Source organism: Dipteris shenzhenensis, chromosome 9 (genome assembly GCF_047967505.1).
Source record: "Dipteris shenzhenensis isolate YYH24624 ecotype China chromosome 9, Dip_SZ_1.0, whole genome shotgun sequence".
In the NCBI taxonomy this organism is placed as follows: domain Eukaryota; kingdom Viridiplantae; phylum Streptophyta; class Polypodiopsida; order Gleicheniales; family Dipteridaceae; genus Dipteris; species Dipteris shenzhenensis.
Window position 1 is genome coordinate 9,679,597 of NC_141604.1, and position 144,179 is coordinate 9,823,775.

Here is a 144,179-nt window from a genome sequence, read left to right on the forward strand (position 1 = left end):
GGCGGAGAAATGCCGAGGACACACGGCGAGTGAAGAGAGAGAAGAGGGGAGAGAGAGAAGAGGGGAGAGAGAGAGAGAGAGAGAGAGAGAGAGAGAGAGAAGGGGGGGGGCAAAACACTGTTGGGCATTCGAGAGCCAACTTAAAACAACAGTTGTATGATTTGCAAATGGATGATAGTGAGGATCTCGCCACCTTTCTCAACCATATGCAGTCCGTGTTGAAGCAGCTTCAGGATATTGGAGCAAAGACAGCAGATGAGGACCAGAAGGCAATTCTTTTGAAAAGCCTCCCAGCTAAGTATTCCAAGATTGCACGAATTCAATGTCTCGACGATGAAGCAGATTTCATTGACTGTGTAGGACTTCTTATGGCTGAGGAAAAGCATGAAGAAGATACATTCACTGGAGGTACTGCATATGCAATGAAAGATAGATGGGTTCAAACCAAAGACAAACTTACTTGCTACTATTGTGGAAAGCCTGGTCATATAGAGAGATTTTGTAATCGAAAGCCAAGAGATGAGGAGGAAAAATGAAGACAAACGACCACTGCTTGTATTGCTGAAGGACATACACAACCAGAGGAGGTGGCGGGCTTTATTTTTGACAACGTACCTGATCAAGATTGGGCTTTCTAAAGCCAAGTTTTATCTTTGTGATAGATATTGTGGTTGTCTGGCTACGATGCTAGTGTCTAGCTTCGCTGCTAGACGGTTTTTCTTTTAGGCTACGATGCTTGGGATTTCTTTGGGACTACGATGTCCTTTGTTTACTGTTAGTCTCCCATTTCAATCATGGGAGGGTGTGTTGGGTTTGATTGCATGGTGATGCCTTCATGGGAGGGTCTCGAAAGGTCGAGGTATTGCATGGAGAGTCTTATTGGTGAATCATACATACTAAGCCATGGGCGATTGCTTATTGGTCAAAGGCAAACTTACCTTGCATGGTTCTCACGTGGCATGGCAGTTTTCTCCAGAGGCGGCTTTAGAGCATGGCTTCTACAAAACCCAAGAGCTACGAAGATGGTCTTTTTGTCCAAGCTCTCTTGATGAGAGTCGGCTAGGGAGTCTATACGTAGAGTCGCTTGTCTTCTAGAGGTTATAGATAGGAGAGTCTTGTAGTAGAGCAGCTCCTCTGTGTTCTGGGATCCATAGGTGTTGTAAATTTTGTAACACAGCGACAAGCCCCATAGGGATGAGCTGATATTTGACAGTTTGTGTTGATTGCATATTTGTAAGTTGAATATAATAGTCTTTTGGATTCAATCATTGACAAAATCATATTGTGTATTCGTGATTTCATTAAGCCTTCAAACACAAAGAGAGAGAGAGAGAGAGAGAGAGAGAGAGAGAGAGAGAGGAGAGTGGGGGAGCGAGAGAGGAGGGAGAGATAAAAGAGAAGAGAGAGAAAGAGAGAGAGAGTGAGAGAGAGAGAGAGAGAGAGAAGGGGGGGTGGGGGAGAGAGAGAGGAGGGAGAGATAAGAGAGAAGAGAGAAGAGAGAGAGTGGGAGATGGAGAGAGAGAGAGAGAGAGAGAGAGAGAGAGAGAGAGAGAGCGAGGGGGGGAGTGGAGGAGAGAGAGAAGGGAGAGATAAGAGAAAAGAGAGAGAGTGGGGGGGAGAGAGAGAGAGAGAGAGAGAGAGAGAGTAGGGGGGGAGTGGGGGAGAGAGAGAGGAGGGAGAGATAAGAAAGAAGAGAGAGAGAGGAGGAGAGAGAGAGAGAGAGAGAGAGAGAGAGAGAGAGAGAGAGGGAGGGAGGGAGGGAGGGAGGGAGCGAGAGAGAGAGAGAGAGAGAGAGAGAGAGAGAGAGAGGAGATAAAAGAGAGACAAAAGAGAAAGAGCAAGAGAGATGGGGGGAAAGAGGAGAGCAAAATAGAGAGAGAGAGAGAGGGACACACACACACACACACACACAGAGCGTGTTGAGATATCGAGCTCCACTCGTGATATGCCAGGGTGACCGTTGTGCATTTATGTCACCGACTTGTTAGCTGTAGATGCGGTTGGTACAACACCCATGAATAATAGCTAGATGACAGCTATCCTTATGTACTCTAGTTCATGGCTCAGTTAGTATGCCACCTTAGTTAGCTGAGTTTGGTTTGAGACCCACATATACGGTTCTTCTATTTCTTTGTACTAGAGTTCTTTTGGCTTTCACAACTAAGAAGAGGAAAATTGTTTTCAGCCTCCACCTTTGTGTGTATTCCCCCATTGTATATGTGAAAAAGCTGCAAGTGAGACTCCTTCTTTCTCTCCCACTATCTTCACATGGTATCAGAGCCTGGTTCGTGGTAAGGAGCTCAAGAAAGCAAACCAAGTTCGCGGTGTTCTGGTAAGAGGACCAGTGTTGCTTTCCTTTTTCGAGTTTGGGAGCAAATCTCTGTAGGTAGCATAGCTAGAAAGTGCAAGAGTGCATTGTCTCAGATTGAGACACCCTTCGCGGTGTGGCGAGAGGGCAATATATGCTGAGGGCGAAGGCGAAGCCCTCGGTGACTTTATTTTTTTGATTTGAGGCCATTTCGGGGCCTGTTTTGGAGGCGGAAGTTCTCCGCAAGCACTGAGAAAAAGGCCCTATTTTTGCTGTGCAACCACTGCTCTATAGGTCGGTGAAAAGTTGCCACAGAAATTTCATTGTATGCCTGTGCGTAGAGATATTGGGAGTTACAGAATCATCCTTATTGTCTGTTCATGCAAAATCGTCACTAGGAAGTGACTGTGTGGTCAAATACCACTTTTGTCAGTTTTGCATATTTGCCCTTGTGAGGCAGAAGCTGTGTTTTTTGCAGTGACAAAATATTTTGTAGTGTTCTGCAATGGCCTCTGATTCTCTTTCATAGATTGTCACTGAAAAGCTTGATAAGAACAACTTTCAAGCATGGAAGTTTAGAATGACGAATTTCCTTATGGGAAAAGGCTATTGGGAGTTCATTACAAGAAATGAAGAAGAACCAGTTCTTCCTAATGTTCCCAATCAGCAGGAAATGCAGGCATTTAAAGGATGGCATGAGAGAGCCAGAAAAGTTATATACTAGCTGTCTATTAGTATTTCAGATTCTATGATTGTGCATGTTCAAGATGCAAGTACGCCAAAGGAGGCATGGGATACTTGGGCAAAAATGTACAGCACAAATACGCAAGCCAGGAAAATGCAGCTCAAGTAGGAGTTGCACAATGTGCAGAGAGAAAATATAAGCATCAATGACTACCACATGAAGGTGAAGAAAATTGCAGATGCACTTGCTTCCATTGGGTCGCCAATGGAAGATGATGATTTAGTTTTTGTGACCTTGAATGGTCTAGGAAAGGATTATGCACAGTTCCGGACATCCATTGCCGCCCCTGAAAAATTTCTTGATTTTGAGGAGTTGTTTGCTCTTCTAATTTCTGAAGAGCAGAGAAATGGTGGTGCATCTTCTTTAGGAGGAACTTGAAAAGAAACTATCTTCTACTCAAATGCTAGAAGATGTAGAGGCAGAGGTAGAGGAGGCCGATCTAGAGGCCATCGTAGAAATCAGAATATGCAGCAAACTCAAGAAAACTAGTCCTATGGAGGAGTAAGTGGTAACTCTAGAGGCAGGGGGAGCCAAAGAGGTCGTGGTGGATGGCAGAGAGGCCAAAATGCAAACAGCAATATTGAATGCTACTACTGTGGTAAAATGGGTCATATGGCTAAAGACTGCTATAAAAAGCAAAATGACATCATGAATGGAAAATTGTAGCAAGGGAATTATGCATCTTCTAGTAGACAAGGTGATGACAGAAATGAGCATCTGTTTATGGTGCAGCACATGACCAATTCTGTGACAAGTGCAGAAGAAAGCAATGATGATGTAGGATGTAAGGAAAATGGAAAGACCAGGATTTGTGGAGACTGGTGATGACACTGCACATCCTATTATGCAGATTGGTAAATTCCTTTGTCTATGTAGGATGGGAAAAAGAAATACCTGTTTGATGTATTTCATGTCCCGAATATCACCAAGAACCTGGTTTCTATTGGTCAAATGGTTGAGCAGGGCTTGCAGGTCAGATTTAATCTTCATGGATGCTTTGTTGAGGATATGAAAAATAACGGTCGCTTGATAGCAAAAGGAAAGAAGAAGGGCAGGATGTTTATGTTGGATGTGGACATGCCTGAATTGAGTGCAACAATGTTTGCACATGGGACCAGTGTAGTTGCAGATATTGATATCTGGCATAAATGCATTGGTCATGTTAATGTACAGTGACTTAAATCAATGTAGGCCCAAAATACTGTTGCAGGATTGCCTAAATTCAAGGTTGTAGAAATGCATAAGGTATGTGAAGCCTGTCAATTTGGAAAACAGGCAAGGAAACCATTTCCTAGGCATGTTCAAGAGAGTAAGAAGCCATTGGAATTAATCCACTCTGATGTGTGGACTACTAAAGCTGCATCTATTGGAGGCTGTCATTATTTTGTCACTTTTATTGATGACTACAGCAGAAAAGTTTGGGTGTATTTTATGAAAAATAAAAGTGAAGTGCTTGGGTATTTCAAAGCTTTTAAAGCTATGGTTGAAAAAGAAACAGGCTTGCAAATAAAATGCCTAAGGTTAGATGGAGGGGGAGAGTACCTCTCAAATGAGTTTGCAAGGTTCCTATAGGAGCATGGCATAAAGCAGCAATATTCATGCAGTCATACCCCATAGCAAAATGGACTTGCAGAAAGGAAAAACAGGCATATTGGAGAGGTATCTCATGCCATGCTCAACGAAAAAGACCTACCAGATTTTTATTGGGCTGAAGCAGTTGCTACAACAGTCTACATAATGAACACGACTCCCACTACAGCAATACATGGCATGACACCAGAGGAGATGTATACTGGTAGGAAACCAGATATTTCTCATTTGAAAATTTTTGGTCGCATTGCCTATGTTCATGTGCTAGATGAGTTGAGGTCCAAGTTGGATCCAAAAGCTGAGAAGTGCATCTTTATTAGTTATTCTCTGCAACAGAAAGGGTATAGATGCTATAATCCTTCTACTCGTAAGTTTACAGTGAGCAGAGATGTTGTTTTTGATGAGATGAGCAGTTGGTATAAACCAGTAAATGTGGTTGATGATGTAGATGCACAAAATGGTAATGCTGCACAGAATTCACAGCAGTAATCACAAAATAATAGTGGACCTGTAGTGTCCTCTAGCAATGGTTCACATACTTCGCCATGGACAGGTAGATTGAGATCAGGAGAATCTCCTCAAAGAAATGCAGATAGTGGTATGCAGGTATCACGAAAAGGAAAAGAGAAGGTAGATCAGCTCATGTTTGATGTGAATGCAAGTCACTCTTATGTGGATGGTGAATCCAGTGGCTCAAAACAGAGCATTGATGATGAGTTGGGTATTCCTTCTATTGTTACACTTGGAGTAAGGAAGACCAAGGATGTTTTGAGAGCACCTAGAAGTGAGCCTATTTTGCACACGTTTACCAGAGCTAGGTATCGTGTGTATAGGCTGAAATATGATGGATTTACAGCCATTCACTATGCCTATATAGTCAAAGTGATACAGGAACCAGAACCCACTTCTTTTGAGCAAGCCATGGGAAAAGAAAAATGGGAGAAAGCCATGGATGAAGCAATGGATGCCTTGGAAGCAAATGCTACATGGGAATTGGTGCCTTTGCCTAAAGACAAGAATGCAATTGGCTGTAAGTGGGTTTATAAGGTGAAGTACAATGTAGATGGTTCTGTGAACAAATACAAGGCAAGATTAGTTGTCAAGGGGTATGCACAGACATATGGCATTGATTATGAAGAAACATTCAGTCCGGTTGCAAGGATGGCAACCGTAAGAGCAGTCATTGCTATGGCTGCATCAAAGGGATGGTCTTTACATCAGATGGATGTAAAGAATGCCTTCTTGCATGGTGATTTGCAAGGCAGCCACCAGGTTATGTTCATGCTCTTCATCCTGAGTTTGTTTGTAGGTTGAAGAAAGCCTTGTATGGCTTGAAGCAAGCACCTAGAGCATGGTCTGACAAGATAGGACAGTATCTTGTCACTATTGGCTTTCAGATTTCCAATGCAGATTTCTCACTTTATGTGAGAAAAACAGAGAAAGGTATTATGCTGCTTGTCATTTATGTTGATGATTTGATCATCACAGGTGAGAGTGATGAAGATATCCTTCATGTGAAAATGCTATTGAAGTAGAAGTTTGAGATGAAGGATTTGGGAGAGCTGCGTTATTTCTTGGGCATTGAGGTGATTAGATCACCAAGTGGGATACGGCTCTTGCAAAGGCAGTCTGGATTGGACATGCTATCCAAATATGGGATGACAGGCTGTAAGCCTATTTCAGTTCCTTTGGAGCAGAATGTGAAGCTGAGCGTAGATGCAGGTGAGCTTCTGGAAGACCCTACTATGTACAGACGCATAGTAGGAAGTTTGATTTATATGACTATTACCAGGCCAGATTTGAGCTATGCTATTGGATTGGTAAGTCAGTTTATGTAGGCTCCAAGGAAACCGCATTTGGATGCGGCTAGATGCATACTCAGGTATGTGAAGTCCACATTGCAATATGGACTATTTTATGAGACTGGGGTTCAGATATAGTTGCATGGATACACTGATGCTGATTGGGCTAGTAGTATTTCTAATAGACGATCTACCAGTGGATATGTGTTCTCTTTTGGGAGTGCTGCAACCACTTGGAGCAGCAAGAAACAGCCTATAGTTGCCTTGTCGAGCAAAGAGGCTGAGTACAGGGGTGCAACAATGGCTGCATGTGAGGTAGCTTGGTTGCATAAGCTACTTTATGATATGCATCAGTTTACAGATGGGCCAATTGCCATTTATTATGACAACATGAGCAGTATAAAGTATATCATGCTAGAACAAAGCACATTGAGTGCATTATCACTATGTGCGGGAGAAGGTTTTACTAGGTCTTATTGATCTAGTTTATGTCAGCACAGAGGATCAGGTAGCTGACATATTCACGAAGGCATTGGGTGTAGAGAAGCTGCACAAGTTCAAAGACATGCTTGGTGTGCAGGAATTGGGATTGAGCTCGAGGGGGAGTGTTGAGATATCGAACTCCACTTGTGATATGCCAGGGTGACCCTTGTGCATTTATGTCACCGACTTGTTAGCTGCAGATGCGGTTGGTACACCGCCCATGAAAAATAGCTGGATGACAGCTATCCTTATGTACTCTACTTCGTGGCTCAGTTAGTATGCCACCTTAGTTAGCTGAGTTTGGTTTGAGGCCCACATATAGGGTTCTTCTATTTCTTTGTACTAGAGTTCTTTTGGCTTTCACAACTAAGAAGAGGAAAACTGTTTCAGCCTCTACCTTTGTGTGTATTCCCCCATTGTGTATATGAGAAAGCTGCAAGTGAGACTCCTTCTTTCTCTCCCACTATCTTCACAGAGTGGGGGGGAGAGAGTGAGGGGGGAGAGGGAAGAGAGAAGAGAGAGAAGAGAGAGAGGGGGGGAGAAGGTTGAAAAGAGAGAGAGAGAGGGGGGGGGGAGCAAAACACACGTGCGTGTGTACACACACAGGGGTGAGGAGGAGGGGAGAGAGAGAGAGAGAGAGAGAGAGAGAGAGAGAGAGAGAGAAGATAGAGAGGAGAGATAAGAAGAGAGAGAGAGAGAGAGAGAGAGAGAGAAGATAGAGAGGAGAGATAAGAAGAAGAGAGAGAGAGAGAGAGCTAGATAGTAGAGAGAAGAGAGACAAAAGAGAGAGAGGGGCAGGAGAGAGGTGACCTTGGAAAACACAGAGAGAGAGAGAGAGAGAGAGAGAGAGAGAGAGAGAAGGGTTTAGGGTACACACACACACACACACACACACACACACACATTGGTTTAGAAGTTTGGTTTAATGAAAGACTTTTGAATTATTGTACGACTCAAAATTCTTGAAAATGTGTATGTGTATGTCCACTCGTGCAGGTGTGTGTATATATTTTTTACAAATTTTCTTAAAATTCGTCAAAGTTTGAGATTTATAAATGAAACCTTAAATTTTATTGAAGGTAATCTATTATCGCAACCTTGAGACTCAACGGAGCGGGTCTCTAGCCTGTCATAGACGGGCCAGGTAGAACTTCTCTTTATTCCTTAAGGTGCTTAATACCATACCTAGAGCTTTAGAGGAGGAGGAGGGAGGTTTGGGGTAGAGAGGAGGCTTGGGAAGAAGAGGGAGCCTCGCGGGAGGTCAGGCGGTGAAAGGAGCTTGGAGGTTCAGGGGAGGAAGAAAACAGGCTTGGTGTGGTGGAGGGAGGTTCGAGGGAGCAGCCACATGGGCAGACTGGTCACTGCAGGAGAAGAGGGCAGCCTCGCAAGAGTGCCACATGGCAATGTGAGAGAGGGAGAAAAGGCATGTGCAAACTACCAATAAATGCATGCAGGCGAGTAAATGAGGGGCGAGTTAAAGGTGCAACCAATGCGAGCTAGTGCGAGGTGCGGGCTCCAACGTATTGGCCATGTGGTGGAGCACAGAGGAAGAACAAGGAGCAGGCAATGAGACAAGGGCAAGGGTGCCACATGCCACAAGCCCACGTGGGGATAGTGCAAGATAGGCAGATCACAAACTGCCTCTTGGTGGGTGCATGAGGCCACATGGCCGAGGCAGTGTAGCTTGGGAGGGAGGGGCCTGTGGCAGACCCGTAGTGGCCAAAAAATGCTTGGGAGGGAGGCAGACCTGTAGTGGCAAATAAATGCTTGGGAGGGAGGCAAACCTATAGTGGCGCACCACCACAATGGTAGAGACACACCAATGAGGAAGAGGTGGGGACACGCAGGGAGTGGGGAGTGAAGAGAGAGAGAGAGAGAGAGAGAGAGACAGAGACAGAGAAAGGAGGCGAGAGGGGGGAGAGGAAAGAGGAGAGAGAGGAGGCAGAAAAGAGAGACAATAGAGATAGAGCGAGAGAGAGCTGGGGAGAGAGGAGAGGAAAATAGAGCGAGAGAGAGAGAGAGAGAGAGAGAGAGAGAGAGAGAGAGGGAAAAGAGAGACAAAAGAGAGAGCAAGAGAGGAGAGAAACACACACACACACACACACATAGAGGGGGGAAGAGAGAGAGAGAGAGAGAGAGAGAGAGAGAGAGGAGAGAGAGAGAGAGAGAGAGAGAGAGAGAGAGAGAGAGGAGAGGGAGAGAGGAGAGGAGGAGAGGGGAGAGGGAGAGGGAGAGGGAGGGAGGAGAGAGAGAGAGAGAGGAGGGAGGGAGAGAGAGAGAGAGAGAGAGAGAGAGAGAGAGAGGGGAAAAGAGAGACAAAAGAGAGAGTGAGAGAGGGAGAAAAACACACACACACACACACACCTTCCTCTCTTTTATATATAGAGCCCCATATTAGCTCTTTGTCCCTCTCTCTCTCTCATGCGCACACACACACACACACACTCACACACACTCTCTTCCTACAGTTTCCACTCTTTTTGTTAGATGTTGACCGCCTTCTCTCTCTCTCTTTCCCTTATTATTATTTTTATTTCCTTTTTCCTTTTCATCCTTTATCAATGGCTTTTTTTTCTTTTCTATAAAATTTCTACTAATTGTCCATTTTCTTTACACACACACACACACACCTTCCTCTCTTTTATATATAGAACCTTGGCCCCATGCTAGCCTCTTTCTCCCTCTCTCTCTCTCTCTCTCATGCACACACATAGACACACACACACACACTCACACACACTCTCTTCTTATAATTTCCACTCTTTTTGTTAGACCTTGACCCCCTTCTCTCTCTCTCTCTCTCTCTCCCTCTCTCTCTCTCTCTCTCTCTCTCTCTCTTTCCCTTATTATTTTTTTCTTTCCTTTTTCCTTTTTATCCTTTGTCAATGGCTTTTTTTCTTTTGTATAAAATTTCTACTAATTGTCCATTTTCGTTACACACACACACACACACTTCCTACCCCTTCGTCCCCTTGGTTTAAACCCTGGCTCCTTTTTCTTCCCATCTTTAAACCCAAACCCCGCCCCACACACAAACATTTTGTTTGATTTCTTCCTTATCCCTTATTTTCTCCTTGATTTTACTGGTCAATTTTCCCTAATTTTTAATATCTCACTTGCCTTTAAATTCCCCCTTTTTTTTCTAAAGTCTCACTGCATCGGCGTTATAATTTTTTACACTTTGTATGAACAACCCATGTAATAAATAATTTTTATCTGCCCTTATTTGAGCTTCGTGTGCCGTGTTGTTAAAAGGTTTTTTTATTCTAAACACACACACACACACACACAGGGGTAGGGGAGAGGGAGGGAGAAATAGAGAGAGAGAGAGAGAGAGAGAAGAGAGGAGAGAGAGAGAGAGATGAAGGCGTAATGAAATCACAAATACACAATATGATTTTCTCAATGGTTGAATCCAAAAGACTATTATATTACTTACGGATATGCAATCAACACAAACTATCAAACATGAGCTCATCCCTATGGGGCTTGTTGCTGAGTTACAAAATCGACAACACCTATGGACCTGAGAACACAGAGGAGCTGCTCTACTACAAGACTCTCCTATCTATAATCTCTAGAAGACGAGCGACTCTACGTATAGACTCAACGGTCGACTCTCATCAAGAGAGCTTGGACAAAAAGACCATCATCTTCATAGCTCTTCAGTTTTGCAGAAGCCATGCACTGAAGTTTCCTCTGGAGAAAACCGCCATGCCATGTGAGAACCATGCAAGGTAACTTTGCCTTTGACGAATAAGCAATCACCCATGAGCTTAAGAGAGAGAGGGGGGGAGAGAGAAGAGAGCAAAACACAGAGAGAGAGAGAGAGAGAGAGAGAGAGAGGAGAGAGGGGGGGGGAGAGGGGGTGAGAGAAAGAGGAGATAGAGAGAGAGAGAAGAGAGGGGGAGAGAGAGAGAGAGAGAGAGAGAGAGAGAGAGAGAGAGAGAGAAGAGGGGAGGGGGGTGAGAGGAAGAGGAGGGAGAGAGAGAGAGAGAGAGAGAAGAGAGCGGGAAGAGAGAGAGAGAGAGAGAGAGAGAGAGAGAGAGAGGGGGGGGGGGGAAGCAGGGGGAGAGACGAGAGCGATAGCAGTAGAGAGAGAGAGAGAGAGAGAGAGAGAGAGAGAGGAGAGGGGGGAGAGGGAGAGGACATAGAGAGGAGAGAGAGAGACACAGAGAGAGAGAGAGAGAGAGAGAGAGAGAGAGAGAGAGAGAGAGAGAGAGAGAGAGAGAGAGAGAGAAAGAAGGGGGGAGAGAGGAGCGCAAAACAAAGAGGGGGAGAGAGAGGGAGAGAGAGAGAGAGAGAGAGAGAGAGAGAGAGAGAGAGAGGGGGGGGGGGGGAGGGAGGGAGGGAGGGAGGGGGAGGAGAGAGAGAGAGAGAGAGAGAGAGAGAGAGAGAGAGAGAGAGAGAACAAGGGGGAGAGGGAAAGGGAGAGGGAGAGGGAGAGGGGGGAGAGATGAGAGCAAAACACACACACACACACACACACCCTCCCTCGACCGAAATGAGAGAAAACATCAGAAATAGGACATCGTAGTCCAAGTAAACAACTAGACATCAAAGCCTTGCACAAAATTCTATCGTGCATCGTAGCTCGACAGTAGCATTGAGGCCAAATCATGTACTACCACTCAAAAAATGAACTCAAACTCAGAATGCCCAATCTTGGTCAGGTAACTCAGTAGAGATAAATCCCGCCATCTCATCCTATGATGAAGATCCTTGAACCATGCAAACCTTGTTCTTCTCCTTGTTATCTGCCTCGTCCTTTTGTTTCTTCACACAAAATCTTTCTATGTGGCCTGGCTTGCCATAATAATAACACGATCGTACACCTCCTTTTTGTTTATCTCACCACCATGGCTCTTGAGGGGGCTAAATTCAAACGAGCAAGTTTGAATTCATTGGCCCTTACAAGTGGCTGTTGGGGGAAAAGGACCAAAGGAGGAAAGGCTACTTTAAAGAAGGCGGCTGATCGTTTGAAGCAAGGGGACTAAGTCCCTCCAAAATCATCAACACTTGACACACACATGGATTCAGATCCAATAGACTACTGCCTGAGGGTAGCTTCGGAAAGGAGGTTGAGAGAGAGCTGAGAGCTCCTTGGAAAAGAGCCCTGAGTGTTGACGAGGATTTTTCACAGCATCTGAGAGATGCTTCTCTTGTAATCTTCACCCTGTGGCATTTTGCCCACAGGGTCCCTTTCCTTTTGATTAATATACAAGCGGCTTTAGTCATGCTGTCTCTCTCTTTGGCCTGTGGACTTTCTGAGTGTTAAGGTAGCTAGGCCTTAGAGCAACACTCCCCTCCCCTTCGTCACGTTCTGGCTATGCAGGTACTTCAGGGAGTTTTCCCTTGGAGCCAGAGGACTCTCCAGGTCTGAGGAAAGAGCCCCTCGATTGGCAGCTCACTTGGTCTAAGGTGGGAGAAGCTTCGAGCGTTGAAGCGCTGGCTCAGAAAGCCCGTTCGTCGATCCAAAGAGCAGTGAGCTCCAGTCACTGAACCATTCATCCCAGGACTTGGTGGAGGTGTAAAGGCCCCTCTAAGAAGCCCCTCTACAAAGGCGCAGAGCACACTTCATGTGGACGAAGAAGAACAGCCCGCCTGAGACCGCGTCATCGACAGACGAAACCTGCAGTATGTGCCTTTTAGCCAAGTAGGCTTCGTGAAGGAGCTCCTAAGCTCTATCTTGCAAGTCCGTTGGAGCAGAAGGGTGCCCGACCCTTATGTTCTCAGGTCTGGGCCCATGATATACACTGTGCTCCAAAGTAGAGAAGCAACATCGACGGAGTTCTCATTGACTGATGAACTTCGATGATGGAAGCTGACGGAATTTTGCAGAAGGACTCCCATCGATCCATTCGTTCGTTTGAGCAGTTCATTGTCAGCGACTGCTTCCCTACAAGTTCCCCTCGATCCACCAGAGTAGTGCGATGCCATAGCTCAACACTTCGACGTGTGCATGGAGGCGGGGAGGTCGTAGAAGCTCTAAGTCCCAGAGCTAGCATATAAGCCTATGGGGGAAATAGAGTCTTAAGCAACGCCACAGCCCCGGTGGCTAGCCAGGCCATGAGGTATTTCGAGACACTACACAGAGTTCAGGGGTTCGATCACAAAGAGTAGAGCCAGGGTGCGAGATGACGAGGGAGCCAACCCCCCTTTTGCTTCTCCAACGAGAACACGCTATAAGTTAGTGGTACCTCTTGGTTACAATAACCAAGAACTAGCCTGGCGGTTGGCACATTACGTGCGAATGAAGAGGTGTTAAGTTTGATCCGATGCGGTTGTACGCAGTCCTTTTAAGGATGCCCGTGTACAAAGTGGCTCGTCTTGGTTACATTAACCAAGACTAGAGCCCTTGGCTAGCCTAGAGTTTGGTCATTTGTATTTGATACAGGAGGTTCTGCTCATCGCGGTTGGCGCATTCTTTTTGGCACAGACCGCTATCTTTGAAGGCACTGCCATCTCCTTTTGGCAGTGTGCTAGTTTAGCCCCAGCTAGCCAGTTTTAGTCATAACTGGTCGAATTTGTGGACTACTCAGCCCAAGAGCAGTGTGGGATCAGTGAAGGCTTGATCAAGTCAATCAGCCCCAAAAGGAAGCAGATGCTATATTTGCATGGAGGCACACTTTACTAGGGACTGCCCTATGAGACAATCAGTGCATACCATTCAGGAAACAGAGAATGAGCAGCCCACTCAGACAATGACACCCCTCTAGCTTCTAGGAGCAATAAGTGAGGACAAGGTAGCCTCAGATTTGTTGTTTGTTACTGCGATAGTAAATGGACACCTAGTATGGGCTGTGGTGGATAGTGGGGCCAGCCACAACTTCATCACGTCCAAGAAGGCAAAGGAGATTGGATTGAAATCAGAGATCATCAAGGGGAAGGTCATGAAAACAGTGAACACCTCGGGCCAAGCAGTGGCAAAGGTGGTCAAAGGGTGAGTGTACAAGTGGGAGGCTGATCCAATAGATCAGAGTTCTCAGTAGTACAAATGGATGACTTTGAGCTGGTGTTTGGGCAAATGTGGCTGAGAGCAAACAAGATACTCATCAATAGCCATGATGAGCAACTAGTTTTTTGCAAAGATGGAGGTTGGGGGGTAGTGAAAGCTTCAAGGCAAAAGGGAGGCCCTTTACCCCAACTCCTCTCAGCCATGTAGTTAAAGAAAACAGTAAGGAAGGGAAATCAAGCCTACCTAGTGTAATCAAGGAGCATGAGGATGACTCAATTATTGCAGTCAAAAGACATGTACCACATGAGGTTCAGGCCTTGCTAGCAGAATATGCTGATATCCTACCTGAGAAGCTTTCAAGGGAGCTTCCTACAAAGCGGGAGATTGATCATAGGATAGAGATGTACCCTGGTTCAGATCCTCCAGCCAAGGCACCATACCGTTTATCTCAAGAAGAGAATAAGGAGCTGAAAGTTCAGTTGCAAGAGTTGCTTGAGGCAGGATTTATCTAGCTCTCAAAGTCTCCATATGGAGCTCCCATTCTCTTTGTCAAAAAGAAGGAAGGAGACTTGTGTCTTTGTGTGGACTACCGAGCACTCAACAAGGTTATTGTTAAGAACCGGTATCCCCTTCCCAACATAAGAGAGTTGTTTGATTCTCTAGTGCATGCTCGGTACTTCACTAAGATAGATCTAAGGTCCGGGTATCATCAAATCAGAATTTCTGAGGCTGATGTGGAAAAGACAACTATGAGGACCAAATATGGCTCATATGATTGGAAGGTGTTGACTTTTGGGTTAACCAATGCCCTGACAACCTTTTCAACCCTCATGAATGGTATTTTCTGTGACCTACTAGATGAGTGTGTAGTCGTTTATTTAGATGATATCCTCATCTATTCAAAGACTATAAAGGAGCATATCAAGCACTTGAGGGAGGTGTTTGACAGCAAATCGGCTGTTCTTGAAGAAAAGCAAGTGTGATTTTGCAAGGGAAACAATCCATTTTCTAGGTTTCAAGGTGAGCCAAGGGAAGCTCATCATGGATGAGAGTAAGGTGAAAGCTATAGTGGAGTGGCCTACCCCAAGGAGTGTTCATGATGTGCGAGCATTCAACAGGTTAGCCTCTTTCTATAGGACCTTCATTGACATGTATAGCGAAATCATAGCTCCTCTCACCAATCTTACATGAGAAGATACACCGTGGAAGTGGGGCCCTAAGCATGAGAGTGCTTTTCAGAAGCTGAAGGAGGCTATGAGCAGCCAACCAGTCCTAGCACTCCCAAATTTTGAGAAGCCCTTTGAAGTGCAAATAGATGCATCAGATTTTGCCATAGGAGGTGTTCTCTTACAAGACGGGCATCCTATAGCCTTCGAGAGTTGGAAGCTGATTGAGAGGGAGACCCGTTACCCTACTCATGACAAGGAGATGACCAAGGTGGTGCATTGCTTAAGCACTTGGAAGCATTACCTCTTGGGCAATCACTTTTCTGTTTTTACAGATAATGTCACTACTTTCTATTTCGTGACACAGACCAAGTTGTCTCCCAAGCAAGCAAGGTGGTAGGATTTTCTAGCCAAGTTCGACTTCGAGATCAAGTACAAACCCGGTAAGGAGAATGTAGTGGTGGATGCCCTCTCTCAAATCCCCTACTTGGCTGCAGTCCAAATTCTGCATGGGTCAACAGTTTTGGAAGAGATCAAAACAGGGTATGGGGAGGATGAATTTGCCAAGAAGATACTCGGGACTCAAGCAAAGCAGGCACACATCAAGGTACATGATGGGGTCATCTACTTCAAGCAATGTAGAGTTTATGTACCATGTGTGGGAGGCTTGAGAAAGAGAATGATCAAAGAACATCATGATCCATAGTGGGCAGGTCATCCAGGACAAGAAAAGACTCTTGAATTGCTCTCAAGAAACTTTTGGTGGCCTCTAACGGAGAGGGATGTGGATGCCTATGTAAGGACTTGTCACATTTGTTGTGGGCAAGACAAGGCAGAAAGGATCAAACCAGCAGGGCTGCTTCAACCCCTAGATATTCCATCCAAACCATGGGAGAGTGTCTCCATGGACTTCATAACCTATCTACACGGACATATTTGTGGTGGTTTGTAGACTCACAAAGTATGCACACTTCATTCCATGCAAGGGTACTTTGGATGCCCAAGCAACAACAAGTGTCTTCTTCAAGTTTGTGGTCAAACACCATGGGCTACCGAAGGAGATTATGTCTGACAGAGATGGGAGATTTACTGGCACTTTCTGGAGCACTCTGTTTGCAATGTGTGGGACTAAACTTGCATTTAGTAACTCATATCACCCTCAGTCTGACGGACAAACTGAGAAGACAAATTAGTTCGTAGAGGACTTTCTCAGGCACTATGTCCAAGGAGATCAAACTGATTGGTACGTTCATCTAGATGCAGCAGAATTCTGCTACAACAGTTGGCAGCATTCATCCACTGGGTTTTCCCCCTTCGAGTTGGCCTATGGATACCAACCTTTGGCTCTGGGGGAAGCATTAGTGTTATCTACATAGGGGGAGTAGCTCCAGCAGGTGGTGCCTTCCATGAAGAGTGGGTGACAATGCTCAAATTTGCCCGGGAGCAGCTGGGTAGAGCTTAGGACAGGATGAAGAAATTTGCAGATAGGAAGAGGAGGCATGTGGAGTATGAGGTTGGCGAGAAGGTCTATCTCAAACTCAACCTTGAGCAGTTCAGCATGCCCAAGGAGCTCACGGATCATCTTGCACGTAGGTACGATGAGCCTTATGAGATCCTTGAGAGGGTAGGCAGGCTGGCCTATCATCTGCAACTTCCTCCCCATCTACACATTCATCCCACCTTTCATGTTTCAATGTTGAAGGGTGCTCATGAAGATGATGATCTAGCCCGTGAGTAGCGGAATAGAGGTCCAGCTCTCGTAATGGATCATGGAGAGGGTGAAGACCTTGAGTGTATCATGGCACACCGTGATAGACCGAATTAGTTCGGGCCTAATAGGCTGTACCATTGTTACTGGAGGGAGTAGCCTTCAAGTGAAGACTCATGGAGGACAGAACCTTCTCTATGGCAGTTTGTGGACATCGTGCGCGGCTACAATGATTCACACCCCTTTCCAAAGAAGCGGGGGAGTAAAAGGGGGGGAATGTAACGGGTGGCCCGTTGACAAGGGACTGAAGGTCTCAATCCACCCCTCCTCATTTCACCATCCTCGGCATCGACTAAGGGCTGAGGCTCTTAGACCTCTAGGGGAGCAGCTCTATGAGGACCAGCTTCGACATCGACCGCAGGAGAAATCCTTGCCCTCCATTTGGGTCAAGGGGAGAGCAGCCCTTTGATATGACCATGTGATCCATCCAAGGGGAGCAGCCCATGGTATGAATGGATCCTCACCATGGCTCTTGAGGGGGCTAAATTCAAACGGGCAAGTTTGAATTCATTGGGCCTTACAAGTGGCTGTTGGTGGAAAAAGACCAAAGGAGGAAAGGCTGCTTTAAAGAAGGCAGCCGATCGTTTGAAGCAAGGGGACTAAGTCCCTCCAAAATCATCAACACTTGACACACACAGGGATTCAGATCCAATCGACTACGGCCTGAGGGTAGCTTGGGAAAGGAGGTTGAGAGAGAGCTGAGAGCTCCCTGGAAAAGAGCCCTGAGTGTTGGTGAGGATTTTTCATAGCATCTGAGAGATGCTTCTCTAGTAATCTTCACACTATGACTAGTGAAGGAGCTCCTAAGCTCTAGAAGGGCACCCGACCCTTACGATCTCGGGGCCAGGCCCATGACAATCCTTGTCTAGAGTTTGGTTGTTCGTATTTGATCCAGGAGGTTCTAAGTTCAATCCTCGTCGCGGTTGGCGCATTCTTTTTGGCACAAATCGCTATTTTTGGAGGCACCGCCATCTCCTTTTGGCAGCGTGCTAGTTTAGCCCTAGCTAGCCAGTTTTAGTCATAATTAGTCGGATTTGGGGGTTTTGAGATCTGATTTCACGGGCATGTGTCCCCACGTCTTGAGTCTCTTGAGAAGGCAGGAAGGTGTTCCTTTTGATACATGGCACTCCGACAAGCTTTGTGTGAACGAGAGCTTCTACATAAGAAGTAGCTCTGGAAGGACTTCCAGTCCATTCTTCTGAGCATCGGAAGGTTAGGGAACCTTTGTGAAGGTGAAGGACATTCAGTGAGGTGGAGTTCCAATCAGGAGCTCATCCAAAACTCAGTCAAGCCGATCTTTGGATCCTAGTAGGGGACCAACTCGGGGAGCAAAGGAAAAGTGAAAAATTTTGAGGTGAGAACTTTGCTCTCGCGACAAAAGGGGGGGTTTTGAAAATTACAAGGCAAAGGGGGTTGAGCGGAGCGAAGACGGGAGAGAAACATACGGCTGAAAATTACGAGGCAGAGGGGGCTAAGCGGAGCGAAGAGGGGAGAGATACACAGGTGAAGAGGGCCTGAAAATAGAGGCACAACGATTGGCTTGGCAAAGGGAGGAAAGGGCATAGCGATTGGCTTGGCAAAGGGAGTAAAGGGGGGCGGAGGTAGAGGGAAGAGGGAAACGCAGTGGGCTTATGCAGCCCAATAATCACGCACTGGGTTGAAAGGGGATGGCGAGGAGGCATGAAGCAGGAGAGATGCAATGTCACGCGAGCATGGAGAGGAAAGCACTGGGCTACGTTGAGATACAGAGAATTTTTAAGGACTTTGACCTCCATCTAGAAAGTTCATTAATTTTTGGATGTATCTTATTGAGCCTTCCTTTTCACCCCTCTTGCTTTCTCCAGAACTAATTAATGGATTTTTCTCTCTCATAGCCCGCCTATTCAAATCCATTGCTCTTGACAACTCGTGCAAAACATCTCTTCTTAATTTGCACTGCACAAAGTTACAATCAGATTGGGAACGTATACATCATGACCCAGCTTACTGCACGAATCTCCTGTTTGCAGGCAGCAGCAGCAACAGGAGAAAAGATAAATAGCAGAAAACTGAAGCTCTGTCATCACAATTGTGGGCGTAGCAACTTCAACGGCCTCATCATGTCGTTGTCTTCATGCCCCATAAGATGGCAGTGCCAAAGGTATCCAGGGTCTGCAGTTGCATCAAACGGAAAGGGCGAGCCATCCTGAGCTGTAAACCTGATCACAATCCGCGTGATATTCCCCGGCCACACCGTCAATGTATCCTTCCATCCGACCATGTATGGTAATGGGTTTTTTGGGTACTCTGTGTAGCAGCTTCCAGAATTCGGATACTCCACCTGGATAGAACAGCTGTCGTTGGTGTACTTTGCAAGGTCGAAGCTCTGTAGGTTGAGGACCTGGAAATTGATCAGATGAATATGTATTGGGTGAGCTTCGTCGGTAAGATTGATCAATTCCCAGATTTCTGTCGCTCCTAACGTTGGGGTCTCTGTGGCAGGATCGCTCCATCTGAGATAATTCAGAATGAACTGCACTGGCACACTCGACACGCCGCTGTAGACATCGATGAGCCTCAGGCTCCTGACGACTGCGTTCTGCGTGGGGATGATCATTTGGTTTGTGAGATAAGAAGGAATGTCGTCGTCGTCGCCGTCGTCGGAGTTCGGGTCTCGTTTTGAGATGATGAATTTGAGAATATCTCGCGTGTTTCCCGGACCACTGACTCCATTGGGGAAAGGAGCTCTGGCGGAGTTCACAAGGCGGACTTCGCTGCCGGGGGAGAGGCTGCCGAAGTCGATGATAACGTCCACTCGCTCGGCAGAAGCCAGGAGGATGGTTTCGAGGTACTGGGGTTGGGGGAGGTAGCCACCATCGGAGCCGATCTGGCAGAACTGGAGCTGGAGGGAGGCCTCCAAAGACAGCAACAGAGCGCGTTCTGTGTTGGCATTGAGCATGCGGAATCGATACTTGCGGGGCTGCACCCTGAGGAAGGGCCAGACCTTGCCATTGACGATCATGGTGTCGCCGAAGGAGTCGGGGCACCAGGAGGGGTGAATCGAGGGGGTGCTACCGATGGAGGGGAAGTTGATATGCCCATTCGCGAAGAACCTCTTGTCTTGGAAGAGGAGGGGGATTTCGAAGTGGCCCTTGGGCAAGGAGAGACCTGATTCATCGTAAGGGGAGCGAATGATGTAGAGGCCGAAGAGGCCGGCAGCGAGGTTAAGGCGATTCATGCCAACGGTGTGGTCGTGGTACCAGAGAGTGCGAGGAGGCTGCGCGTTGGGGTAGCGGTAGTTCTGCGAGGAGAATGTCCCTCCTGTTTCGCCATAGAAGGTGAACCAGGCGTCGGGATGGCCGTCTGAGTAGCTGGGGGCCTCGGCCCCGTGCAGATGAACCACCAGAGGCACCCCCCCGCGCATCAGTTGTGGTATTCCTATGGAATCGTCGATGGGCAAGAAATGTTGCTTGTCCTGGATATGATTTTGCCAAGTTATCTGTGCCTCCTCCCATCTCCTGGCCTGCAAGCAAACAAGCATGAAATCAGTGCCTTTGTCAATTCAACTAGAAAACAAGTTCTGCCAAGCCAAGCGAGCGAGCAGCACGTGAAGCAAGCTCACAAGCAAGACTGGACAGTAGCTAATATGTCAAGCTAGGAAGGAAGCAAGCGGCCAGCCATTGAGCCACAAGCGAATAACAGCAAGTCATATAGAGACCAAGCAAACAAGACCTTGAACGTGAAGCAAGATGCGAGCCAAGCAAGCCGGTAAGCCACTGAACAGCAGCTGCTAGCTATGTCAAAGCAGCAGGCAAGCACACAAGAAGTACTCAAGCTGTGGCTATGTCAAACCAACCAAGGAGGCAAGGTCAACAAGAAAGCGACCCCCATTTGCAGGCATGCAAGGACAAAGCCACTCAATGCAAGTCAAGCAAAGCAGACTTTAAAGTATATGCCCAGCCAAGAAATCGAGCAGGCCAAACATGAAGATCATGAGAACATGGCTTTGTCTAACGATGCATTGCAAATTGCTATATAAAGCCGAGCAGCTTCTATCATCGAGCAACTCTAAGCTGAGGAATATGCAGATGTTGGGGATGAGCACTTGCCTCGAGGGTTGGACCGGGATACTGGGCCGTCCCTGGTGAGGTCCCAAATGCATACAGAGTGGTGCTGGCAAGGTCTCGGTGAAGCTTCTGATTTATCAATCAACCAGCACCACCTAAACAGTCGTTACCAGTTCAAACTCACGCAAACATCATACGTTTATTACCAACAGAATCCCATAAACTAGCAATTATACACCTATCCCTAACCAATGGCTATCAATTGACGACCATCCATCTCACCTCATAGTTTCTTCTCTTTCATGTAGACTGTAACTCTATACCCACATTTTTTGATCACCAGACTTCTGTAACCCTCATGGACGGTCATAATAATAGTAAGGTTACGTAAGATCGATCAGAGTTATGAAACCTTATAAGTCTCCTCTAAGCATGCGAGAAGATACTGTCTATTAACAATGCCTATAAACAGATAACGTTATATATCCCAGCTCACGTAAAAGCGCAACACTTCGCCACCAAAATCTCTGTTACTCTTCATTACAGAACATGATATTTGTCCCACGTCACGTGAGATCGCAAGACCTGTATAACTAAAACTCTAGTGCTCCGCATATCAACATTATATGGTCTAATATATCCCAAGATGCACCTTACCTGATTGATCTTATATGCTCCCAGCGTCACCGATCCCTCTCCTCCCACTCTAACCACGGGCGGAATCGGAAGCTCATCCACAAACCGTTCCAAGGCCGGGCTCGCTCTCTCTTCGAAGCACTCTGACAGCTGGTCAGCTGCGGCTGTGCCATCCTCCCTTGAACTGAGAACGATCACAACTGTTAGTAAAGAAGTCCATCTGGGAAAACCAGACCTAGAACTAGTACACAAGAAAGATTTCCAGGCCATTTTCTTCCAGAGCCATTCCTGAACGTGAAAGCTGGATTTCCCAGTTTCTTTATCTTGCTCTAGTTGGCTGCAAGCTCTCGTGCAGTCGCAAAGGGCGTGGACACAGCATTTTCCAGAGACCTCTCCCTCTCAAAAAATAAGCATGCCTACTTCTTTCACCGTTGGTATGTACCGGCTTTTCAAAAAAATTATTATACGGTTCGGTGGATCTGTGCTCATTACTATATCATGCTTAAGTAGCTCTTTTATACAGGTAGGTAGGAGACGATTTTATACTCTTCTCTCCTACCTCAGTTTTTATTGATATTCTTTTATATTGTCTCTCTCATTAGAGTAGACCTAATATATTATATTAGCGGCTACTGAAGTCGCTTAGGGTGATCTTCCGACTTCCAATTGTTCTTTGTTCTTTTAAGTTCTTGTTACCACTTTTAGAATGGTTTTCCAACACCTCTCTCTCTCTCTCCCTACCCATATAGACAAGCATTTTATGCTCTCTTGTTACCTTTCCCCTAAAATATGTGCATGATTTCAGCTTGAATGTCTTGGCCATGTAATGAGCATCTAAATAGCATATCCAATCCCCAAACCTACCATCCAAAAGACCACTAGCAAGCCAAGTGATCCACTAATGTTTTTTTTTAGTAATTACAAAAGAATGTTGTTTGTTAGAAAATTTCCCTTGTGAAAAGGGTGATACAAAATCGCTCAAACGAGGCGAGCAACAGAAGCATATACATGCCGAAGATATACAACATTGTTCGTTACAAAATTATCCTTTCGAAAAGGGTGATACAAAATTGCTCAAACGAGCTAACATACAGAAGCATATACATGCTGAAGTATATACAAACTACTACTACTACTGCTCATTTGAATCGTGGTCCTCATCCTCATCATCATCGTGGTCATGTTGGCCTGGATCCCTAGCCCTCATGAGCTATGCCTGATCCCTGGCTCTCGTCGAAGCTGTGTAAGCCTAATCCCTCGTCATCACCGCTCACCTCCGCTGATGGGACATTTGAGCTTGCACTCTAAGAGTGAAATCATATTAATTAGAAATTAGATTAGAACTTAAAGAATAAAATAATTTAAAAAGTGAGATTACAAGTAGGAGTAGACTTATACCATGCGAGCAGCCACCTCAGCCCAATCGACCGTCGCTCCCATGGCCTCCATCTCCATCACTCTTTGTGTGTGGGAAGGTGACCCATCGCAACTTGCTGTGGGTCCAATTTACGAGAGTTAGATAAAGTGCATGCAATATGTAATAAAATAAATAGAATAATAAATTAAATGAGAAGTACACTTACCACGGTTGCCTCGAACACTGACCGTCTGCTTGCACCAAGAGGGAAAAAAGAAGAGGGAAAAAGAGCATAAGCATAATCAAATGAAAAGCATATGCATAAAAGAAAAAGAGAGAAAGCATATGCTTATGCTTATGCATGAGCATATGCATATGCTCATGCATAAGCATAAGCATAAGCATAAGTGCTTATGCATAAGCAATGCTCATGCATAAGCATATGCATATGCTTATGCATAAGCATAAGCATAAGCATAAGCATAGGCAAATGCATATGCTTATGAAAGGAAGAGAAAAGAGGATGAAAGAAAGAAAATAAGAGAGGGGAAAAGAAGAGAAGGAAGAGGAAGGAAGAGGGGAAAAGAGCATAAGCATAAGAGAAGGAAAAGCATATGCATAAGAGAAAAAGCATATGCTTATGCTTATGCATGAGCATATGAGCATATGCTCATGCATAAGCATAAGCATAGGCAAATGCATATGCTTATGAAAAGAAGAGAAAATGTTTAGAGAAGCAACTTTCCAAAGGGATTGGATTGAGGGGACAAGCATAAGCCTATAAATAAGGAGAAAGCATGAAAGGAAGGGAAAGAGGAGGAAGAGAAATACTAAAAAGAGAAGAGGTGAGTTTTCTTTCTTTCACTAAATCTCGTTTTTTGTCCTTAACCTCTAAAAATCAAGCATGAAAATTAGCACATAGGCTTAGCAATGCAGAGAAACATGCTTCAACACTCACAAAATGAAATCTCACAAAAAATGAACTTACATAGCTTAAAGAGACACACCTTCTTGAAAAACTTCCTTTCATACAAGCAGAGAGAGAGAAGGGTGAAGAGGGAGCACAAGTGTTGGGAGAGGGGCTAGGTAGGGGTGAGGAGTGTGGGGAATAGAGAGGAGGAAAGCGAGGTAACTGAAAACAGTGTAACATCTAATTCATGTACGTAACATTGGTACCCGTTTTAAGATTCCCTCAAAAATTCATTAAAATTATAACTTTTTCAAAAAAAGGTCATATTTTGCAAAGTGAATTTTTCAAAACTTTTAAAATCCTATCAATTTTGGTATGTAATGCCTGCAAATCATGAAGGACCTCGACTACAGAGCACAATATCAATGTATTTAAAAAAATCAAGAAGTCTGTAATTCTTTTTTCTTCCTTTGACCTTTTATTTTCAATAGAAAAACTACATGATTCAACTTTCATTTCTGCGTGTAGTAACATAACCTTATTAAAATTCTTAAGTTAAACTTTGTGATATCACATAGAGTACTGAAAGAATTAAAAAACATCATTAAATTAATGGGAAAAAGTAAATGTCTCCTTCAAAACATTCAATGCATGTATGGATTCTCAAATGTCTTAAGAACACTTGTCTATTGAAACAATTCAAAATCACAAAATTGTCAATATAATTCCATAATTGGAGTCTACTCAATTCTCCCATATGTGTCATCTACATCATTTTTATAACCATCCCCAACAACAAATTAATGGGGAAAACTAAATGTTCAAAACATTCAAAGCATATGGATTCTAAAATGTCTTAAGAACACTTGTCTATTGAAACCATTCAAATACAAAAAACTGTCAATACAATTCCATAACTAGAGTCTACTCAATTCTCCCATATCTGTCATCTACCTCATCTTCATCACCCTCCCTAGTCTAGGTTTCCTGTATGGGTTTGTCAATCGATTTCTCTTTCACAACCTCCTTCTCCCATGTATCAACTAGCTTGCCTACCTCCGTAAAATCGGGTTTCAATATCTCAAGAGGTTGGGGTTCCCTTAACGAGGCTACCAGCAAATCTGCATCGAACTTCCCACCTTTCAAACCAAGCTCTTGATGCTCATCAGGCAAGTGATGAATAGCAGTCACTTTTTTCTTTATGTAATCACATTGAATAGGATCTTTTTCAATTGCAATTACATTTCGACTCTTTTTTAAGGCACATGCTGCGACTGTGCCTGAACCAGTAAATAGATTGAGTATCCACTCATGCTCATTGGTAAACAAATCTATGAGCTGATTAATTAGGAGTAAGTTGTGGTTTTTGATAAGGATTTACTATCTGTTAGATATCAATGCTCCACTCTCCTGTAACTACACGGGAACCAACTAACTCTACTTGTAAGCCCCCATATAAGGAGAAGGCATTTGAGTAGCTCAGTTATCCTGTAGGTCCTGGTTTGGACACCAGATGGGAGCCATGTGTGGCATGATGGCTGGACGGCTTCAGATAGAGTTGGCACACTACCAACTAGGCTACATGCAAGTGTGGGAAGGCATCCCTTGACTGACGGCACTAAGGGTGGACGCAGCATTTCCCGAGGTAGCCCACTCTCGGGTTACGGGGCCCGTTTGGAGCCTCAGATGATCCCGGATGGCTCTGGGCCGAATGGACTCCGTAGGTTAGTTGCTTTGTTTTGTGCACTGGTTCTATCGTATGGTTGGTGGCCTATTTTGGGACCGACCCCCAGTCGATCGTTTTGGGCGGAGTGGGTCGTTCACCCAATTGAACCTAACTGACTACGACTGGTGGCTAGATAAGAGCAAGCTCATAAAGCCCATTTCATCACTAGCTATAGCAACCCTGATTCCTTAGCATCCAGCCTCCGTCTTCTACTGTTTCCAGCATGCCATCGAAGCTTCTTTCACAGGAGCACATAGTTGGGAGGCAGCGCCATCTATTGTATTTGTTCTACAGTAATCAAATTTTTGATTCTCCATACTATCTTGTTTTCTCTCTTGCGTACGAGATCCTGTTATCTATTGAGCATAGATGTTGTATTATTTTCTTACATGGTATCAGAGCCTGGACTCTAGCAAGAAGATTTGGTAGTGTGTTTTCTATTTGCGAGCAGATTGTGAGAGATGGCCCAGCCCGCAAGACTGCGAATCCCACCGTTTGGCGAAAGCGAAAAGTTGGACGGCTCTAACTATCCACTCTGGAAGTTCAAGATGAAGACCATCCTAAGTGCATATGAGCTTTGAGACACTGCTACTGGGGTGGACGTGAGGCCGGTTGCAAGATCGGATCCAGCCAATGTAGGACAATAGATAGTACCAACTGCGGATGAGATTCTCGCATGGACAAGAAGAAATGCAAATGCGCTGTGTTCTATTGTCTGCACTGTAAGGCATGGACGGTCTTGAAAAATCAGTATGAGATCACGAATCAGATGCGGATTCAGAATCTGGAGACTCAACTCACGAACAAGAAATTGTCTGAGTCTGAAGCGGTAGAGAAGTTCATCACCAGGGTGAAGAATCTGCGCGATCAAATGACTGCGATTGGCATCACCATCATCAGCGAGAATCTAGCACGAAGGTGCATACGGATTCTCCCACCAAAGTACGACTGTCTTGTTACGGCGCTGAATACGCAAAACAAAAATCCATCCCTCAACTTTGAGGATTTTAGCGTGATGCTTCTGGAGGAGGAGATGCGTCAAAAGACGAGGACTGGAGAAGATTCGGCTTTCTACGCTGGATCAAAAAAGGTAAGGGTAAGGACTCTAGTAATCCATGTTCTTCTGATGATAAAAAGAGAAAGAAGAAGATCAAGTGCTTTTATTGCAACAAGGCAGGGCACAAGCAGAATGAGTGCCAAAAGAAGATTGTAGATGAGAAGAACGGAGTAAAGAAAGAGTCCAGCAACAGCATGCAGGCAATACCAGTAGAGCTATTCATCGCAATTGAGGAGATTTGCACGGAGGTAGTTCATGTACCTGCGGATGAACCGTGGATCATTGACAGTGGTGCATCGCACCACATGACCAGTCGGAAGGATTGGTATACCTCTCTATAGTTGGTAGGGAATGACATCCTGGTAGTAGTCGGCAATGATGCAAAATGTCCAGCAAAAGGAAAAGGTACGATTGCTCTCAAGTCAGATGGAGTTATAAAATAGTTGTCCGATGTTCTTTATGTGCTAGATATCAAGAGGGACTTGTTGTCCATTTCCGCGATCTCGGATCGGGACCTCAAAGTTCACTTCGATAAGAATGGTGCATAGATTGTGGATCTTCAAGGGAAGGTTGTTGGTAAAGGTACACGGCACAACAACATTTACGAACTCTCAGCTTTCAGTGCTCGAGCAGATGTGAAGAACACTAAGCTGTGGCATGAGAGTTTTGGTCATCTAAACCTTAGTTCTTTGAAGGAGATGCATAAAAGTGGACTGATTGTCCATTTCGCGATCTCGGATCGGGATCTCAAAGTTCACTTCGATAAGAATGGTGCACAGATTGTGGATCTTCAAGGGAAGGTCATTGGTAAAGGTACACGGTGCAACAACATTTACGAACTCTCAGCTTTCAGTGCTCGAGCGGATGTGAAGAACACTAAGCTTTGGCATGAGAGTTTTGGTCATCTAAACCTTAGTTCTTTAAAGGAGATGCATAAAAGTGGAATGATTGCAGACCTACCAGAAATTTCAGATCTGCCCGATGTATGTGAAGCTTGCATGATGGGCAAGCAACATCAGCATCCCTTTCCTAAAGAGGCCAGTAGGGCAAAGGCTCCTCCAGAGCTCATTCACACGGACCTCTGCGAAAAGATGGAGACGGAAGCTTTGGGTGGTTCCTACTACTTCATGACGCTGATCGAGGACTACAGTAGAAGGATATGGATATACTTCCTGAAGACTAAAGACGAGGATTTTAGTAGGTTCAAGGAATGGCATGTAATGGTCGAGAAAGAAACAGGGAGGAAAGTGAAGAAGTTGAGATCAGACAGAGGTGGAGAGTTCACATCAACTGAATTCGAAAGTTACTGCAAAAGTCACGGAATCAAGAGGCAGAAAACCCCGCCACATACATCACAGCAAAATGGAGTAGCAGAACGTAAGATATGCGTCATCTACAAAATGGGCTGGAGTATGATAAAGGGAAAGATTTGCCAAAGACTTTCTGGGCTGAAGCACGTAACACTACAGTTTACATTCTGAATCATAGCTACACGAAAGCTGTGAACGGGATGACTCCACTGTAGGCCTTTTCTGGTAAGAAACCTTCAGTTGCACATTTCAGAGTTTTTGGATGTGACTGTTTTGTGCATGTCCCTGATACTAACAGGACCAAATAGGAACCGAAGAGCCAGAAGTGTATTTTCTTGGGCTATAGTGAAGAGGCGAAGGGTTACCGTCTCTATAACCAAGAAGGTAATTGTAAGTCGCGATGTGGTCTTCTTAGAACAGCCGCATCAATTGGACGAGGATGCTTCCTTCGCAGACATTCAGGACCAGGATATCCATCGAATAACACCACCAACAGCAGACCAAACTCCCCCAACGGTGCTTGGGAGGATTCAAGATAAAGAAGATGAAGAAGAGCCTACAAAACCATAACGGCAACGGCCATTCCCGAAGTGGGTAAAGCAGCTTTTGGATGGTAGAGAACCTCCAGCCATTGAGGAGGAGCCATCTCAACACCGCCGGTCCAAGAGATTAGAGGAGCAAAGAAGGGCGTAGGAACACTTGGTCAACTATGCTTTGATGATAGAAGTGATCCGTACTGATGAACCCAAGTGTCTTGAAGAGGCACAGGGCGATGATAGGTGGATGGAGGCTATGCAGTCAGAGTATGGCTCCATAATGAAGAACAGCACTTGGGACCTTGTGGATCGACCACCAAATGCAAGGTAATCGGAACCAAGTGGGTGTACAAGACCAAGTATAAGTCCGACGACACGTTGGATAAGTACAAGGCTCGGCTCATGGCAAAACGATTTGCACAGGTACATGGTTTTGATTATCAAGATACTTTTGCTCCCACAGCTCGACTAACCACAATTTGTAGTGTTTTGGCTTTAGCTGCCCAAGGAAGTTGGCCCGTGTTTCAGATGGATGTGAAATCCTCCTTTCTGAATGGAGATCTCAAGGAGGAGGTATACGTGGAACAACCACCAGGTTTTGAGATCCCCAGTTCAGAAGGTAAAGTCTGCAAACTGAAGAAGGCACTTTACGGGCTAAAACAGGCCCCACGAGCATGGTACCAGCGAATTGATGCCTACTTTCTGCAAAATAGGTTCAGGATGAGCCCATCTGATGCAAATTTGTATATCTTCAGAGAAGGAGGCAGGTGTATGATCGTGGTCCTTTATGTGGACGACCTTGTCATAACAGGGAACCATGAAGAGAAGATCTTGCAGATGAAGCATTTGCTAGGAAGAGAGTTTGAAATGACAGACCTCGGACTGATGCATTTCTGTTTGGGGATTGAAGTTTGGCAGGAGCCGAAATAGATCTTCATTTCATAGCTGAAGTATGCTGGAGAGATACTGAAGGCATTTGGCATGGCTGAGTGCAAGACAATTGGTACCCCTATGGACGTTGACATGAAGCTCTCAAACGAGGATTCATCACCACTGGTGGACGAAGCGAAGTACAGAAGGCTAGTGGGCAGCTTGATTTACCTGTGCAACACACGACCGGACATCAGTTTTGCGACTGGTATACTAAGCAGGTTTTCCAATAAGCCTCGGGAGAACCATCAGAGGGCAGGGATGCGGGTGCTGAAATACATCAAAGGCACACTTGATTATGGCATCACCTATACCAAGGGCAATATCTTGACCGGATTCTGTGACTTGGATTGGGCAAGAGACGTGGACAGCAGGAGATCAGTGACAGGGTACTGTTTCTCACTTGGATCTGGAGTTGTGTCATGGGTCAGCAAGAAGCAACCCATAGTTGCTCTTTCTTCTACCGAGGCCGAGTACAAATCTGCATGCTTTGCTTCTTGCGAGGCAGTGTGGTTGAGGAGGATTTTGGGGGACATGGGTGTAGTGCAGAACAAGCCGGCGCAGTTATCATGTGACAATCAGAGTTGCATGGCGATTGCAAAGAACCCAGTGTTCCACGCTCGCACAAAACACGTTGAGATTCAATATCACTTTGTACACGAGCTCATCATGGATGGAGAGGTCGACTTGGTGTACTGTTTGACTACAAAGAATGATGCGAACATCTTCATGAAGGCTCTTGGAAGAGACTTGCTAGAGAGGCATCTTCATCGACTTGGCATTGGGCCAAAAAAGTAAGTTCACTTGCGGGTGGACATTGAGGGGGGGTGTTAGATATCAATGCCCCACTCTCGTGTAACTACGCGGGAACCAGCTAACTCTATTTGTAAGCCCCCCATATGAGGAGAAGGCATTTGAGTAGCTTGATTATCTGGTAGGTCCTGATTTGGACACCAGATGGGGGCCATGTGTGGCCTGATGGCTGGACGGCTTCAAATAGAGTTGGCACACTGCAACTAGGCTACATGCAAGTGTGGGAAGGCATCCCTTGACTGACCGCACTGAGGGTAGACGGAGCATTTCTCAAGGTAGCGCACTCTCGGGTTGTGGGGCCCGCTTGGAGCCTCAGATGATCCCGGATGGCTCTGGGCCGAACGGTGACTGTAGGTCAATTGCTCTGTTTTGCGCACCGGTTCTATCGTATGGTCGGTGGCCTACCGACCCCTAGTCAATCATTTTGGGCGGACTGGGTCGTTCACCCAATTGAGCCTAACCGACTACGACTGGTGGCTATATAAGAGCAAGCCCGTGAAGCCCATTTCATCACTGGCTACAGCAACCCTGATTCCTTAGCATCCAGCCTCCATCTTCTACTATTTCCAGCATGCCATCGAAGCTTCTTTCACAGGAGCGCATGGTTGGGAGGCAACGCCATCTATTGTATCAGTTCTACACTAATCAAATTTTTGATTCTCCATACTATCTTGTTTTCTCTCTTGTGTATGAGATCCTGTCTTCTGTTAAGCACAGACGTCGTATTATTTTCTTACACTATCTTCCCATTCTTATCCATGGTCACATGCCTGAGCTTCTTTGTCACAGTTGGAATAATGAAATGATAAAGAGTAAATCGAATAGATGAGGGAAAATTGATGTGACCAATATTTTATTTTCCATCCATAGACCAATACCCAACTGAAGTGTTTACTGTAGCAGACGTGAATCGATGTTCTTTCATTTGTCTCACATTGGGTTTTATTCTACGACATGAAATAAAAATAAGTTTTAAATTTATCGAAATAAAACACAATTATAAAAATAATAATTGACCCAAAAAATTCTTTGCATTTCATTGCTACACTCACCAATAAAGGCGGTCATGTCCAGCACATTTATCATTGATGACACTCATCACTGCCCCAGACTCCAAGTTTGAATGAAAAACTACGACACGCCAAAGCATTGCCATCATAATTGACATGAACTAGTCAAGAAGACTCATTAGTTCCTTTGCTTTGTAAGGGACCTCATCAAAGGTGGATCTGGGAACATTAAATCCATATGGTATGTCTACAATGACCAATGTGTACTCATTCTTTGGAACTATCTTCGACAATTCATTGCAATTTCCATTGAGCACACGATAAAAGTTTGGTGAATGGTCTTCTCCCCTGTCAAACTCAACATGTCATCACTAAGAGTTATAGATTGTTGTCGAGTTCAATAGTCTTTTTCTTTTGCAGCCTGGTCAATTAAATTGCTTAAAGCTTGCAGGCATCACACTACTCTTAGATCCCTTCTTACCTCTTTTCTGAAGGTGGTTGTTAAAAAAACAGTTCAATATTTTAAACATTCAAATGTACAATTCGAAAGAAAAATTCCATTAGCATATGTATACCAAATCTGACATACCATGCTTTTGAATACATTGAAATATGGAGCCAAGATCTCCATCCTACTGCTCTCTGGATACTCCTCCCAAACAGCATCCCAATCCGGCATGTTCAATTGTCGGATCATTGCTTCCTGCATTCTCATGTATATTTTATGCCTGCTTTGAAAACACATGTAAAATTCTTCTCACTTTTACAGTTGAAACAAAGTCTATTGAAACATTATTTGCATTTAAGAGATTAATGTAAAATCAAGGGGAGACATGATGCAAAGGAGAGAAGTTTACTTACTCATCAAATTCAATGCCCATCTCGTCCAAAGAGAGATCCCCAGACACCACTCTGCCAAGCACAAACTTAATTAGAATCTCATCTTTAATTCCCTGCATGCTCTTCCATCATAACAAGACAAAGCAACTATAGACGCGCTTGATAGATGCGCAAAATAGCCGACGCATCTATAGGCGCTACTCGAATAGCGAAAATACAGGCGCGTCTAATAGCGCGTCTGCACTGTGAATTAGACACGGATTTAGATGCAAAATAGAGAATATAGAAAGTGAGATTTTGGGACAGGCTAATAAATCTACATCATTGCTTTCCAAACATTGCCCATGATTACCAAAGCACATAATTTTAATAAAAATATCAATGCTTTTTGGCAAACCCACATATACAAAAACTAAGTGAGGTGAGGAGAATGAGACAATATGTAAAATAGTTTTACCAATATCAATGATGGGCTACGGTTCAATCTCATCCTCAATGAGATCAACCCTTGCCAAACTATCTACTTCAAAATCCAAACCAATGTTGAGATTTACAAATACATTCAACCCACTACTACTTGTGCTACTCATGTGCTCATCGAAATCAACATCACTAATGGTAGGCTTGTCCTCACGGGTAATGACCTTAATATTTGTATCTCCTATCTCATGATCATCCTCCTCTCTCGTATCACGGTCATCATCACCTCCATGGCCATGATCATCCTCCATATGCTCCATATTTTTATGTACTATACATCACTTTGGAATGTGGCGTAATAGGTATGACATGCCACCACCTATTATTATCCACCATTGGTTGATAGACAACCCTAGCATACTCCCATTCTTCCATTGTGATATGCATCCCCTCCTCTCTCTCTGCTCTCTCCAGTTTGTCAAGTATCCAATCCACATGAATATCCTTTGGGAGTGCTCTTATATGCTGAGGGTATGGCACACAAGATCCGTGGTGTGTACAAAAGAGGGCCCTTTCTCCTTGTCTTCTTGCCTTTGCATCCTCATATCCTGTCACCCATCTTTTCATCACATCACTATTAAGCATGCAATAGAGGTTGATATTATTAAGCAACTCCATGTCTATTACTCTGCTACGTCCTTTCCCTTGAGGCACAATAGAGGTCATCCTTAGGTCTTCATCATCTCTCCATAGTCGGAGAGAGCTATCCACATCAACAAGAAACCCAGAAATATATACAAGTGAATCTTGTACCACATATAGCAATCTCATCCACCAAATGCACTATGAGATGTAGTTGTCGTGAGAATAGAACGTGGAAATGTCTCCTCCACTAAACAAACCACCTCCACTGACATAACTCGACCATTCTCAAGCGTGGTGGGATCTATTTCCTTTGAGGTCATATACCTAGAAAGAAAAAAGTATGCAATATTAGCAATATGAACACCTTGTATCCTGTAAAGTACCTCACAAGCTCGCCCATCTTGTAAATACAATATTCACATTTTGTGTCCTATAAAGTACCTCACAAGCTCACCCATCTTGTAAATACAATCCTTCACGTCCTTCGATGCACTGCGAGAAATGCTAGTACATAGTATGAACTAAACACACGAGGAATGGTTGATTAGTTGCTTCTAATTCACTCACAAATTTGGAAGGAAAAAGATAATATGCACGTAAAATACTTACTTGGAGCATCTTGTGCCAATCATGAGATTTCAAGCCATACAATTGCTCTACACCTCTTTTCTTGCTCTTTGTGAAGGCCCCCTTCAAACGCCTCATGCATCCAGTGGGAGTATGGATTGTAGTGATAGCATGCTTCACTGCCACCATCTCTAGCTTTGATAACCTCCACAGTGCACGAGGTAAAAAAACACACCCATTTGGCATCTCTTGTGGCCAAGCTTCACGCATCCTCCCTGTGGTGCATAGATCCTCCCTTATGCCTGCGGAATCTCGTGTCCCATTCAAATGTTCCCAAATGGTAGATGCCACATTCTTGAAGATATGCATGGGATCAAGCAGGTGATTGAACTTGAGGTGGGACCAATATGGTAAACGATAAAAGATGGAGTATCTAAACAAAAGCTGGTGTTAGGGGGCAATCTTTATTTCCAGCCAATATAGCACACAATAGTTACAAACCCTTACCGACTCATGCCAAGTAGTGGAGGAGTCGTGGAACCATCCCAAATTCTCATCCAATCTCCCGCAGTGAGTTATTGTGGGGGGAGTTCATTCCAAGGGGCGACATATCTAGGATGATCAGGTGGGAGAAATTGATGGTGATTCTCATAGATAACCTTATTCAATGCGTTTGCCTGTGAGGCAACTAGCAAAGGACCACAAACAGGACATGCATGGTAACATGATGTAGTGAGACTTGAACAATAGATGCAATTAAGAGTTGAAGGTGGGTTTAGGGTGCCACATCATTTGCCTACTCATAATTAAAAGTGCAATGCTTACCTGAACACTTGCCATAGCCTGGGAAGTCATGCATCGTCCCCATCAAGACTGCTTTGCAGTTGAAGTCTCATGATGAGGGAGGTCTACTCACATCATGCACCTTGATACCTCTCCAAAGTATCTCTAGCTGGTCAATCAAAGGCTCCAAATAAACATCAGGATTTTTGACTTTATGTTTCCCTAGAATTAGAAGGGATAACATAACATGTCCTTTCTTACTCACCATAGAGGTTGGAAGATTATAATTCACCAATATCATTGGCCATACACTATAAGAGGTGCTTTTGATACCAAATGGGTTCAGACTGTCCATACCCAATCCAAGTCTCAAGCTCCTAGGTTCTTCCTTGAAGCTTGGCCATGTGTCTTCAATATGCTTCCACGCAGGAGTGTCTGCGGGAGTTCTCCACTTGCCATCAGTTAATCGATGGGAGGAATGCCATGAAATGAGCTCTGCAATATGGATTTGCACTTGAACATATGTTGGATGCAAGGGATTCTGGGAAAATGTTGCAGAACCTTATGAGGCACATCCAAAGTTTTGAGATCTGCTCTATATCTTGCCTCTCCACAAGTAGGACACTCTCTTGCATCCTTATGTGGTCCACGAAACAAAATGCAATCGGTGACGCATGCATGGATGCACTTGTAATCTAATCCTCCAAGAGAGGTCACATGTTTCCTTGCCATATCTCTTGAGGTCGGTAATTTATTCTCCCTTGAAAGCATTTTACACAATAGCTTGCACGTGAAGACCATAAATGAGAAAAAGCATTCGAGTAATTGACCCACTAGCATGATTCACCATGTTTGCAAAATAGACTTTAAAGCTTACTTCAGTAATGCATTCAAACTTGCATTGCTCCAGGTCTGCAAGTTTAGTAACTCAAGGGAGGCACGTAGAACAGAGAATGTGCACCTCTCAAATAGTGGAGTCGATGCTGTGGTAAAAAGATTGTCCTACTCCATGCGATCATCCCTACTTGAGGATTGATGGACATATAAATTCCGCACCATATCATCAAACAGCTCCTCCTCCATGGCCTCATGAGGTAATGGCAGAGGGCTACTATCACCATCACTCCATGCATCCGTAATGGTCCCTCCTGAAGATCCCACCTCATATCGCCGATGCTTCGCTTCCTCACGACGAGCATAGGGCAACATATGCGAGTGTTGCACTGCATCCTGTATCAAATTAAAACGGGATCATAACTCAAACACATGAACACCCATAGGTATCTCAATCAACCTTAAATCTTTAACACTTACCATGTTTACGGTCGCATCCCATTCTCCATACTTTGAGAAGTGATTGAGTGTAATTCCGCGTGCATGATACATGTTTCCTCCACATCGATCACACATACATTTGATTTTTTGCTCCAACCACATTTCGCGATGGTGGATACAGAGGGATTCATCCTCATTAGAGCTACTTATTGAAGATGACGACATCTTAGAGATAAACAACCCAAAAAATTTATTCTTGCATGAGTTGTAAATGTCAAAACTCTGTGGAGTGTCTAAAAGTGCGTCTAACACTGCATCTGTACTGTGGAGCGTGTCTATAGGCACGTCTAAAATGTACTTTAGATGCATTGATAGACATGCGTTTAGATGCGTAGTTAGATGCGCTTTTAGACATGTAGACTGTGAGCTGATTTTTGAACCTACTTTTAGCGCGCTTGCTTTTCTTCACATACTTTTAGCATCGCATGGCTTGCTTTCCTATTAATAAACACAGCTCGGGGCATCCACACTTATCTCCAAGCACCCACACTCATCTCCAGGCTCACACACACTCATCCCCAAGCACATAAGAGAAGAGGGTGAACAAGGAAGAGAAGAAAGAGAAGTAGCTTTGAAGAAGGACAAGAAGCTTCTATACCTCTATCCAAGGTAAGTCTCTTGACAATTAATCTTCTTTAAAAGTTGCTCTCTTTGGATTCGTCCTTTGTTGTATGCAAGGAACGGATGTTTTTGGTACTAGTGTTGTTCTTTTTGGGGTTGGACGCATGTCCTTTTCAATTTCTTAGAAAAAGAGGTCTGTCAGAGCGTGTCTATAGACGCGTCTAACAGTGCGTCTGTCTTTTAGAAAAATAGACAGTCGCACCTATTGATGCGTTGTTAGATGCGCTACGATAGTCTTATGTGTTCTTCCCTTTCCCCTTCCTTTTCCTTCTCTTTCCCTTCCCCTTCCCCTTCCCCTTCCACTTTCACTTCCAAGAAAAGGATTGCATATTGAATGATGGAAATAAGTGATTGCATGAATGAAGAAAGGGATTGCATGAATGATGGAAAAGGATTGCATGATTGAAGAAAGGGATTGCATGAATGATGGAAAGGGAAACCATGATTGAAGAAAGGGATTGCATTCGTGAGGAAATAAGGGATTGCGTTCTCTTTTTCTCTCCTTTCTCCTCTCTTTCCTTCTCTCTTTTTCTCTCTTTCCCTCCTCTCTTTTCTCCTCTCTTTCCTTCTCTCTTTTTCTCTCTTTTATCCTCACCTTTTCTCTCTTTTTCCTTCTCTCTTTTATCCTCTCTTTCCTTCTCTTTTTGTGGTAATTTTTCTCTCTCATCTCCTCTCTTTTTCTCTTTTTTTCTCCTCTCTTTTCCTCTATTTTCCTCTCTTTTCTCCTCTCTTTCCTTCTCTTTGTTTTCCTCTCTTTTATCCCCTCTTTCCTTCACCTTGTCTCTCTTTTTCCTTCTCTCTTTTATCCTCTATTTCCTTCTCTTTTCGTCTCTCTTTTTCTCTCTTATCTCCTCTCTTTCCTTCTCTTTTCGTCTCTTTTCTCATCTCTTTCCTTCTCTCTTTCTCTCTCTTTCCCTCCCCTCTTTTCTCGTCTCTTTCCTTCTCTCTTTTTCTCTCTTTTATCCTCACCTTTTCTCTCTTTTATCCTCTCTTTCCTTCTCTTTTCGTGATAATTTTCCTCTCTTATCTCCTCTCTTTTTTTCTCCTCTCTTTTCCTCTATTGTCCTCTCTTTTCTCCTCTCTTTCCTTCTCTCTTTTTCTCTCTTTTATCCCCACTTTTTCTCTCTTTTTCTCCTCTCTTTTCCTTTCCTTTCTCCTCTCTTTCCTTCTATTTTCTCCTCTCTTTTTCTCTCTTATCTCCTTTCTTTTTTCTCCTCTCTTTTCCTCTCTTTTCCTCTCTTTCCTTCTCTCATTTTCCCCATGTGAAGCTTCAATAGCCTGACATTAAGCAAGCAGATACAGACTTCTATAACTGTACTTTAAAGAATGCAGGAGTCTATAAATGCCTGCTCAATGTCAGGCTGTCACTCTATTTTTTCTTTTGCATCTTGTGACAAGGGCATGCTCAATGGTAATCTTCTTCTTTTCTTTTCTTCACTTCATCATGTGGCCAGGAAGGTCTTCAGCCTAACCTGATCTTTGGGATGCCATCTTTCGGGAGTTATATAATATTTTGGGGCACCCTCCCACTCCTGTGGAGTTACACACATACATGATGGGTACTACAAACACCCCGTAGGCATCGGCAGTACAGACTCCAAACCACCCCAATCCCACACCAGCTGAGATTATCCCAGCAGAGTTGAGATAGCCCAGTCGGCCGAGCCCCTTCTCCCCCTACAGTCAAGAGGTCCTTCTGCCTCAAAGAGCTGTCAGTGTACTCTTGTGCCATCAAGAGTCACTTCTCCAATTATGAGTGGCCAACATACTCCCGTATAGTCGAGAGTCACTTCTCCAGGTACGTACTAGCTCAACACAATAGGGAAGCAGGCATAGTAGCAGGGAGAGTGGTGGGGGATGCATGGCACAGTGCTTTGGGGGGGATAGTGGTGGGGATGGGAATGATTCAGATGATGCAGACATGCTAGAGGGTGATGGTACGATCTTCTATGACATCACTCAAATAGGAGGCATCTTGATGGATGCACCGGGGAAGGACATCATGGCCTTCATGCACTCTATAATTGCTAACAACTACAGAGATTGCTTTATTCACTAGAAAGACCATCCAAAAAAGTTGGCTGATGAGACCCTGACTGCTGTTCGCTCTAGGTATCCCGATCCCCCCAATGTTCAGTTCACAGATAAATGGGCCAAGTCAAAGATTGTTACGATACTTGGCAATAAAAGATCTTCGCTTAAGAGGCAGGCACTAGTTAAGATTGCCAGGCTCGAGGGAGGTCAACCACCAAGGGGCTAGTCCCACACCGCTCATAAGCGTGAGTGTGTTGACTCTGTGCCAATATGGACTTATGTAGAAAGAGAAAGTGTTACAACTTCTACATACAACTTGTACATGTAGAAAGAGAATGTGTTACAACTTGTACATGTAGAAAGGGAATGTGTTACAACTTCTATATGCGAGTTCTACATGTAGAAAGAGAATGTGTTACAACTTCTACATATAACTTCTACATGTAGAAAGAGAATGTGTTACAACTTCTACATACGACTTCTACATGTAGAGAGAGAATGTGTTACAATTCCTACATGCAGAGAGAGAAGCTCTCCAACTTGTATAAATACCCCATAATGGAGTGAAGCCCGCACTCTTTGGGGCATTGTGTTGAGTTCTACATTGGTATTCCAAGCAATTGTCTCAAGTGTCCATGCTTCCTTGCACTCCACGTCCAAAAGCATGTCTTAACCTTGCAACTCCTCCTCCCCTCTCCTCCAACCTTGCAACCTATCCTCTCCCTCTCCTCCTCCTCTCCTTCTCCTCCTCCCTTCTCCTCCTTCCTCTTCCTCCTTCCTCTTCCTCCTCCTTCTTCCTCCTCCCTTCTCCTCCTCCCTTCTCCTCCTCCCTCCTCCTCCTCCTCCTCCTCCTCCCTCCTCTCTCCTCTTTCCCCCATGCTCTTACACCTTCTTCCTCTCCTACTCCTATGCTCCCCCTAAACCCTTTGTTCCTCAACCCTTAAACTCCATGATCTACGAGGGAGACGAGTTCTCCACCATGTACTCTACCCTGAACCTTGGATCCTCCTTCTAACCCTGGACTCCTAAACCTTGGAACCTCCTTCTAATCCTAGAACCTCTTCTAAACTCTGGAACCTCTCTCTAAACCCTAGAACCTCCTTCTAGACCTTGGATCCTCCTTCTAACCCTGGAACCTCCTTCTAACCCTTAAACTCCTCCTAAACCTTGCAACCCCCAATGAAGGTGAAAGCCTTCATTACCTCAATCATGATGATACACGTTCCTTTTACACATGCATGCACTTTGTTTGCTTACCACACTTAAGCCTACGTCTCTCACCAAAACATGACTCGAGGTCCTAAGCTACATGTATACTACAAACGACGACCTCAATATATCTGTAGGTGACAAAAAGCCTCAGAAGAAAAACAAACTACTTCGAACTTTCAGGAACATAACACTCAAGGGCAAGGAGAGTAATTTTTTTTTTTCATTTCTAGCCAAACATATCTACACCAAGCATCAACCTTGGGTTACTACCTTAAGAAAATTTCTTTATTTCTTAAATAGAAGCCACATGATAAACAATTAGGCTAGGTAGTGGACACGACTACGTAGAGCTTGCAATTTTGATCATTTCACCTTTTTGCAGAAGAGCAATCCGAGCTATCCATAAAGAGTTACGACTCGGGAAGAGTTTAGGGTTTAACCCTAAACCTAAACTCATTTCCTATAAAAACCCACTCCACCTCCTCATTCTTCATCTTTCACATTGTGCCTCCATCCTTCTCTTCATTCCGAGCCCTATGCAAGACACTCCTCCCTCTCCACCAACCACCACCTTACTCCCATCCTCACATTGTAAGTGACTTTGAGCCCATCTCGCAGTGATAACCTAGCCATCCACTCACCGTCCATTGTTCTTCAACAATCCCATTACGTCGAGAAAGACTTGGAGAGCGTTTAGGTGACCACCTCTTCCTCCCTTTGGATTTCTGTCCGTCAAGTTTTTCTCTTCTTTTTTTTCCCCCTCTCATTTCCACCACCCCCTCCCCCCTCCGCCTTTCCCCCCTCCATCTCCACCACCATCCCCTCCCCCTCTTCCCCCTCCATCTCCACCACCCCCTTTCCCCTTCCCCCCCTCTATCTCCACCACCATCCCCTCCCCCTCTTCCCCCTCCCCCCTCCATCTCCACCACCATCCCCTCCCCGCTCCCCCCTCCATCTCCACCACCCCCTTTCCCCCCCCTCTCTCTCTTTCTTTCTCTCTCTTTCTCTCTCTTTACCTCCCCCCCCCTCTCTCTCTCTCTCTCTCTCTCTCTCTCTCTCTCCCCCCTCCCCCCCACTCTCTCTCTCTCTCTCCTTTTTTTTTTCCCCCTCTCTCCCTCTCTCTAACTCCCACCCCCCTCCCCCTCTCTGCTCTCCCTCTCCCCTCACCCCTTGCTGCTCGGCCCGCCCCCTCGCCACCCCACCCCTTGCCTGCCACCCCGCCCGCTACCCCGTCGCTGCCTGACGACGCCCTGCAGTGCCACCCCGCCCCTCTCCTCTCACCCCTCATCCCCTCCTCTCTCACCCCCTGCCCTCTCCCCTCGCCCCCTCTCCTCTCACCCCCCGCCTGCCGCCCCGCCCCCCTCCCCTCTCACCCCCTGCCCTCTCCCCTCACCCCCTCCCCTCTCACCCCCCGCCCGTCGCCTTGCCCCCTGCGGTGCTGCCCCGTAGTGCCACCCTGCCCCTCCTCTCACCCCTCGCCCCCTCCCCTCTCACCCCTCGTCCTCTCCCCTCGCCCCCTCCTCACTTCCCCCCGGCCCCTCCCCTGAACCCCTGCCACGCCGCCGGGCGAAACCCCCCTCGGCTGCGCCACTACCAAGGAGCCCCCCCCCAATAGTGTTAAAAAATAAATAAATAAAAACACACAAAACCTAACCTATAACTAAACCTAGGTTAGTTAACCTAACCCTAGGTTAGTTAACTCTAGGTTAGTTAGACTAGGTTAGGTTAGGTTAGGTTAGTTTAGTTATCTTAGGTTAGTATAACTAAGGTTAGTTTACCTAGGTTAGCTACTAATAGTTAGGTTAGGTTCACTAACCTTCAGTTAGTAATCTAGGTTAGTAAAACCTAACTAGATTAACTTGGTTCCAACCCCTCAGTTGGACTTTAAGTCCATTCACACCACCCTTAGGCCCCCCCCAAAAAAAAGGTCAATTTTACCCCTGCTTTAACCCCTCGTAACTCATCCATTTGAGACCCAAACTGAACCCCGTTTGAACCCAGATTTCACACACAAAAACACCACGCTATGGGCTATTTTTCTAGCCCATTGCACACCATTTTGGCATCCCTAGCACTTGCTCATTCGTGCCCCCATGTGGGCCTCGTTTCGCACAAATTTGCTCGTATTTTCATGTCGTGACCTCCGATTACCGATCCGTCTGCACCGACACATTTCCCTACACACGTAGGACAATCTTAGGCACAATATTAACATGACGGTCCCTACACAACCTAACAACACTCTAACCCTCCCAACTAAACTACATCCACACCCGCACTTGTGGCAGAGACATCCTTTACAAATCTCGCCCAATCTGTATGCAACTACGTTCCGGCCAATGCCTTCGACTCCAACGCTTGCTAAATTCGCATACAACTCTGTTGCAACCACCGCCCCTGACAATCCTCTACCCCGATTCCCCCCCTGAGATTCAAGCACTACCTTTAACTCCGCCACGCCCCAACATGGCTAGACGCCATCGCGACCATGATGGGGATATCGACCTCGATGCAGAGGCCAAAAATTTCTTTAATCGAAGAAATAATAACAATCAAGGCAAACGCCCCTTGGAAAAACTGGAACTTCCCAAATATAATGGTCGAGGAGACCTAGCCCGATTCCTCCAGCATTTTGATGCCGCATGCGGAGCAGGTGAAGATCAATCCCATGAAACCAAGCTGGCTTGGTTTCCCATGGCCTTAATTGATGAAGCATCTGAATGGTACCTAGACCTTCTAGTGGAAGAGCACGCCACATGGGACCTACTCCAAACAGAATTCAAACGACACTTTCAAATGGAGAGGCTACAAGATGATCCTGCTCTCCAACTCAGCAAGATCGAACAAGGCCAGAGAGAAGACGTACGCACATACTTCGGTAAGATGAAAAGATTAATCGCCAAATGTGACCCACGCCTAGATGCAAAGTACCTCACGGCATGGTTCATTGTAGGACTCAGAAAGAAAATCTTAAAAGATATGAAAAAGATAAGTAGCTATGAAACGTTCAATGCTGCTCATGCGGCAGCCATTGACATCGAGGATGGCATGACAGACTCAGACACCAGCAGTGATGATGGCAGATCTAGTACCCGAGATAAGCACTCCAAAAAGGCAAATCCAAGTCCATTGCCAAAACATCAAATGAAGATCCCCTAGAGGCCATGACCTTGAAGCTGAAAGAAGATATGATGCAGGCCATGGATCAAAAACTTCACTTGTCTCAGCCGCCAACTCAAATATATCCACGGCGAGAAAATGTCTGGTGTCCACACTGCATCGCAAATCATATAGCAAATGAGTGCCTGATCCTAAGAGCCAAGATCACTGCACAAGCAAATCCACCACCAAGGTCGTGGTGCCATATCTGTGTCGTCAGCGGCCATGATAAAAACAGTTGCATCTTCAACATGCGCAATAACCTGCCTCAACCTCAACAATACCAAGCATCACCCATGCCAGTATACAGCCAACCGGCACTTGCACAAGCACCCCTAGCTCCAAGGCTAAATCATGTTCCCATTCGGACACAAATCCCACAACTACTCAGGAATCTGAATCCACAACCATATCCAAGAGCACCAAATCTAGCTCCTTAGGTAGTTCCCATACATCAATTACAAGCCGAGGAAGTAGACTCGCCATTTGAGTATGAAGTAGAGTACCCAGTGCACTATGTAGAAGGTGCAGAGGGTCTAATACCAGTTTATGGAAATCAAGTACGTCCCAACACATATTGCACACCAATCAAGTTCTACGGTTGTGGAGAAAATCATCGGATTGTAGAGTGCCCTCATCGTGGTAGCCCAGCTACTTTCCAACCACTCTACAGAGATTGTGGCATAGGACATGCATGTATGTATTGCCCCATGAAAAATAAGATCCTAGAACAAACAGAGGTTAAGCTTGACATCCCCGTCGGCATCATTGGGGTGGACCATCAAAGTCTGGGTCCGGCAAGTGTAAAATCACAACCTGTAAATGTAATTACATGCCAACAGAAAGAGGCCACCAAGGACCCTAACATTCCAATCCAACCAAAGCGACTTCTAAAAAAGAAAGCACAAATGCCTCCACCTCTGCCAAGCAATGAACAGTTGAGCTCATCCACATCACCTCCTGAGCCTTAAATAAAAGAAGCTCCATACCCCAATGTAGAGGTGGAGAAGGCTCGATTTCAGGCACTTCAACAATGGGTACAAAACGAATAAGCTCAATTTGAGGCTAAGAAACAAGCTTAAGACCCAATCCGTGACTTGGCCCCACAAAGTATTGATACTGTACTTGAGCCTCTGTTCCAACAACAGACTCCACAACATAATGTACCACCATGTCAACTTGAAGGAGCCGCACTCTCTAGCATCCTGAGTTGCCCTGTGTCAATTCCCATCGAAATCCTCCTATGGAATTGTCCCAATCTCTGGGAGAGTTTCAAAGGATGGATTAAACTCGCAAATCCCCCTCCACCTATGAATGACATTGAAGATATCCCTGTGCGGATGGGTGAGAGAGATGACATATGCAACATTAATGTGCCTTTGATCCACAAAGCCTATAATGAAGTCCAAGCCATAGTGGATGGTGGAGCAGGTGTAAATGTCCTATCAAATGAGCTCTACGAAGAATGAGGTCTCCCACCAATGCAAAAGGCTAATTTCAACATACGCCTTGCCGATTATTCATGGGCTAAACCCTTGGGAATAGTGAATGGTGTGTCCACAAAGATCGTCGGAGTCCGCTTTTCCCTTCAATTCACAATCTTGGATCTCCCCAAAAAATCCTATCAAATCTTACTGGGACGGACTTGGTTACGGGAAGCATTAGTCCTCCATGAGTGGGGAGCTGATAGACTGACAATCCAGAATCATGACACTACCATCAGGGTGAATGTGGGGACAGGAGCTATTAAACCAATTGTGCCTAGAGCGTTGGATGACACATCTTCAACAACAATCTCAAGCAAATCAGCTCCCTTGCAACATCATGCCATAGTGGGTGACTCACAAAGCAATGTCAATAACTGGATACAAACATTGGCAACCATCGACAACTGCCATTCATTAGACCCCATCTTCTCATAGATCGATGCTAAGGCACTACAGGTAGATCCTCCACTCCAACATGAAGAACCAGTCGATCTAGAGATGCCATTATTTATGGCTGACCTCGAGTGGGATAATGAACCTGAAGAAGGTACCCATACCAATGATGACTCAGATTTTCCTTGGGAACTTGAAACACAGGCTGCGAATGCTGAAATTGAAGGTCAAATCTTTGATAATGACTTAGCCATTCTGCATGCCCTAATAGTGTTTGTTTTAAAAATCATCATGTATGTTTGAGAATCATCATTATTCGAAGCCTATGTATTTTTGAATTGCGATAGGTTTCTCTAGAAGATGCTTCCTACACCAAATACCATGCCCGCATCAAGAGATGAAGTGAAAAAGATGCTAACAATGGTGGGTATGGATTATGATACCATCCATGCTTGCCGTAATGATTGCATTGTCTTTCGTCATGAGCATGGAGATTTGGCTAGTTGTCCGGAGTGTGGGGAACAACGATATAGAGATGACTTATAGGGTGAGCAGATCCCAGTAAAGGTCTTGAGACACTTTCCCATCATTGCAAGAATACAACACATGTTCTGTTGCAAATCCATAGCGGAGTTGATGACTTGGCATGCATCTCATCGGTCCATTGATGACACATTGAGGATTTCCACAGATTGTGCAGTTTGGAAGCAAATAGACAATCAATGGTTGGACTTTGCAAGGGAGCCATGCAACTTACATCTTGGGCTCGCCATGGATGAAATGAACCCTTTCGAGTTACGCTCGACATCTTGGTTGACATGGCCCATAGTCTTGGTGAATTACAATATCCCACCATGTCTAACAATAAAGAAGGGAGACCTCATGCTTGCACTGCTTGTGCCAGGGAAGTACAAGGCCAAAAATATGGACGTGTACATGGCACCTTTGATAGAGGAGTTACAGATCTTATGGAGAGGAGTGCGGGTCTTTGATATTTCCAGAGCTCCTAAACATACCAATGACATTTCGGTTAGAGGAATCTTGATGTGGACCATGCATGACTACCCAGGATATGGAGAGTGTGCAGGTACGTGGTTGTGTCTTTACATGTATAATGTAGGATTATGCTTTTATGACTCTCTTTCACATGCATGTCTTATACCAACACATTCATGCATTGTGCAAGACTTGTTACAAGTGGGTACCATGCTTGTCCTATTTGTGGACCGGGTTGGAAACCGCTTGCATGATACTCCAAACATATGGAAAAATGTTTATGAAGGTCATGCTCGATACCTTTCATTGGACCATCTCACGCATGGAGGTCAACTTAATCCACCACCACCATATTTGAAGGCAAATGAATGGATTCAGGCTTGAAGGGTGAATGGAGAGGAGCCTCCTCATGGTATAAAGAGGCTATCCATATTTCATGAGCTTCCTTATTGGGGTCAGTTACAAATCAATCATCTCTTGGATCCCATGCATCTCTTCAAGAATGTGGGGGCTACTATTTGGGCACACTTGGTTGGTTCCAAAGACTCAAGAAGAGTGCGAGAAGACTTGCATGCTATGAATAGGATGCCTCGTTTGTGGCCCCAAGTGTGTGCTCGAAAGTTGTCCTCTTGAAAGCAACATGGATCCTCTCCAAGAGAGAGGAGGCAACCGTCAGGCCAGGCATTGCCTCTTTTCAAACACCCATAGAAACATGCATTGCTTGAAAGGAGCATTTTCAAAGGACAATAAGCTTAGTGGGCTCAAGTCCCATGATTGGCACAAGGTCTTATAGGTAATCTAAGCTATAGGATTAGTGTATCGATAATCGTGATGCGTTAGGGGGAGTGGTAGAAGACAAGCTCGGGTATGCTATCCCACAGATATGTTATGAATAGCTAGATATGCCTATCGGCACTATGATTGGTGTGTTAGTAGCTAGTAGTAGTCAGACCATGGTTCATACCCATGGTTAGTTCTTATCAGTCCAGTTAGGTCTTATCTTGTGGTTTTAGTTCTTTTTAAAGTGTTCACTTGGTGGATGTACTGTCTTTTTTCTTCTAGTATGGAATAGACGGTGTGTTGGAGGTTGCTTGCCCTCTTGGTGTTCTCCTCATACCTGGGTGTTCCCACTTCTGCTATGCTATCTTCTTTGACATGGTATCAGAGCTACCGTTTCTTGCCTTTTGGTTGCCCATTGCTTGTGGAAGCTTGCAGGAGTGTTTCTCCTACTCTAAAGCTTCGAAGCGATGAGAAGAGATCTCGTTTTTTGGACTGAAGTAGCAATCTCCAGCTTCTGTTTGGCTTTGGAGCTATCCAATTAATGTCTTCTTGCTAACGGGAGATCGCTATTACCCATAGGTTGCTCATGGGAGATGTATTTTGATGAAACACAACTCGTTTTTTACTATTTGGGTGTGATAGAATGGAGCTTATCTCTTTTTTGGACAACTATTACTTGGTTTGAGCCAAGCAAGAGATATATACAGTAGTAAGAAGCAAAAACGTCTCTCCAAACCTCATCGCCCAACTCTCTAAAGGTTGTTTGTGAAACATCTCTCCAAACCTCATCGCCCAACTCTCTAGAGGTTGTTTGTGACTGGAAAAAACTCTCCTACATCTCCTATCAAGTGAGGAGAACCTTCAGCTTGTAGATCTCGTTTTTTTGCTCTTGGACAGCTTTTGGAGACTTCAAAAGTGATATATGACTTGCTTTCTTCCTTTTCCAACACCCCAAAGGTTTGCTAGATCCTCATACATCATTTCTGTGGAGTCTTAGTCTCTTTGTGAGCTACCAGGACTCTCGTGTTCCTCCAAACACAAAAACACCTTCTGTGCTCTCTCTAGCCAAGCTTTATGATTCTTAACTTCTTCTGCAGTAGCATTTCTTTTTGGCAAATTAGGCTCTTTCTCATCACCTGTAACCAAATCCCAATAGCCTCCTCCAGTCAAGAAATTTTCCATCCGAAACTTCCAAATGGCATAATTATTTTGATCCAACAATCTGTGTAATGTTGTCACTTCCACTAGAATTAACCATGGTTTCCAATAGCAGATTTCTGCAACTTTTTACTATTTTTCACAGTTAATAACTTCCGCACGTTACCTCAGATGTAAAAAATATCAACTAACAAATTGTAGCCAATCCACAGGTCTACAACTTTCTAGTTTAGTGCAGGTCCAAATTCTATAAGGTTTCATTGTTATTTGCTGCTAAAGACAGGCACCTGCATACTTTTGACAGCAGTCTAGAAACTTCCAGTTACTAGTTCAATGGATCAACTGGCATAGCATCTGTCAAGCTACTTGACATTAACGTCCAACCACTGGGCATCCAAATACCATCACATATATCCATGAACATTGCAATATCATGCCTACAACTGCATCTGACAATTTGACACTAAGTTGTAAACTGTGACTTTCTGATCTTCCCAAGCTCATAACTTTTGACAGTAAGTCCAAGTGAACTTGCTTTCAAAAGCAAAGTCGGAGCTTATATACTTGCCTCCAACTTGTCAGTTCAGATCAGTATCCAAATCCACACAGTTTGAGAAATAAACAGTCCGAAAAGTGACAATTTGATTCCTTTGTATTTTGGATGCCATGGTCATGCAAATTATGAGTTGCACATCCCCCAAGAATGCTTGGGATATCTTGACGAGGTATTATGGCACCACAACAAGTGCCAGAAAGATACAATTGAAACAAAAATTTAACAATATGTCAAGAAGGGGGAGAACGATACAAGAATATGTGATTGATATCAAAATTAAAGCTGATCAATTGGCCTCTATTGATGCTCCTGTGGATGATGATGACATGGTTGCAGTCACTCTGAATGGACTTGGTTCTGAATATAAGTCATTTGACACTTCTATTTTTGTGAGACAGAATATGCTGAATTTCAATGAACTGGTTGCTCTTTTGATACATGAAGAAGTGAAGCTTGGGCTGAATATTGGTGCTAGTAGCTCCAGAAATAGAGTTGTTGTCTTTACTCTAATGAGAGAGGTAGAGGTGGTAGAGGCAAGAGTGCCTCTCATGGTAGAGGTGATGTCAGATATACATCACAGGCTCAAGCCTATAATTGGAGCAATCAAAATCAGCCTCATAGAGGAGGAGGATCTCTCCAAGGTAGGGGGAGATCTGGATCGCGAGGTAGAGGGGCTTGGCAGCCACCTCACCATGTGGATCAGCCCAATAAGGATAAGTTATGCCATTACTATGGGAAGATTGGCCATATTGCCAGGGATTACTTCAAGAAAGCAAGCGAATCAGAGAGGAAGGGCAAATCAGCAAGGTCATTTCACTTCTTCAAGTCATACACATGACACACCTGCAGACCAGTTGTTTGCTATGACGTATGTATAAGATCATAAGCCTACTGATGGTGGCTTTGAGGATGTGTGGTACATAGATTCAGGAGCATCTAACCATATGACACCACATGGTGAGTGGTTTGAACAGATGATTCCTGGACTACATGGATCTATTTACACTGGTGATGATACTCAGCATGACATTACTCATACGGGTGTTGTACCTTTGGCTATGCATGATGGCCAGACTAAGAAATTGATTGATGTGTTGCATGTGCCTTCTATCATGAAGAATTTGTTGTCTGTTGGGCAAATGGCTGAGCAAAACTTGCAGGTGTGGTTTAATAAGCATGGCTGTTTCATTGAAGAATTTGATAATGGTTGTAAACTTATTGCAAAAGGGAAAAGACAAGGAAGAATGTTCATTTTAGATGCAGGCATACCGGAATTGAAGGCTGCCATGTTCACCCATGGTACGGGTGTTGTTCAGGACTTGGAAATTTGGCACAAACGCAATGGTCATATTAATATTCAGAAGCTGAAAAATATGCAGCATAAAGGCATTGTTGTTGGCCTACCAAAGTTTAAGTATAATGCTTTGGAGCATGTATGTCTTGCATGCCAATTTGGAAAGCAATCCAGGTTGCCATTTACTAGGCATATGCGGGAAAGTAATAGACCCTTGTAGTTGATTCACACTGATGTCTGGGGTCTATAGCTCAGATTGCCTCGATTGGAGGTTCATCATATTATGTCACATTTATTGATGATTTCAGCCGGTATACATGGCTATATTTTTTGAAATATAAGGATGAGGTCCTACCTGCCTTCAAGCATTTCAAGCAACATGTTGAAAAGGAGTTTGGGTCATATATCACATGCTTGAGATCAGATAATGGAGGTGAATATCTGTCAAATGAATTTGATGACTTCTTGGCCTATCATGGGATTAGACGGGAGCTTACATGCCTATATACACCACAGCAGAATGGATTGGCTGAACGTAAGAATGGGGTGATTGGTTTGTGTGGTAGAGCCATGTTGAATGAAAAGAACTTACCTGATTATTATTGGGCAGAAGCACTTGCAACTGCAGTGTATGTGCTGAATCGCAGTCCTAATACTGACATTCATATGCTCACACCATATGAGAAATTGTATCGACAGAAGCCTGATATCAGTCATTTAAAAGTGTTTGGCAGCTTGGCATATGTGCATATACTGGATGAGAAGAGGAGAAAATTAGATCCGAAGGCTGAAAAAAGTGTGTTTATAGGCTATACTCAAGACCGGAAAGGCTATAAGTGTTATAATCCCAAATGGGATCTTGGTATGGCAAACCTGATATAGTGGTTCCACATCAAGCTTCGGATGCTCAGTTGAATGATAAAAATCAGCCACATACTACGTCTATGTCAAGACCTACAGCTAGTGGTGATTCCACTATGAGTCCTTGGTCAGGTAGGTTGCGTTCTTCCACCACTGACACCTCTATGTCAGCGAGGGGGAGAGATAAAGTGAAGAACAAGGTGAATGAGAGTGTTTCAATGCTTGAGATTAAGGTTGATATGCCCCCTGGACCATCTAATTCAGGTTATGATTCTTCTAGTAATGATAGTTTGGATAGTGAATTGGGCATTCCTTCTATTTCCACACTAGGTGTGAAAAGCAGTAGGTATGTGCCTCCTCATGAGAGAGGAGAAGCTGAAAAGTCAATCTCTGAAAAGTCTGTGAGAAGATCTCAAAGGGTAAGATACCTTGTTGACAGGTTGACATACACTGGGTTTGTGGCAAAACACTGTGCATACATGGCAAAAGTTGTGGGACATACAGAGCCATCTGGGATGAGAGGGAAAGGAGGGAAGGAGGGGGCTAAGAGGGAAAGGAGGGAAGGAGGTAGGGAGAGGTAAAAAGGGGAGGCGGGGAGGAGGAGAGGATTAGAGGGGGGTAGGGAAGGAGGTGGGTAGGGGTAGAGGGGAGGTGGGGAAGGGATGAGGGAGGAGGAGGTGGATTAGGGGGAAAGGGGGGTGGGGAGGGAATCGGAGGAGGCGAAAGGAGGTGGGGAGGAGGCGGAGAGGGGTGGAGAGGAGAGAAGGGAGCAGGCAGCAGCCCGGGGAAGGACTGAGAAAAAGCGGAGAGGAGAGGAGAGGAGGGAGAAGGTAGTGCAGAAGGGATGAGAGGGGGCACAGGGAGGATGCAGGGAGAGGTTGAGAGGGGGAGGGGAGGAGAGGAGGGTGCAAGAGGCGGGGAGGGGCTGAGAGGGGGCATTGGAAGGAGGAGGGGAGAGGAGATGAGCTATGAGGGGGATGAGGGAGGAGAGGGAGAGGCTAGGAGCAGAGAGGTAGCGGGGGAGGAGAACAGCTTAGGACCCTTTAGAGATCTCTTTTTAAAGAAGTCAGTAAGGGAATATTTGAACCTAATCATTCCTTTGACAGATCTCTACAAAGGACGTGGAAGATTCCAATAGTGTTATTATATGGAATGAGAAACTTGATAAATCTTTCTAGACTATCAAGATGAAGGTGATGAATGCACCTACGTTAGCTCTATCAGATCCTAGCAATTGACATGTAGATTTTGAGAGTAGAAACCCAAGTTTGGAGGCATACTTAGGAAAAGGAATTGTACGTGGTGATACACTGAAGACTTGGAGACATTACTTGCATAGATCCAAGTTTGTTATATTGATGGACCATGAGTTTGTCAAATACGTTTGTGAATAAAACTGAATTGAGGGTGAGAAAGGCATGATGGTATGAGTTGATGCAAGAATTTGATATGGAAATAAAGTATCGGAAGGGTAGCCTAAATCAAGTACTGTTGAGGTTAACCTCACAACATCATGTGATCATATGTGCATAGCTATGACCTCTCTCCTCATCTCCACTCTTCTCCTCTTCTCTCTCCATATTTGTTCATGGTATCAGAGAATCCTTGCCTTCCGATGAGACATCACAATCTTGTGTGAGAGATCAAGAGGTTCTTCTTGATTATTCTATTCAATTCCGTTGAGTGAAAGTTCCATTCATCTCTTTTGAGAGTTTGTGAGAGATCTAGATGATTGAGGAAGAGATTTGTGAGTTCTTTTTCATTCATTTCCATTGTGAGAATTCATTGAGAGAGTCCTTTTATAGACATTTCTGTTATCCTCCTTCAGCTCCTTCATTTCTTATTGTGAGAGATTTGTGAGGATTTCTATTTGATTCCTCTTATTGAGATTTTGAGTCATTTTAAAAGTTAATCTCCTTAGGGAGACAACATAAAAAGTATCCTAACCAGAGAGAAAGGAGATCTTTCCACTGAGATGAAAGACATCGGCCCACAACACATACAGCTGCAACCTCTAAGCAATCGACATATCTACTCTATCTACAACTACCTCCAGCAATAAAGTTCCAAACCCCGGGGGATTCGTAGGGGGAAACTTATGATATCACATGAGTGTACAATAGGGGGTTTTTTTGAAATGAGGCATAAGCTTATACATTAGGGGTGGGGGCCCTTTTTATTTTTTCCCAATATTGAATTTAAGTTAGGGGGCCATGCCATATTTAAGAGGGGGGGACATAGTATAGGCTACCTTGGGTAACTAGTCCGAACAAGTTTGGTTTTGTGTATGATTTTAAATAGTCATAGGGAAAATAATCTAAATTTGCTTATTCTACAATGTAAATGCTTGAAAAAGAACGTAGATTTAAGGAAATGGGGGGACATAATAGAATTTTGGTGGTATCTTATAAGCTTAAATAGGGGTGTTTTATCATCCTACATGGATCTTAAATAGGGGGTTTTCTTGGAGTTCATGCTCGTAGGTGATGTCCCTCTTTAATGAAGAGTGAATCCTCTAGGGTTCCAACAACTACAGCACATCAAAAGCCAACTAAGTTTACACTGACTAGAAGTAATGAGGCAGAAGTGGGACTCGAGCAACTTCTACAACTACTACAACTAAGGCCTCCTGCTACCTTCAACGAGCAGTAGCGGCTAACACTCGGACTGCACAGCTCCCTATTAGCACACACAGCCGCAGAGGTAGCTACTCTACAACAAAGCATAGCAACATCAATTGAGCACCGAGCAGGACAACGAAGCCTACGGTTCTTGCAAGACACACGCCTAGCAAGCAAAGAGCGACGACTCTACCAACGACTCCAAAGCAAGTGGCCATGAACTCCTATCAATGACTAGCCTACAACGACTTGACTTCGACCAAAATGGCGATAGCCAATCCATAGCAACCCACAAGCTTCAACTACCAACAACAGCCCACTGAAGCAACTACTTGGCCGATGGATTGGCAACATAGCCAGGATAAATGACAACTGCAGCCCTTCAGCATCGACAGCTGCAACGCGGCCTTCGAGTAGCCAACGACTAGCAAGCTTCGACCAGCCCCAACGAATGCTTACGTATAAATCGCCTCCAACGAGAGCTCCACAAACGTAGATTACTAGCCGGCAATAAGGGCAACCAATGCAGCGCATCGACCTGACACAACACACAACATACAAGCAAAGCGACGAGCCTCATCGACGCCTAGTGACTCATTGATGAAAATTTTGACCATGAACAAAATCTCTAAGATTCTGTCAAAATGTTAAGGATTCTCAAGAATTTTATAGGTTGGACATGCACGCAACATGTGGCATCCTATCCTCTGATCCACCACATTAGCATCTATGAGATATCCTGTGACACATAGCAAAAAAGTCTACCATGTCATCAATGGTGGCTAGCTCACTTGCCATGTCACTAGTCAAAGTCAACTTGCCACATCATCCCTAATTACCACCACTGCCACATCAGCAATCCACATCATCATTACCACCTTAGCTAACACATCATCTGCCATTTCATCTACCACATGATACATAGCCCCCTGCTCGGCACACTTACCTCTCCACAGGCACACTGTGCGTGCACCAATCTACCACCTCACACAGTGCTTCAGAGGCACACTCCTTACCAATCACATCTTTTTTTTTTGGCATGTGAACATAGTTGCCACATCATCATTGCTTCTTTTTTGCCCCTCCACCATATCTCTTGATCCAGGAAGAATTTGAGGATGCTCCAAAAATGAAAATCTCTTGTTTTTTGTGCTCTACGTGCTCGGCACATCACGCGCCAGTTTTGACAATTGTATCACACTTTTTAGCCTCGTCATCAAATCCACTTCTTGCGCACATTTAAGCCTCTACATCGACGCATTTGACCCCACACCTAAAAGGACCTTTATCTCTCAACGGTTGGTCTAACTCTCGATTAGCACATATTAGTTTGCCATTGAGGAGACAACTCCAAAGCAACCAATCGAAGCCACATCAATTTTTTTTCGACTAGTTCCTACTCGAAGTCTGTCCCTATGCTCAGATGCAGTTTCACATCATCACATGTCACATCATTTCATTTTGCACTCACATGCCACCATTGTAAAGCCGTATTAGCTATTTTATATCATTTGTGCACATTATTTGAGCCTTGTAAAGCCTCTTGGCTATTCCCGGCACATCGTTTGCCATATAACCCTTGTAACAGATTGGAATATATTACAGTTCTATCTTCACCAGCAATTCAAATTGCATTTAATTCAGATAGCACTTTTATAAAGGCACTTTAAGTGCATTTCTCGCATCATGTCTATGACTAGCAATCTCAATTTGGAGACATTTGCTAAGTTAGATGATTTCAACTACTACGACACATGAAAATACCGAATGGAGACCATTCTTGTACTTTAAGACAAATGGGAGTATGTCGATGGGTCTACACCTCAACCATCTAATGCACCAGCAGTAACTCCCACCATTGCCGCACACAAGCAGAAGAATATACACCTACACCAATTAGATCCACACCTGTAGTAGATCCTGCCATTACCCAAGCACATGCAAAATGGGATAAGAAAGACAAATATGAATATCATTTTGATCAAACAAAATGTGAAAGATGTCATGCTTGAATAGCTCAACACAATGAAGACATCCAAAGAAATTCTTCTCTTTAGCTTCCATGTCACACCTTATGTAACCCCCTACTATTGAATAACCTAATGGATTAAATGCCACTTTACCTATAAATTGCAAATGCATATTTCTAAGGGAAAAACTTCTAAATCATTTGTAACATTAGTAAATCATTAGGTACTTCTTTAGTAAAATCATATAATATGCTATTTTTTAGAACGTATAACTATCACATGTCTTTATAAGATTCCATTTGCGAGGAGCTATGTAAAGCATGGAGGTTATTGGATCTAATTTCATTGTGTATATAAAACATGCAGCTGCTATAGTAATGCAAATTTGAATAGATATTCATTATGATAAAAGATTTTCACATATCACAATTAACTTGTCAAATGTTTAAAAAATACTTACTCAATGAACCTTATTGAATACAATTTATGGTCACAACATAGCAATAAGTAAATGCAAAGAACACAATAGAAAACAAAAGTAAATTGTTATTTGAACCACATTATACCATATGATTGATGCATAGTATACCACTTGGAACATTGAAGACCATATGTCTATTTATTGAGTTATAAAAGGCATTCATATGTTTGCAAAAAGCTTGTATGTTTTCTCATCCACCACTAATTGATGAATAGAACTAAAGAGTCCTATGATGGTGATAATCAGGAACAAAAACACCATAAAAAGTTTTCCCCAAAATCCGAAGGAATGAGATGATGTCTTAAAACTTGTGACATCAAATAAAATAGGGAAGATAAATACTAGAGGTGTATACCCCAAGCATCCAACTAATGCATTGAAGTCACTAAAGAAGGGAAGCATTGCTGCAAATAACGTTGCAAGTATAACAAAAAGGGTTCGAGGTAAAAGCTTTGTAATGAGGCTTCTTAAAAATGAATTGGCACATGCTCCACTTGCAATCTTTCTTTCAAACATATCAAACGTTGGCTGCGAATATAGCTGATAAAATGTTGAAATCATATTAGAATCTCTCTCTCTCTCTCTCTCTCTCTCTCATATCAATATTTTTGTTTGTGCATATGTGCATGTGATTTTGTCATGTGGGCGCATGTGCATCCATGTGTGGAGAGAAGTATTGAGGATTAGAATCACCCAACTTATGATGGTTATCAGCCAAACATTAGAAACCTTTAAGTCTATTAGGCATAGCAATCACTAATTACTATGACATAATCAGCACCCAATTGTGTGGGTAGTATATGGGACTTAGCATTCTTATGAAGGATTGTATGTCAAGTTTCTATCAAGTGAGGGATAATCTCCTCTAGCACTTTAGAGACTGATGGTATGCTGAGAAAATACAAATCCAAATTATGTATATGTGAAGGGCTAAAGTGCCTACAATTGAAAGGGATGCTTTAAGGGCTAAAACTATAGCTCTAAATATAGCAACCTCACTCGGCATGGGGAATGTTGGAGGTCTTATATAGGCTTTCCCCCTTCACAACCATGTCATGTTGGTTAATCTCAATTGTTGACCAAGTAGGTTGAAGTCAAAGGTTTTGCTTTTGATAAAAGAAGTCAACACTTTGACTTTCTTGCATATCATGTTTTTCCAGATGATGGCCTTCTTTAGAGTGTTCTAGAGTCCAAAATCATCCTAGAAGCTAATGATAAAAAAGGATAAATGAGATTTAGGTCATACATGTCTTACTCATCCATTTTAAGAAATAAGATATTAGCTTCATATTTGTGACTAATGAAATCAACATGGAACTTACCACAGATCCTGCAACTAGTTGCATAATCATGCACATATTGGCAAGAATAAACATCCAATCGGGTATGTACGATTTTCCGGTGCTTGAAATCATGCTCAAGAGTATATTGCCGTTTGCAGAATTACCAAAAGCCCAATAACCTGCAATAGCTACAGGAAAAAATGATGCCAACGTGGCAAAATAGCAAACACAAAGTCCCTTCACCATATTTGTCTTTGTAGGTGGTGATACTGTAGCCTGCAACAATAAGAATCTCGACTTAGCCTTGAATGAAAGAAAGACTATAACTATATACATCTTTATATGACAAAGAGTTAATCTTATTTTTCGGTCAAAGGTGGCAATAAAATGATTATTTGAATTTGCATTTAAATGTAAAACATTCCATTATACCTTTCACTTAAACTCGTATTCTTAGCTCTCTCTCTCTCTCTCTCTCTCTCTCACACACACACACACACACACACACACACATGCATGCACGTGCACTTCAACCCTTATTCTTAATACCCTCTCTCTCTCTCTCTCTCTCTCTCTCACACACACACACACACACACACACACACACACATCTCCAAGGAGGGTTTCATTGACCCACCAGGGTGCACTCAGATCCACCTACCACACTCACTAAGGATTGCTATTGGAGAGTTCTGTGTTTCATCACACCGACTCCATATCAAGAGTGGATGAGCTGAGGGTATACCTAGAGAGAGTCGTACCTGCACAATATGTTACTTGACATGAGATTGAGTTAGAGGAGCACTTCACCTTCCGTTGCCCAGTTTACAACGAGATCTGTGAATGATATTATTGCCTTTTCAGAGACTGCTTTGGGCCCCTTTTCAGACTTCTTTCATACCCTAACCAGAGGTGCCTTGCCGCTTTCATTGATGAGGTGGTTCGACATAGAAAGCGTCTCATTAGATCGTTGAGACAGGGATGGGGCATTTTATCAAACTCATCTCAAAGTGTGATCAAAGGAGTTCTTCCAACCAGAGCATACTGCGCCCCTAAGCATGGATAGCAGATGAGACAAAGATGCTGAGACCAAGACGTGGCACATTCGGCAAAGGACAGACGCACAAATCACATTAGCTGGCATCTTTTCCATGTTCAAACCTAGGACACGGCCAACAGAGGTCATTGTGGTGCTTGTCTAACATAGAGCCATTGCCAAGAGGTCACAACAGACTACATCCACAAACACAGAGAGCGATCTATCACAACTTTCATGCCTACACAACCTCACTCGCCATCGAGTCTACTTTGACATTTCATGCTGTGTGTGTTGTACTGGGTTAGGCTATATCTGCTAAGATGATGATGATGTTAGGGAGGACTATGCGTATGGTGATATTGATGATGATGACATTGATTGTGTCCTACATAGTTTTCTAGCATGGGTTAGGATGGTCATTTAGCAGCTCCAACCTTTTGGCTCATTGTATCAGGTTTTCTATCAGTCTCATAGACCCATCGGTCTTCAATAGAATTTAATATACTTTCTAGCATGGGTTAGAATGCTCATTTAGTAGCTCCATCCTTTTGGCTCATTGTATCACGTTTTCTATCAGTCTCATGGACCCATCAATCTTCAACAGACTTTAATAATCTCTCTCTCTCTCTCTCTCTCTCTCACACACACACACACACACACACACACACACACACACACACACACATGTGCACATGCATGCGCATATGTATGCACCCGTGCGTGCATGCACGTGCACAAAGTAGGCATACACTTGACTTTGCTAAAAGAGTATAAGGAATTTGAATTGCTTTAGAAAAATAAGGGGGACCTTGATCCAATGTTCCAAAGAATGGGCCATCTAAAAATTCACTTCCTTGTCATTTAACACCCCATATACAACAATACTGTGTATTCGTATTGGTACCACCCCAACTTGTGTTGGGTGCTGGAAGCAATGGAACAGGAGTGGAGTGCGGGAAGCAAACAACAAGCTGGAGCAAAACGTAGTACTCAAATGGATAAGGAGAAAATACAAAGGGGTGGCCTATATGGCCCCAAAGTCAACCAGATGGTTGACCAATGAAGTCAACTGACCTAACCTACAAGGCACATACCAGGGCTAAGTGCTAACAAACCCCCCTCCATGGTATGGCTGAGGTATCCCAGAAACATCTCAGGAATATCTAGAAACTACATCATGTTTGCACATATTTGTCTAGTAATCTATGATATGTACAAAGTGATCCCTCACATAATAAAAGGAGCCAAGTGTAAAGCATGTCGAAATGCCTCAAGCTTGGGCCATGGTAAAGCTTTCATGAAAAGATCTGCCAAGTTGTCCTTCGTGAGAACATAGGACAACCGGATGTCTCCACCAGACAGTCGCTCTCGAACAAGTGGTAGTGGACCTCAATTGTCTTTGTGCGCGCATGAAACACTAGGTTTCTAGCAACCCGCCAAAGCACTCTAGCTATTGGTGTAGATCGTAGTAGAGTCAGACTGAACGATATCAAGATCTGCAAGTAACTTGCGAAGCCAAACGCATATGTGAAAGCTGCTATGTACTCAGCCTCACAATTGGATGAGGCAACTGTAGGCTGCTTGTTGCTAAACCAAGAGATGCATAAAGGTCCAAGCATAAAACAGTTGCTGCTATGTGACATCCTAGTGTCGTAACATCCTACCCAGTCGCTGTCCGTAAATTCATGCAAAATAAGTGGGGCCTTTGAATCATAGAGTAAACCAAAATGTTGTGTGGCCTTCAAGAATCGAAAGACCCACTTCACTGCTTGCCAATGCTATGTAGTAGGCTTGTGCATGTACCTGCTCAACTCGAAAATGGCATACTGAAGATCAGGTCGGGTATAACAAGGGTATATAAGGCAACCAACAACCTGCTGATAAAGGGATGCATCAAATGGTGGACTTCCATCTTCGGAGGAGAAACGAAAGCCAGGCTCCAATGAAGTAGAAACTAGCTTGCAATCCTCAAGCTTGAAGCGATCAAGGAGCTGTCCAATATACTTGGACTTACTCATCATTATACCCCCCTCAACATATGCAAACTCTATGCCTAAATAATAGTGCAACCGGCCCATATCTGTCATGGCAAAAGACTGTTGTAAATCAGCCTTGAAATCTGCAATTGTTTCCATATCTAGCCTAGTGATAAGCGTGTCATCCACGTATAATATCAGAATTAAAAATTCTGATGCACTCTTTTGGACATAAAGAGTCGCCTCGGTTGGGATGTTCAGAAAGCCACGGGCTGTCAAAAATGCATGTATGTTCGCATACCATGCCCAAGGTGCCTGCTTCAATCCATAGAGGGCTTTCTAAGCCAGAAAAACCATATTTTGAGAACCCAACTATTCAAAACCAGGTGGCTGCGTGGCATAGATCTCTTCCGGACGATCACCATGAAGGAAGGCGGTCTTGATGTCCAGTTGATGGACCTCCCAATGCCAATTAGATGCCATAGCAATAACACACCTGATAGTAGTGATGCGTGATGTAGGAGCAAAGGTCTCCTCAAAGTCAATGCCGTGCTGCTGTGCATAGCCCTTTGCAAACAAGCAGGCTAATAAGAGCCAAATGCCACAAGCATAAACACCATCCAATGGCATATGCATCAATAATGTCTCATCCAAGAGGGCATAGCACTATCAGTGCATCAATAACTGCAATGTATCAAAGATGTCCCTCAACATAAAATAGCATTTGTGTGCTAAACCTCCATCAATAAAGCATCCCACAAGGCAACCTAGGCCTATCTGCACATCCAACAAGGATTGCAATGCATCCAAATGGCCTGTAAAGCATATACTGCAACCCAATGCAAACCACAAATGAGCGCACATGGCTTAGACTGCCAACGAGAGTAATCTGGATAAAGTATGTCCCAAAAATCATGGCCCCACGACAATGACCGCTACTGAAAATAGGACTTGAGATGCCTCAAAACATGGGTGTCACTAGATAATTGGTCTCGGCAAGACAATTGGCAAATGTCTCTCTTCTGCTGGGACTCCAAAATCCCAACCGATGAATGGGAAATGGAGTCAACCCTTGTAACTGATGTGAAATCAAAAAATCTAAGGTGTGAACCTTTGAATGGATTTATGACAGACACAGACAATTCAACATCTCAGAGAGAGGGAACTTGTCCAAATCTCCACAGAATCGCGCAAGAGCAGACATGTAGGGGTTTTTTTGCCTCCGAAATGCAAGGGAACATAAGTGTTGGGATTGCCGATGGCAATGTAGTAGCAAACCCCTGGTAGGACTCAAGAAGTCCATTGAGTGTCGTGCACACTACCTAAGCATCTGGAATAATTTCATCCACATTGATAAGCTGCTCTTGAAAATCCTTGATTTTTGTGATGTATGCATCCATGCTGTCCCCCTCTTCCATTTGACATTCTCCAATTGCCTACGTAAGAAAGCAACACGTGCCTGATTGCGAACCTGGTAAAGGCTAGCCAAGATGTCCCACGTAGCCTTCGATGTCTTGGAAGACCGAATGTGAGGAATGATGTGTCTCTTGATTGAAAAAGCAGTGATAGAATGTGCTTGGGCATCTCTACCATCCCATCTGACCTGGTCGGGTGTGGGAGGAGGGGCTCGAGTAGTAGTAGAAGAGTGAGTAGATCCAGAGGTGGCTGTAACAGATGCACTAGCTGTAGCAGTTGCCGGAGTGGAAGCCACAGAGGGAGGTCGAAGGTCCGATCCTGAGACAATACCCCAAAATTTTTTGGCGACCAACAAATGTTTCACCATGTATGACCACATGGGATAATTGGGTCCATCGAGCTTGTCCTTAGCGAAGAACATACCCACCCAATCATTGTTTCCCATTGCAAAAATAGATCCCTAAAGGAAAAATGTGTGCTCCAGAGTAGCCTCAAGGCTTTCAATGCAAAATGAGCTGGCTATCCAAAAATGACAGCAAATTGACTGCTCAAACAATAAGCTAAATGCATGTGCTGTCCCCAAAAATATGACCTGCAAAACAATATATGTCCGTTTAAAGGACCCCCTGCCAAATATAGCTATCCTACAATAATATCAGCCCAAAACAAGGGGCAAATGTCTACAAATGTATCCAATGATTAATTGAGCTATAAATGTCCCAAATGGAGGCTTCCTGCCTTAAATCTGACAAGAAAACAAGCCCAAATCAAGGGGCAAATGCATAATGTACGCAAATTTAGCTTAATAAAGTAAATGTCACTTCTGGACAACAAAGCTGGCAAAATCCCCAAATTCTAAGAGGGCAAATATGCCCAAAAGAGGGTGAATTGGAAAAAGCCCCAAATTGTGCTGCAAGTTGCAAATGTGACTCAATGTGCTGAAATTCCAAGCCACTGTTAATGTTCCTACATGCAATGTCTACCAAATGCCCAAAATTGGCTGTACTAAGACAATGTCACTGCAAATTTTAACAAAATTGGCAAAACCCCCAATTGCTGGAAGGGAAAAACTATCAAATTTGGGGCAAATGCCAAAGGAGACCAATCGGACTAAAAGAGATAGCAAATGTCAGATTCTCTCACTCAAATTGAGGAAAAAAATACCTGCAAATTTGCCAAAGGCCATGTCCTTTGCAAAATTGAGACTACATGTGAAAAGCCCCAATTTCTAAAGGGCCAATTGTAGCAAAAGAGGGCAAAATCCAGGAAAGCCCCAAATATCTGCAATGTTCAAATCTGGCTGCAAAATTTGCAAACAAGTTGTACAGGCAGATTGTACGATGCAAGTGTACACAGTATATAGCATATGGTGCACAAAAGATTTGTATGTACGGACACGTATCGAAGATAAGTGTGTACAGCACAAATGTACGGACGACATGCGTGTACGGGAGTTCTATAGGCATGGACTTGTACAAATGTACGAAAGCTAGCGCCTAGCTATACTACGAACGCTGACTTGTAGATGTATGAACGCTCGCTGTACGGACGCTGATGCCTAGCTGTACAGCAATGTACGGACTCTGATACAGGAGATGACACACTTACGGCAAGCAGGTGGTTGTGTGTAGTGACGACTATCGTACGATGTATGGTAGACTAGCGCAGACTTGTACATTGATGTTGTTGACGATGAATGCAGTGACCAGCAGATGGAAACATCAAGCATCTGAATGTCCTATTGACAGGGTGTCTTTCTCCTCAGTGGTGGACATGTACTTTTCCCAGTGGATTTTTTGCCACTTAGCTCCCTCCCTCGCTCGTTAAGAAGGAGGTCTTCCCCCATTGAGGGGTTTGTTTTCGCCACTAGGTCAGATACACAGCAAAAAGCTGATCCGGAATCAACTTCATGCAAGTGTTACTGGTGGCTCCATTGATGTCTTACTCATTCGGGAGCACAAACTGGATGCCAAAGATTGCACAAAGTCAAGTCAATTACTTTCACGTCACACACGTTGGTCACTTGCTTTGGGCACTAGGGGAGGTACATGCATCTCACCTTCGAACTCTTTTTTTCCCTTGATGGTTGGACATGGAGTTATCCTTCCCTCTAGATCTCAGTGGATTCTTCTTTTAATTGGGGGACATAAGGTTAGATTCCTCAATCTCTATGCCCCCAATAATAGAGGGGATCATGTCTTGTTCTGGAAGCAGTTGCTCTCCTAGGCCCCCATAGTAGATACTTGGGCCATTGGAGGGGACTTCAATATGGTGGAGTTACCCTCAGAGAAAAAAGGGGGTAGAGAGGGTAGCTTGGGATGCCTTCCTTTTCAGTTTCATTGGCATAGAGTTTGGTTTGATGATGCCTTTCATACTCAGTCACAATCACTCATGTTTTCTTGGTCAAACAGGAGGCTGGAGATGCGTAACCATGCACGGATTGACTGGTTTTAGGTTGATGATTGGGCCTTGGATAGAGGAGGATTAGTATGTGTAGGCCATTCTATGGGCTATCCATAGGTGCCACTTATTCCTTGGTATGTGCCTTGTAGGCCTAGTTATACTCAGTTAGGACTATTGGTACAGTCAAAACATGTACCACCTAGGTCAGTTAGGACACTAAGACAATTAGCCCTAGGGTTTTTTTATGTTGGATCCCCCTTGAGCCTCCACTCTCAGTTTTGCAGCAATCTATTACAACATCTCGTTTTTCTCCTTCTTGCCTCCATTTTTGAGCTTCCATAGCTTGCCATAGCCAACAGTGGCATCAAAGCAGGTCGGGAATTCATTCCCTCAGCCATTGACAGCTTTCCCAACCTGTTTCGTAGCCTCTTGAGCTCTCATTCCTGCTGGACAGCTCATTTCCAAGGCATTTGCAGCTAGCTGGAGTGATTTAAGGCCATTTGGAGGAGTTCCATCACCGGAATTAGAGTCTTCGGTGCTCTAGCTGCTCATTTTGGCTATATTCTCGTTCATTTGCAGCATTTCGGACCTGCAGCATCTGCTCCAAGCTTTTTTGCAACCGTACGGCCTCACGTGTGTGGTTTCGTACAGCTGTGTGGACTGTACAGACCACCTCCGTCAGCATTTACTGCATTTCAGGTCTTGTACAGCTGTGTGGACTGTACAGACCACCTCCGTCAGCATTTACTGCATTTCAGGTCTTGTACAGACCTGTTACATTGTATTTCATGCTGGCTGAAGCTGTACGGAGTCATTACACAGGTATATGGACTGCTCCTTGCATTTCTTACACCCACGCGTGGTCCGTACAGCAGTATAGACTGTTGTACAGTGCATTAACTGCCTGTACGGAAGTCTTTGCAGCCTGTTCGGTGTTCATTTCTTCAATTCGGAGCTGTCTAGTGCTGCCTCGAGCTGTGTGCCGGCTGTTGAAGCCCTTTGGAGCGGTTTTCTTGCTGCCTCGAGCTGCGTGCTGGCTGTTGAAGCTCTTTGGAGCTTGTTGAAGTGATCTGGAGCCCACTCCTTGAGCGCTTTCTTCCTCTTTTGGCATCCCTTTGCCTCGGGCTGCGAGTTCCTCTCCATTTGATTTCTTTCTTTCATTTCTAAGTGCTCTCCTCCTCATGGAGCACTTTCTCTTGCTATAATTCTCATTTCCAGCCCTCATTTGCTCGCTTTCAGAGCCTTACACTGCTGTCCTTTCAGGCTACATCATTGGGTAAGCTGTTGTTGCATTGGTTCTTTCCAATTTATGCTTCATTTGCATTTTGGAAAGGCCCGTGTTTCCTTGGAAGGCCTCATGTTGCCTTTTGGGGATTTTTCTTGCAACAAGTATACCTTGGGACAATCGAGTCTCTTGCAGGCATAAGCTTTGAAGCTTGGGCAGAATTTTGTCACTTGACTTTGAGAGGTTGCCTTTCTCTCATTTGCTTTGCCAGTTGGTGTATTTGTCTTGAATTTCAGCACCATGTGTAGCGGCAAGGATGATTTGTTTGGGATGCTTGGGGCTAATGACAAGCTTGATGGCACCAATTATCCCATGGGACATGTTTTGGTTGCCAAGAATCTATGGCATATTGTTTCAAGTTCTGAGGCCAGGCCTACATGTAGAATAGCTACAGCTCCTGCTACAAGTACTTTGCCTCCTACACAGGAGCAGATTCAGTGGGATGGTTGTGATGCCAAAGCACATGCCTTGATTGCTCTTTCAGTGAAACGGGTTATTATGCCTCATATCCAGTTTTGCAAGACAGCTAAGCAAGCATGGGATCAGCTTGCATCTTTGTATCAGGTGCGGAATGAGGCGAGGGTTGCCTATCTCCGTAAGCAGTTGAAAGACTTGAAGCTTGAAGAGGGTGGTAACATGGATGCCTATCTCACTAATGTGAAGGATTTGAAAGAGCAGTTGGCCAACATTGATGAGATTAGGCCTAAATTCTCAGCTTGTTTCTAATACCCTTCATGGGTTGCCTGATTCTTATCAAGGCTTTGCTACTACATTGAGGTTGGTTGTAGGGGGTGATGCTAATCATTTCTCATTTGACCAGCTGGTTACTCTTCTTCTTCAGGAGGAGCAAAGTCGTGCGAATCGCAATGCTTCTATGGCTAGTGATCAAGCATTTGCTGCCCATCACAAACACAAAGGTGAAGGCAAGGGTTCAGCTGGTAAACCCTCTCATTTCCATGCTGATCATTCACATGGTGCCTCTTCTTCAGGGGATAACAAAAAGAAGAAGAGATGTAATTATTGCAAGAAACCTGGGCATGATATTTCTGAATGCAGGAAGCGCATTGCATCTGAAAAGAAGAAGAAAGAGTCTGGCCTTACAGAATTTGGTTCTTCTAGTACAGAAGATCGACATGAGCCCGTTGATTTCGCACAAGACCAGCCTTGGGATTTCTTGGTTACATCTCAGTATAATCCTGATGTTCATGATGCTTGTATGGCAGTTTCAGATGTTCATGATGCCTGGTTCTTTGATAGTGGTGCTAGCAAGCACATCACTTCCTGCCGGAAGTTATTCAGCTCATTAGAGCATACATCTCAGGGGGGCAGTGTCACATGTGCCAATAATGCATCCGTGAAAGGTATTGGGCAAGTTGCTCTTACTTCTATCTCTAGTGGTATTGTTACTCTACAGCATGTGCTTTATGTTCCAGGCATTCATAAGAACCTCATTTCTATTTCAGCCATTGCTACATGTGGCTTTCAGGTTCTTTTTGATGGTGTTAGGTGCGCAGTGTATGATGCTACACATGCCTTTACCATGGTCTTGACTAGCACATTGACTAGAGGTCTTTATAGACTTGATGCTTATGACAGATGTTTGGATGATGATGCTGCTCTTGCAGATGTACATGCCTTTGCTCTTGATTCTACCATGGCAGATACCCATTTGTGGCATGAAGGAAAGTTGTCTTGATATCAAGCTGATGTATCTCCCAATGAAAGTGGGCAGCAAAGGCAATAACAATGCGAATAGTAGTGCATTTGCAGGAAGAGGTCTATGTTTCCCAACCTCTTGGCTTTGAGGTTGAAGGTTCTGAAAGCAAGGTATGCCGCTTGAAAAAAGCCCTCTATGGATTGAAGCAGGCACCTCGGGCTTGGTATTCCAGAATTCATACTCATTTGCTCACACTTGGCTTTCGGAATAGTCCTACAGAGGCTACCCTTTACATCCGCAAGCGTGGGACAGATTTGCTGATTTTAGTCCTTTATGTGAATGACATGCTTGTGACTCGGACACATGCTCAGAAAATTACAGATTTTAAACTTGATTTGCAGCAGCCATTTGCTATGTCTGATCTTGGTCTTCTGCACTACTATCTAGGCATCCAATTTGCTAGCAGTGAGGGGGACGTTTTGATGTGACAAATCAAGTACATTGGACAGCTTTTGCAGCGTTTTCAGTTTGAGGATTGCAAGCCAGTATCCACACCATTAGAGCCTGGTTTTCACTTCTCTTCTAAGGATGGCAACGGTACATGTGATGTCACTCTCTATCAGCAGGCAGTTGATTGTTTGATTTACCTATGCCATACAAGACCTGATCTACAGTATGCTGTCTCATAGTTGAGCAGATATATGCACCATTGGCATGCTGTGAAGCGTGTTTTCAAATATCTCAAAGGCACTCATCATTTAGGCCTTCTTTATGGGGCTGATACTTCACTTGTCATGCATGGATTCACTGAGAGTGATTGGGTTGGTTGTTCGGACACTCATGTGTAACATAGTGGCAACTGTTTTATGCTTGGTACTTCATGTGTTTCTTGGTTCAGCAAGAAGCAGAGTACAGTTGCTACTTCTAGCTGTGAAGCTGAGTACAGAGTACCTTTTACAGCTACAGTAAATATAGTGTTTGGCTTCGAAAGCTACTTGCATATCTTTGTGCATGTCAGACTGCTCCTACCGTCATCTTCACTGATAGTCTGAGTGCTTTGGTTGTTGAACGGAATCTTGTTTTCCATGCTCGCACAAAGCATATTGAGGTTCACTATCACTATGTCAGAGAGCGATTATCAGCAAGTGATATTGAATTGTCTTATGTTCCCACTGAAGACAACTTGGCAGATCTTTTTACGAAGGCTCTACCTCGACCTAAGTTTGAGGATTTTTGGCAAGCTTTAAACTTAATACCTTTTATAACTTGATCTGTTGTGCTCTGTACAATCATAGGTTGCTATATCCCTACAGGACAAACATATGCAACCATGACATTAGATATTTAGGTATCCTGAGCCATGTCCAGGATACTTCAACCCATACCATGGAGAGGGGTTTGTAGGCCATTCTATGGGCTATCCATAGGTGCCACTTATTCCTTGGTATGTGCCTTGTAGGCCTAGTTATAGTTTGTTAGGACTATTGGTACAGTTAGTACATGTACCATCTAGGTCAATTAGAAGTAGGGTTTTGTTATGTTGGCTCCCCCTTGAGCCTCCACTCTCAGTTTTGCAGCAATCACACTTAGTGCTATCTAGGACCACGACACAGGTGATGATGCTATAGAAGGCGCCCTCTTCAAGAGGTGCCAATGATTTAGGAATTCCCGATGATGTAGGGTTGATTGCCTTTGATGTAGAAGAGGTGCCTATGATCTACGCCACCCTCTCTCTAGAAGATCAAACTCAAGCACTTACAATGAAGTTCTCATCAAAAGGCAAGTACAAAGCATGCAAGCATTGTGGAAACACCAATCATCTTGAAAAAGATTGCTATAGGATCAATCCATGCACTTAATTGTGGCAAAAACAATCACTTTGAAAAGTTGAGCATTTGCGTCCATGGCTCCTTTTGAGCTGCAGTAGCATAGCTACTTTCCGAGCAACCAAATCAGTGTATGTTTAAAATGTTTAAACCAAATCAGTGTATGTTTAAAATGTTGAGCCCGCCATGCATTTTTGGAGAACAAACTAGCTCAACTTTCATGAGACGGAGAGATTTCTTGTCTTCTCTTGTTTTCCAAAGGTACTCCATTGCTTGCAACATGAAAGCATCCAAGGTTTTCTTATCCCATGCTATAAGTGGCAAATGGAACTGCATATAAGCCATGATGATTGCTTGTACTATGTGCAAACACACATGGAGGCATTGTGAATCTGAATTCATAATTTTTGATTTTCTTCGTTAGGCCAAGTAGAGAGGTTCCAGTAATCTAGCTTATGTTAACATGTTGCATCACCCAAGAAGTTTCCTCCTTCAAGGAGATACACCAACCAAGCGGGTATCCCAAGTGCCACACTATCTGTCGTGGCTTTGAAATTGACTGGGCCATAGTAATCTATTGCAGTCAAGCATCCAAGAAGAAGAAAGACAAAGCAAATATGATTGAAAAAAGAACTCCATCAGCAAATGAAGCAACAAATTTTGTGGTAGATAAAGATAAAGATAAAGATTGGACCTTCTAAAGCCCAACATCTTTGAATTTCTGTCATCACTTAGTCATGTAGTCAATTTTGAGGTTCTCTGCCTGGAGTATTACTCCAAAAAGAATGTTATGGTTGTGTGTTTTAGTCCTTATAGTCTTTGTACATCACCTCTGGTCACCATATGATGTAGGCTATGTGATATGTCTTTGCCTCCATGGTACCTCTTGCAGATTTGAGAAACTAGGTCCACACAAAGGCCTAAGATTAATCCTTGTACATGCAAGAGAGACAACCATTTGGGATGGGGTTTTATCCCATTTTGTAAACCTTGACCCTTGGGCACCCTTGCTAGCATGAGATCCTAGCCATAGATTTATTCTTGAACACCATGAGATGGCTTGTAAAACTCTGTGACTAGATGCATCCTTGACATAGCATGAGGCAAACCCTTGAGAGGAGGTTATGTTGGGACATTTGTGATCAAGGACTTGCTCTAAGGTGCATGTGTGCATCTAGTAGCGGCCACATGTTTGTGTGTGTAGTGAAGCAACTTCCCCCCTTTTTTGGGATAGTGACTCCCGTAATATAACGCAAAAGAAATTTCACCCAAAAAAAAAAAAAGGTGTGTAGTGAAGCACACTTAGTGCTATCTAGGACCATGACACAAGTGATGATGCAGTAGAAGGAGCCCTCTTTAGGAGGTGCCAATGATTTAGAAGAACCTATGTAGGACTGATTGCCTTTGATGTAGGAGAGGTGCCTATGATCTAGGCCACCCTATCTCCTACTCTATAAATGAGAGCTTCTTTCACAATCAATAGAAGACACTTTTGGATTCTTCTTGTGTTCTCAACTCTTGTCGTGATGCATCTCTTCTCTCCTACCACTTCCCAACATAGATCAGCCCACAGCCAGACACTTATTAGAGGAGTCACGGGAGACAGATTTCAGATTTCCATATCAATCCGTCACGGATACCCTCTTGCCCCTTTTCTTTTCCTTTTTGTTATTGAGGCTATGAGCATTTTTTCTTAGATCTCGAGCTGACATTCTTAGCTCAGACTACCACTCAAACTACCACTCAGACAGAAGGAGGACCTCGTTGATTGTGAGCTAGTAGGTGACACTGTTATTTTCTTGGAGGCCGCCTCTCAGACTCTCACTTCCTTTAGGACAGCATTGGTGTTACATCCCAAGAGCAAGAGCGGAAGAAAGAATAGAATAGAAATGGATTCTCGCCTTGGCATGGCCAAGTGGTTGTAACATAAGAAATAGGAAGAGTAGTGAGGAGGAGTAGGGTTGGCCCTTCCTTCAAAAGGTGCTATGTATAGCAACTAGAAAGTTGACTTTCAGTCTTCGATTGTAAATGTGTAAGTTTGTAAATGTGTAAGTTTGAGGAATAGAAGACTTCCTTCTTTTCAAGTAGTGTTATCTATGTTTCTCATGCTCTAGCATTGTGAATGCCTCTCACCCTCATCCCCCTTCTCTCTCATGCATTCCCTTTCCGTCTCCCACACCCCTTCCCTTTCTTCCTCTCTCTCTCTCCCTTCCCTCTTGAGGATTCACATTGTTGCAACTCTGGAAGCCATTGACGTGACACTATGGACCGTATGGGTTTGCATTGCTCCCACAAGGAGGAGGAGAAGGAGAGTTCCCTCAGCATTCCTCGAAGATCCCCTACATTAATAGAAGCATACGCAGGCTTCTTTTCCACAAGCGCCTCCCCATTTTCAACATTTTCACACAAGGAGGGCTCGTTCCAAAGGGCTAGAGGACACATTGAACACATAAAATTTGAAGCCTAGCAAAAAAACAATGCAGGCCGGCAAAATCTTACTTTGGCAAGGCAGTCCCCCTTGGCATTCAAACAAACGGTAAAGGGTAGAGGGCAAAATCTCCTTGCATTCGGCTTCATTCTTCTATCATGGGAACATAGTCACTCCATTTTGACGAGACATATTGATCCTGGCGCCGTGCACACACTAGTATTGTGCATAGGGCAAAGCTAGGGCGGCAACAAGGCGTGAACTCAAACAGATTCAGCCATCATGGTAGAACCACACAAGATCGACCAGCTATTGCTTATTTTAAATTCAAGAAAATTTCAAGACTTGGGAACGGTTGCTGACAGCGAGAAGGTCATAGCAAAGGAGACTATCGAATCGAACAGCTGCCAAGCCTCGAGTGTGATTTGCAAGAGAAGAAGACCAACTGCTGACCATAATCTAGAACCCTGGCCCTCCAGCACTACCGCTATCTTAATCACCTAACGCAATGCACGGAGGGAGGTAGAAGGGGAAGTGATGAAAGGCTGAGGAGAGCTGGAAGTAGGGAAGCGATGAAGCTACAAGCAGAGGGAAGGTTGGACTACGGGCGGTGGCAACGGAGGAAGTAGGCAACTGAGGGAGAGGGAGAACAAGGAAAAGGGGTTGGAGGGCAGAGCGAGATATGCCCACGAAGGAGAAGGGATGCAGGCGGGTGAGAGAACCAGAGGGCTAGAGGGGGAGGTGACCAGAGGCGGCAAGGTTGCTGAAGGAGGATAAGAAGCTGCCGCCGCGAGAAGAGGCAAGAAGAGTCAAGAAGAGGCGAGAAGTGGAGGGCAATGGACAGACATTCACTTAGGTTAATCGCAGGACTCATTTTTTTGGGCATTAGTTACAATCAAGCACCCACGTTTTCAGTGGAAGAACTAATTAATACGAATTTTACTTTTTCGACATTGTGGGTACATCGTGGGGACATATCGGATGGCCAGATGAAACCAAGTTTGAATCTTTTAGTTGAGTTGGTTTCAAATGTCTTTAACTTGCCTCTAGTTCAAGATCACAAATCAGAACATTGTTCTGACTTGATCATGGTCAAGGAAAGTCAGCCCCCAGAAACAAATAGGAATTACTATGTCATGTGGAATGTCAGAGATGCCCAAAGAAGATTGGTTTTTGGAGAGAATGATTCTATTAGTGAAAACGGACTACATGTCGAAAGAGAATTACGCCCTGCAGCCTCCAGCTGAATTTGGCAAAAAAATGAATTGGATAGATTATCTGCATGGCAAAATCGTAAGGACAAATCCTGGGTGAAATACTTAAAAGGACAAGAGGAAATCCCTGCAAAATTCCAGACTGGGACCCTTCCTCCATGCACTGTTTAATTTTGACAATGGATCGGGGTCAACACAGGATTACCCCCTTAGCAAGCCACTCACAGTTGATATAGTTCAGAGATGATGAGCCTCCCCTCAATGCACAAAAAAAGTTCAGTTTTTAGATATTTCATACAGTGTGGTTACTCACCAAATGATGCTAAGGAAGCTATTCAATGGTGCAGCCAAGATTCAACATTTAAGGGCATATGGTCTGACCCTATCACAGAAAGTGCAGCACATACCCCCTTAGCCTCACACCACAAGGCAAAGAAAAATCACTAAGCTTCAAATGAGAAGTGGTTCGCCTATTACTCTGCAAGCCTCTACTGGAATTGCAAAGCCAGAATCTCCTACATGCTTTACCAGCAAAGAGATCAAAGGATGATACGGAGGAAGTGACAGTGAAAAATGCCACAGATGCCTTGGGTGCACTACGCAATTTTGTTGACCAGCAATTACACAAAAAGGTAGAGACAGGTAAATAAGCAGGATATGCAGCAATTGCAAGAAAAAACCGATCAGCTCTATGAGCAGGTGAAACAGCTAGAATACAACCTGGCCAAGCAGAACTACATGGTTGCTAAGTGAATGAACTGGCCACCAAGTTAACAACAAGATCAATATCATTTACTTTGATTCAGGCATGGCTACAAGAGATGCAGAATGAGTTTTTTCAAGGTCTAGATACTATTACAAAGAAAAATACAACACTTCAAACGAAATAATTTTGGTCAATGAACAATTGAATGCTCTCGCTGAAGTAAAACAACAGATGATGGAAATGGTTGATGCATCACCATTGTATAGTAGAAGCTCACACATGACACACATGTCAAAAGCACGTACTACCCCTAATGTTTGACATGAATTTGGGCATGTGTGTCCTTGGAAGTACGTTTAAACATCTCTATTAAGTTGTCTACTAATAAGAGGAGTCTTGCATCCCCTTGGAAATAACATGTTGCCATTAGACTTCTATGAGCATTCTGAGGTAGAACCATGATAGTCGGCATGATAATCTCTAATCGGCACACTGATGTATGGATGTAAGTGTGAGTAGAATAAGGATGCCACTCGCCTTGGCCTATGCAACCCTCTATAAGTGTGAACAGTGTCATGTGCACAGACATCCAAGTGCACCCATGTACTATGGATATAACACAAAATCTCTCCCTTGGAAAGGTGCATGGAAGTTCCCTGGCATCGAGTGGAAGCATTCAGCCAAGATCCAAAGAGAAAAGGCAAGCGTACTAGTCATCCCCCGGGCCTCATAACGATGTATAATAGGGGAGGGGACCTCTGACCTTGGCTAATTACTCTCCCACCCCTATAGACTATCCACTTATCCTAAGGCTTGGCTTCCATAGCCTTTTGAAAGGCCTCTTTTTAATGCTCTATTCCTATTTGCCTGAGGTCTCCCATAATGAAGATAGGAGTCTCGTTAAAAAATTTCCCTTTCGTTAATATATTAACTCACGTCTTGTTTTTGCCTCCTTCAACTTGATGATGAAGGATTTCTTTGGAGGATCATCCTTCCCAACTCCTCTCTAAGAAAAGCATTCTCACCTTGTACTCTATCACACTAAATTTTAACACATGATATCCTTAGCTAAGTGCAGTTGGCTAATTACATCATTCTATATATATGCATGTATACAAATAGATAGGTGCAGGTGCATGTGTGTGTGTGTGATTTGTGTGTGTGTGTGTGTGGAGAGAGAGAGAGAGAGAGAGAGAGAGAGAGAGAGGATGTATCTTACTTGAGTCTCCACCAGAAGTGCATTTCCATAGATTGTTGACAATATTGAGAGTGCGTTGAAGGCATTCATTATTCGTTGTGTAGGTGTCCCTATCAATGAATAATCTTTAGATATTTCATATTTGGAATGTCCTGCAATGAACACGATTTACTGATATCATTAAAAAAAGATGCTCACTATATGCCGCTTTTGTGCATGAATTTTACTGGAAATACTGAGTTAAAGTCGTTGGTTGCATGAACTCTACCTTTTGGCACGTTAAGTTCTTGGACAGGATTTTCATAAGAATACAAAATATGGCTTAACTCCTCATAATTTCATGTACCTTATATACAAATGCAATTATACAAATAGGAATAGGATGTCTATGTAAAATCATTGTCTTACACATTCTTGGTTAACCAATTAGATGGCCTGTTTTAAAAAACACATGTCTTCTAAGTATGAAGAGTTGTATCATGTGGAACCTTTGATATTTGTGTAACTCTGACTTCAGGTGGACAAAGATGCTAGAGAACTCTTCAAGAGGATTAGGTTCAGCTTAAAGGGGACTCAATCTAAAACCCTAAAAGGGTAAAGTTGAAAATATACCTCAAGGGACTACTCACGCAGCAGAAGATATACCTCGAGATCACAAGATAGAGAATGGAACACAACTCATACACATGTGCTTTACTTGAAAAGTATAAGGGAACAGGTCAGCTGGATTGTTCCTGCTCAGAAATCGCCCCAAACCTTGGCGCCCCTTTCGGTATTTCTTTATTTCTTTATTCAGTAGGCAAAATTACAGCAAGGCTAAATGCTGTCCAACCACAGCCCAACTGAATCTCAACACTGGCAGGCACAAGCGACCTGCTACTCAGCTAATTCTTGGCTCAAAAAAGGCATCCGATTCCAGTGCGTCATCCATTGCCAACAGTTCAAAAAATCCCATCAATACTTATAACACAAAATCACCCTCTTCCTAGATGTCTAAGCATCAATCCCTCAGACACACAAGGTTTGCACATAGCCAGGAGCTGTTACTAGTAGCCCGTCTCAACTACACAACTCTTACAAGGTGTCACTAGTGTCAAACCTTTGCTGCCCTCCTGGGGATACTCTAGCTGACAAAGAAAAGAAGGCGACACTCCATGCAAACTTTCTAATAGAGAATTCTGAAGGCAACTTTGCTATCCGGGGTCGACACGCAACACCAGACCCAACAATGGCCTTGGATGAAAACAAATCAATATGAAGTTTTTTGGCAAGCATGCAAGTTAATCTAGCTGCACCTAGTTAAAGGCGAATTCACCTGGCAGCTCCTTGGTTAAGGCGAGTCCTGCTAGAGGCTCCTAGCAGTAGCGAATTAGTATTGGAGGCTCCTAGCAGTAGGCAAATTCTTCTGAAGGCTCCTGGCTATATGCAAATCAATCTGGAGGCTCCTGGGTTGTAGGCGAATCAATCTAGAGGCTCTTGGGCTCTAGGTGAATCAATCTAGAGGCTCCCTGGCTATAGGCAAATTTGTTTTTGAGCTTCTGGCAGCCTACGGATTGCTCTGGTAGTCAAAAATTAGCAAGATGATTTGTTAGAACAGCCCTAGGGAACTTTCCCAGCCTGTGACGTGCCTCTCCTTGTCTTCCTGTGGTCCATAAACTTCCTCAAAGAAAATTTTGACTTTTCCGCTTGCTTCCCAAGCCAGCTTGCCAAACGTGGCCCATGGAGCTATTTTTAGCAGTGGGACTTTTACCCCTCTCTTGCCCTTCAACTCTTTGCCTAGACCCATGGAATTAACTCACTAGATTAGCCCTCTAATCGATGAGAGGCCAAAGGTATTCACAGGTCTAGAAAATTCACGTCCCCACGACATACCGTCTCTTGAAACCGGGCAAACATCCTCATTTTGCACTCAATAACTGCAGTACATGAACAAAAGACATAAGAACACTGGCATAGAGTGCCATTATAGAAGTATGTACTGTACAAACAGCATTGCAGAATGAGCAGTGAATAACCAACATTGCAGAATGAGCAATGAATAATCATCATTGCAGAACGAGCAACACATAACTAACATTGCAGAATGAGATGCATAACCTGCAGTGCATATATGATTCTGTGGAGTTCCATATATAAACCATATACTAATGCATAACAACAGTGACTAGTACACTAATCATAGTTCCTTGGCAGATATACCGTCAGCAGCAAGCGGTACCTTGGGTGAGACATGAAGTGTCACCAAGCGACTTCTAGATAACTGAGCCTGTCTGTATTGAGGGAGTGCAGGTGCTACCCCCCTCTTGAGCATTAGGCAATGCTCTAGACTCGTGCTCTACTAAGGCTAAAAGAGCCATAACCAAAGTCAGCTCAAGTTGAAAAGCCTCTAGGTAGAGATGCAACAATTGAGGTGAATCTATCAGTTCACGCTCCTCCATCCACTTCGCATTCAATGGTGAATAATTATAGAACTTAACAAATAGGGACGGGAAACTCTACCTCAGACCTTTCTTTCACTATGTGCCAAGATCTGTTCTAGAACCAGAATCTCATCCAGTTCCTCTACCTCTAGTTGTTTCTTATAAGGCGTATCTTCTCGCACATCAGCATGAAATGGCTTCAAGAGACTCGCGTGAAAGACATTGTGAATCCTCCTCCAATGATTCGGTAGTTTTAGCCTGTAAGCTGTTAGAATTCATGGTTAATGCCCCACATGTTTTGTCCCCCCATTTATGAGGAGAAGGGCAAGGGGCTTAGGCGGTTAGAAGGAGGAGTGATTGAGAGGGGGTCGTCGACCGGTCAAAGTCAATGGTCGATGGCCAAGGTCAAAGTCAATGGCCGGTGGTCAAGGTCAATGGTCGGTGGCCAAGGTCAATGGTCAATCCACCACCCCTTTTTGGCCTCTCCCCTCTATTATATAAAGCTTCCTTCCCCCTCACTATCACATTGCACTCAAGCCTTCAACCTCTCAGCACTGAAGCTAATCCAGCAATGCGCACTTAGTAGGGAGAAGGCAACTTGTCTAGCCCACCGTTGGTGGAAGAAGATTGCAGCAACTACTACCCTTTGTAGCTGCTCCTCTTGCAGCCTTTTGCCCTTCATTCTAGAAGGAAGAACTTGTTCAGTTTTGCCATCTCCTTTGTTACTTTGTTGCTACACTTTTGTTGAGTTGTTTCCCAGCAAGTATTCATCTCTTTTGCTTCCACTGTACCATGATTTTTAACATAAGCCACATCATTGATCTTCTGCATAATATGTCATACTGAGCTTGGCATACACCTTGGTTTGACCCTTACATGTTCTCAGCCTTGCTTTACGCAAGGGAATCCAATCACCCTCGGCAAATACCAATTCACAGCGGTGCTTATCAACGGCGGCTTTCTTTTCCTTTCCTGAGTCCTCTGGAGAGCTAATTTGATCTTCTTATATGCATCATCCCAATTCTCCATATATCTGTCCGTCTCAAAGATTTTATCCTTCGTATGAAAAATAGATGGCACTTTCCTCTCGCCTTTCACAATTTGAAATGGAACCCTTGCCTGTGGAAGTATGCACTGTATTGTTATAAGCAAATTCTACCAATGGCAAATACTATTCCCATTTTGCTTTATGATCTAAGACATGACATTTAAAAAGATCAAGGACAGTGGAGTTTGCTTCTTCAGACTGCCCATCTGTTTGTGGATGAAAAAAACATGAGCATTTCAGCATCATATCCATATTTTCAAAGAGTCCTCTCCAGAATAGACTCATCATACATGGATCTTTGTCACTAATGATAGACTGGGGCACTCCATGGTATTTTTTATATATTTTGCATGAACAACTTTGCCATTTGATCTGTTGTAATCTTCTTCCTAACTAAAATAAAATGGACATGCTTACTAAATCTGTAAATTATAGTCCATATGCCATCATGTCCTATTGGTGTTCGAGGAAGATCAAAAATAAAATCCATGGCAATGCTCTCCCACGGTCTATCAGGAATAGGCAACAGTGGCTCCGGGTGACTTTTGCTGCCGGTCATACTTGACCTTCTAGCAAATGATGCATGTCCTAACATAAGCATCAACATCTCATCTCAAAGCTGGCCAATAAAAGAAATGCTCGACTGCTTTCACTGTGGCATCAATACCTCTATGCCCTGCATATGGTGGAGAATGACTTTTTGTAATAACCTTAGGCCTCAACTACTTTGTGACACAAAGGCAACCATGCATCATAAGAAAACCATCCCTGAGAGTATAGTGCTCATGCCTCTATCCATCAGATAGTTGGTCTGTCCAAAATCATCCTTCTCTGCATATTATTCCTTCATGGCATCCATCTCATTATGATATGCAATAGTGATAGCTGAAACTGAGGTTTCTTTGACATTGCATTGCATATCGGTCTCCTCGATAATGCATCAGCAACAACATTCTTATTGCCTAGCATATGCACTATCTGAAAACGGAACATGGACAAGAAATTTGCCCAATGCATATGTTTCTCTGATTACTTTCGTTGAGTGAAAAAGTATTTTAAAGAGGAATGATCTGCCTAAACATATAAATCAGCATAGGCAAATAATGCTTCCAAGTAGAAAGAGCATAATTTACAGCCAGCATCTCTTTCTTGTAAATCTGAAAATTCACTTCGTCAGGCTGTAGCACTCTACTCTCATAAGCAACTACTCATCCATCATGCATAAGAACTCCCCAAATGCTGTTCCTACAGGCATCACATTGGACAGCAAAAGGTTTTTGAAGATCTGGCAAGATCAACATAGAATCGGAGCAAGCTTTTCCTTCAGCTCTTCAAAAGCTGCAATTTCTTTTTCAGCCCATATGAATGAATGAACTTCTCTTTTTTTGCAATGCATGCAGAGGGAAGCAATCTCAACAAAATAGCGGATGAATTGCCTACAGTACGAGTATAATCCCAAAAAGCTGTGTACTTCATGTACATTTTTCAATAGTGGCCAAGATCGGGTTGCCCTCAACCTTAGCAGGGTCCATGTGTACTCTATCCTTAGATATGATGTGCCCCAAAAAGTAAATCTCAGGCATGGAAACTCACATTTCTTTGCATTAACAACCAGCTTGTGCTTCTTGAGTTTCGCAAATACAACTACCAGATGCTTTCGATGCTTTGCCTCGTCTTTTGAGAACGCTATAATATCATCAAAGAAAGTGCCCATGAAAGATCTATGTTCTCGAAAATTAAGTCCATCATTCGATTGAAAGTGGGAGGAGCATTAGTAAGTCCAGATGGCATAACAAAAAACTCATATAAGCCAAAAGTGGTCACTAAGCTGTCTTGTGCACGTCTTCAGGCCGTTTATATACCTAATGGTACTTGCTCTTAAGATCAATGCGGCTGAAAATTGTAGATCCCTATAAACGATCCAAGATGTCATCTATTCACGGAATCGGAAATCTGTTCTTGATGGCTATCTTTTTCACTGCATGATAATCAATCCACATCCTCCACGAACCATCTTTTTTATGCACCAGCAAAACCGGTGAACAAAACAGAGAGAAACTAGGCCGAATAAGCCCTTGCAGCAAATCATTCACTTGGCTCATAATCTCTTCCTGTTGGTCTTTAGTTACTCTATAAGGTGGTATGTTCGGTGGGCTATTGCTTGGTATTATATCAATGGCATGATCCTCGGGCCTTTCTGGTGGAAGTTCTCTTGGCAGAGACTCAGAAAAACATTCTTGAAACTGAAAAAGAAAATCAGCCCGCTCTTTATCCAGCCTAGAAAGATGAGAGGGAGTATCTTCTAGCTGTATTTCTTTTGCAAAAACCAAATACGAAGAAACATGTTTTTTCATTACAAAAGAAATAGCTGAAGCGGATACAATAGGGATTGATTCTCCCTTGAGTTTTACATCCAGTTCATGAGTCTTGCCCCTGTGTGTCAGAGTAATCTTCCAATTAAAAGTGTCTGAACATACAATAATCCCGAATTTCTTTTAGTAACCCACAACAATACTTTTCAACTTGCTCACACAGTGGCACATGCCTATAAGAAATAACGGGTAACAATGCTTCCCACAATTTCTTATAATACAGTTCCAGGTTCTAGGTTTATGCCAAGCTATCATGATATCTACCTCAAAAGTGGTAGTCAGCCACGCAGCTGAAAACACATGTTTGAAATCAACCCAAGTGACTGGTGCTCTACCCTGCAAAAGCAAATTGGTCCACCACTATAATGCACTTCTCTTCAAGAAAGTGGCTACTTTCTTGATTTTGGAAGACTCTGTGAAGTTTCCACCTGAATAGGCTACATTAAACTGCTGAGCACCATTAAAGGTTTCAAATTTCACTACTGCCCCACCTTCTTTGAAGTCTTTAAGCTTTCCCTTGGGTGTCAAATTATCATATACTGGTGGCTGTAAAAATGGAGGCTGCACAAAATTTCCCTCATTTTAAGCACTTTTAGCACTACTCACCGCAGGGTTTACCATTTTAGGTCCCTTTCCTGCAATTCGGGCATACCAATAGAGTCTCCCATATTACCATGCATCCCAGTCTGCATTCCTGACTGTATACCAATATTTCCATACATCATATTAGGCATTCCAATTTGCATTCCCCCAAACATTTGCTTTGAAAACCTTGCATACCAAGCTGAGAACCAGCAAGATAGTTTCTAGGCATTCTAACACCTTGCATAGGCTGTCCAACCATAGCTTGGAACAATGAACCTCTTCCAAAATATCATGGATGCATAGAAGATTGAGGAAAAGCTTGCTGCCCCTGATTCATAAACTGGATATTATTTCCTTGACCATGTAAACCAGCACGAGGGACAAAAGCAGACTGTGGCACTGGAAGATCCTGTGCATGATGCATAACTGACGGTGTATCACTAGGCTGCCGCCCGTGAGTCTTCTTCGGAGGAGCACTAAGGAACTCCACAAACCGTGCATCTTAAGTAAGCTGAGCTAGAGTTCCCACAATACTTACCAACTATACTTTAAAGAAGGCATATGCATCCTCCTCGTCTCCAGCCTCTTTTTCCACAGCAGGCCAGGACTTCTCTTCCTGAGATGACTGCGACTCCTCCTCTCAATAACTATTCATGATTTACTTAGCTGTAAATAACTCCCAGCAAATACTAGTTGACCCAGCAACAACCACAGGCTCACCTCTTGAGGAAGATGGTGATATCCCGGCAATGGAACCACTGAGACCAGCCTTCAAATAAACTAAAGGGCGGTGAGTAAATATTAACCAGCAAGTACCATTATTTCAGCCACATAGAAAGTAATTTCAGCAACACAAAGAGAACATGAAACCCAGAATGGGGAGCTATATTTCTCCTGCTCAGATTCCAGACAGCCGATTGGCCCCAAACCCTAGTGCCCCTTTTGGTATTTCTTTATTTCTTTATACAGTAGGCAAAATTACAGCAAGGCTAAATGCCCTTGCACTTGTCCAAACACAGACCAACTGAATCTCAACACTTTTGGGTAACCATAAAGCACATAGAACACATTCAAATAACTTTTAAGTATAGATGGTATAAAGGTTAAACTAATTATTCAGTCACATGTTGATTGGTGGGTTCACAGGGGAGCCCACTCAGCCGCTCCGTGAGACAGGGCTGCCCACTGGCTCCCTTCCTCTTTCTCTTTGTCGCGGAGGAGTTGGGCTATTTCCTGAGGTCACAGACGGTTGGCCTCAGAGGGATGAGGCTACCAATCAAACAGGAGGAGGAGCTTTTGGACTCAGAGTTCGCAGATGATACGGCCTTGTATGTGGAGGGTTCGGGGGGGAGCCTGGGATGCGGTCAGGGGGGCTTTTGAGGTTTATTGCACCGCCTCAGGGGCAAGGATCAACTGGGGCAAATTAGTCGGTTTTCTTTCAGTGACTAAGGAGTCCCAGGAGATTCTTCGGTGGGGCGCATTGGTAGGCTTCAGGTGGATCCCAAGTGGCCAGTCGGTGAGGTACTTGGGATGCCGTGTGGGTATTGACATCTCTGCAGAGCAGTAGATAGCCTCGGTCCTTGAGAGCGTGAGGCGCAAGCTTCTTTACTAGAGCTCAGCCAAACTCTCTCTGGCAAGCAAGGCCTTAGTGGCTAACCAGGTGCAATTGGCCACAGCCTGGTACATAGCCTCTTGCTGGACACTTGGTGCGTAACTTCCTTTTGGGCGAGATCAAATGGCACTCGCAACACCAGAGCTAGAGTTGCATGGCAAACAATGATACTACCACAGGCACAGGGAGGCCTGGGTATTATAGATCCAGAGATGCAGAGCAGAGCCCTGTTGGGCAAGTTGATAGTCAGGGGTCTCACTGCAGGCATGGAGCCCTGGAAACTTCTCCTGTAGCGCGGTCTCTTGAGGAACACCCCCCGCACAGGTGGTCAATGGCAATAGTCCCACAGGTGGATCTTTTCGGAGGCCCCTCTCACGGGAAAGGCTCACCCCTGATGAGGAGTCTCTTGAGGGTCTGGCAATAGATCTCAGGAGGTCTCATTCAAGTCAGCCCCCGGTACGCGGAGGAGTTTGCACGCCAGCCGCTTATCTGGCACCCGTAGGCCAGAGACCACGATGATTTGATGCTAGGGCAGCGGCTACATATTGGTTGGGCACAGTGCGGACATGGTCTAGACTCCCAGCAGAGGTAGAGGCACGATTGGAGGTCCTTTCTCATCTGAGAGGGGCCGGCCAGAGGATGGTGGAGATAGAGGCAGCTATTCCAGATTCTTGGAGGGAGGGACTGCAGGTCTTCACTCCAGCACACTAGCTAGGACAGTTCTCTAGGACGGGTGTATCTAGAATTCAGTTGTGCCCGCAGTCACCAGCCCCCACAAGCGCACGGTTCTATGATGTGGGATCGGGCGGACTACTGTAGTCCTGGATCACAGTGAATCAGGAGATGGACGAGGTGTTAGGCCAGGTGGGTTGGCAGAGGGTCATAGTAGTGGGACGGTTGGGCAAGGAGTGGTCGATCGACCCTTCTTGTATCACAGACCTAGATGCCCTGCGTTGGAGACTATGGTTATGGGAGGGATGCCCTCTCAGGGAGATACACTGGGACCCCGGAGAGTGGTTATGGCCGGTCAAAGCAGGTCTCTCAGAGAGAGTGGAGGAGGTGCCTTTCTTCTCGTACACCACGCAGATAGGACGTCGCATCCAGATGGACACAATGGCCTGGACCCCTTCACGAGAGAGACACTAGAGTGCGCAGTAGGTGCCCGAGGAGGTTAGATCTAGATTTTGGGCCTGCATGTGGTCTAGCCTGCGTCCACGGAAGATACCCTATTTCTTCTAGATGGTCGCACACGATGGTCTCATAGTGGGCCCGTGGCTTGAGCAGATGCGGATGGATGGCAGCTGCCACAGATGTACAGTCGGAGCTATGGAGACTATTCCTCACTGCTTATGGAGCTGCCCAGCAGCTTAGAGGATCTGCCTCGGAGCGCTTCGGATTGTGCCATGGCTTCAAAGCACGCAGAGAGATTTCACGTGGGGTATGGCAGCTTGGCTTACAGAGGGGGGCCACGCCTTCTCCATAGACACGGTCTCGCCAGCTTACCGGATACAAGGTCGGAGCATTCACAGCATTGAGCTTCACTTAGCTACTCCCCCCCCTTTTCACCATCACCCTCAGTCGAGACAGAATAGTGTGTCTGGGAGACGGTGGCCAGCATCACGGCCTGAAACATCTGGGTGGCCTGTTGCAGCTAGATCATGAGCCAGCACCATGTTCCTTTGACAGCTACGTTGGTTGCCATTTGGCAGGATATCATTTATACGCTGCGATCCATTTGGGAGCGTGGCGTTCCAGGTTCTCGAGCTACCGACGATAGGCGGGCACGTTTCTGCAAGGCTTAGCCTGTCGGTGTATTTTATGATTTCACGCCGCGAGGGATTCACTGGCTGTATAGTCCACCACCGTGGTTGTTAGCCCCTATTACAGAGAATCCCTAGGCAGTGAGCTGGGATCTCTGGCAACAAGCGGGTTTTCTTTCAGCCCGTTTTGTTTTTGGCCATGATTGGCACCTTTCCGGTTTTGCCAATCTGTAAGGTTGGATTTCAAGCATTAATAGAACTTTCTTTTCTCTGTAAAAAACAAAGGTTAAACCATTCGTGATATGTTACTGCTTAGACTACGATCCGATAGAGTCTTGAGATTTAAAATGGATGCTAAACCTTATATTCCCAATTGCACACAAGCCAACGGAAGTTTTTTAACAGGGTGATTTTGGTGTTCCATTTTAAACTTTTGTAAATCCACTAGAAATGGAAATATTAGCAAATTCTAATTACGAAGTGGTCCAATGTGTCTTATCCAATTTTGCATCAAAAATTGACAATTCCTTAAAAAAAAGTCGATTATATGCCTAGGAATCAAGGACACTTTAGGATATTGAATCTGAATTCGCATGTGTGTTCCTAGTTGAACTACCTCAAGAGCTTCCACCCGCTAACAGTTGACTAAAAGATTGATTTAGCTCCAAGGGATCAGCCTATGAGTATAGCACCTTATAGAATCAGCCAGATTGAAAAAAATGAAATGTTTCGACAATTGTCAAAATACCTCAGGGTGGGGCAAATTAGAAAGAGTAAATAAATCTCCTTAGGGTGCACCAGTGTTGCTAAAGCACAAGAAAGATGGTAGTTAGCAAATGCACGTGAACTATAAAAAACTCCATAATGTTACAATCAAGAACAGATTGCTCATGCAGCCTAGATAGGCCGCATGGATCTACCTATTTCACAAAGGTTGACTTGTGTACTAGTTATCACTAGATACGGATTGCTAAGGAAGATGTCTTTAGGATGAGCTATCGTACACGGTATGACCATTGCAAGTTTTTTGTATTGCCTTTTGAACTCCCTTGCTAGCAGACGATGAATGATATCTTCCAAGATTATTTGGAGAAAGTTGTAGTGCTATTCTTGATGATGTTCTTGTGTATAGTAGGACCCTCAATCAGCACATTGAGCACGTACGGTTTGCCTTAGAGATATTTAGACAAAAGAAACTATACACAAAGGATTCTCAATGTGAGTTCTTCCAAAAGGAACCCCTGTACCTTGGACATTAAATTTTCCAAGAGGGCATCAGTATCAATTCTGATCCTATTCCTTAGACGGTCAAGCAACTTTGAGCTGTCCTAGGATTTGTTGTCTTCCCAAAGAAGTCAATAAGAGAATATTCTAAGTTAACCATTCCTTTGATGGATCTCCTCAAAGACATGGACGTAAATCTAATACTGCTATTATATGGAATGATGAACTTGATAAATCTTTCCAAACCATCAAGCTGAAGATTAAGAATGTACCTGTGTTAGCTTTAACAGATCCTAGCAAGTGACTTGTAGCTTTGAGAGTAGAAACCCAAGTTCGGTGGCATACATAGGAAAATGAATTGTACGTGGTGATAAACACAATTGAAGACTTGGAGACAATACTTGTGCAAATCCAAGTTCTCCAAGTTTGTTGTATGACGGACCACCTCATCTTCATCTCCACCATGTGTGTGTATGCACATGTGCGCATGCACGCGCATGTGTGTGTGTGTGTGTGCGTGCAGGGGCGAGGCCTCGACCCTGAGATAGAAATGCAAGGCTGACCTCATACTTTTTGCTACTGTACATAGTTGTTACATTACTATAAATATGTGTATATATGACTGCTCACATCACCTGTTTTACACTCAATGTTCAGGGCATGTGTGACAGTAGGAAATGGAAATCTGTGTGGCTGTACATCAACAGATTTCAGCCTGACATAGTGGCATTACAAGAGCACAACCAACATATTTATGCAGGCAAGACAGGACACTACCGTGGGTATGACATTTTCTATGCTGGGGAGCACTCTTTCTCAGGGGTTGTCCTTCTGATCAAACATGAGCTTCAACCAGTCATTGCATTAAATGACAACAAAGGCAGATGGCTTGTTCTCCAATGCATTATTAGAGGAGAGGTGTTTGAATTTGCTTCAGTTTATGCACCTCAGTCATCTCGAGACAGAACTGTAATTTGGGATGCTATGCAACAATACCCGTGGAGATATCATGCCTACATATGTGGGGATTTCAATAATGCTCCACAACAGGGAGACAACACTTCCGGCCACGATCATATGTTATCTCCTGAAAGGCATGCATGGTCTCAACTACTTTTGCATTCGGATCTGGTTGACCTTTGGAAGGAATTGCAGCCTTTGTCACCGGGCTACACTTTTCAACATAATGCTCTTTCCGCTTATCAGGCAAGACTGGATCGTTGGTATAGTGTCGCTCCCCAACAAAATGGGGATTTCGCATGCAAAATGTGGATTGACTATGCCTTTGTGCATTCAGACCATGCACCACTATGGCTGCGGTTATCTTTTCATAAGATGCCAGAAGATAGATTGCCACAACGGCGACATCTAATCATCAACAATAGTTATTTGCAACATGCTGAATTCAGGGCAATGGTTACTGAAGCAGCTCATTGTCTTTCCTCTAGCAGCTATCTTCATGCTGATGATGCCTGGGCTTCTTTTATTTCTAAAATGCAAATGGTGATTAGAGCTTATGGCAAGTCTTACATGAAGACTCTGAGGGAAACCATTGCTCAAGCCAAGTCTACTTGTCAAGACCTCACTGAACTCAGTCATCATCGTTCGTTGTCCATGCATGAGTAAACCACACTATGTCAGGCCAGACATTGTCTTAAACTAAATGATCACAGGAAACTCGCAAAATGGGAGACTAGAGCAAGACAAAGAGCCTTCACAGATAAAGGTTGCTCTTCCAAAGAATTTTTCAAGAGTTTGCATCAGAGGAGAATCAAAACAGAAATTTGCAGAGAGTGCTTATGCCCGATGGATCATGGACTACTTCACGGTCACAGCTTGCCTCTGTTTGTGTGCATCACTTCTCCCAGCAACTTAGCTCTGCAGCTTCTCCCTCGCAACAGGTTTTGCTTGCACGAAATTTACTGTTGCAAAATGTTTCTCCAATAATTTCCCCTACTCAAGCTTTGGAATTGGAGGAACCCTTTACTGAGAGGGAACTGTCAGATGCGATCAAATCATGTGGCAGATGGAAATCCCCCAGATGGGATGGTTTAACAGTCGAGTTTTTTCTAGCATACTGGCCTATTTTGAAGCATCCATTACTATATATGGTGAATGCTGCATGGCAACATCAGAAAATGCCAGACACATGGAAGAGAGGTCTTGTTAAACTCCTTCCTAAAAAACAAATTTGTGAGTCTTTGGCAAACTGGAGACCTATCACTCTTATGCCCGTAATTTACAAAGTCACTACCAAAATGATTGTTGCTCGGCTAAAGGGGTTTTTACATGATGGGTTGCATCCTGCACAATATGGCTTTGTCCCGCGTAGGCATATCACTGATAACATTGCTAATGCCTACATTGGAATTGAATATGCCAAATACACACAGCAGGATGTTTTGTTATTGCAAGTTGATATTGCCAAAGCTTTTGATACAGTTCAGTGGGATTTCATTTCATCGACTATGCAGGCTTTGGGTTTTGGCACAAAAATGCAGCAACTCATCAATTGGCTATATCAAGATAGTGAAGCTGCCTGCATACTCTCAGGAGATATTTCTCCATCCTGGACTCTTGCTTGCTCTGTCAGACAAGGATGTCCACTGAGTGCTTTACTTTTTGCCATAGCCACTCATCCACTGCTTCAATATCTGGATCACCTCTTGGACACTGACCAGCTGCACGGTTTGGAGATTCTTGGCAGTCGCAGCATGATTGCTCAAGCATATGCTGATGATTCTTTCTTTACTCCAAAAAATACTCGGGCTGATCTGTCCATGATTATGCATGCTCTTTCTACATATGGATTGGTTGCTGGCCTTCAGGTAAATTTTCAAAAATCAAAATTGCTGCCTTTACATGCACAGGACTGGCACAATCTTTTGTGGCCTGGGGAAATTGTCCCTGCTTCTCAATTCATTCGACATCTTGGTTATCCTCTAGGCTGGGGACTCACCCGTTCACAACAAACTGATTGGGTGCTAGTAAAGTTAAGGGCAAAACTTGAATATTGGAAGCTTGCAACTTGGCCATTACATGTTCGTCTGCGAATTACACAATCCATTTTGATAGCATACATACAATTTTATCTGCCTCTCACTATGTTCACTAAGGCAGATTTGGTTTCATTTATGTCAGCTATCATGGAAATTTTCTGGCGTTCAAAACATGGCAAGAAAAGTCTCAGATTACTCTCCATGCATCGTCTCTGTTCTCCAAAGATGCACGGGGGTCTGAACATTCTCAATATTCAAATGCACTTGCTTGCTCACAGGGGGAAAATGATGATGCAGTTTCTACAAGGAGATCAGCCTTGGGCTTTTATGATCCGCTCTCTCTTATTACATCTTCATACATCTGCTTTTCGGAATTGGCAGCCTACTCAGTGGGAATTTTTATTTGGCTCTATCCAAGGCAAGATCAAAGGATGCCCTTTTGTCTCTTCTCTGCTTCTTGATTGGAAACACATTCTATCCCACTTGGAATGGAAGGGCAAGGACTCTCTCTCGGGCAACTCTTTGAGGGTAGAGAATCTCTTTTGGTCTAAAGTATTCCATCCACCTTTGGCCATACAAGAACCCCGACGTTCTTATTTTCTCTCCTTCAAAGGCATTTCATCTGTGGCGGATGTACTTCAGGATGATGGCACAATTCTATCTTTTTCTTTGGCTGCTCGCAAATATGGCTTGGGAGCTCATTATCGTCCTTTATGGCATAAAATTTCAGCAATGCTCCAACCGTACTTGCCGGTACCTCATTTAGAAATTCAGCATCGGCTTGAGGATTGGATTTTACGCTCTCCTTCCTCATATGTCCGTCCTTTGAAGCTTTCACATATTACAGTGTCATCACTATATAAAGTGTTATTACCTCCACCTTGGATTTCCAACAGAGCAAATATTGTTTGGCATATGGATCGTCCAATGAAGTGGTGGAGAAAAAGGCTGCGTCTCCTTTGGCATTACAAAGTCCCTCTTCGATAACAGCTTTTCCTATGGCGAGTTCTCCTTGGCATTTTTCCATCTGGACAGTTACTCGCACACAGACATATTGCTTCAGCTGTTTGTCACAAATGCTCGCACTCTACTGAATCAGTGCTCCATATCTTTTGGTCCTGTCCAAACACTTCTGATCTCATTGCTCTCATCAGACAGAGGCTTTGACAGCGATTTCCTACTGTTACTTTTGACAGATTTTTCTGGTTGTTTGGATTTCATCCCCAGAGACAGGGTTTTGATTTATTTTTTGTATGGGTGCGATATTGGACCCTATGGACTTTATGGATGGATAGAAATCATAGAGTCTTTGGTGATCCACTATTTTCATCCTTTCTTTTTTTCAAACGATCTCTGCAACAATCATTCTACAATTGTTTTCAGACTCGTTTGATTGATCAGGATGTGTATACAGCTTATACTGAGATCTTTTGTTGAGTAGTAGCTACTTCGTTTTTGAAGTAGCTATGAATGTAATTATTCCATAGAAATAAAAGATTTCTTCTCACAAAAAAAAAAAAGGTGTGTGTGTGCGTGCGCTAAATCACTGATGACCTGACCTTGGTAATATGGCCGTGCACTAAATTTCCTCCATCCATCCTCATCATGAACAGTTGATTCTAGAGGTTGAATACTCACGCCGAGATGGTCTTGTTAGAAATAGAGGCCCAAATGCTTGAACCTCTAATGCAGCGGATGGATCTAGGAAACTTGTTCTAAACACTTAATGATGCACAAAGATATCTGAAACCACAAACCGTAAATGAACAGAGAGATAGATCAGCAGATTTACTTCCAGAAATACTCAGATTACAGCAATCACAAGAGTGACAAAACACTCCAGGAAGAAGCCACAAACATCCAAAACAGTTCGAGAAGACGGCTCAAAATTTGAGAAATATAGACAAGGATGATGGAGAGTGTTTTTGTCTTGTGTGCCTTCAATAGAAGGGCTTAAGTGGGACAAAAAACTGGTGCAATAGCCTCTCCTTAGGAGTGGAGGCCCTGCAAGACCCCCACAGACCAGTTACCTGAAATAGGCCGATCGATATTGGCTCATATTTGAGTTGTTGAGAGGGGGTGTTATAAATGTCACTGACCCACCTGTTAGCCCACATGAGGACATAGGGTTTAGTCATCCTAGATAGGTGCAGGATAGCATATCAAGGTGCATTCAGGGCTGGGCCAGGTTGTGTAGGCTGAAGACAGAGGTGGCAGAGTGCTGCAGGATAGCAAAAAGTACAACAGTACAGACAAGGCCTATTTATAGGCTTGGCAGAGCAGTAGACCTAGGTGGACATACCCAGTCGGTCAGGTCAGCCTGCTCATGCACCGAATGAGGTGCTCCAATGGTCTCTGGAAAGAGACTTCATGAACACATCTGAGATGTCGAAAGCCGGACGGTCCATCAATTCCACAATCTTGCCGATAATGAGCTCCCAAATAAAATTGACACGAGCCCGCAGGACCTGACCCTATCACTAACCTAGAATCTCATCCTCAATCCAACCAAAATCATAGCGCAGGTGCCTCGATCCTCCCGACCACCCCCGAGCACGTGGGCTACAACTCGACTCATCCATAGGCCCATATCTAACCCAAGCGTCCCATACCACCTGAGCCCGTCCAGAGGACCTTTGATACACCACCTATGATCTGCCATGTAGATGGCCAGAGTCCCGGCCTGGGTCCAAGTCCCATCCATCAGTTGAGGAGCGCTCAACTGATTTGCACAATAGCACTGGCCCTCCCTCTATATAGAAGGAAACCCGCTATAGGTAGCATAATGCTATGAATAGCTCCCTCCATATAAAGCGAGCACTATATATGAATCAACCTATATATATAGCAATCTCAGCTAAAAATAGCCATCCAGCCCTATGCTATCCCGTAACCCACGTTCACCTGCTATCCAACCCTAGGTACCCCATGCACATGACAAAAATGGTGATGAACGTCAATGTGTTTCATTCAAGCATGAAACACAGTGTTCTTGGCAATAGCTATGCAACTTTGATTCTTGCACACAATCACCATAGTACCCTCTCGAAGAACACCCATGGTGATTGTTGCGCACAATCACCATAGTACCCCTTGAAGAACATCCATATTCTCCAAAATCCACCTGAGCCACAACATCTCGCGAGAAAAAATATAAGCAAGCAGCCTTGGACTCCACCTCCATTGAAGAAAGAAGCCATAAAATAGCACCACACGTGCACACACACACACACACACACAATCCTTCCATACGGTCTGTCAGCTTCTCCGTGTGTCCGTACAGTGCGTTAGTCCAACGTCCGTACAGCCTGTCAGCCCTTCTTCGTGCCCCGTCTGATTATCTCTATTTAATATCTGTTGAATCCCTTAGCCTCCATGGCAGAAGCAAGCAAGTATTATGTCAAGAGAGCACTCTATCCAGAACCCAAAAGACAATCAAGGGAAACCTCTCCCCCCATAGCTCCTTCATCTGAAGATGCTTCCTATGTGTTTGACATGTTGAATGATGATTTTCAACAAAGTAGAAGAGAATGGATTCTACCTGCTCCGGAACTCACTTACAAAATGAAGTTGCCTTCTCTTGTGCATCCTTTGAAGAAGCTCTCTCAAACTGCAGTTATCATCTTTTTCCCAGGCAAAATACCCTCTGCTAATGATGTGGGACAATGGGTGAATTCTCTCCTAGGTGGATGCTATGTAGAAGGAGTCTATTTTGCCTCTCGAGGATTTTATGAAGTTCACCTTTTGAATGCCTTGACAAAACAAAAGATGCTAGAAATGTCCCCCTTATTTTTTGGTCGACAAATGGTGCATATCATGCCCTGGTCCCCTAATAAGGACTATCAGAACCTCATCAAGCATCATTGCCCTGTATGGGTTGAAGTGGTTGATTTTCCAGATTACGTGAGAATAGAGCTTCCAGGTTTAGCTATGACATTGGGACAAGTGATCTGTCCCCCTCGTCCCACAGGTAATGAAAATCGTTTTTGCATCTTATGGGATACTGATAGACCGACCCCCTCCTCTATTGCAGTTGAGATTGAGGATGTTAATTTGGGAAAGAAATACACTTTAAAATGGGGCATTTTTGCTGGAGCTTCTTTCTCTTGCCAAAAGACATATGTGGAAAAGATTGAAGCCAAAGGAGTAAAGCCTTCAGTTCATACAGGGAGCCAGGCCAATTCAGCTCAAAATAAGGATAAAGGAAAAAGCAACTTAGGGGAAAATAACTCATCTTCTCATGAGGGATGGTAGACTGCAAAGAAGACGGTGCCTCTCAAACAAAGACCTCTCCAATCTCGTAATTGGGATGCCTCTGCCCCTTCTCCAGGACAATCTTCTACCTCTTCAAGCAACCCCATCTCAAAGGCATGGGTTAATGCAGTCAAGAAGGGTCTTCCCCTTTGTGAAGAAGATGATATAATCAGGGAATTGGATGCTGAGGGTCAGCAAGACCCTGTGGCAATGGCAGAGGCTTGATGCCTCCCGTTCTTTTGGAGGACCGTTCATCTCTTGTATATATTTTCATGCGTGCTTCTCTTAAATGTATTTCCTATAATATACAGGGCCTCTGCAACCAGAATAAATGGAGGCTCCTATGGCATTATATAAATACAACTCATCCGGATGTTGTGTGTCTGCAAGAGCATAATCAGCATTTTTTTGCTGGCCAGCATGGGTTTTTTTCTGGATATGATATATTTTATTCAGGATCTGAACAATTCTTTGGGCTGTGCATTTTAGCCAGACATGATATGCAACCCTGGATAGCATATAATGATCTTGGTGGACGATGGATGATTATCCAATGTATGATCAATGGAGAGATTTTTGAAATAGGATCTTTGCATGCCTCTCAAAATTCAGCTTCCAGAGCTCAAATGTGGAACTCCATAAAGCAATATCCTTGGTCTTCAAATGCTCTACTTTTCTCATGAGGGATGGCAGACTGCAAAGAAGACGGTGCCTCTCAAACAAAGACCTCTCCAATCTCGTAATTGGGATGCCTCTGCCCCTTCTCCAGGACAATCTTCTACCTCTTCAAGCAACCCCATCTCAAAGGCATGGGTTAATGCAGTCAAGAAGGGTCTTCCCCTTTGTGAAGAAGATGATATAATCAGGGAATTGGATGCTGAGGGTCAGCAAGACCCTGTGGCAATGGCAGAGGCTTGATGCCTCCCGTTCTTTTGGAGGACCGTTCATCTCTTGTATATATTTTCATGCGTGCTTCTCTTAAATGTATTTCCTATAATATACAGGGCCTCTGCAACCAGAATAAATGGAGGCTCCTATGGCATTATATAAATGCAACTCATCCGGATGTTGTGTGTCTGCAAGAGCATAATCAGCATTTTTTTGCTGGCCAGCATGGGTTTTTTTGTGGATATGATATATTTTATTCAGGATCTGAACAATTCTCTGGGCTGTGCATTTTAGCCAGACATGATCTGCAACCCTGGATAGCATATAATGATCTTGGTGGATGATGGATGATTATCCAATGTATGATCAATGGAGAGATTTTTGAAATAGGATCTTTGTATGCCTCTCAAAATTCAGCTTCCAGAGCTCAAATGTGGAACTCCATAAAGCAATATCCTTGGTCTTCAAATGCTCTACTTTGTGGTGACTTCAACAATTCTCCTCACTGGAAGGACAATACCACGCATAAATCCCATATGCTGCCCTCTGAAATCCAGCAATGGGAACATATGACATCATCACTTCAATTTGCAGATTTATGGACAGCAACTCACCCTTCAGTTATGGGATTTACATATCATCATAATGCTTTTACAGAATATTGGGCCAGGCTTGATAGATATTATCTCATTCATGCTCAGCAATATGATGAATATACATGTCAAATGTGGACTGATTATTCACAACAATTATCTGATCACACTCCACTTTGGCTCACCTTTTCTTTTGGAATGCCTCTGGATGACTTGTAGCTCTCTTCAGTCAGAAATTTACAGGTCAATCAATTATATCTTTCTCATGAAAAATTCCAGCATATGATCAGACTGGCTTGCAGGCCATTGTTATCCCATGCTCAGGAGGATCTGGACTTCGCTTGGACCTCTTTTATACATCGTATTCAAAATGTCATTAAGGAATATGGAAGATGGTACATGGCAGAAACCAGACAGCATATTCAGTGGGCAAAATCATACAAGCAGTATTTGGTATAGATTAGCCATCAAAGGTCTCTATCTGCTTCTGAGCAGCATTTATTGTCTTGTGCTTCCTCCATAATTGATTCCAATGATAAACGCAAGCTGTCCAAATGGCAAATCAGGGCCAGAGTTAAACCTATGCTAGATAAGGGCTGTTCCTCGAAATCTTTCTTTCGGAATTTAATGCACATAGACAAAGCCAATCTATCATGAGGGTCAGGAAACCAGACGGTCTTTGGACCCAGACTCTATCTCAACTAGAAAAACAATGTTTGGATCATTTTCAGCTTCTTTTTTCTCAGCCATCTTCTTCTACACCTCAGGTTGCATTGGCTCGAAACAGATTTACTGAGCTTGTTTCTCCTATTGTCTCTTTGCAAAAAGCCTCAATGCTGGAAATGTTTTTCTCAGATGTTGAATTGGATGAAGCCCTTAAGCATTTGGGTAAACATAAATCCCCTGGCTGGGATGGTCTGCTCATTGCAATGGAATATGCAAAATATTCAGATCAAGATGTGTTGGTCATGTAGGTGGATGTGGCGAAGGCATTTGACACGGTACAGTGGGATTATGTCTCTCAAATCATGTTAAAACTTGGTTTTGGGCCAAAGCTAGTTAATGTCATATATTGGCTTTACTCAGATTCCACTGCACAATGCTTTATAGGGAATCATTTGTGTGAGTCTTGGACTCTCAAACGTTCAGTTCGACAGGGATGCCCTCTCAGTGCTTTGCTTTATGCCATCGCTACACATCCTTTGCTTCTTTATATGGATCACATGGTTGATACTGGACAGTTAGAGGGGCTTCAGATTTCTGGTTCACGACCCTTCATTGCACAGGCCTATGCAGATGATTCATTCTTCATGCCAAAGAACAGTCCTTTGGAGATTCGCCTCTTTGATGGATACCCTTTCAGATTTTTGGGTTGGCAGCTGGTCTTAAAATTAATTTTCAGAAATCAAAACTCTTGCCTCTCAAGCATTGTGACTGGCATGCTATCCTGTGGCCAGGCCAGATTATTTATTCGGAAAACATAGTAAGACATTTGGGCTATCCCATTGGCTGGAAAATCAGCAATAAGCAACAAATTTCATGGGTGTCAAACAAAATTCAGGACAAATTAGAATATTGGAAGATCTCCACTTGGCCTTTGCATGTACGGCTTCAAATTGTCCAGTCTATTGTTCTAGCTTATGTCCAGTCCTACCTTCCTCTATTACATTGGTCATCTCGAGATCTCACTTCCTTTATGTCTCAAGCCATGGAGACTTTTTGGAAAACTAAGCTTCATAAAAAAGCTTTACGGTTGCTCAAAATGGACTTGCTTTGCTCACCAAGAATGCATGGTGGTTTGAATATAATAAACATCAAATTTCATGTGTTGGCAAGAAAGATCACTATGCTCAAGACATTTTTTCAACAAGAGCAGCCTTGGTCTATCATGTTGGCAATTTTGTGTGGTCAGATGCACACAAATGCTTATGGACATTGGCTAGTTGATCCATCGGAAGTAGTACTTGGCAAATTTCAAGGTAAAATCCCTGGTTGTCCATTTCTAATTCCTTGATTTAGGATTGGAAGCAAGTACTCTCTCACATCAAATGGTCTCCCCATCCTGCTTCTATAGCTTCCTCACTCAGAATGGAAAGTATTCATTGAAGTGCTGTGTTTTCCTCTCCCCTTACTGTTCAACAACCCATCAGAGCTTACAATCTTATGAAATTGGGTATCCGGTTCATTGATGACGTGGTAGATATGCAAGGAAATATTCTCACTTTTCCAGTAGCATGTCGACAATACAATCTGGGGATGCATCATAGACCTATTTGGAAAGCTATTGCTGATCTCTTACTCCCTTTGGTTCCGATTCTGACATTGAATGAAAGAGACAGGCTTCAAGATTGGCACCTTCAGTCTTCAAGTCCAAGCATATCCTCTAGGCCTTTGCATTTATTGACTTCTATACAGGCTTATCGATTGATATTACCTCCCCCCTAGATTGCCCATCATGCTAATTCTCTATGGCATCTGAACAAGTCATTAGCCTGGTGGAAAGGAAAATTGCAATTGATATGGAAGTTGAAAATGCCATCGAAGCAAAGACTCTTTCTATGGAGATGTATTGTTGGTATTCTTCCAGTGGGAGTGAAATTGGCTCAAAGACGGATAGCTTCACCTCTTTGTCCAAGATGTCACCTTACTTCTGAGACTATTCCGCATTTATTGTGGTTTTGTTCATATTCCAGAGACCTTCTAGACAAAATCTCCTATTTCTTATCTCTCAGATTTCCAGCACACAGGTTCTACAAGTTTTTCTGGATGTATGGCAAACTATCAGCTTCTTTGTCACAGTATTCTCTTTTCTTCCACTGGATCAGATACTGGGCCTTATGGACCCTTTGGCTGCAGCGCAATCAAGCATATCTGAATTCCCCCCTTCAGCATCCTTATGAGTTCTTCCGAGCCTCATTGCGGCAGTCTTTATATGATGCCTTACACGAGGAAGATTTGGATGTTTCTTGTATTCAGCTTTTCTTTTACTGTTTCTGATGGATAGGGCTTGGGCTCTCTTTTTGAGCACTGCCCTGATGTAAATGAATGTTTCATAATATAATTTTCTTGGTTTCACAAAAAAAAAAATGTGTGTGTGTGTGTGTGTGCAAGCATGAAACAGTAGCCTAATGTCGAGCATTTGGTATCCCAATCACCTGTCCAAACAAAGTCACACAATCCTCCCAGCTCCACCCCTATGCTGTAAGTGATCCCGTATGTGCTAGTATCCCTCAAGTACCTAAGCACCCGCAATCTTGCCTTCCAATGATTCTCCCTTGGTTTTTAAGAGAATTAATAGAGTACAATGGGTCTGGTCAAGTGTTACTCAGATAAAGCAAACTGCCTACTAACTGTCAATCCCTGCTAGCAGCTGCCGGTTGAGAAGTATCTCCAATATTCAGCCTCATCCCGACCTCCATCGGTGTCACTATCTCCTTGCAGTCCTCCATTGGGAACCACTTCAGAATCTCATAGCAACACTTCTCCTTGAGAACTTGTATCTCTTTTGAGAGGGGAACAATATCACCACTAGCTTGGCTTTGACTTTTCCAAAATGCCATCGAAATTGAACTTTGAGGCATAGTTTACGGGGATTCTCTGACATTCAACGAGATCTTCTCAAACTTGACTCTGAAAAGTCCATCACTCGAGAATCCTACAAAGTCTTCAACTACCAGAGTGGAAGTTTCTTCTCCTTTGCAGGGGTCTTCTTCGATGGTCCCCGTGTCTCTGGCTCGAACTCTGACTCCTTCTCCTTCTCTTTCATCTTAATAGACAATCTAGGTGTGGATGGTGAGCTTCATGTGCTTTACCTCTAGCTGGGGTTCTATCTCCTCAAAGACAACATTCCGGCTTTATAACTATCTACTTGTTTGCTAGGTCAAAGAGCCGATATGCTTTTGACTCCTTGCTATATACAGTGAATAGGAACTTCCTACTCTTAAAATCTAGCTTCTTCCTCTCATCTTTGTGCACATTAACAAATGCTTTAAAACCAAAAAAATTCAAAAGAAATCATAGGCCTCTTATCATAATGCGCTTCATCTAGGGTCATATCTTTTATGCTTTGTGTCCCAGCTTCTTGCAATGGTGACACTTTGGTTTGTTCTTCAGTCTCTGCAGTCACTTTGATAGTGACCCATCCTTCCACAATGATAACACTTCGTTGATGCTTTGTTGAACAATGCTTGCTCATCATTATTGCGCCTCAACCCAATAAAGTTCTTCCCTCTCACCCTTGTCAAGCCCATCTCCACTATCACGCGCTTCAGTAGTAATCCCTCAACGAGGAGCTGTGGATGGTGGCCTCCAACCGCTACAACTCAGTTGACATCTCCTGGCATTACAACCAGTGTAACGAAAGAAGGGGAGGCTCCTCCCTCGGTGCCCTTCATCGATCCACTCCCACTCACCAGGATCCCACTGCAAGAACTTTATGTGAACACCCCATAAAGCGATAATCTCCAAGCACCAAGGGTAATAAGGTGCAGGTGAGGGTCTATGTACCACTCTGAGTCTGAAGCATGATCCACCAAACCAAAAATCGTAACAGGCTAGAAAGAAACCCCCAATAAAACATCATGTGTGGATCTGGACAGTCTATCTCCCGCAAGAAGATAAAAAACTAAGGCATCCTCATCTGCACCAAGTAAAGCAATAAGCTGTAAAGGAATGCCCAGTCTCGTGAAAGCTCCCATTCGAGTGGAGCATGAAATAGGCATATCAGCTGTGTCCATCCAATCCATTCATCTATTTGCTGAATTCTACCTGCACTCACTCTGAGATTGCTTACTAACTCCGCTTTACGGTCCTCTGGAAGCTTTTTGAAAGCTTTCCAAGATCCGATAGTACCCCTCTCCCAGCTAGACCACTGCATATAGTGAGAGGTATTGAAACGAACTTCTTCTGTTTCTCTCTCTTGGTTTCCTCAACCACAGGCAAGCAAATTCTCAGGCGATGGCATCACGATTTTCCACCCAGTCAATTTCGTGGATCACATGTTACTTAAGATACGTAATTTATCTCTCATGCCTATCCACAAACCCACATCTCCCTAGATGGTTCCCTCTGCCACATGTCCTCATTTTAGACCTTTTTACTTGGCACACCAATTACCCCTCTCTTGGGGCACAATTTAGAACATTTGCCCCTTGGCATTATTACACATTTAGGTGCACCTAGGCCTTAGCACTCAGAACCACCTAGTCAATGCCATTACACCCTCACCTAGGACCTTGGCAGTTACTTCTCTTGACCATTTTATTTACGCACATTAAATATTATAGTAGTCGGTCATCTAAGAGAAAATGCCCACCAATCTTTCCGAGGTCATGCTATCTCGGCTAGAGCATAACATTTCTTCCCTCTTCAAGCATCAGCATCCTTGATGATAAAATCTGGGAACACTCTCCGTAACTGGTATGCAAATTCCCAGGTAGCTTCCAATAGAGGTAGACCATGCCATGCAACTAACACCGTGGGGATCTTCCGATTGCGCACTTGCATTGTTCCTCGGTCCAGGATTCTTGTTGGTTTGTGTCTTGCATTATCCTCTATCTCCTGAAACAAAACAACACCTTCGATTAGTGAGTCACCAGTATGCAAAAATTTCTTTAAACGAGAAACATGAAACACTGGGGGTGCACCTTACACCCCGGTGGTAATTCTAATTTATAGGCTACCTTGCCTATTCTTTTTAGAATTAACCACGGCCCACAGTATCGAGGTAATAACTCAGCACACTCTCCTGAAGTCAACGACTTCGAGTGCGAAGGAACTCTGAGAAAAACCTTTTCTCCTTCCTTAAATACTCTTATAGACCGGTTTTCATCCGCATACACCTTGGCTCTATCCATAGCCTGGCGGATATTAGCTCTCGCAAGTGCTAGCATCTCCCGCATCTGAACCACAAAGTTCGCAGCACTAGGCACTCTCTGAGGTACTCCAACTATAGTTGGATTCGCTGGTCTATGACCATAGTTCAGCTCAAACGGACTGAACCCGGTAGAGGAATGTTTTCTATCATTGTAGGCAAACTCCAACAATGGCAACCACTTGTCCCATGTATGTTGCCTCAATGACACATATGCCCTCAGCATATCCTCTAAAGTCTGGTTGACTCTCTCCGTCTGACCATCCGTCTCAGGATGATCCCCACTACTCATTCCCAACTCAGTCCTCAGTGTCTCAAATACCGCTGTCCAAAAATGACCGGTAAATCTGACATCTCTGTCTGACACTATGGATTTAGGCAATCCATGCAAACGAAATATATGTCTAATGAACAAATCCGCCACTTGCGGGGCACTAACAGACTCTCTAGTCGGAATGAAGTGAGCCATCTTGGTTAGACGATCAACCACCACAAGGATAGAATCATACCCTCCTTGTGTCGTAGGTAGCCCTATAATAAAGTCCATGGAAATGCTCTCCCACTTAGTGGTATTTCCAAGGGCTGTAAAAGTCCGGGTGGCTTCACCCGCTCGGCCTTACTTACCTGACACGAGAAACACCGTGTCACATATTCATGAATATGCTTTTTCATCTTTGGCCAAAAGAAATCTCGCTTCACGAGATCATATGTCTTCTCGACTCCTGGGTGTCCCACACATGGGTTATCATGGCACTGTCAAATGACTCTCTGCCTGAGATCATTCTGACTAGGTACTACAACCTTGCCATTTCTTTTTAGCATACCATCCCTTATGGTATATCTTGCATAAGTTTGACCTTTTCTGGATGCCAGGTCATCCTTTTCGTTTTCCCCGGGTTTAAACACATGAGCTTTAGGCCATAAGCTCTGGACAAACTCGTCCACCTTTTGAGTTTCTCTGATCTCGGTCATTAGAGCACTCTCTAATATACCGTGAAACTCATATTGTGCATAATGCGAGACAACGCATCAGCAACCTTATTATCTTTTCCTCTTCGGTACCGAATCGTCAAATTAAACTCCTGCATGAGCTCTGCCCACCTAGCTTAGCGGCCCCTCAAGTCAGGCTGTTTACAAAAATGTTTCAGAGTATCATGATCCACATCCACATAAAACTCTGAACCATACAAATAATGCCTCCATGTTTTCAAAGCATGGATAACAGCATACAACTCTAATTCATGAGTTGGCCAATTCCTTTGAGAGGGAGAAAGCTTCTTGCTTTCAAAGGCTACTGGCCTTCCCTCTTGAAGGAGGACTGCTCCTACCGCAATGCCACTTGCATCGGTTTCCAAGAACAACGGTTTCTGGGGATCAACTATTTTTAACACCGGTCCTGTGACCACAGCTTGTTTTATGGTGTTAAAACTTTCTTGTTGATTCTGTCCCCATATAAAAGGTACTTTATCTGAGGTCAAATCAATCAATGGCGATACTATTTCGGAATATCCTTTGATATGCCTTCTATAAAATTGGACAAATCCCAAGAATGATCGCAACGCGGTCAGACTCTGAGGGATTGCCAAGTTAGTATCGCAGACACTTTCTTCGGATCCATTTCTACCCCCTGTGGAGTAATTATGAATCCTAAATATTCAAGCCTAACCATACACAGTATAGTTTTCTTTTTATTTACATAAAGACTGGCTTTCCTCAAAGTACTGAACACTATTTTCAAGTGTTCACGATGCTCAGTAATACTTTTACAGAACACTAGAATATCGTCAATAAAATGTACTACAAACTTTCTGATATACGGACGTAGTAAATCGTTCATAAGCATGACGAATGTTGCTGGAGCATTGGTAAGTCCGAAGGGCATTACCAAAAACTCATAATGACCAAACGTGCTTCTGAAAGCGGTTTTATGCACATCCTCGGCTCTAATCCGGATCTGATGGTAGCCACACTTAAGATCTATCTTGCTGAAAATCACGGCTCCATGTAATGCATCTAGCAAATCATCAATCCGAGCCATCGGATACCTGTGCTTAACAGTGATATTATTTAATGCTCTGTAATCTATACAGAGGCGAAACGTATCATCCTTTTTCTTCTTTAATATCACTGGCAAAGCAAAAGGTGAGAAACTTGGTTGAATCTGCCCCAACTTGAGGTATTCTTACAGTTGTCTACGCACCTCCGCCTCTTCAATAAAGCTCATTCTATAGGGAGGTCTATTTACAGGTTCTGCCCACAGTTCAATCTTATGCTGAACTTTCCGCTCTGGAGTTAACCCATAAGGTAGCTCATCCCTAAAACAGTCAGAGAACTCCTCTGATATCTCTTTAGCCAACTCAGCCATTTTCCCATCTTGGGTAGCCTCAGTGCTAGTCGATGCATCATCAATCGACTCTACCGATGCTTTACACAGACACAGAAACTCTTTCGGAGTCTTCCGAATTTCCATGGCTGAAATCAATGGTCCTCGAGGTAAATCCTTTTCACCTCGCAAAACATATTCTACCCCGTTCATCTTGAACTGGTAAATATGCTTTTTCCAATCAATGGCTGGATTTTTCCAAAAATGCCAAGCCATGCCTAGGGCTATATCTACGTGAGCAAGTCTGGTCAGTTCAAAATCCTGCTTCTCAACATAGTCCTGAATTCGAAGTTCCAACTGGGTAACCCTTTGGTCCCATACTTTAGTGGAACTTCCGTCCGCCATCCTGACCGTATAAGCATAGTCAGACGGACTAGTTTTCAACTTGAGCCTCTTAATAAGCTTCGAGTTGATTACATTGTGTGTTGACGCTGAGTCAAACAACACAATCACATCATGATTGGCTACTTGCTCTTTCATTTTAATCAACTCGGGCTCATCGAAAACCGTATATCCCATTGCTGCAGGCTTTGAAAGGATGTTATCAGGTGCACCGCTTACTAACTTAGTAACATACACACTTAACAACACAGGTACTAACCTCTGAGAAGGTCCCGCCAATTGCATCTGCATATGTTCCGCATGGGGACTCTCCTCCATTTCCGCGTCGCATTCAGATATTATCATATTGGCCGTGCGACGGTCTTTATTCAGTGGACAATCTTTCCACTGATGTCGCTGAAGGCAGCCAAAGCACAATCCTTCTTTTCTAGCTTTCTCTTTTTGTTCAGGGGTCAACGAGGACTTTGACCAAGCCCGGGTTGCCATTGGAGTTATTTTCCTTTTCACCCCAACGGTGGTACTTGTTTTTGCTGGTCCCTCAACCGGCTTCACCTGCTTGGTTTGGCCACTTGGCTGGGAGACACTTGTCTTTGAAGTCCATTTCCTCTGAAGTGTAGTATCTTGAATGGGTTGTAATTGTTAGAGACCTTGCATACTTGGTACTCGGCAAGTTCTAGGCTGTTCCTAGCTGAAAGAGGACAGCTGGATAGTCATCTATCAATTAGAGGATGCATTTCTCATGTATGGAGTAGATAAGATGGTATCTCTGTGGATGGACCTGATGGTGGTACCTGTGCATATGAAGGATTATAGCAGGTTCGTGGTCTTGGATGGCAGGTGCCACAGGTGCCATAGTTGGGTCGTTGTGTGTTCGTCCTTGTCTTCATGATCTGGGTTTGAGAAGGATGCAGAGCTGGACCTGGAGGTTTGAGAGTTGCAAGAGTTTGGACCTGAGACATGAGTGCAACTTTGAATCGTTGAGGAGAGCTCTACAAGGGAGCTAATGGAGGACATCTTTGACTTTGTCGGTGTGAGCCCACGCGGATTATTGAGAGGGGGTGTTGGAATAGTTGAATCAATGCCCTTATAAGCCCCAGTATGAGAAGGACAAGGGGCCAGACACTCTACATTGGGGTGTAAGAGGAGTGCCATGTGGGCACAAGAAAGAGGTGCAACTTCTGCAGATCTGAGGAGAGAAGGATAACCATGTGGGCTGTTAATGTGGAGCAACATGCTGTGCATGCAACGAAGATATGTGGGGAGCCTTGTGGGCTGCCACATCGGCTGGTTACATGACCTAGTCATCTGGGCCGAAGAAAGCAAGGCTGGGGCTGAAGAGAACACTGGCAAGGGGGCCATTTGGAGGGCTGATGAGGCTGTATGTAGCCCAGATCCTAGGTCGGCAGGTGGCTAAGAGGGTCGCTGGGCTAAACAGGGGGAGTTGGCCAGGTCTGTAGCTGGTTGGCCCTTATGTAGCAGTTCTTCTTGACAGACTGAATCAGCCGGTTTTAAGGGGTGGGGGGCAGGCCAATTCACAGCCTCAAATCATTAAGCCTGTGAATGAAACCATTGTGGCTGCTCCACATCGATCCCCACCTCCAAGAGTCCTTTTAGAAACCCTAAATCTGCACCCAGCTATGTCTCAAACCAAGCTCTATGTGAGCTCCACTCAAGTTTGAATTATGAGCCCACAAAGGTACACTGCAACCTCTCTTGTTCAGATAGCTCTCCAATCTCCAATACAGTTACAACTGATTCAACCATCTGTTCCTCCAATATCGTGCACCTAGACCTCCATGGAAAGTCGTCCAAGTCAGTTGCCTCTGTCACCTAACTAAATCATTTAAGAATCCCTTGTTGAGCCCTGTCGCTCTCCTTATTTGAGGGCTCATGCATTGACCTGTTTATTTGGACATATATCCACGTGGATGGAATCTAATGCATAGGTTACTCAGATAGTGTGTTAATTATAGTTCTCTTTGAAGGGGAGGCCATGATAGTACCCTTATTGATGGGCCCACAATGCTCGCAGATTGCGTATCAACTCTAGAAAGAGCTTAGGATTTGAAGCTTACTTAGCCTCTTTGCATGAGTTTAAAGAGGTCAACTACACGAGCATGGTAATCAAATATGTATTCAATACAGACAAGTAGAAGTGCGAGATACAAAACCTAATTTTGAGCTAAACAATGTTGAGTAAATGGCAGTGCATATACTTAAAGAATGTGCTTTGATTAAAAGAAACGAGCAGCATCCACTCTTGGGAACACATGGCAAAACTCCTGTCACAAGACGGCCAGCAATGAAGTAGAAAAGGAGCAGGCAGAGACGGGGGTCAGCGCTCGCCCAACCATGGCTTGCCATATGGTTGCCAAAACATAGACAAACCAGATAGCAAGGGGTCTGTATTGCAGGCAGCAGAACCAGACAGCCTGTGCAGTAGGACAACAAGGCATACCAAGTAGCTGCCCACACAGATAGCACAGCAGGGCCTACATGATAGGACCCTCCAATCGGGTCAGGCCACAATCAAAAGATAGCCTGCACAATAGGACAGCCCCGCACAGACGCATAGAACAGCAGGGTCTACATGATGGAACACTCCAATTGGGTTAATCTATATCAAAAGTTTGTCATTCTACCATAGAAGTCCACCAGCAAGTGAGGCAGTCTAGAATAAAAGGCCAACCTTCATCAGCCTCAACAGAATTCTCAGGCGTTGAGCAGGAGTCTCCAATAGCCAGTAAGCAACCTTACAAGGTAGAGCAATCAGCCCTTCGATGTGCAGCTATTGCCAGCAATCCTTGGGCTCGTGACGAGAGAGATACAAGAGTATCTCCTTCAGCTGCAGGTACTCGGCCTCTATGGGGCAACCGTAAGGGACTTCTTCCCACTTGCATTTAGACACGTGTACTTGGTCATGCCTGTCGTCTCTTTCAAGTTTATGCTCTGCTTTTCAGTCAATCAAGCAAAGGTGCAAGTCTTCCCAGTACCACTAGCATTAGTTATGACACTGGCATGCATCATACATATCATGAGTAGGTATAATGTATGTTACAAGAAAGAAAATTACATGTCATTAGCAAATGCAAGTCTTCCCACTAACGCTAGCAGTAGTTATGATATGGGCATGCATCATACATATCATCAGTGGATATAATGTATGTTACATGAAAGAAAATTGCATGTCGTCAGCACAATGATTGCACACAAGCCTAACTAAATTCTACCTAATCAGTACTTATTACTCATAACCCTGCTTAATTTAGGCAAAGCGCACCTGCCTATCTACACTTGGCCACCAAGGTCAATGTTTACTTCCTTTCTCATGCTCCGTTGCACTCTGTAGCGTGCCCATAGTCACATGAAAACCTGTTTCGTCCTGTTCGAAACCTCGAAACCCGAAAGAGACGAAATGTTTTGAAATAGGACAAAACGCTCTCAACGAAACCTTTGTTTCGCCCAAATCAAAATAAACATTTTTGCCCCGTTTTTTCTAGAATCCAAGGTGTTTATGTTTTGAGTTTCCTTTTGGTATCTTGACTTATATTTCTCTTTGTTCACTCTAACTTAAATACAACATATCTTTTTGTCCCTATAAGGGTATATATTAAGTATCAATTCGAAACCTATCCATTTCGTACGAAAAGCCGAAACGAAACGAAACGAAACTTGTCGAAACAACGAAACAGACGAAACGTTTCTTGTGACTATGAGTGTGCCCACTCAGCTCCCATGTATAAAATGATATCCTCCAAGTGCTCCACATGCCTCTTCCATGCAATCACATTCTCCTTAAGCCTCCCCTTGTATTCTTCTCTCTACACATTGTGAACACTATTCAACATGTGTGTTTAACATCTTCATAGGTGATGGCATGTGATAGTGAACTTGACACATTGATGATGATGATCCCAACACTTCACTACTTAGCCATGCAAAGCCCCCCAAAAAATGTTTAGGGAGGTTACTCCCAAGGGATTTACTATGTATAATCTCTATATCATGTGCATTCAAGGGGTCAATATAAATACCCTTATCTTGCATAGGTTTTTTGTCCTAATCTTTCATAAAGTGTTGTTTTTCCTAAAACCCCATTTTAAAATCCCTTATTAAGTAAAAATATGTAGATTTTCTAATTAAAAGGCCCCTTCTAATGAATGCACATGCTATCTTACATATTCCTTAGTGGATCCCTTGTGAGGTTACTTTAGAAGAGCTAGTTTTCACACTTTGCATATTTTATAGGATATGCTAGGTTGTCAATTGCACATGGAATTATCCATTTCTTCCTTAAATGATCCACCCATGATCTACACATCTCCTACACATATATGAGGACCATGCCCCCATATTAAACCATGTTATTGACCCATAGGAGGACCTCAATGCATGTGTCATCATGGATAAAGGCCTCTCAATGACACAAGTTTTAAATTACCTAAGATTCAACAATGTAATCGTTCTCATTTTCAAGAGAAATTACTAATATCCTACCCACCCACACTAGCTTGCTTATATCCTTCCCACTCAAACTCTTTCTCAATGCTATAAGTTCTATATGACCCAAGATTACATGCTCCAAGTTCCTAAGTAAAGGGGCCAATTTTATTCTCATTTTATTACATCTAAGAATGTTTAAGTTATAGGTTGCACTCTCCCTACTATGAGGAATTTTTCAAATTGGATGCAAAAAATAAGATAAAGAGGGTATGACATGAGAGAGTTAACTACAAAATCTTGTAAAAGAAATTTAGTGGAAATGTGCTAATTTGCAATTGTCAGTCATGTGTCAATTTGACATACTCTAAGTGTATAGCTTTCCATTTCTTCCGAATGATTCTTCAAATTGGATTTTTGAAATTGCAAGTATGAGGGATTTTTCATGAAAATTTGGTCGGAATAAAATGTTATGAGGAGGGCAAGACTCTTCCTGAGTAGATGGCTATTTATTGCCATTCAATACCATTTTGTTGAGTGATACGTTTTCTTCAAATAATAGATGTAGTGTAGATGCCTTCCTATCTCTATTAGATAAGCTTATTGTATGTTCCTAAATATCTTATCAAGTTGTTCCATTTAGGAGAGTTATACTCCTTGGCACTCGAAGTATGTTGCTTGCACCTACCAAAAATTGTAGTGCCCCTTGTTTCATTTAACATTTTTTGTGTTTCCTTCATTGTGTCTCATATTTTTGTGGGCAAGATTGGTGTACACTTTACCATCTCATGAAAACACTTCATCATCTCATGAAAACATGATGGAGGATATCTGTTTCTTATTTTTGAAAATTTGGCATCTTAGATTTTTCACTATATGCTAAGAGGATACTTTATTAGTTTGGCATTGATATGAAGCATTTTGTAATGCATCTTCTATTAAAGTTGACCTTCTCAATACATGTAATAGACTACTCAATAAAGCATTAGAGGAGCTACTAGTCTGATTATTTCTTAAAGTAGGCATTCACACAAAAGAGGAGCTACTAACTAAGATAACTTCTTCTGTAGCCTTATATCTCAAAGAAGAAATATATGGTTGGCAAGTTATTGACATTGGGCATCCATAATCAAATTCAATCAATAGCGTGACTTTTAAAGAGGGGATATGAATATGTAAGAGCTATCAATTTACCCAAAGTTCTTGAGAGGGGTAATCCATGAATAGAGAGGAACATGAAATGCAACTAGACCTAGTAGTAAATGAAGGTAAATTTTGATATGTGGAGGTTGATATGCCAAGGAATCTTGATGAAATTCTACAATTTGGATGGCAAAAGACTTGTATATGGGATGGGATATGGAGGCAAGCATGTGGCTTGGGGGTGTATGTGTGTGTGTGGGGGGGGGGGGGGGTTCACTATGTAAAAACCCTAGATAGCATGAGATGGGATATGGAGGCATGCATTTGGCCCAACAAGTTCACTATGTAAAAACCTTAAATAGCATGTGCATTCAAAGGGCAAATATAAATACACTTACTTTATTACATGGGTATTTTAGTCTACCTTTGCAAACTTTAAGTTTTCTTCTGAATTCCAATATATATATTTTTTAAAGTGTGAATTATCTAATTTAAAAACCACTTCTATTGAATGCCATCACATGCCATCACCTATGAAGATTTTAAACACACAAATCGACACTCAGGTCTACACAAGATCTATTACAAGAACAAGCACCACCAAATGCCGCATCAAGGTACAACTTATGCCATCCACACATTCAATTGGTGCAACCATCATGAATACCATACCTATGAAAATTATGGTTTCAATCCACGTCATAAGTTGCAATAGAATCTAGAGCCTAGTTCAATCGAGCAAATAGCAACAACATTGCCAGTTCATGTGTTGGGGTCATCATCATCAATGTGTCAAGTTCACTATCACATGCCACCACCTTTGGAGATTTTAAGCACACACATTCTTGAAGGATGTTCCCTCATTGATACCCATTGATACCACTGTTGGAGACCTCTTGCTTGCATGCAACACCAGTAATTTGAACATATGGTTCTCACCTCTAGGGTGGTGGATGATGAGGAATAGGCCTCTACCCCTCATGGGTAGATGCATTGAGGACTTATGGGTTAGTATGGTGGACAATGTTCCTCATATATGCACATGAGACAAGCGGACTTAAAGGGCAAAGGAATAGGCCCATATGAATTTAACTACCTAGAAACCCTACAATGTATAAAAAGGGAAAAAAGCTATAGTAACCTAAGGTTTTGGGAGGCTCGACAGTGGGAATGAGGTCCCTACATGTGGTGCCCACTCGATAAGACACATGGCAATAGCTACAAGTCTTCAACAAAACTCACTTTCAAAAGTTTATTAACAATCCCCTTATGCAAGTTTCATGTTGAACCTAGTCAACAAAGAATTTGGGTACAATATAAAGACTATGAAGCTAGAGCTAAGGACACAAAGTGTAACAGTTCAGCAAATATTTGGCAAGAAAGGAAACAAAATAATGTAGGTTTCTATCAAAACAAGTATTCGCATCCAAACATGATCAACCTTTCTAAAAAAAGGGATAAATAGGTTTGTTATTTGCGATTGATATGCATGAGCATGCATTAAATAATGACATAATAAAATAAATTCAAAAGGATAAAAAGATTAAAAAAATATTATCGAATGTACACACACACACACACACGCACGCACGCACGCACACACAATTATATATTCTCCTAAGAAGCACTGTCTTTAGATTTTTTTAAATTATTTTATGATATTGTTACAATGACCTATGAAGAAGATGCATAACCTTTTTTGATAGAGCGAAATTTGTGCTGTATTTATAAATCATTCAATGGAACTGTAGTAGGAGTGCAAGCACCCATCTTTCTCGAGTGACAAAGGACAAATGAAAACCTTGAGCTACTAGGATCTACCCCTTTAGTACCTTAGGAGACCTCCTTGTGTGCATACATCAACTAGTGGATTAATGACATTGTAAATTTAAATTGCCTCAACTTGACATGAGCTTGCATGGTGTTCATCAAATATAGATTTACTCTAGCAAATATTGGTGTAATACTAGGCACTATAGTGCATGTTTTCTTCCCCCTTAACTACTCGTGTAGACAAGGTTCAATTGAGCTAGCTCATCACTACACCTAATGGCATATATACTCCAATTATGTATTGGATGTTTCCTCCCATTAAACTCTTTCAACAAGACTAATCCCAATAGGTACATGAGACAAGACACAAATACAAGAAATGTAGCACAACTAATAGTTACTATTTAGAATTATAGAAAGATAATCTATGTAGAAGACCAACAATGTACTCACACAAACATTTTTTACACCTCTCTACGATTGACATCTATAATGTGGAAGAGAATAGTGTATTCACAACCAACTTGATTTAAAAAAGGGGACAGAATTAAAACTTGCCAGCCATAATGGAGCCACACACTATGAGCACTGTGTATGCCAACGAGAATAGCAATGACAACAAGTTAAGATGGCGAAGTGAATGGAAATTTGGTAGTTGTGACAAAATCATGGTGGCGAACCCAAATATAATGATAAAGTAAGATAGCACCAGCTTCTCATTTGCTTCTGTGGCTAGAGAGCACATTGCCTGCATCTCAACATCAAATAATTTAGTTATATGTGCTTCATCATGACAATCTATTTGAATTTAATCACAATGATCTTTTCTTCTTGACAAATCATCAAATCAAGGGCTTTATCAAATATACGTGATGGTCCCTATTAACTACAATAAGGGGTTTCTATTCACATTGAGGAGTTGGGACATTCAAACTTTCCACTCTAAATTTGTTTAACATAAAACAAATGTAAAGGGGGGCATTAGCTTTTGAATGCACATGGTATGTGTACTTCTATATAGTGACACCCCAATTCCACCTCAACCCAAGTCATTAAGCAAGCATCTGACAATGGTTTTTAAATAAAACACCTTGGTCAATGATCAAATGCAAGGAAATGTTTCATGAAGACTTGCCTTCAAGCTTTGCCCACCCAAAAGTATAAAAGAGATGACAGTGGTGAAGCAAACAACATATTGCAATGGTGCCACAACATACATGCTCCACTTCTTCCCTGGATATATCAAACCCAACTCCATGTTAACTACTATATATGAGGCACCCATGTAACTCTATTTACAAATTATTAACTTATGGTTTATTCCTCTTTATACACTCAAAAAACGTTGACACTCAAACCTCCACTCAACCAGCTATAATGGTTTAATCTAGAATCATTGATTTAAAGAAAAGCAAGGCATGTCGGTTCAATACTTAATTTGAGCCAAGTGGACACATTAAAGTATGCCTAGAAGTAGTACATTTATGAAGCCTTTGACATGTGTCAATTAGCAAGAATAACTACGTCACATGTAAGAACATGCAAAGGCAATGCCCGACATGTTGATGGATGCATGCATGCTATGTTTACACTTAGTTCATTCTCTGTGAAGAGAGTGGGAGAGAAGTAAGGAGTCTCACTTGTAGCTTTCTCACATACACAATGGGGGAATACACAAAGGTGGAGGCTGAAAACAGTTTTCCTCTTCTTAGTTGTGTAAGCCAAAAGAACTCTCTCTTAGTACAAAAGGAATAGGTGAAATACTACCAGCCCAATCAGTGTATCCATGCAACTGTATCTGAACCCCAGTCTCATAAAATAGTCCATACTCCAATGTAGACTTCACATACCTTAGTATGCGTCTAGCCGCATCCAAATGCGGATTCCTTGGAGCCTGCATAAACTGACTTACCAACCCAACAGCATAGCTCAAATCTGGCCTGGTAATAGTCATATAAATCAAACTGCCTACTATGCGTCTGTACACAGTAGGGTCTTCCAGAAGCTCACCTGCATCTGCGCTCAGCTTCACATTCTGCTCCAAAGGAACTGAAATAGGCTTATAGCCTGTCATCCCATATTTGGACAGCATGTCCAATCCATATTGCCTCTGCAAGAGCCATATCCCACTTGTGGATCTAATCACCTCAATGCCCAAGAAGTACGTAGCTCTCCCAAATCCTTCATCTCAAACTTCTGCTTCAATAGCATTTTCACATGAAGGATATCTTCATCACTATCACCTGTGATGATCAAATCATCAACATAAATGACAAGCACCATAATGCCTTTCTCTGTTTTTCTCACATAAAGTGAGAAATCTGCCTTGGAAATCTAAAAGCCAATAGTGACAAGATACTGTCCTATCTTGTTAGACCATGCTCTGGGTGCTTGCTTCAAGCCATACAAGGCTTTCTTCAATTTGCAAACAAACTCACGATGAACAGCATGCACATAACCTGGTGGTTGCTCCATATAGACCTCTTCTTGCAAATTACCATGCAAGAAGGCATTCTTTACATCCATCTAATGTAAAGACCATCCCTTTGATGTAGCCATAGCAATGACTACTCTTACAGTTGCCATCCTTGCAACCGGACTGAATGTTTCTTCATAATCAATGCCATATGTCTGTGCATACCCCTTGACAACTAATCTTGCCTTGTATCTGCTCATAGAACCATCTGCATTGTGCTTCACCTCATAAACCCACTTGCAGCCAATTGCATTCTTGTCTTTAGGCAAAGGCACCAATTCCCATGTAGCATTTGCTTCCAAGGCATCCATTTCTTCATCCATGGCTTTCTCCCATTTTTCTTTTCCCATGGCTTGCTCAAAAGAAGTGGGTTCTGGTTCATGTATCACTTTGACCATATAGGCATAGTGAATGGCTGTAAATCCATCATATTTCAGCCTATCCACAGGGTATTTAACTCTGGTAGACCTGTGCAAAATAGGCTCACTACTAGATGCTCTCAAAACATCACTTGTCTTCCTTACTCCAAGTGTAACAACAGAAGGAATACCCAACTCATCATCAAGGCTCTGTTCTGAGCCACTGGATTCACCATCCACATGAGAGTGACCTACATTCACATCAACCATGAGCTGATCTACTTTCTCTTTTCCCTTTCGTGATACTTGCATACCACTATCTGCATTGCTTTGAGAAGATTCTCCTGATCTCAATATGCCTATTCATGGCAAAGTATGTGAACCACTGCTAGAGGATACTACAGGTCCACTAATATTTTTTGATTGCTGCCGTGAATTCTGTGCAGCATTACCATTTTGTGCATCTACATCATCAATCACATTTACTGGTTTATACCAGCTGCTCATCTCATAAAAAACATCTCTGCTCACTGTAAACTTATGAGTAGAAGGGTTATAGCATCTATACCCTTTCTACTGCAGAGAATAACCAATAAAGATGCACTTCTCAGCTTTTGGATCTAACTTGGATCTCAACTCATCTGGCACATGAACATAGGCAATGCAACCAAAAACTTTCAAATGAGAAATATCTGGTTTCCTACTAGTATACCTCTCCTCTGGCGTCATGCCATGTATTGCTGCAGTGGGAGTCCTATTCATTATGTAGACTATTGTAGCAGTTGCTTCAGCCCTTTTTGTTGAGCATGGCACAAGATACTTCTCCAATATTCCTGTTTTTCCTTTCTGCAAGTCCATTTTGCTATGGGGTATGACTGCATGAATATTGCTGCTTTATGCCATGCTCCTGCAGGAACCTTGCAAACTCATTTGAGAGGTACTCTCCCCCTCCACTTGCCCTTAGGCATTTTATTTGCAAGCCTGTTTCTTTTTCAACCATAGCTTTAAAAGCTTTGAAATGCCCAAACACTTTTCTTTTTCATAAAATACACCCAAACTTTTCTGCCGTAGTCATCAATAAAAGTGACAAAATAATGACAGCCTCCAATAGATGCAGCTTTAGTTGTCCACACATCAGAGTGGATTAATTCCAATGGCCTCTTACTCTCAGAAGATAGTTTCTTTTGAAGTTCCTCCTGAAGAAGATGCACCACCATTTCTCTGTTCTTCAAAAATTAGAAGAGCAATCAACTCCTCAAAATCAAGAAATTTTTCACGGATGGCAATGGATGTTCGGAATTGTGCATAATCCTTTCCTAGACCATTCAAGGTCACAGAAACTAAATAATCATCTTCCACTGGCGACCCAATGGAAGCAAGTGCATCTGCAATCTTCTTCACCTTCATGTGGTAGTCATTGATGCTGATATTTTCTCTCTGCACATTATGCAACTCCTGCTTGAGCTACATTTTCCTGGCTTGCGTATTTGTGCTATACATTTTTGTCAAAGTATCTCACGCCTCCTTCGGCGTGCTTGCATCCTGAATATGCACAATCATAGAATCTGAAATACTGATAGACAGCCAGTAAACTTTTCTAGCTCTCTCATGCCAGCCTTTAAATGCTTGCAACTCCTGTTGATTCGGAACATTAGGAATAACTGGTTCTTGTTCAGCTCTAGTAATGAACTCCCAATAGCCTTTTCCCTTAAGGAAATTCGTCATTCTAAACTTACATGCTTAGAAGTTGTTCTTGTCAAGCTTTTCAATGACAATCTATGAAAGAGCATTAGACGCCATTATAGAACACTGCAAAAATATTCTGTCACTACAAAAAACACTTCTTCTACCTCACAAGGGCAAATCTACAAAACTGACGAGTGGTATTTGACCACATGGTCACTTCCTAGTGACGATTATGCATCAATAGGCAATAAGAATGATTTTGTCACTCCCAATATCTCTACGCACAGGCATATGATACAATTTCTGCGGTAACTTTTCATCGACCTGTGGAATAGTGGTCGCACAGCAAAAGCAGGGCACTTTCTAGAGTGCCTACGGAAAACTTTCGCCACCAACAATTTTCCTTTTCTTAGTTGTAAAAGCCAAAAGAACTCGCTCTTAGTACAAAAGGAATAGGTGAACCCTATATGTGGGTCTCAAACCAAACTCAGCTAACTAAGGTGGCATACTAACTGAGCCACTAACTAGAGTACATAAAGATAACTATCATCCAGCTATTATTCATGGGTGGTGTACCAACCACATCTGTAGCTAACAAGTCGGTGACATAAATGCACAACGGTCACCCTGGCATATCACGAGTGGAGCTCGATATCTCAACATTCTCTACATACCATTTTCCATATAAGAGTGAGTAGCAACTAATTATTTTTTCTATGCAAAATAGGAGCTTTGATTTGCATGCATCTTATCAATGATATAGTAGCAGTTTCACTCATTATTTGAGGTTTAGTGAGGTCTAGTATTGTAGTAAGAACTATATTTTATAGAGCCTTATTTAGCTTTTCATAGCTCTATTTATTTCTTGGGTATTCCTTCTCCAATCAAGTGCAATGAGTCCATATTCTTTGCTTTACCTTATAAGCTTCCCACCTCTTGGTTGTGATTAGGTAAGCTGCATATGTGAAATAGTTACCTTATTTTCCTCTCATATTCTCTTATTCTATCCTTATCGCTTGAGTACAAGTGTACATAAGGTATCTCTAGTATAGTAAGCTTGCTATATATATGTACATGAAAGTCATGGAGTTGGGGGATATTTCTAGTCAATGTAGTTTCGTACTTTCTTAGTTTTAAAACCACATTAACTCTTATGAAGAATTATCTTTATCAACTTTGTTTGCTTACAAAGAAGCTCAATTTATCCCTCTAGCTGTGATATTTCTTTTTGTTGTAACTTACTTCCACATGCCTTGCTTTTGTTGTAAGATTTATTGGAGAGGCCTCCATATTTAAACCAAAAGCAAAGGTAGGTCTCTCAATCCCCAAGGATTCCACTAAGAAATATGTAACATGTGGCATGTGAGTTAACAAAAGTGGGTTTTCTTCCTTGTGGAGTTACAAAAACCATATATACATAAGGGATATTTAAACTTGCTTCTATTGAATGCATTTGATTTGGGGGTGTTTCACATTATGAATGCATTATGTCTCAATTTGAATGCTCATCGCATCAAACCATGGACTTCATCATGTGTCATCTCATTTTCACACATGATTTATCTATCTGGGGTTGCTGGCAAACCACATCACTTACTAAATGATTTGCGAGATGATTTGTGTATCTTGGGTTACTAATAAACCATGCCACTTGGTACATATATGAAGGCATCTCTATTAACTAAACCCTTTATGGATGTCATCATTCATCATACTATTCATTGTCATGTTGCCTTATTCCTTCCTTACCTTTTCTCATTTAAGGGTCTTGTTCTACTACAACACTTCAAGAATGGATAATAATATATTTTGTGCATTGCTCATGCATCAAAATTTATCTAATGTAGTTTTTAAAAGAATAACTTATTAACATATATAGTTTACAAAGTTGTGAAAGAGAGGAAACAATTCCTCCTTCTTGTTATCCCTGATAAATTACATACATGTGTATATGAACTCATCCACATCATGTCTAGCATAAAAAATTCCATTGAATTTAATTGCTAAATGTTGGTTTTGTGATAATTTAATAATGGGTTTTATAATTAAACACTAATTACATGCATTAAGAATCTTAGATCTCCTTAATAAACTCTCAGATCTTCACCAAGTGGTGGTAGATGGTAGCAGACCTTGAGATTTACGCTCAATGTTCCAGTTAGATGTATGTAAAAGTAGCATATCTAGTAAGTGGAAATGGCACCCTTTACAATATTATTTATACTTGGAAGAAGATAAAAGGGATACATACAAAATCCATAGTACAAGTGTGCTTCAAGAGTTTCATAAAAGAATGAAAAGAAGAAGCATAGCCTCTTAAATCTCCTAGGCCTTTTGAAGAGACATTTATTTGTCTCAATAGCTTCAGCGGAGAAATAAAAAGAGAAACATAGACTTCAAAAACTTTTGTGAATGAAAGGCCTTTAGCCGAGATGTAGCTCTATAAACACATACAATATTAGGGTCATTGATGATAGGGGAGTTTTTAATTTAGGGGACTTATGAGCCATTTAAGTATAGGAGAGTGTTCAAAAAATACTTACACAATTTAATCATGGTATGTACATACACTATACATGTACAAAGGAGACTTTTAATTCAAAACTACAACATGTACATGCACAATTATATATGCCAAAGAAGGGTAGATGATTATGTACAAAAAGAAAAAATTTCAATATAGATGTGTTTTAAATGTGTACTTGCACGCATGTGTTATAAGGATTTTTATAGAGTGACCAATCTGGGGGTCTTTTGAAAGGGTTGTTATAAGTTTATTTAGTAATTAATTAAACCAAATACACATAATGTAAGGGCCAAAAGTATTTCAATGTATATTGAAGAAATAATCACATCTTGTCAAAACATAATATTGGAAATTGTGCTTTTCTCAAGGAGGAGTCATCAAGGAACATGCATATACTATAACATCACATGCATTTATAAGAGGAACATGTATGGAGAAAACCAATTGAATGAGATTTGAATTGACCCTTTGAATGCACATGTGATGGAGGGTATTTAGATTTGGCCCTTCTCATAAACTTTTTTCCCGTGTACATGAACACCATGAAAATTTAGATGTAATAGTGCTTAGTTAGGAAAAACATTTGGGGAGAAATACAAAACTATTTCCTTAAATATTGAGAGGCTTGCATGGTAGCTAGCTTGATACACACTTTTTGATTAGACTACTATGAAATCCAAACTGAGAAAGGACTGAGAGGTCATGCCACACTAGGTAAATACAAAGGGGCTTATTTTATCCCCCCTTTTTTGAATATAAAGAGGTTTATTTGTTGAAGTTTAACTTTTCCTTGTGTGGTTGAGTAGAAGTGATTGAGAAGTGATTGGGATAGCCAAGAAGGTAATTGATAATTTGGATACGTCATATTATGAAGGAAATTAAAATCTAATAAAGAATAAATTTCAAGGTCCATACACACATTGTAGAAAACAAGGTATTCTATGCCTCTGCATATAATATAGTCAACTACAAATCTTAAAGAAGTTGCAATCCTCGTCACTTGATACTGGAAGATTGAAAATGAGAGTAAGCATGAAGAATGCCCTTATAATTTGATCTAAGAATAGCACACGTTGACAATTGATTGGAGCCATAGGTTTCCCTTGTAGTGTGTTGACCAAGGGTATTGCATAAATGGCAACATTCAAGTTGAATTAAATAAATACAATGAAGGTCTACAACCATGTACAAGTGGCTTGAGCGCTACAAGGCAACACATCTACTAGCTAAGCACTAGGCCTCGAGGGGTTTGCCAAAAAAAATGTAAGTATACAACGTGGGTTCAAATGGAGGGGGTTTTTAATTCAAAAAATTTCGATAAATTTATAGACATGTATTTAAAAATGGGGTTTTTTTAAATTGAAGTTTGAAAAAAATCTGTAAGTTTGAATATAAAAAGGTATTTTTATAGAAGCAAAATTCACAATTAAGGGGTTTTTTAAATACTCCTTGAATGCATGTCATATTTAGGGTTTCTTAATAGTGCACCCCCCAAGTACTAGGAATACAATATGGAGCTATAAACTTTAATACTTTACACTCGTAATAATCTAAAAAACCTACAAAACTTGCTTAACCTTTAATTTAAGGGATGTGGCATATTAAACTATAAGAACTTGAAAAGTCTTTGATGATGTAGATAGGATGGCTAGCCTACACTATCATGTATGTTCATGGCGATGAAAGAAAAGTAGACAATGGAAACAAAAGTTCTATGCCACACCATTTGATCCTACTGACTAAAGACTAGTTAGCTTCGAAAACCTCCCTTATTTCTAAGTTGTTGGAGAGGTATGATTGCTTATATCTTAGGTGAACTACTTTCAATATCTAGATCACATTCAAATCCAAAAAATGAGGTATTAATTTGTTGCATGTGTGTGCATGAGTGAGGGATGTGTATGAGTGCAAAGAGAGAAGTGTGTGCGCATGGGTACTCAATGCATTGTTGTACTTCTTCAAAATCACCAATGAGACCTCGTGTGTGTGTGTGTGTGTGTGTGTGTGTGAGAGAGAGAGAGACGGGAAACAATCCTCACGAGCCAAAGATGACTGATTGGAAGGTCCATCCGAGGATCAAACACACAACACACACAACGACACGATCACAACACAAATCAACAAAACTACAAGATCACAACACAAACCAACAAGAAAGAGAGAGAGAGAGAGCGCGCGCGCGCGCACTCGCGCGCCCATTCACTAAATGAGAAGAAAACAAAAGGAAAGATCAGCCCACCTAGAATTCGAGAGCTCACATCCCGGTATCTAACACACCGTTTGCCTTCTTTCTCCAAGTGTTCGACAACGATGATCAGTAGATAGTACGTGTAGAAGGATGCCACTGCGAACAGAGTAAGAAACAGAACTCCAGGACCCCAACCCAGACCTGCGAGTGCAGCTGGCAAGTTGGGCGTTGACGCGCCAGCAGTCCCGGTTGTAAGATGATAACCTGCGTGCAACCATGTACCTGCACTGTCCAAACACGACGACTGTTAAATCTTTTCAAGCTACCAGCTCAAGTCGACTCGTCATCGAGCGTTTATCACATCGATTTCTGCACATACCTTTAGTTTGAACTAATGCAGAGGGAGTTTCCGTTTGTCTTTCTTGCTCATCCAATTTTCCGTCTACCCCGGAGGGTCGGGCAAAGTCTCGTATTATCAGGTGAGTAGCTCCAACGTCTGCCATGGCTTCAAAAGAAAATATATGTCTTGCGATGTATTTATACTTGCAACTAAGTAGCTCGAGTACGTCTTTGAAAAATCGAAATTTGTATTAGAATATGAAGGTGATCACTTCAATCTCTCTTCGGTGGTTGCAAAAGATTCGATAACGCTTTGATAAAGCAAAGACGTGCTAGTCGCCACTATAAATTTAGATATTCTTCATCCTGGACAGATTTCTGTCCTTGACAGCCTAAGAAAATCGGACATGCTGAGCTAGCGCACTCGGGCATGCATATTCTGGCGATACAGTGCACAAGCCCTCACGTTTGATCTCGCCGCACACATTTACTACAATAGCCTAGCGTTAGCGTGCCAGGCTCCAGCTCTCTTTTCTGTGCATATTGCTGCACAGATATCTGCATACCTTTGCCGCTCGGAAAAGCCTGCCGCCATGTCGATAAACAGACCGAAAGATTACCCCCAGGCGTAGAATAGTTCTACATTATCACCGACAACCGCGAGGAACTTATGCCAATACAGAAAGTCTCTCCAATAAGATACAAAGAAACTACGTAGAGGGTGACGATTTCTTACAATAGCAAGTGTTCTCATCTGCATACTAATGTTCTCTTTTGCATGCTAATGTTCTCATAGTGGGAATTTCATGAAGACTAACTAGTAACCATACACGGACGGAGTGATTATGAAAGCCCAACACCACGTCAATAATGCACTGATTTGAAAAAGAACTATTAACTTTGAAGCATCGAGCTGTCTAGCTATCACATGAATAATTATAAAACCCACTCTTTTCGTAAGTGAGTATAGTCCAAAACAAGTCACTTCAGAGCATCTCAACTTTATGGACAAACATTAGTGCTCCAAGTATCCACGCGTTTCCTTAACTAAAAAAAAACTTACGAGTGCATCTATTGGCATGTCTACAAGCACGTCTATATAATAGAAAGATGCGCCTATAGTGCGCAAATAGACGCCCTCTTCTCCTTTAAGCTTGGAAGTAAGTGCGGGTGCCTTCCTCTTAAGCATCGAAACTGTGGATCTGCTAATAGTGAAGCAAGCAAACTGCACGAAGTATAAGTAATGTGAAGAAAAGCAAAGCGAGCACGCTAAAAGCATATTTAAAAGCCGCGTCTATAGACGCATCTAATAGCACGTCTATATACGCATCTAAATACACAGATCAGACGCGATTTTAGACGTGCTTGTAGATGTGCACCATAGAACAGATAGACATGGTTTTAGACATGCTTGTAGATGCGCACCACAGAATAGACAGAACGCACCTTTAGATGTGTCACAGAGTTTAAAATTAAATATTTAAAGAGAAGCAAATTTTTTTGGGTTGTTTGTTTGTAGGATGTCTTCATCTTCAATAAGTAGCTCCAGTGGGGATGAATCCCTCCGTATCCACCATCGCGAAATGTGGTTGGAGCAAAAAATCAAATGTATGTGTGATCGATGTCAAGGAAACATTTATCGTGCACGCAGGATTACACTCAATCACATCTCAAAGTATGGAGAATGGGATGCGACTGTAAACATGGTAAGGGTTTGTAAGTTAAGGTTGATTGAGATATCTATGGGTGTTCATATGTTTGAGTTATGATCCTGTTTTAATTTGATATAGGATGCAGTGCCACATCCGCATATGTTGCCCTATGCTCGCCATGAGAAGGCGAAGCGTCGGCGATATGAGGTGGGATCTTCAGGAGGGACTGTTACGGATGCATGGAGTGATGGTGATAGTAGCCCTCCGCCATTACCTCATGAAGCCGTGGAGGAGGAGGTGTTTGATGATATGGTGTGAGATTTATATGTCCATCAAGGGAGGGATGATAGCATGGAGCAGGATGATCTTTTTATTGCAGCATCGACTCCACTATTTGAGGGGTGCACATTCTCTATTCAACGTGACTCCCTTGAGTTACTAAACTTGCAAACCATCTATGGATGGAGCAATGCAAGTTTGAATGCATTCCTCAAGTAAGCTTTAAAGTCTATTTTGCAAACATGGTGAATTAAGCTAGTGGGTTAATTACTCGAATGCTTTTCCTCATTTATGGTCTTCACGTACATGCTATTGTGTAAAATGCTTCCAAGGGAGAATAAATTACCGACCTCAAGAGATATGGCAAGGCAACATGTGACCTCTCTTGGAGGATTAGATTACAAGCGCATCCATGCATGTGTCAACGATTGCGTTTTGTTTCGTGGACTACATAAGGATGCAAGAGAGTATCCTACTTGTGGAGAGGCAAGATATAGAGCAGATCTCAAAACTTTGGACGTGCCTTGTAAGGTTCTGCGACATTTTTCCATAATCCCTCACATCCCACATATGTTCAAGTGCAAATCTATTGCAGAGCTCATGTCATGGCATTCCTCCCATCGATCAACCAATGGCAAGTGGAGAACTCCCGTGGACTCTCCTGCGTGGAAGGTTGAGACTTGGATTGGGTATGGACGGTGTGAACCCATTTGGTCTCAAAAGCACCTCTTACAGTGTATGGCCAGTGATCTTGGTGAATTATAATCTTCCACCCTCTATGGCTATTAAGAAAGGACATGTTATGCTGTCCCTTCTATTTCCAGGGAAACATAAAGTCAAAAATCCTGATGTTTATTTGGAGCCTTTGATTGACGAGCTAGAGATACTTTGGAGAGGTATCGAGGTGCATGATGTGAGCAGGCCTCCCTCATCACGAGACTTCAACTGCAAAGTAGTCTTGGTGTGGATGATGCATGACTTCCCAGGCTATGGCGAGTGTTCAAGTAAGCATTGCACTTCTAATTATGAATAGGCAAAGGATGTGGCACCCTAAACCCACCTTCGACTCTTAATTGCGTCTATTGTTCAGGTCTCACTACATCGGGTTACCATGCATGTCCTGTTTGTGGTCCTTCGCTAGTTGCCTCACGGGCAGACGCATTGAATAAGGTCATCTATGAGAATCACCATCGATTTCTCCCACCTGATCATCCTAGATATGTTTCCCCTTGGAATGAAATCCTCCCATAATCACTCACCACGAGAGATTAGATGAGAATTTGGGATGGTTCCACGACTCCTCTACCACTTGGCATGAGCCGATAAGGGTTTGTAACTATTGTGTGCTATATTGGCTGGAAATAAAGATTGCCTGCTAACACCAACTTTTGTTTAGATACTCCATGTTTTATCGTTTACCATATTGGTCCCACCTCAAGATCAATCACCTGCTTGATCCCATGCATATCTTCAAGAATGTGGCATCTACCATTTGGGAGCATTTGAATGGGACATGAGATTCCACAGGCATAAGGGAGGATCTACGTACCACAGAGAGAATGCATGAAGCTTGGCCACAAGAGAGACCAAATGGGCGTGTTTTTTTACCTCGTGCACTATGGAGGTTATTAAAGCTAGAGATGGCGACGGTGAAGTGCACTATTACTACAATTCATACTCCCACTGGATGCATGAGGTGTTTGAAGGGAGCCATTACAAAGAGCAAGAAAAGAGGTGTAGAGCAATTATATGGCTTGAAATCTCATGATTGGCACAAGATGCTCCAAGTAATTATTTTACATGCATGATATCTTTTTCCTTTCAAATTTGTGAGTGAATAATTATAAGCAACTAATCAACCACCTCCTTGTGGGCTCCGTTCATACTACCTACTAGCATTTCACCTAGTGCATCGAAGGACGTGAAAGATTGTATTTACAAGATGGGTGAGCTTGCGAGGTACTTTACATGATACAAAATATGATGCGTATCAATGCTCCATGCAAGTTTGAATGTATATTGCTAATATGCTGTACTTTTTCATTTCTAGGTATGTGAGCTCAAAGGAAATAGATCCCACCACGCTTGAGAATGCTCGAGTTATGTCAATGGAGGTGGTTTGTTTAGTGGAGGAGACATTTCCACGTTCTATTCTCACAAGCCAACTACATCTTATAGTGCATTTGGTGGATGAGATTGCTATATGCGGTACTATACATGTACGGTGGTTGTTCTTCCTCGAGCGCTTCATGAAGACCTTGAAGGGCTTCATGAGACAAAATGCAAGACCCGAAGGTAGCATGGCCGAGGGTTGGTTGGTAGTAGAGCCACTTGTATATATTTCTGAGTTTCTTGTTGATGTGGATAGCTCTCTCCCACGACTATGGAGAGATGATGAAGACCTAAGGATGACCTCTATTGTGCCTCAAGGGAAAGGACACAACAAAGTAATAGACACAGAGTTGCATAATAGTATCAACCTCTATTGCGTGCTTAATAGTGATGTGATGAAAAGATGGGTGACAAGATACGAGGATGCAAAGGCAAGAAGACAAGAAGAAAGGGCCCTCTTTCGTACACACCACGGATCTCGTGTGCCATACCCTCAGTATCTAAGAGCACTTCCAAAGGATATTCATATGGATTGGCTACTTGATGAAATGGAGAAAGCAGAGAAAGACGAGGGGATGCATATCACAATGGAAGAATGGGAGTATGCTAGGGGATGCATGAGCAAGGTTGGTATATAGAATGTTATGCATAAGTTAGGAGCTTTCAATAATTTATATTGCTTATTTAATTGAATTTTTTCTTGGTGTAGTGCACTATGTTCAATGCTATATGGTGTGAGGGCAAGCATTTTCAAACACAACGGATTGATGATAAGAGAAACACACAAGATTGTAGCATCATTGCTAGCTTTGAGGGAGCCAATGGAGCCATGGATGATTATTGTGGCATAATCCAAGATATTATTAAGCTTGACTTTCGACGCTTCTTTGTGTATGTTTTGGATGTAAAGTGATTTAAGGACATGGTGGAAAGAGGCCCTAATGCAACAATCAAATGCCATGCAAGTGGCTTTGTAACTATTGGCTCCACAAAGTTTTGGCAAAGTAGGAAGGACACACTAGTACTACCGCAACAATGTGAATAGGTACTGTGCACACATATAAAAATACTCGCTTTTAAATATTTGATGCAAGAAAAATAACATGATTGTATTTGTGTTTGAATTAGGTTGTCTATCAACCAATGGTGGATAATAATAGATGGTGGCATGTCATACCTATTATGCCACGTTCCAAAGTGATGTATAGTACGTTGACTAATATGGAGCGTATGGAGGATGATCATGGCCATGGACGTGATGATGACTGTGATACAAGAGAGGAGGATGATCATGAGATAGGAGATACAAATATTGAGGCCATTACCCATGAGGACGAGCCTACCATTGGTGATGTTGATTTCGATGAGCACATGAGTAGCACAAGTAGTAGTGGGTTGAATGTATTTGTAGATCTAAACACTTGTTTGGATTTTGAAGTAGATAGTTTAGCAAGGGTTGATCTCATTGAGGATGAGATTGAACCATAGCCCATCATTGATATTGGGAAAACTATTTTACATATTGTCTCATTCTCCTTACCTCACTTAATTCTTGTATATGTGGGCTTGCAAAAAAGCATTGATGTTTTTGTTAAAATTATGTGCTTTGGTAATCATGGGCAATGCTTGGAAAGCAATGATGTACACCAAAATCTCACTTTTGGTATTCTCTGGTTTGCGTCTAAATACGCATCTAAATATGCATCTAATTCCCAATGTAAAGGCATAAATAAACGCCCTAATACACGTGCAAATAGACGCGCTGATAAACACAATGTTAGATGGGCCCGTATTTTCTCAGTTTAGATGCACAAATAGATGTGTTAATACATGCGCGATGCACTGATAAACGCAATGTTAGACGGGCTCATATTTTCTCAGTTTAAATGCGCAAATAGACATGTTAATACACGTGCAAATAGACGAGCTATTAGACGTGCTATTAGATGCGCTCGTAATTCCTCTACTCAAGCAACGCCTATAGATGCGCCCGCTATTTTGTGCATCTACCAAGCACGTCTATAGTTGCTTTGTGTTGTTGTGACTCACGCTTGTGAGCGGTGTGGGGCTGGCCTCTTGGTGGTTGACCTCCCTCTCTCTTGGCAATCTCGGCTGTGCCTATCTCTTAAGTGAAGATCTTTTATTGGCAAGTATCATAATAATATTTGACTTGGCCCATTTATCTATGAATTAAACATTGGGGGGATTGGGATACCTAGAGTGAACAGTAGCGAGGGTCTCATCAGCCAACTTTTCTGGGTGGTCTTTGTAGTGAATAAAGCAATATTTGTAATTGTTAGCAATTACAGAGCGCATGAAGGCCATTATGTCCTTTCCCCGTGCATCCATCAAGATGCCTCCTGTCTAAGTGATGTCATAGAAGATTGAACCATCACCCCCTGGCACGTCTGCATCATCTGAATCATCCCCGTCCCCACCACTATCCCCTCCAAAGCATTGTGCCATGCATTCCCCACTGCTCTCCCTGCTACTATGCCTACTGCTCTATCGTGTCAAGCTAGTATGCTGGCTACTCGTAGCTGGAGAAGCGACTCTCGACTGCATGGGAGTACGCTCGTCACTCGTAGCTGGAGAAGCGACTCTCAATGACACGGGAGTACGCTGGTAGCTCTGTGAGGCAGAAGAACCTCCTCACCATAGGGGGGGAGAAGGGGCTCGGCTCTATAGCTGGTTGGTCTATCTCGACTCCATTGGGGTAATCTCAGCTGGTGTGGGATTGGAGTGGTTTGGAGTCTGTACTGCCGACTCCTAGCGGGTGTTTGTAGTACCCGTCACGTATGTGTATAACTCCGCAAGAGTGGGATAGTGCCCCAAAATATTATATAACTCTCGAAAGATGGCATCTCGAAGATTAGGTGAGGCTGAAGAGCTTCCTGGCCACATGATGAACTGAAGAAAAGAAAAGAAGAAGATTATCACCGAGCATGCCCTTGTCACGAGATGCAAAAGAAAAAATAAAGTGACAGCTTGACATTGAGTAAGCATTTACAGACTCCTGCATTCTTTGAATTAGAGTGACAGAAGTCTACTTGCTCAATGTCAGGCTATTGAAGCTTCACGTGGGGAAAAAGAGAGAAGGAAAGAGAGAAAAGAGAGAAGAAGAGAGGAGAAAAAAGAAAGGAGATAAGAGAGAAAAAGAGAGGAGAAAAGAGAAGGAAAGAGAGGAGAAAGGAGAGGAAAAGAGAGGAGAAAAAGAGAGAAAAAGTGGGGATAAAAGAGAGAAGGAAAGAGAGGAAAATAGAGGAAAAGAGAATCCCTTATTTCCTTATGAATGCAATACTTTTCTTCAATCATGCTTTCCCTTTCCATCATTCATGCAATCCCTTTCCATCATTCATGCAATCCCTTTTCTTCATTCATGCAATCACTTATTTCCATCATTCACTATGCAATCCTTTGGGGAGCCTTTGGGAAAGGGGAAGGGGATGGGAACAAGGAAGGGAAAGGGAAAGAGAAGGAAAAGGAAGGGGATAGGAAAGAACACATAACAAACTATTGTAGTGCGTCTATAGACGCTTCTAATAGCACATCTATAGGCGCGACTGTCTGTTTTTTCAAAAGACAGACGTGCTGCTCTCGACAGACACCTTTTTCAAAGAAACTGAAAAGGACATGTGCCCGGAACAACATTAGTACCAAAAACATCCATTCCTTGCATACGACAAAGGACGAATCCAAAGAGAGCAACTTCCAAAGAAGATCAACCACCAAGAGACTTACCTTGGATAGAGATATGGAAGCTTCTTATCCTTCTTCAAAGCTACTTCTCTTTCTTCTCTTCCTTGTTCACCCTCTTCTCTTGTGTGCTTAGCGATGATTGTGTAAGCTTGGAGATGAGTGTGGGTGCTTGGAGATAAGTGTGGATTCCCAAAGCTGTGTCTGTTAATAGGAAAGCAAGCCGCATGACACTAAAAGTATGTGAAGGAAAGCAAGTGCGCTAAAAGTAGGTTTAAAAATCAGCTCACAGTCTACGCATCTAAAAGCGCATTTATCTGTGCATCTAAAAGCACGTCTATCTGTGCGTCTATCAATGCATCTAAAGTACATTTGAGACGCACCTATAAACATGCTCCACAGTATAGATGGGGTGTTAGATGCACTTTTAGACGCTCCACAGAGTTTTAACATTCACAACTCATGCAAGAACAAAATTTTTGGGTTGTTTATATGTATGATGTCTTCATCTTCAACAAGTAGCTCTAGTGAGGATGAATCTCTCCGTATCCACCATCGCAAAATGTGGTTGGAGCCAAAAATCAAATGTATGTGTGATGGATGTCGAGGAAACATGTATCATGCATGCAGAATTACACTCAATCACATCTGAAAGTATGGAGAATGGGATGCGACCATAAACATGCTAAGTGTTAAAGAGTTAAGGTTGATTGAGATACCTATGGGTGTTCATGTGTTTGAGTTATGATCCCGTTTTAATTTGATACAAGATGCAATGCCACACCCACATATGTTATCATATGCTCGTTGTGAGAAGGTGAAGCATTGGCGATATGAGATGGGATCTTCAAGAGGGACCATTACGGATGCAACAGTGTCCTACTTGTGGAGAGGCAAGATATAGAGCAGATCTCAAAACTTTGGATGTGCCTCGTAAGGTTCTGTGACATTTTTCCATAATCCCTCACATCCAACATATGTTCAAGTGCAAATCCATTGCAGAGCTCATGTCATGGCATTCCTCCCATCAATCAAACAATGGCAAGTGGAGAATTCCCATAGGCACTCCTACGTGGAAGCATATTGAAGACACATGGCCAAGCTTCAAGGAAAAACCTAGGAGCTTGAGACTTGGATTAGGTATGGTCAGTGATATTGGTGAATTATAATCTTCCACCCTCTATGGCGATTAAGAAAGGACATGTTATGTTATCCCTTCTAATTCTATGGAAACATAAAGTCAAAAATCTTGATGTTTATTTGGAGCCTTTGATTGATGAGCTGAGACTTCAACTACAAAGCAGTCTTGATGTGGACGATGCATGACTTTCCAGGCTATGGCGAGTGTTCAGGTAAGCATTGCACTTTTAATTATGAGTAGGCAATCTATGTGGCACCCTAAACCCACCTTCAACTCTTAATTGCGTCTATTGTTCAGGTCTCACTACATCGGGTTACCATGCATGTCCTATTTGTGGTCCTTAACTAGTTGCATCATGGGCAGACACATTGAATAAAGTCATCTATGAGAATCACCATCGATTTCTCCCACCTGATCATCCTAGATATGTCGCCCCTTGGAATGAAGTCCCCCCACAGTCATTCACTGTAGGAGATTGGATGAGAATTTGGGATGGATCCATGACTCCTCCACCACTTGGCATGAGCAGTAAGGGTTTGTAACTATTGTGTGCTATATTGGCTAGAAATAAAGATTGCCTGCTAACACCATCTTTTGTTTAGATACTCCATCTTTTATCGTTTACCATAAAGGTCCCACATCAAGATCAATCACCTGCTTGATCCCATGCATATCTTCAAGAATGTGGCATCTACCATTTGGGAACATTTGAATGGGACACAAGATTCTGTAGGCGATCTATGCACCACAAGGAGGATGCATGAAGCTTGGCCACAAGAGAGGCTAAATGGCATGTCTTTTTACCTCGTGCACCGTGGAGGTTATCAAAGCTAGTGATGGTGGTGCTGAAGCGAGCTATCACTACAGTTCATACTCCTACTCGATGCATGAGGTATTTGAAGGGGGCCTTCACAAAGAGCAAGAAAAGAGGTGTAAAGCAATTATATGGCTTGAAATCTCATGATTGGCACAAGATGCTCCAAGTAAGTATTTTATATGCATAATATCTTTTTCCTTCCAAATTTGTGAGTGAATTAGAAGCAACTATTCAACCATTCCTTGTGTGTTCAATTCATACTACCTACTAGCATTTCTTGTAGTGCATCGAAGGACGTGACGGATTGTATTTACAAGATGGTCGAGCTTGTGAGGTACTTTACAAGATACAAATTTTGATATTGTATTTACAAGATGGGCGAGCTTGTGAGGTACTTTACAGGATGCAAGGTGTTCATATTGCTAATATTGCATACTTTTTCCTTTCTTGGTATGTGAGCTCAAAGGAAATAGATCCCACCATGCTTGAGAATGCTTTAGTTATGTCAGTGGAGGTGGTTTGTTTAGTGGAGGAGACATTTCCACGTTCTATTCTCACAAGCCAACTACATCTCATAGTGCTTTTGGTGGATGAGATTGCTATATGTGGTACTGTACATGCATGATGGTTGTTCTTCCTCGAGCGCTTCATGAAGACCTTGAAGGGTTTCGTGAGACAAAATGCAAGACCTGAAGGTAGCATGTCTGAGTGTTGGTTGGTACAAGAGTCACTTGTATATATTTATGAGTTTCTTGTTGATTTGTATAGCTCTCTCCCATGACTATGGAGAGATGATGAAGACCTAAGGATGACCTCTATTGTGCCTCAAGGGAAAGGATGCAGCAAAGTAATAGACATGGAGTTACTTAATAATATCGCTTAATGTGTGATGTGATGAAAAGATGGGTGACAAGATACGAGAATGCAAAGACAAGAAGACAAGGAGAAAGGGCCCTCTTTCGTACACACCACGGATCTTGTGTGCCATACCCTCACCATCTAAGAGCACTTCCAAAGGATATTCATGTGGATTGGCTACTTGACAAAATGGAGAGAGTAAAGAGAGACGAGGAGATGCATATCACAATGGAAGAATGGCCCGTATGCTAGGGGATGCATGAGTAAGGTCGGTATATAGAATGTTATGCATAAGTTAGGAGCTTTCAACAATTTAGATTGCTTAATTAATTGATTTTGTCTTGGTGTAGTGTACTATGTTCAATGATATATGGTGTGAGGGCAAGCATTTTTGAACACAACGGATTCATGATAAGAGAAACACACAAGATTGCAGCGTCATTGCTAGCTTTGAGGGATCCAATGGAGCCATGGATGATTATTGTGGCATAATCCAAGATATTATTAAGCTTGACTTTTGACGCTTCTTTGTGTGTGTTTTGGATGTAAAGTGGTTTAAGGGCATGGTGGAAAGAGTCCTTAATGCAACAATCAAATTCCATGCAAGTGTCTTTGTAACTATTGACTCCACAAAGTTTTGGCAAAGTAAGAAGGACACACTAGTACTACCGCAACAATGTGAACATGTATTGTACACACATAAAAATACTCACTTTTAAATATTTGATATGTTCGATGCAAGGAAAATAACATGATTGTATTTTTGTTTGAATTAGGTTGTCTATCAACCAATGATGGATAATAATAGGTGGTGGCATGTCATACCTATTAAGCCATGTTCCAAAGTGATGTATAGTACATTTACTAATATGGAGTGTATGGAGGATGATCATGGCCATGGAGGTGATGATGAACGTGATACGAGAGAGGAGGATGATTATGAGATAGGAGATACAGATATCGAGGCCATTACCCATGAGGAGGAGCCTACCATTGGTGATGCTGATTTCGATGAGCACATGAGTAGCCCAAGTAGTAGTGGGTTGAATGTATTTCTAAATCTCAACACTGGTTTGAATTTTGAAGTAGATAGTTTGGCAAGGGTTGATCTCATTGAGGATGAGATTGAAGCATAGCCCATCATTGATATTGGCAAAACTATTTTACATATTGTCTCATTCTCCTCACCTCACTTAATTTTTGTATATGTGGGTTTGCCAAAACGCATTGATATTTTTGTTAAAATTACGTGCTTTGGTAATCATGGGCAATGTTTGGAAAGTAGTGATGTACATTTATGAGCCTGCACCAAAATCTCACTTTCTGTATTCTTTGTTTTGCATCTAAATCTGCATCTAATTCACAGTGCAGACACGCTAATAGATGCACTATTAGACGCGCTCGTATTTTTGCTATTCTAACAGCCTCCTTACAGCGCCTATAGACACGCTTACTATTTTGCACATCTATCAAGTGCATCTATAGTTGCTTTGTCTTATTGTGTATGTATGAGATATTGTTTTCTAAGCATCTCATATTCTTTCAATAGATTATCCTAGCATTAATTTAAATATATTACTTTCCTTAAAAGGAAGCCAAAAGTGAGGCCTCATCTCATTCATATCTTTGTACCTTCCAAATGCTCATGTTGATTATTTATGGATTTTGCATATTTTGTTATCATATATGTCTATGTTAAGCATTTTTGCAAAAGGAAATATGTATGTGAACATAACTTTATTCCAAAAATTTTGTATAAGAGAGGAGGACTACAATTTGGTTTTATGTACTTTTGGTGAATGTAGTATTAAGAATGTGAAAACACATAAAAGAAAAAAGTCATTTTTTACTTTTTTGGCCTTCCCAAAATGGGTAGGCCTTAGTAATCGTTTGTCTTTGAAAGGGAAAAATAAAGTATTTACTTATTTTTATTTTCACTTTTTTTGGGCATGCATTGATTGGAGCAGGATGTGAGTATTCTATTTCTATCCCATAAAATTCTCCATCTTTTTCTCCCCCCCCCCTCTCTCTCTCTCTCTCTCTCTCTCTCTCTCTCTCTCTCTCTCTCCCCTTCTTCTTCCCTTGAAATCCTTCACTTTTTTCTCCCCCCTTTGACTCTCTCTCTCTCTCTCTCGTGGTGTGTGTGTTCGATCCTTGCGGATCGCTTCGGATAAGCCTGTTAAGGCTTCTTGGCATTGTTGCTATGAAGTAAAAAACTCCTCTCTCTCTCTCGTATATAAGCCATCCTTCCCCACCAAGTTTTGTAAAACCCGCGTGGGTCTTGGTGGTTGAGGCTCTGGTTCATGTTGTGGTGTGTATGTGTTCGATCCTTGCGGATCACTTCAGATAAGCCTGTTAAGGCTTCTTGGCATTGTTGCTACAAAGTAAAAAACTCCTCTCTCTCTCTCTCTCCTCTCAACTTGCAATTCGCCCTCTTTTTTGTGCACCATCTCGGGTAGGCCACACGAATGAAATTCATCTTGTTTCAACATCTCTTCAACATTGATTTTAAAAATGCAATTTTTTACTTGAGAAAAAAGCAAAATTTTAACAATTTGTTGCTTCTTCCCAACTTTCACAGTTTTGTAGAAGTTTAATTTCATTGAAATAGACTAAGTTTGAATTGGCGGGCATGTGCGGGTGAAGCTTGAGCATATTCTTAAACTCTGAGAGAGTGAAACTTGTTAACATACGGATGCATATGCATCATCACCATGAGTGAATTTGAGGCCTCTTAGTTGTCTTATAAATTCTTGAATGTTTAGAGTGTGTGCTTGAAGATGTGTCCCCAAATAATTTCTCACACGTGCTCTACTTCTTAGTGTTTTTAAACTTACATTAACATGATGCATTCTGTACACTAATGTTAGCTGTCCTCTATGCAATAATGTCATTTTGGTGGGTTTGCTTGGTCTCTTCTTCTCTTGGAAAATTGCGCTTGGAGTTCAAGGGGACTCAAGCTTGATAATGAGACTCTAGAAAAAGCAATCCAACAAGATCCTCAAATGATGAATGATGATACTTCACCACACATTGACCATAGCCTGTATATGGCTAGTTTAACCAATTGAAGGCCGATCTTTGTGAAGTACTAGATTACTTGAAGAACTACACTAGTGGTAGTATCCCCATAGCAATCCCAAGGCCAGTGTGAATCTAAAGTGCAAGAAACTGATAGCATTGGAGAGACTCTAATCTATGAGGGACCGACCAAAACCTGAATAATAAACCTTGCCCTTGTAGGAGAGGAAAAAATTGGTATTCATTGGGAAACATCTTGTCAAAGTGAGGGATCAAGGGGGATCAAAGCACCACAAGAGAGACATAGGATAGCAAACACTCAATCTATTGCAAAATGTGTACTCAACAATACATGATAGGCCTCTTATATAGAGAGTGCCCTTTGAATAGTCAACACTTGTGGGATCCTCTGATCCACATCTCTCCTTGTGGATGTCCTCAACCCACATCTCCACATCATGTAGTCCACATCTTAGGGTGGCTACTTTAATACATTCCTATACCATACCTTAGCCTTTTAATCTATGTGCTCATGGCACCACAACTCTCAACACCTCCCCTTGGTGCCATGATCCTTTGGCTACTGCAAGGTGGTCAGATGTGAGTGCAAATCCATCACTTCCCCTTAGTGCATGCATTGCTACTTAAGGTGAAGAAGATGCCTCAAATGGAGGGCTTATCACTCATGAAGGGAGTGGGAGCACCATCGGCTCTGATACCATGTCAAAGTGAGGGATCAAGGGGGATCAAAGCACCACAAGAGAGACATAGGATAGCAAACACTCAATCTATTGCAAAATGTGTACTCAACAATACATGATAGGCCTCTTATATAGAGAGTGCCCTTTGAATAGTCAACACTTGTGGGATCCTCTGATCCACATCTCTCCTTGTGGATATCCTCAATCCACATCTCCACATCATGTAGTCCACATCTTAGGGTGGCTACTTTAATACATTCCTATACCATACCTTAGCCTTTTAATCTATGTGCTCATGGCACCACAACTCTCAACACATCTCACCCACAAAGAAGAAACAAAGCTAAAAGCACTTCTAATGGAATACTGAGACTACCTAGCATGGTCATACAAGGAAATCAAGGGAATTTCACCAGAAGTGGTAGTACACACGATACTTATTAGGGAAGGTGCCTGCCCTAAGGTATGTGGACCATATGGAACAAATCCAATATATGGCACCATGGTCTATGAGGAACTAGAAAAACTCTTAGATGCAAGATTCATCTATGAGATAAAGCACACCCATTGGGTTTCCACCATCATGATTTTGCCTAAACATAACAAGAAGCTAGTATTAGAAAAGGTGGCAGGATGGACATATACAGCTTCTTAGATCGATTTAGTGGCTACAATGAAGTGCAAATAGATCCTAGAGAGCAATCTAAAACAGCATTTGTGAGACAGAATGGCGAATCTTTGGCTATAGAATCATGCCATTCAAATTATTTAATGCCCTTGCCACATTCCAAAGAGTCATGTTTAACCCTTTCAAGTCTTTGCTAAATAAGTTTCTTCAGGTCTTCTTGAATGAGTTGTGCATCCATTCCGACAAACAAGACCAGCACCTACAGTTCCTTGAAGTAATTCTCATCAAGTGTAGGGAGCATGGCATCTCCCTAAATCCAATAAAGTGCCAGTTCATAGTCACCCACATAGTTTCTTTGGGCCACATTGTCTCTCATGGAATTCCAATTGACATGGAAAAAATGAAAGATTTGGGAATCCCAAATCCCCCTAGTTAGAACTAGATTGTTACATGCATATGCACATCTTTGCACATATAGTTAGAACTAGAGTGTGACACATTCACTCACTAGATTGTTACCCGTGCACTCACTAGCATATGCACATTTTTGCACATATAGGTAGGCCTAATTGATTTCATCCTAGAGCTCAAAGATGATGACTAAGTCTTAGCTGCCCCATGAAATGCCACAAATAAGCATATAGTTAGTCCCTGCCTAGTTGCTAGGTCACAAGCACTCACATGATTTTTTTAGGCACATAGTAAATTACATCAATAAAAACTCGGTTAACACACCTTCATTTCATACACTCAAAGCATGCAATGAATTCACAAGCATGGATGATTTTGTCAAGCGAATCTCATTAAGAAGCTAAACTTTAATATTGGTGTCAAAAGTTTGTATGCCCTAATAAAAATAAACATTTGAAAGATTCACCACGATTTGAAACTTTTATGCAAAAAAATTTATAATTTTGCTGGGATTTATATTTATAACTTCAAAATTCAAAATAAAATATATAAAAGTGTACTGCTTCTTGTCGATATTGTGAAACTAAAAAAATAAACTCGATAAACTTTCCCCAAGATTTTATATTAATATATAAGTATAGCTTCAATAAAAACATCCATACTCACAAGTAGCTGGACAAGAAGCTATGCCAAATCTCAAGAAGATTCAATGAAAGAGTGCACAACCTCAGCAAATGAGACCGCTGCCAAACATCACATCCATCTCCTCATGCACAAACATCACACTTGCATACAAAATGATCTACAAGTTCAATTATCCTAGTGCAATCCCATCCAAAATGAATGCAAGATAGCAAGAAATGTAGGATCCTGGTGCAATCTCATCCAAAATGAATGCAGGATAGCAAGAAATGCCAAAGCTCAAGAAGATTCATTGAAAGAGTCCATAGTCTCAGCAACAACGAGACCCCCACCAAACCTCTAGAATATTCAATGAAAGAGTCCGTAGCCTCAGCAACTAGACCCCCTCCAAAAGTTATAGATGTCTACCTCTTCTCAGTTGGATACAAGCTTCCTGGAAATAGAGTCAACATTGTATGGTGCAAAGACATTAAAACATGATCAATTAGTGCACCACAAGTTTCACAGCCATTGGGTTACATGCTTGGCACCCCAACTTCATGATCACAATAGGCCATAGCCCGAGGATGGTAATAAAATGGATCTAGGGGTATGTTAACTCAGTGTCAACATGGAATCAAGTAGCATAGAATGTGTATCTGGAGTAACGGCAAAGCTTCGCTTGTACTTGCATAAGGCTAGGAATAAAATCTCTCTTAAGAATCCAACATGCATGCTCTACATGTAAGTTTTACATGCAACTCTGTGGATTTCATAAATCTCCTTTTGTTTGCCATTGGGCTGGTTGTCATAGACCTCCTCCTATAATACATAAAAATAGGTAACGGAGCTATAACTCTAAGAACCAATGCGGTGGTCTCTCCAAGACAACCTTGAATTTTGGGCAATGACAGGTGGTCAGGCTAGACGCTGAGGCAATCCTCAAAATGATAGATTGTGTCTCATTATTATGCCAAAAACCAACTCAGTGGTCTCTCTAAGCTAACCTATTGTTTGCATGGGCTACTGGCAAAGAAGCAGCAAAATGCTGCATGATGACAAGTGGAGAGGCTGCACTATGGCGAATTCCCAAAGGTTGGACCCTTCTTTGGTCTGCCATCTTCACCTGAAAAAGGGGCTGGTTCTAATTCATTGAGGTAGAATTTCCTATAAAGGTCTTCAGACAAGAAGTTTACCCCTGACCCACCATCTAGCAGGACTTCTGGTATCATCTGTGGCTTATATTCCAACTGAATCAGTGGGACAGTATAATCCACATCCTCTATCTGTGCTACATTCATAGCTGAAATGACTCTTCCTCTTCCTTTTTTGCCCTATCCGTTAGGCTCCCCATGTCAACTGACAACTTAGCCAACAACTACGTTTTGAATTCCAGTACCAGATTGAGAAGCTGATCCAGTGTGATATTAATCTTCACCTTGAGCAAGCTGTGGAACAATTCTTCTTGTTCTCCTGTAACCTCCTTTTTTGATTCCTTAAGCACACCAATCCTCTGCTGAGCCTCTCTGCAAGGCCCTTTCTTTTTCAGAATGTCTACTTTCTGGCAGTCGTCTGGCCTATCAGAAACCTTAGGTTGTACTATGCTCCTTTTACTGTCAGCCTGCTCTTCCTTTGGTTCCACCTCAATCACTGCTAGGTTAGCACATTGAGGTTGGACCTTGTTCTCTGCTGGTTGAACTGATACACCCATTTTCCCTTGGGCATGTATAAACTGTGGCATCCATCAATGCCCACTTAACCTTTTTCTCTGCATTCACCTTATCCAAGGCTTTAAGAACCTCATGTCAAACTTTCTTTTGCTCATCCCAATCAATTGGGTGTTTACATTTATTTGCCATTGGTAATTTTTCCTCCTTTGGGATTTGTCCTTTAGACCTTGTTAAGCCAGTGCTGTTGGATCATTTTGTCCTTCCAACATGTCACTTTCCTGCTGACATCCTACGCAATCACATAAAACATCCAATACTAGCTCCATACCCTTCTTCTTTTGTGCTTTTGTCTGGTTCAATTTTTCTGATCCTTCCCCTACCTCCTTCTGCTCGAGCTGTATTATCATAGCATTAGCCTTGGTTGGTGGTGGACGAGGTGCATTTTGTGTTTGTGATCATGTCTGGTATTGAACAATTGGGATGCCCCTCTCATTGCAATGTTTACACCAGATTCCACATTCTGGACCTTGTCTGTGTCCAACTTTTCCACAATATGTGCAATTCTGTGCATCCGTACTTGTATTGGCTTGTTGAGGATTGTTTCCCCAATTTTGATATGTTGGTCTTCTTATTTGGTTAGCATTCTCATTTACCCCTACTTGATTGGCAGAAGGTGGTTGTGTCGCTGCTATAGCAGCTTGCATGTGAGGAGGCAACCGCCCCCTATAATTCGGATTGTATCAGAAATTGGCAGTATCATGATTCCATTTGGGGCAAAAATCACATTGAGCTTTCTCAGATGAACCGGCTTCTGATAGCCCCATACTTTTCAAAGGCTTTTTTATATTTTTCTCCAGCTTGTCATCCCCTGAGGAAGCTTTTACCTTTTTCTTTGACTTGGAGCTCCCCTTGGACTTTCCCTTCTTGGATTCCTTTTTCCTTTTTCTCTTGGACTTCATGTCCTCATCATCCGAATCATCCTCCTCGAACTCGGATTCTGTATCATCATCCTCACTCTCGGTGTCAGAGTCTTTGTCCGAATCTGACTCATCTGCCTCCTTCTTTTTCCCCTTCTTTGATTTGCTTTTGGTCATACCAAATCTCCATTCTACATGTTGTGCTGCTGCGACCATGTTGTCGAAGTCATTAGCTCCTGCCAACGTGTCCCTTCCTGCCACAACACTTCTCAATTCCTTTTTTAACCCTTTGTAGAAGTAATCCCCCAATTGTTCCTTAGTCTGGCTAGCCTCTGGTTCAGATTTTGAAACTTCTGGGCATAGTCTTCTACCAACAAATCCTTTTGTTTCAATTGTTGAAGTTTCTTAAGGATTGCTTCTGGTGTTTTCTCTTGTTGGAATCTTGACAGAAAAGTTGTTTCAGAGCATCATAGTCCGGAAAGTGATTCACACCATATTGAATGAACCAACACATGGCCCTGCCTACCAAGGTTGCTACCAATTGTTACTTCTTGACTGCATCGCCAAGCTGAGCTTCGAAACCACTTGCTACCCATTGGGTCTCAAATTGCCCGATGTGACTATCAGGTTCTTCCTTTGTCTTGCCATTGAATTTAGCAGAGTGGACTCTGGGGTTCTACTGAAACCAACCTTTAACAAATTGTTGCACCAACACTACTTCAATAGCCACATCTGAAGCATCCACAAAAATATGGAATGGCAACTTCCAGTTAGGTGGTTTGAGGATGGGGGCTACCACTAACATTTTCTTTAATAGAATGAAAGCCTTTTGTTGTGGTTCTTCCTATGTAAACAATTTTCCCTTCTTGGTAAGCTTTGTCAAAGGTACACAAACATGAGATAGGTACCGTAAAAATCTACTATGCCACTTAATTTGCCCAACAAAGCGTGGTAGTTGCTTTAAGGTTCTAGGTGTAGGGGCATTATAAATGACTTCCTGTTTTCGTGGATCTATGGTCATCCCTTCTTCGGAAATTATATGTCCCAGCAAGACACCCCTTTTTACTACAAATGCTTATTTCTTCGGGTTTAAACTCAGTCGTGCAATTCTACATCTCTCTAAACAAAGTCTCAGATGCTGCAAATGCTCATTCTTTTTTCTGAACACCAAAAAATCATCCATAAAAACTCTGATGAAAGTAGTCAAGTAAGGAGCAAAGACTTCCTGGATCCATTTCTAAAATGTGGGAGGTACATTCTTAAGACAAAAAGTCATTAACAACACTAAATGCAAACCCATTGATGGCAATAGATATTGCAGTGATACAACCCTGATCATCCTTGAAAACCTCCCTAGCACTAGAGAACTTATACACTAGCATTGCAACACCTCCCTTACCCCGAAAAGGATAGTTAGCAAAGACCTCATACCTAACTACTTAAGCTTAAACCATAGCTGATCTGAATGAACACAATTTAATTCTTCTGGGTGAGATGACTTTTAGCTTCACCTTCATGGGAGCATCTTCTCAAATTCCAAGACAAAATCGACACAATATGATAGTTTCTCTCTCTTCGAGCACCGCCTCACTGTGCAATTGCCTTGTATGCATCATCTAGTCTAAAGAAATTGAAGCATTTATCTCTACTACTATTGACTATCCTCACCACCTCCTTGATTTTCTTGGAAAAAATTTGATTAGTCAGAGTGCCCACGACCTTGCCATCGTCTTCCATCAACTTTTTTCCATTCTTATCCTCCAGGCCCCTCTTCCTATGGTTGGATTCTAGTGTTTCCTTCCATTGGGGCTGACTCAATTGCCTACATTTGTAAATTTTCTTGGGCCAATGCAGATGAGCCATGCAATGGCTACACTTCACCTTCATCCAATTTTGGGGAGCTCTCTTGAATCGAAGACACATCAATTTGTACTAGGATAGCCTGTAACCTTGCCTTTCCTTCCCACAACAAGCCATTAATTGCTTGATTCAACTTGGTTGTCTTTCTTGATGAAATTTTGGGGCCCGTGATAGCTGGGTTAATTTGCTATTGTGACTATTCCTACATGTGACCCGTTTGAGGCAACTCTTTTGTCTAGGTCTTCTGCACCTTATGTTCACCATCATCACTCTAATCGCCCAATGCCAAACTAGTGTTTGCATCCTTTTTCAGACAATGTTTGGCAAAGTGACCTAGCTTCTTGCAAACAAAGCAAGCATCAGGGAATGGCCCAAGCTCAACCTATTGCGCTAGTTGAAGCTTGGGATCTCTTGGAATCTATCCCAACTCTCCTTCTCCCAGGAGGAAAATGCGGCAATGCGAAAACAAGTAAGACCTTGCCCAATGCAGTAGCCAACCTATCCATGAAGCCAAGGAGGCGTGTTAGGGAACTCCACTCAGACTAGGCATTTGTAGAAGATGAATTTGTCCATGCTAAAGATGGGCTCTAGGCACCAACAAAAGCGAGTGACTTGCTGACAACATCTTTTCGCATACCTTCAGAGACAAAATGCACCAAGAAAAAACCCTTTCCCATAAACCTTGCAACATAGCCATTAGAAGGCACTTCACACTTGAATGCTAGCATCTACTCCAGCTCTTCTAGGGAGGAAACTCGTCTTGTGTGATTAAACATGTATAACCCTCATTTTGCCAGCATGGTGAGATTTGGTTTGATTTCCTTCACTTGTAACTCACAAACCATGCTATTTTTGTGACCTAGATCATAACAAGGCTTCTGACCCACTTTCATATGCAATGCACCACCGTTGCATGCTGTAAGAAGCCTCATCGTCAGACAGCACTGAGTATCCACTTTGCAGCTTTCTTGCCAAGATTTCAATGTATGATTGGGCCTCCATTTCATCATATGCTTCTTGGTCTTTACTCCCGCCTGTGTTCCTGACTCCTCCTTTTTGATGGTGCATCCTCCCCTCCATGTGCTGCAGTCATTCTCTCCACATTTGATATGAAACAGCCATCAAATCACTTTGCTTCCTCTTCGCCCTTGACTCATTGATGTTACATATGGTGGTCATGCACTCGCAGTACCGCCCTCCCTCCCTAGATGCACTAGCTACTACTTTCTTCTTCAATTTACATTATGGATGTTATGCCCTTCTTCACATAAAGTCTATCATTGCTTCCTTCAATATGGTACTCGAGGTCATCATCTTTCACTCTTTAAGTAAGCTAACAAGACAACAAGACAAGCTAGTAGTGATGTACATTTAATCCAATCATACCTTTCCTTTAGTTTCTAATTTTATACTTAGATACACCAAATGTATGGGTGTTGTGCACATACCCATGTTCACAAGCTCTCTCTCTCACACACACACACACACACAATCAGGTCTTAACTAGTTACCAAATATTACACTCACTCAGATATAAAAGATATTATTAGAAGCTAAGTCTCATATGCCTCGACATGAGTGCACATATTCATTGTCCCTCATCTCAGGTTATAGATGCCTTTGTGAAATCTACATAAGACTATCTATAGCTTATCACTCGTAGTTTAACCATGGTCTCACCTTAGGTCTTGTTAACCTTTGAGGGTGTGACCTCAATCTTTGGGACCTTTTACTATCTATCCAAAAGGATAACTACAGTTGCATCCCATGGTAATCCATATTCCGGTAATTTCTTTGAGAGAAAAATGCCAAAAAACTTTAGGAAGGAATCAAAGAATTAGTTTGTCTTTTTCTTCCTCGGATTCCCATCAATTTTTGTGATGGAAGAGATGGAGTAAGCTCTAAGGCCATATTAATCTATAGGCTAGATTAGGACATGCAGTACAAATGGGGCAACTAATGTAGGTTTGCTAGAGGCCAGATTGGCATTTATGGGTATGACCCTCGTTAGTACAATGGACTAGCCTATATCTAACCCTAAATCCCCCACCTTAAGTCTCAAGTCTAATAGCTATTCAGAACCACCTAGCTATTGATTCATGCAACTCTTTTCAAGCATCCACCTCTAGCGAGCACACTTGTATTCGGTTCTAACTCTTCTCTTCCCACTAAATCCCGTGACTCTTTTCAAGCATCTAACTCTAGCAAGCTCGCTTGTATTCAGTTCTAGCCTCTTATTCATCTCGCCCATCGTTCACCTCTTTCTCCCCCTCACTTCTCTCATCTATAGCTTGTTACTCTATTGAGTCGTTTCTTTCCTATTCCCTACGAGAACTCTAAAACCTTAGAAGATGGTGTCTATGGAGCTATCATGCATCAAAGCAGTTGAACAATATGGCATAGTAGAGATCGCTCCGTCTTCTTCTCTGGTTCCATTCCCTCTAGCTCTCTATGCTTGCAGATAGCCATAATCAATATTGATTCATGGCTGCTGCACTGTGGTCTAATTGTGAGGATATGCTAATGATCGTGACTATGTAGTACGATTTGGTTATGAAGCAGTACATACATTGTATACTATCTGTGGCACCGTGATGCCATTTCTCTCTATTTTCCTTCTATTAGTTAAGATGTGATAGACATGTTTTGCCTTGTAACGAGCCACGAGGATTATCTCTATCAATTCGCATGTCGATGCAAATTGAGCGCAATAACTTCTTTGCAAATATGGTCTTTTGGAGATTAGATATGATGTCTGTTGTTATTTCCGTTGGCTGAATCGTACAAAGAGAGTCCAAATAGAGTGTGTTTTACCCCCTCTCATCCAAAAGCCCCCCCCCTTGGGCCTCACATATTATGGAAAATATGTACAAATCTTAAAATCTTGCATATTTTTCAAGGTATATACCTTATATTTTGTTGGAGGGGGGACATGAGATTTTCATAGTTATCCCTTGCATATTTTAACATTTTAAAGGAAATCCATGCTATTAATAGATATATGGACCTTGGCCCCCCATACCCTAGATTTTGAATGAGGGTTGTAACATGTTACATATTGAGTTGGCACCCTAGGACACACACACACATGATCTATGAGCTACCTTATGAGAAGAAAATATCACCACAATCCACTACCATCAACATTGCTATAGGCATTGGAAGTGCTATTTATCTCCATATGCATAACCATTAAATATGAAAACTCTACCCAACTAGAGGAAGGAAAATTACTGTAGTTCAAAGATGTGTATTTTGTCCTCCCTCAATCTTTGTGCATGCAATATTCATTTAGGTATCTTATTTTCATATTCTTTCTTTCAATATTTTGAGAATTAGAGAGATTCTAATGATAAAGCAATTTTTTTGCCAAAGCATGCATGATTAACTTGCCATTTTTATGAGGTTTAAAGAACATACTGCATATGGGTACTTTTCTCAGTCCATAACTTATGCATTGCTTGATGAAATTTGACAAGCTAGTGTCTAAACTTATCTACATATTTTAGGGTTTAGGGTTTAGGCACTAGGGTCTAGGGCCTAGGGTTTAGGGTTTAGGGACTAAGGTTTAGGGTTTAGGGTTTAGGGCTCAGGTCTTATAGGTTAGTGTATAAGGTTAAGAGTTTAGAGTCTAGGGTCTAGGGTCTAGGGTCTAGGATTTAGGGTTTAGGGTTTAGGGTTTAGTAAAAAATATGTAAAATGCATTCCATACTATGAAATTGATATTTGATGGGTATGATGATTTGAACAGGCCTTAACATAAGGTAATTTTAAGACCTATGCAAAGTGTCATACCTATCAGGGACAAGCACATATGCCAAAAGCACACCGATGATATTCTTCAACACTCATGCATGATGCATGATAAGAAACAAGGAAATGTGCATTTCAAACCATGTAAATGGTATCTTATGGGAATGATACTTTACAAAGGCCTTATACTAAGTGAGTTTAAAGCTTTTGCAAAGTATCATACCCATTAGAGCCAAGCATATACCCTAGAAGCACAATGAGACATATTTTTCAACACCCAAGTATGATGCATGGTAAGAAAGAGGGGTTCAATAATATCCATTCCAAACCATTCAAATGATATTTGATGCTATGGTACTTTGGAAAGAATTTACATCTATTTATTTTAAGGTCTAAACAAAGTATCATAATGATTGGATACAAGCACATAGGCTAGAAGTGCACCGATGCAAATGTTTATACACTCATGCAGGATGCATCTACGAAACAAGGAAATACTATGCAAATGATATTTCAAGGGTATGATACTTTGTAGAGGCCTAAAACTAAGAAACTTTAAGGCCTCTTCAAAGTATCATACCCACCATTAGAGATACACACATAGGATAAAAGCACACCGATGCATATTTTCTAACACCAAGCTTACAAATTCATTCACTAATTTTATAATTAGTATCGGAATTGTATGTACTCCTTAGTTTATGATTCACTAATACTCTTCAATTTTTTGAAGATTATGCTCAATTTATTTTTTTTGAAAATTTAAAAATATTTTAATAAAAATAAATGTTATATTACTAATTTTAAATTAAATTATAATTTACTATAATTTTTATTTTTTCAAACATTGAATATCTTGAAAAGTTTTAAAAAGTGCAAATCAAATCAATCTTCTTGAGGTTGTTGTGGCTTCAATAAAAATGAAACTCAATATAATATTTTAAAATAAAATATCAATTTATAT

The 144,179-nt window shown here is 42.7% G+C and overlaps 2 protein-coding genes and 1 pseudogene across 2 annotated transcripts; 1 reads left to right on the top strand and 2 right to left on the bottom strand.

Annotated features, from left to right (window-relative positions):
- Positions 1–18,882: 18,882 nt before the first annotated feature.
- On the bottom strand, positions 18,883–32,032 carry LOC147898162 (multicopper oxidase LPR1 homolog 1-like). The gene is made up of 6 exons (XM_087378861.1): positions 32,013–32,032; positions 31,741–31,879; positions 31,633–31,639; positions 21,524–21,702; positions 20,909–20,995; positions 18,883–20,322 (listed from the first exon to the last, which is right to left on the bottom strand). The coding sequence occupies exons 1-6, from the start codon at positions 32,030–32,032 to the stop codon at positions 18,883–18,885; spliced, it is 1,872 nt and encodes a 623-aa protein (XP_087234987.1).
- A 13,044-nt stretch (positions 32,033–45,076) lies between these two features.
- LOC147898163 (uncharacterized) lies at positions 45,077–46,027 on the top strand (annotated as a pseudogene).
- A 9,496-nt stretch (positions 46,028–55,523) lies between these two features.
- Positions 55,524–119,242, bottom strand: LOC147898164 (GABA transporter 1-like). Its single transcript, XM_087378862.1, has 8 exons — positions 119,119–119,242; positions 118,791–119,021; positions 112,835–112,840; positions 110,639–110,736; positions 110,062–110,251; positions 73,817–73,947; positions 56,687–56,923; positions 55,524–55,904 (listed from the first exon to the last, which is right to left on the bottom strand). Exons 1-8 carry the CDS (start codon positions 119,240–119,242, stop codon positions 55,524–55,526), a joined length of 1,398 nt encoding a protein of 465 aa, XP_087234988.1.
- Between the last annotated feature and the right edge of the window lie 24,937 nt (positions 119,243–144,179).

Bases quoted from the DNA above. Each gene is read 5' to 3' on its own strand.
- LOC147898162 (XM_087378861.1), bottom strand. From the start codon at position 32,032: ATGGGCATTGAATTTGATGA. The intron at 31,880-32,012 runs GTAAGTAAACTT...TTTTCAAAGCAG, and splicing joins ATGGGCATTGAATTTGATGA to GCATAAAATATACATGAGAA. The intron at 20,323-20,908 runs GCAAGTGCTCAT...GTTTGCTTGCAG, and splicing joins ATCCCGGTCCAACCCTCGAG to GCCAGGAGATGGGAGGAGGC.
- LOC147898164 (XM_087378862.1), bottom strand. From the start codon at position 119,242: ATGGCAGACGTTGGAGCTACTCACCTGATAATACGAGACTTTGCCCGA. The intron at 119,022-119,118 runs GTATGTGCAGAA...TGGACAGTGCAG, and splicing joins TGCATTAGTTCAAACTAAAG to GTACATGGTTGCACGCAGGT. The intron at 73,948-110,061 runs GCAAGTTTTAAT...TGTTCATTGCAG, and splicing joins GTGTGGCTCCATTATGGCTG to GACATTCCAAATATGAAATA.